The sequence below is a fragment of the Phacochoerus africanus genome, chromosome 14 (assembly GCF_016906955.1).
Source record: "Phacochoerus africanus isolate WHEZ1 chromosome 14, ROS_Pafr_v1, whole genome shotgun sequence".
Lineage (NCBI taxonomy): Eukaryota > Metazoa > Chordata > Mammalia > Artiodactyla > Suidae > Phacochoerus > Phacochoerus africanus.
Window position 1 is genome coordinate 20840056 of NC_062557.1, and position 106453 is coordinate 20946508.

The 106453-nt window shown below is 53.1% G+C and overlaps 5 protein-coding genes across 12 annotated transcripts; 3 read left to right on the top strand and 2 right to left on the bottom strand.

Moving 5' to 3' along the window:
• The first annotated feature begins 17763 nt into the window (after positions 1–17763).
• Positions 17764–57054, top strand: ZNF385C (zinc finger protein 385C). Of its 3 annotated transcripts, none has more exons than XM_047757427.1 (9): positions 17764–18099; positions 25803–26054; positions 46053–46201; positions 48776–48886; positions 50809–50974; positions 53926–54213; positions 54557–54753; positions 55032–55142; positions 55657–57054. In XM_047757427.1, exons 1-9 carry the CDS (start codon positions 18066–18068, stop codon positions 55888–55890), a joined length of 1542 nt encoding a protein of 513 aa, XP_047613383.1. In that variant the 5' UTR covers positions 17764–18065; the 3' UTR covers positions 55891–57054. The 3 variants fall into 3 exon arrangements, with proteins under 3 accessions (XP_047613383.1, XP_047613384.1, XP_047613382.1); XM_047757428.1 differs by having other exon boundaries at positions 55032–55127; XM_047757426.1 differs by having other exon boundaries at positions 55032–55787.
• C14H17orf113 (chromosome 14 C17orf113 homolog) lies at positions 40274–45707 on the top strand. The gene is made up of 2 exons (XM_047757425.1): positions 40274–41574; positions 43145–45707. Exons 1-2 carry the CDS (start codon positions 41032–41034, stop codon positions 44627–44629), a joined length of 2028 nt encoding a protein of 675 aa, XP_047613381.1. The 5' UTR covers positions 40274–41031; the 3' UTR covers positions 44630–45707.
• Positions 57017–62595, bottom strand: NKIRAS2 (NFKB inhibitor interacting Ras like 2). Its single transcript, XM_047757429.1, has 4 exons — positions 62483–62595; positions 60819–60926; positions 59863–60104; positions 57017–58985 (listed from the first exon to the last, which is right to left on the bottom strand). Exons 2-4 carry the CDS (start codon positions 60910–60912, stop codon positions 58746–58748), a joined length of 576 nt encoding a protein of 191 aa, XP_047613385.1. The 5' UTR covers positions 60913–60926; positions 62483–62595; the 3' UTR covers positions 57017–58745.
• A 3046-nt stretch (positions 62596–65641) lies between these two features.
• Positions 65642–96922, top strand: DNAJC7 (DnaJ heat shock protein family (Hsp40) member C7). Of its 3 annotated transcripts, none has more exons than XM_047756945.1 (14): positions 65642–66194; positions 79149–79237; positions 79985–80109; positions 80512–80625; positions 82249–82323; positions 87023–87141; positions 87828–87981; positions 88487–88651; positions 89742–89833; positions 92848–92921; positions 93314–93460; positions 93618–93770; positions 96113–96175; positions 96598–96922. In XM_047756945.1, exons 1-14 carry the CDS (start codon positions 66118–66120, stop codon positions 96633–96635), a joined length of 1485 nt encoding a protein of 494 aa, XP_047612901.1. In that variant the 5' UTR covers positions 65642–66117; the 3' UTR covers positions 96636–96922. The 3 variants fall into 3 exon arrangements, with proteins under 3 accessions (XP_047612901.1, XP_047612902.1, XP_047612903.1); XM_047756946.1 differs by lacking the exon at positions 65642–66194 and adding an exon at positions 71228–71368; XM_047756947.1 differs by lacking the exon at positions 65642–66194 and adding an exon at positions 75805–75937.
• Positions 96923–98679: 1757 nt separating this feature from the next.
• CNP (2',3'-cyclic nucleotide 3' phosphodiesterase) lies at positions 98680–106248 on the bottom strand. 4 transcript variants are annotated; one of them, XM_047757848.1, is made up of 4 exons: positions 106094–106248; positions 104213–104882; positions 101270–101409; positions 98680–100149 (listed from the first exon to the last, which is right to left on the bottom strand). In XM_047757848.1, the coding sequence occupies exons 1-4, from the start codon at positions 106094–106096 to the stop codon at positions 99700–99702; spliced, it is 1263 nt and encodes a 420-aa protein (XP_047613804.1). In that variant the 5' UTR covers positions 106097–106248; the 3' UTR covers positions 98680–99699. The 4 variants fall into 4 exon arrangements, with proteins under 4 accessions (XP_047613804.1, XP_047613805.1, XP_047613806.1 ...); XM_047757849.1 differs by lacking the exon at positions 106094–106248 and adding an exon at positions 105823–105961; XM_047757850.1 differs by lacking the exon at positions 106094–106248 and adding an exon at positions 105925–105946.
• Positions 106249–106453: the final 205 nt, after the last annotated feature.

Sequence of the window (106453 nt, forward strand, 5' to 3'; positions counted from 1 at the left end):
TTACTTCACCTCGGAGTTCACTTCCCCACCTGTAAAATGGGGATAATAATAGAACCCACCTCATAGGATGGCTGCAAGGATTAAATGAGAATATGCACGTCAAGCGCTTAGCACGGTGCCTGGCGCCTGGTGAGGGCTCAACAAGTGTAAGTGTCTCCTCGCGTGTGGGACAGCAAAGCCGATCTGCGGGGAGTAAGGGTGGGGTTGGAAGTTCTTTTTTAAACTTGGCCAGAGACAGCAGTGGCCTTCACCACTCCCCCACCCCCACCCCAGCCTCTTCTGGTCCCGGATCTCCACTGAATCTCACTGGGCCACCCAGGGCCCCTCACGGCCTTCTCTCTTAGTCACCCTGGCTTTGTCTCCAGGGTGAGGAGAGGGGTCCCAGCAGGGCAGGGACCACCAGGAGCAGGAGCCCACTTGGGGAAGGTTAGGCCTTAGGGGAACCAACTGGTTTAGAGACTGAACAGAAAAGAAAAAGAAAAAAAAAAAGCCTGTCGTCATCACCTCCCTGCCCTCCCCATGTCCACAAATCCACAACTTGGGGTCAAGCTGCTCTCAGTTTTTCCAGGAAGATAAATAATGCAAGTGACTGAAAGTCCTGTTTGGGGATTGTCTAAGCTGCCCTCCAGTCCTTGGCCCTCGCTCTGGAGGCTGCCAGGGCAGGCCGGGTCTAATGAGCAACCTTAAACCTGGGCCAGGGAGGGGGTGCCCGTGCCCTCGCTGGCTGTTTCAAGGGCTCTGCTCTAGCCTTCGTCTGGCTGTCCCTCTCCCCGTGGGTGAGGAGTCGCCAGCAGGGCCAAGGGAATGAGCCCAGGAATCCCCTTTGGGACCACAGTCGCCACACCTGTGACTCCTGAGGTCCCTGCCTGGAAGGTCACCAGCTTGCTTCCAGCCTACACCAGCCTCTTGGCTGGTCCTGTTCGACTCAGGGCAGGTCATGCCTCTGCTGTGTGCACCCCTAGACCCGAGGGACAAGTGAAAGACGGCTAAGGAACGCTGTTTGCAGAGCATAGAGATGGAATCAGGATGTGAGATGAGGCTGGGTATCTGCCTCCATGCATATAAGTCTGTTGCAGTGCAGAAGGGAGCTGGCCGTAGGAAGGGGGGCTGCTGGCTGGGGCTGGGGAGGGAGTGGAGCTGTCTCCCTACGCAGAGTTTTTCTCATGCAAAATGCTCAGGAGTCAGAGAAATCTAAACTGGAAGCTGGTCTTCCAGGTAAATTATGAAAGTGTGGTTGTCAAGGTGGGAGAATAGAACATATTTGGGTTTGTTTTTTTTTTTTTTAGGCTTCGCTCATGGCTTATGGAAGTTTTCAGGCCAGCAACTGGACCCGTGCCATAGAATTGACAATGCCAAGTCCTTAACCACTAGGTCACCAGGGAACTCCAGTTTATTAGCTCGATGTATAACTTTTAAAAATGTAGACATGGGTAGATGGGCTCTTGTTTGTCCTCCTCCTGCTCCAGGCTCTGCAGGTGTCAGGGGTGGGCCTGGCATCGTCTGGGACTGAAACTATTTGGTGAATCCCCATCCTGCTGGCTCTGGCCCCCAGGATACTAGCATCCCTGTAAACTGGGGCTTAGAATACGCCCACCTGGCCCAGGAAGGAGTTTCAAGGTGAAATGACTGTCAGCTGTCACTGACAAGCAGTCCCCCCTTGGGCCTGCTGACCTCATTCTCCGTGCCAAAATTGGGACATTTAGAAAATGTCCTGTGATGCTTAAGAGAGAAGGGATGAGGGGGAGAGAGGCTGCTTATCTCCTGAGCGTGGGGAGGGTGTGGGTGCTCAGTGGACCTAAGGAGCAAGGAGGGAGCTCAGTGGGGCTGCAGCAGCGAGAGGGAGGGAAGTCAGACTGCAAGAAGATCAGGGCCGGACCCCACCATCTCTCTACCTGCTCTTCTCACAGGGAGCTGGGCCCATAGCCTGTAAGGGGCCACGGGTCTATAATGTGGGTCTCCCTGTAAGACTGGATCTTGGGCTCTGGATGGGGAGGAGTACGGGGCCCAGATGGCCAGGCCGTGGGTGTCACCCCTGGCGGGAACGAATGACACATTGATCTCGACCATAGCTGAGTGCCCTGGGGCAGCTGGACACGCCGTCTGTTCAGAGGAGGAGATGCACGGCTTCGGGTGGCCCTCTCTGACTCCCTCCCGGATTCTGATGGGGCTGCTTGAGGAACAAACCCGCCTTCCTGGCCTCGTTAGAGCTGTGCAGTGCTTGCTGGAACTGGACACACACTCAGACCCTCACACACCCAGACAAGCACGCCCACCAACACTAACTCACACTCGCACCCCTCATTAGCGCTTCAAGCACAATCCGGAGTGGGGACCCCTGGCGGCCCCATGCAGACACGCGTGCTATGCCAACCTCTTGGCCCTCAGCATGGGTTCACATGCTCTCCCCTATCCGTGACTTTTCATTCACCTTGGGTGACCCGCCAGCTCCAGTGGCCAGGGCTTGGCTTACTTGGGGGTGGCTAGGGGCCAGGTGCCTGCAGGGTACAGCCCTGGGGACAGGAGGCAGCAGGCCCTCCTGGGACTCCCTGAACACCCCACCAGGCTCGACATTCAGCCCCTCTGCTCCCCCATGGCTCACAGGGACTGTCTCCAGATCCCTGTGTAGTTCTGGGAGCCTCTCTCTGCCTGTAAGTGTGTCTGTCCCTGTGTCCTGTGTGCTCTCTGCCTGGCCCTTCCCCTGCTCCTATGCCTGTCTTGTTGTCTCTCCTCTCTGCCTGTCCTCTGAGTCTCTTTTTCTTTGTCTTTCTCTTCCTTCCCTTTTTTTTTTTTTTTCTATTTTAGGGCCACACCCGTGGCATATGGATGTTCCCAGGCTAGGGGTCGAATCAGAGCCACAGCTGCCGGCCTACACCACAGCTGCAGCAACGCAGGATCTGAGCCACGTCTGTGACCTACATCGCAGCTCATGGCAACACCGGATCCTTAACCCACTGATTGGGGCCAGGTGTTGAACCTGCAACCTCAGGGATCCTAGTCGGGTTGTTAACCCACTGAGCCACAATGGGAACTCTTTTTCTTTCTTATTCCTCTTCCTTTTCCTCTGTATATCTGTCTCTGTCTCTTCCTCTCTTTTTTCTGTGTGTGTCTCTCTGTCACACACACACACACACACACCTCCTCACTTTCAGTCTCTCTCCCGGCTCTCAGCTCTGTGTCTCTGACCAGGTGGCATCTCACTGGTTCTTCTTCTTGTGTCCGTTTGTCTTTCCTCTCTCCATCTCGGCCTCTACCTCTGGGCGTGTCTCTCCCATCTCTGTCTCCCTCTCGCGAGGCATCCCGGGGGAACAGGACAGCCACAGGCCTCTGAGTGCAGATGAAGGTGACAAAACATCCCCCTATTCTCCCAGCTCCTCTGTTGAGACCTTGAGAATGGGCGGGGGGCTTTGTCTCCAGACTGAAATATTCAGAGTCTTCTGAGACAAGGCCCAGAGTCCTAGTCCAGGAGAGGGGCTGGGGGTTCAGAGCGACGAGGAAGACCACCCCGTGTCTGTGACCTTGAGCCAAAGGAAAGGTGCTGGGGACTAGGAGTCTTCCTCAGAAGAGGCACCAATGGGGGGTTGTGTGTGTGCTGATTTGACACTTTTGTTTTTCCTCCAAGCAGCCAAGCTCACCTCGCCCACCCCCAGGCCCCAGCGTCCTGACCCAAACCACCAGAGCGCTCCCCGCCCTGTTCCAAGCATTTCCGCCAAGTGCCCCAGGCCCCCGGGGCCTGTCCAAACAGCCTCCTCCCTGCCGTCCCCCCAGCCCCCCCACTTCACGGGCCCTTTTCCTGCTGCCACGGCTTCTTCTCATACAGGAGCGGCTGTGTTGGTTGTTTGTTTATTTGACTAAAGTTTCCTTGGGCGGGGCGAAGATTGACTCCATAGGAACTTTTTTCCCCACTTCGGATGCCCAGACCAGGGGCCCTGTGGGGCTCCCCCTACCCTCCTGGGCCCCCCGAGCCTCTCCACATGCCCAGGCTCCAGATGGCTCTGCCTTCCTGATCTTAGGTCTCATGATTCCTGCCTCTGATGCCAGCGACCGCCTCCCACTGGATGGGCAGAAGAGGGAGCCATGAGCCGTACTCCTGAGCGCCCCCATCCCTCACCTATGGGAGGGGAGATACCTGAGAAGGTGTTGGGAACTGGATCTCTGGGATTCTCTGGAGGTTCCCAAAGAGGACCTGTGGGGTGTGGTCTTCAGAATGTGAGAGAAGTCTGACCACCAGCCTACCCACCCTCGCTGGCTGAGCTTTAAGCCAGCAGTAGAAAGAGACGTCAGCAGAGAGATCCCCTCCCAGGATCCATCCCAGAATGATCTCCCTGAGACCCCAAGGCACTTCCCATCCCTGGATTTGGTATGGTACTCTACTGGGTACAGAACGGCTGGCCGCATCCTGCCGAATGAGACCTGGAGAGGTCATGAAACCCCCATTCAGGAAGAGTCTGGAGTCGAACCCGGGTCTCCTCATTCCCTATAGCTATGTCTCCTCCCTGGACGGAGCCAGAGCTCCTCTGTGGGCAGAAAGGAGCCCCAGCTGCAGCCAGTTCTTGGCTCTGCCGACACCTCCCCCTCCCCCACACCTCCTCCATCTTCAGGGCTGTGATGGAGATTCCCAGTCCCCACCCGTGTCACTGGTGGAAAGGGGCTGTAGGGGCAGGTAGCGTTCTTGTGACCTCATTCTGAGATCTGCTGTCCTAGTTAGCAGCATCCTGAGGGGAGAGGGACACGAGAAGCTTTTAGAGATGGTTTCAACCATCTGGGCGCTAATTGGGAATGCGATTGTCCCGAGGTTGCGGCTGGGGACAGCTATTCCGGGGCTGCAGGATGAGGTGTGGGGGTGGAGAGGCCAGAGGGGGGATCAGGAAGTTTCCCCAAATAGCCTGGCCAGCAGCCAAATGTAGGAGCCAGGCCCGGGTCGGGGGAGAGAGGGTGGCTAGCCAGTTGGAACATGGGCTTGGATCTCGGGAAGCTGGGCAAGGGGCAGAAAAGAAGCAGGGATGTCCCTTCTTTCCTGTTGACATGAGCTTCTCTGGAACTTGGTGTCATGAGTAAGGGGAGAATAGAGGTGGAAGACTGTGTTCCTGCCCTGTCTCTTTACTCTCCCAGGGGGCTTTGTAACATGGATTTATTTATTCATTCAACAGTATTTATTGGCGTTCCCGTTGTGGCTTAGCAGTTAAAGAATCTGACTGGCAGCCATGAGGATGCAGGTTCAATCCCTGGCCTTGCTCAGTGGGTTAAGGATCTGGTGTTGCTCTGAGCTGTGGTGTAGGTCGCAGACACGGCTCAGATCTTGAGTTGCTGTGGCTGTGGTGTAGGCCAGCGGCTACAGCTCTGATTTGACCCCTAGCCTGGGAATCTGCTTATGCCACGAGTGCGACCCCCCAAAAAAAGGCAAAAAACCCCCCAATATTTATTGAAGAGTTCCCGTTGTGACTCAGCAGGTTAAGAACCTGACTAGTATCCACGAGGATGCACATTCGATCCCTGCCTCACTCAGTGGGTTAAGGATCCAGAGTTGCCTCGAGCTGCGGCATACATAGGTCATGGATGCGGCTCAGATCTGGCGTTGCTGTGGCTGTGGCGTAGATTGGGAGCTGCAACTCCAATTTGATTGCTAGCCCAGGAACTTCCATATGCTGTAGGTGCAGCCCTACAAAGACCAAAAAAAAAATTTATTTTTTTTTACTGAGCACGTACCATGTATTACATTTGCTAGGCTCTGCCCTGGGAATCCGAGCAAGGGAGGGAGTTAAGAGAACACACGAGGAGGCAGCAAGGACATCCAGCTTAAGGAGGGCAGGCATCTCAGGGTGTTTCAGCATCTGCCATGAGAAGGAGAGGGAGGAGCCAAAAAGAGCGCTGCCGCTGCCGCTGCCGCTGCCGCTGCCGCTGCCGGCAAAGAGAACAGGTTCTCAGGGCCTCCAAGGTGAGGGCGGGCCTGCTGTGCTCCGAAGAAAAAGAGCCCAGTGTGGCTGAGGTACCGTCAGCAAGGCAGGGAGGGCTGCGAAAACAGATCCGAGGGGCACAGAATAGTCCGACCTGGACATTTTGACCCCGAGGATGTTTTGAATGCAAACATTCTCAACCAAAACATGCCAACACTGAAGACTTTTTTAGAACCTGTTTTCCAGTTTGGACTCTATTCATCACATTGAATTCCTTGATCAGATTTTTCCGTTTTTCCTCTATGGTACAGTTAAACACATCTCCTTCTTTGCCCCCCATTCTACTTTAATTTTACTGAAATGATTTTCACCAGCATCCATTCTGTGTAGATTTTGCCGCCAAGATTTGATTCATCGATGAATTTGCCGATGATCAAAGGCTCCCGCCCCTCGTCCCTGCCATTGTGTGACTGGGTCGACAACTCCTCCAATTTTGGAAGGTTCAAACATGAAAAGAGATCTGTGGTCAAGGCTGGGTTCTGGTGTGCACTTTGGTCAATAATGAGTTTTCCTGTATCTGGTTCGAGCTGTTATCTGTGTTACTTCTGCCAGTGATACTCTGAGGTGGAGAGCTGTTTGTACCTGTCCATCTGTGGGCAGGATCACGGTTGCAGGGATGGGTCTGGGGAGGCAGGTAGGGGCCAGGTCTTCCTGGGGTAAGGATTCTCCTGAAGTGAGGGGGAAGCCTTTGGAGGTTTCAAGCAGAAGATTGACACCTTCAGGTTTGCTTTTTTAATTTTTTATATATTTTTTTCTTTTTAGGGCCAAACCCACATCCTATGGAAGTTCCCAGGCTAGGGGTCACGTCGGAGCTACAGCTGCTGGCCTACACCACAGCCATGGCAGCAATGGATCCTTAACCTACTGAGCGGGGCTAGAGATCAAACCCGAGTCCTCCATGGGTGCTAGTCAGGTTCATTACCGCTGAGCCACAATGGGAACTCCTGATTTGCCTTTTTTTTAATTTTTTTATTGAAGTATAGTTGATTTACAATGTTAATTTCTGCTTATAGCAAAGTGATTCGGTTATACATATGTATACATTCTTTTTAAATTTTTTTATTTAAAAAAAAATTTAAAGGCGTTCCTGTCATGGCTCAGTGGAAACGAATCTGACTAGTATCCATGAGGACTCAGGTTCCATCCCTGGCCTTGCTCAGGGTTAAGAATCCTGCATTGCCACGAGCTGTAGTGTAGGTCACAGATGCAGCCCAGATCTGTCGTTGTTGTGGCTGTAGCTTAGGCCAGCGGCTACACCTCAAGTTCCACCCCTAGCCTGGGAACCTCTATATGCCATAAGCATGGCTCTAAAAAAAAAAAAAATTTTTTTCTTTAATATTTTTTTGGCCACATCAGCAGCATGCGGAAGTTCCTGGGCCAGGTATTGTACCTATGCCACAGCAGTGTCCCAAGCCACAGCAGTGGCAATGCTGGATCCTTAACCTGCTGAGCCACAAGGGAACTCTAGCACATTACTTTTTTTAAAATATTCTTTTCCATTATGGTTTATCATAGGATATTTAATATAGCTCCCTCAGATTTTCCTTTTAGAAAGACTCCTCTAGAGTTTCCACTGTAGCCCAATGGGATCTGTGGTATCTCTACCGCACCAGGATGCAGGTTCGATTCCCAGCCTGGCACAGTGGATTAAAGGATCTGGCATTGCTGCAGCTGTGGCATAGGTCCCAACTGCAACTTGGATCTGATCCCTGTCCTGGGAGCTCTAGATGCCATGGAGCAGCAAAAAAAAAAAAAAAAAAAAAAAAGGCTCCTCTGTCATGTGAAGAATAGGAGAATGGACTGGGAGGGTGGGAGGTGGAGAAGTGGAGGCAGGGAGGCTGGGGAGGAGGCTGTGGAGGAGGCTGTTACACCAATCTGGGTGGTAAAGAAAGGTGAACAGATTGAAGGAAGATTAGGGAGGTAGAAAGGGCAGAGTCACACCATCCCACTCCCCATCCCAGCATGCCCCCCTGCCAGTGCCCAAAGCAACCCCCATGTCATTCCTCGCACCCTCAGCTCCTGCCCCTCTCTTCCCCTGGGGTCCCAGACACCCCAGAGTCTGGCTACTTGAATTTTTCATAGGGTGGAGCCTGTCAACATGGGTGTTTTCCTTGGGGCTCCCTCCCAGTTTGTCTCCTGGCTGAATGTGGTAATAGAGGGTCAGGGATGCCCTTGCTGGGATCAGGGGCTGGCCGGGCAGTGGGCAGGGAGCCCTCAGACCCACCCACCCAGAGCACGTGGCTAGAGCCAGCCAGGGCAACGGCAGGCCTGGCCGCAAAACAGACCAGACACAAGGCGCTTGTCTGGCCCCTGGCTCCAAGCTCTGGGTGTGACCCTGGGCAGGGTTACAAAGGGCCCTCTGTCGGTGTGGGGCACAGAGCCCACCTAGGCCAGGCCAGGTGCCTGAGGAGTGAGGGGGCTGGGCCTTGGGGTGCTTGGGGAGAGAAGGCTTTGAAGCAAGAGACCTGAGGTTCGAGTATCACCTGGACAAGTCACTTCCTCTCCTTGATCCTCAAGCTCCTTGCTGGTAAAATGGAACCTCCATCCCCCAGCCTCCCAGACTGAGAGCATGTCAGGACCCACTTTGTTGACTGACTAAAGCATCACCTTTCTAGAATCATGGTCTGCTGGGGTTTTCTGGGACATGCAGAAGTTCCCCGGGCCAGGGATCGAACCCGAGTCATAGCAGTGACACCAAATCCTTAGCTGCTAGGCCACCAGGGAACTCCCCAAGAATCCATTTTTAAACATTATTTAGCACACACTGAATGACTGCCATGGACTTGTTTGCTAAACACTGTAAAAATATTGACTCATTTAATCCCCATAACAACCCTCTAAGAGAAGTACTATTTATCCTTATCTTACAGATGGGGAAACTGTGGCACAGAGGTGGCCAAAGTCACACAGTTGGGAAGTGGCAGAGGTAGGACTGGAACCCAAATCTCTGCTGCTTCCCTAAAGGAAGGGGTGAGCATCCCTCAGGCCAGGCAGCTGAAGCACGGGGCGGGGCGGGGACACCTGGCTCTTGGGCAGGAATGAAAGGGGATTCTGGAGCACCTCTGCGTCGGTAGTCGGGGAATATCACTGCGCCTCCCATCCCAGGGCCCAGCGCCTAGGGCAGGGCCAAGAGTGCAGTGGGAGGGAGGGAAGTCAGACACCACAGGAGGAATCCCAGGACCAGAGACCCAGGACAGGAAATGGGCGTGGAGCCGGGATTTCCAGGAGCAGGTCACAACCCTGCCACCTTCGGCCCAAACGTGGGAGCAGCTTGCCCAGCAGAGGCTGGGGTAGATTTAGGATTCCTTCAACCAGGAGGAGTCATACCTGTAGGGTGCCAGGCTTGGAGCCACGTGGCTAGTGGAAGCCCAGGGTCTGGGTGGACATGAAGCACGGCCATGGAACAGAATGGGGTGGGGGTTCCCATCCAGGGTGCTGGGGAGACAGAGCCCCCAGCCCACGGGGGTGCGGACTTTCAGGCTGCATGGTAAGCCTAGGTGCATGCGCAGAGCTTGACTGACTGAGAAAGGAGGCGGGGCTTCACAGGGTGTGGTTAAAGACGTGAGTCCAGTTGGTCCAAAGCATCAGGTGGCCCAATGTGGGCGTGGCTCGGGACAGGGCACTGAGAGCTCTGAGTCCCAAGCTCTGACCTGGAACTCGGTCCTCCAGAGACCTCTCTAAGGCCTGTCTGTTCAGGTGCTTGTTAAAAAGGCGGATGCTGAGCCTCCCTGCAGCCCTTGAATCTGAACTTCTGAGATGAGGCCCAGCCCAGGATGCCTGATAGGCTTCCAGGTGATGCTCACATCGCCAGACGCTTGGGAAAACTGCAGGGCAAGGAGTTCTTACCCTTGGCTGCACATCAGAATCATCTGGGCAGAACTGAGAAGTCTTGGCGCCCAGGCCTCACCGCGGACCAATCCCGTCAGGATCCCCCGGGAGGGGCCGGCATCATTTTCAAAGCTGCCCAGGTGATTCCAGTGAGCAGCCTTAGCTGAGGCCTCAAGCAGACCGGTTCCTCCTGTCAGCTAAGTCTGGGCTGAACTATTTGTCCTCGGAGCGGCCTTCCCTGGTCACTAGTCCTCCCTGACCTTGTGTATTTATCCACAAATTTATTTATGTATTTATTTATTTTGCTTTTGGGGGCCACACCCACGGCATATGGAAGTTCCCAGGCTAGGGGTCACATCGGAGCTACAGCTGCTGGCCTACACCACAGCCACAGCCACGCCAGATCTGAGCCTCCTCTGCGACCTACAGCACAGCTCACAGCAATGCGGGATCTCCCACCCACTGAGTGAGGCCAGGGATTGAACCCACATCCTCATGGATAGTAGTTGGATTTGTTAACCACTGAGCCACGACAGGAACTCCTTTATCCACTATTGACCTGACCATTCCCCTAGATTGCAAGCTCCAGTTGGACCTCTCAGGACTTTTGTTCACTGCTGGATCCCCTGGGCATAGAATGGAGGGCTTGGCATGGAGTAGGTGTTCAGCCAGTGTTTACTGAGTGAGTTTATGGAGCCCCTACTCTGTGCCAGGCGCAAAGAGAGACAGCCTCTGTGTATCATCTCTTAACCCTCCCAACAACCCCATGAGGCAGATACTATTGGGCCCATTTTACAGATTAGAGAGGTGAAAAGACATGCCCAAGTTCTGACAATTCCAGAGCCCAGGCTCTGTCCTGGACCCCAAACTGCCTCCCAGCCACAGCCTTTGGGGAGCCCCTGCTGTGGGAAGCAGCCTGGCAGCCTGCAGGGCCCGGGGCATGTTGACACAGCCCATCCCTAGGGCGTTTCTTGGAACCTCTGGGCCCATTTTGAAAGGCCTCCTTCATGGCCTGCCTCGGCTGTGTGCTTCCATCCACCGGATGATTTGAGAGGAGGACTCCTTGATGTGGTCAGCAGCTGCTCCCTGGCCACCCCATCATCTCCCTCAGCCAATGGGCTTGAAGGCTCTTCCCTCCCTCCTGCCACAGGTGACCCCGGATTCTCAGGGTCCTCTTCAGCCTCCCCCTGCCTCCATCCTTCTGAGGTTAGGATGGGCTCAGTGACTTAAACGGAGGAGAAAGAGAGGACCTCAGTGTCCAGTGGGGTGGGAGGATTCTGCTGCACAAACTAACTCAAACCATCAGGAAATGAAGGGGGGGGGTGGGGAGACTTTAAGATCTTAATTTCCTCAGGGTTGATCCTGGCTGGTAGTCAGGGCCTCTCCCAGCCTCTTCTGAATGCAGCTCTTTAAGGAAGAAGGAAGGTAGCCAAGGTCCCAGTTAAGGACCCCTGGGCCCTGAGTCTTTCCTTCTCTTCCATGGGGCAGTCCCCTCAGGAAGCTGACTGCCTTCCAGACTGCTGCTGTTACAATGAATATTCTGGGGAGGGAACCACCCCCTTCTGTGGACACCCCGACTCCCAGCCTCCTCTCCTCCAGCTCCGGCCTGTGCTACACGGCCCAGGCAGCTTTACCAGGCTGGGTGAGGAGGTTGAAATAATTTCTGTTGTATTGGCAACAAACACAAGTTGGATATAGCTCTGAGCTGGGAAAGACGGGGGACAAGCTGGCAGCCTTGGGAGGCGAGAGGATGGGCTGGAAGGGGTGGGGCTTTGATACGGGGCTGGGCACCCTGTGTTGGGAGAGGGTGTCACTAGTGAGGTTTGGGGGTTCTGGCCAGGCCTCTTTGTCTCCCCTCTCTTTTTGCCCTGTTAGTTTCCATTGCGCAGCCCTGTGGAGGTCCGACGGTCTCATCACTGTCTTTTCTGCTGCAACTAAGGATGTCATCCCTGGAGTTCCTGTTGTGGCTCAGCAGGTTAAGAACCCCACTAGTATCCAAGAGGATGCGGGTTCCATCCCTGGCCTCGCTCACTGGGTTAAGGATCTGGCATTGCCGTGAGCTGTGGTGTAGGTTGCAGATGAAGCTCAGATCCCAGTGGCTGTGGCTGTGGCTGTGGCTGGCAGCTGCAGCTCCTATTCAGCCCCTGGCTGGGGAACTTCCATATGCCACAGGTGTGGCCCTAAACAAACAGACAAAACAAGGATGTCATCTGTCACATCACGATGGCTCCTTCCAGCCTGCAGGGATTTTCCATTGGTTATCCTATTTAATCTCCTCAGCTGTCAGCCTTGGGTCCGGGGAGTTATTACTAGTTATGGTTATTGTTATTCCCATTTCACAGATGAGTAAACTGAGATGTGGAGAAAAGGGACATGTTCCCAGGCACGGGTCAGAAAGTGGCGGATTGTGTGTGTGTGTCTGCCTGATTCCAGGTTCCTCCGTTTCTAATGAGGTCCCCCCACCGCCACGCCCCGCCGCCGCTGCTGAAATTACTCTCACAGACACACACTTGCCCCTCTCCCCCAGCCCTTCTCCCTTCCATCTCATCACAACTCAGAAGCAGCCCTGGCCTGGAAAGGTCATCCTGCCCATCCCCCTGCCTCCAGGCCAGTGCAGTGGTGCCTCCGTGTGGCCGGATCTGGAGCTCAGCTGGCTGTGGTCCAGCAGAGGGTGATGGTGGCAAAGTCAGGGGAGTCGAGGGTGTCAGCTGCTGCTGCTTCTTTTTGAGCAAAGACTTTTAAAGTTTAATGTGATAATCTCATCCTGATTATTGCAAACGGGGGACCTCACACTGATCCAAGAATCCGTTGCTGGCCTCACATGAGGAGCAGGGAGGCTGTGCTGGGCCCTCCCAGCCTCGAACCCCCATCCTCATGCATGTCATCGAGGCGGGCTGAGCCTCTTGGTTCTGTGATTTGAGTAGAAAGAGGTGTTTCTAAATCATGGTAGGCAATGACTCTGGCCTCCCTACCTTTGGACCGGGGGACCCCGATCCTTCCCTTTTATATCTAAGAAGTTCATGTTCTAGGAAGGAGCTCTCCATGAGTCTGGGTGTGAGGCCAATCCAAGGGCACAGAAACTCAGGGCCCCAGGAGGTCATCAGACCCCCACCCCATTTTCCTGGCTGGGAAACCGAGGCCCGATGCTGTTGTTGCCGCATCTTGCCTGCCCAGAAGTAAACCAATTAGCACTGTGCCTGGTTCCGTGTTCCCAGCGCCTGTCTCATTATTTGGGGATTTATGTCTCGGTCACAGTGAAGGACAACTGTCCCAGTTTCCACTGGGGGGAGCCTGGCCAGCCATAGAGCCCAGCGGAGGCAGGAGGTGGTGCCGTCCTGCTTGGGGCAGGATGGGGATTTAATTTCAGGGGGATTTGCAAGCAGTGGGGAGCCGCCCTGGGCACATGGTGGCTCTGGGCTATTTTAGGAGGCCAGAGGCTGGCCCCATGCGGGGGGGAGGGAATCTTGGTGGACTCATTTAAGCCGATAGTGATTCTGCCCTTTCAGTGGGAACAGAGAGGAGTGGGATGGAGGGGGCCCACCTGAGGTTGGGGCTCCTCCCGCCTTCCTGGACCTCGAGGGCCTAGAATTCCTCGGCACCCCCACCCTAGGTGGGGCTGTGAACAGAACAGAAGCTGCTGGCTGGGCCGGGGTCTTGGATTCGTTTCTTGAGTCCCTTTGCTACAGACTTCGCCCCAGCTGGGGCCCTTGATCTTATTAGCAGGAATGATTAGTAGAACTAGCTCGTATCTCTGTGGCTAGATTTGTATTTACTGAGCACTCAGGAAAGGCCCCGCGGCACAGGGAAAAGGGCACAGCCTTAAGGCCAGACACGCCCGGCTCCTGTTCTGTATGGGCCACTTCCAAGCTGGTAGTGTGGGTTACGTAAGTCCCTTCACCTCTCTGAGCCCCAGTGCCCTGTCTCTAAAGTGGGGGCCAGAATACCTCATTAAGGATGCCTGTATTCTTAGTTGGGCTCATATCCTGTCAGGCACCCTACAGGGATGATCACACCACCCTCTGCCATGTTATTATGTCTTCATTGCCCCCTTGTACAGAAGCTCAGAGAGGGAAAGTAACTTGCCACAGCCCACACAGCCAGAGCTAGGAACCCGATCCATTTTTTCGGGGGGCGCGGTGCCCCCAGCAAGAGTTGGTTCACTCCTCAAATCCAGCAATGGGTTTGGTTGCCTTTGGTGCTCTAGGCAGTGTGCTCGAGCTGGGGATTCATCACAGACAAAACAGAGGAAGAGGAGATAATGGGATGAGTCTGGGCAGCAGAGAGAAAACTGGCCCAACTAGAGACTCAGTGGCTTTATTTAGACTCAGGGACATTTTCTGGTGGAGTGGGGGAGGGGGCAATAACCAGGGGCCTGAATCCCTCCTTGCATGAGGGAGGGTGGGTGGGAAAAGGGAGCCCAGCTCCCCCAGCACCCCCAGCTCTCATGACTAGGAAGAGGTTTTCTGTTTTCTTCCTCCTCACGCCGCCTTTATAGGGGAAACTCTGGGTGTGTTGGGATAAGGCTTTTCGAGGCAGCATGACATAGAGGAAAGGGGTCTAGGGTTTGGACTCAACCAGATGGAGGTCAGCTTCACCCCTTTGGAGCTGTGTGACTTCAGGCAGGTAAACTAAGCCCTCAGAGCCTCCCTTTCCTTACCTTTAAAGTAAGGAGAGGGAGTTCCCGCTGTGGCTCAGTGGTAACAAAACTGACTAGTATCCATGAAGACGTGGGTTCAATCCCTGGCCTCGCTCAGTAGGTTAAGGATCCAGCGTTGCCCTGAGCTGTGGTGTAGGTCACAGATGCAGCTTGGATCTGGCAATGTTGTGGCTGTGGTGTAGGCCAGCAGCGGCAGCTCCGATTTGACCCCTAGCCTGGGAACCTCCATATGCCATAGCGCAACCATAAAAACCAAAAACTATAATAATAATAAAGTGAGAAGAGGAATATTGACTCTTCAGGGCTATTGGGAGGAGAAAATGGATTGATAAAAGCTGTGGGAAGGGTCTGGAAAACAGAAGGCCCACAGCTAACGGCAGTGTTTTGGTCTGTGTGCAGGGTTGAAGTTCAGGGGCGTTTTATCCCCATGTATCTAAGTGAAGCCACGTCTTTGTGGTGGCACTCAGCTGGCACCTGTGATCCTGCTGAATGATGTCAACAGCCCGGGCAGAACAGGAGAGCCAGCAAGCCCAAACTTAAGACCTGGTGCTCGCAGTTCAACTCACTCGCTGGGTGACTATATGGGGAGGCTGAACTCGCCAGCATGTCACATGGGAGGCTCCATGGACCCTCAGCTCTTTATAGAGCTGACTCAAGTGTACAGAAAAGCCAAGGGGAGGGCAGCATTAGTAGAGGACAGGATGGAGGAGGCAGGGAGTGATTCTCTCCCTTATTCCGTTCTAAGGAGACGTTGAAAGCCGAAATAAATTTGAGAGGGATGTGAGACACATCCAGAGACACATTTTTATTGAGTTTGGCAGTTTAGGTCACTTGGTCACCATGCGTGGTACTGGGCAGAATAAAGACCCAGAACTAATGCACTCAGCACAGTGGGGTGGCCCGGGACAGGATCTGGGGGGACACAGTTCAATACAGTGTGATAAATACAGTGTTAGGGTCCCATACAAGATGCCCTAGGAGCATGTAGGAGGGGCTTCCTGGTGGAGGTGGCCATGTCAGGGGAAGAAAAGTTGAGGGAAATGGGTCTCTTTTTGGCTAGGGGTTGAATCGGAGCTGCAGCTGCCAGCCTACGCCACAGCCACAGCAACACAGGATCCGAGCTTCGTCTTTGACCTACACCACACCTCACAGGAACGCTGGATCCTTCACCCACTGAGTGAGGCCAGGGATTGAACCTGCATCCTCATGGATACTAGTCGGGATCTTCACCCGCTGAGCCACAATGGGAACTCCAGAAATGGGTCTCTTTCACTGGGAGAAGAGACCCCCGAGGAGGAAGCTGCCAACCGTGGTCAGGTGGCAGTAGGAAGTGGGGTGGGCTTTTTTCTATTTGTGGGGGAGCAGATCTGGGATGCAGGCATGGGCATTATGGGAAAACTGTCCCCGTGCTGAGGCGCTTTCTATCCTTGAGAGCTGTCCAGCAATGGAATGGCTGTCTCGCAAAGCCGTGAGCGCCCTGTCATCTGCATGTTTAAGCCGAGGCCAGAGGGTAACTTGTCAGGAACAAACTGGGCAAGGGACAACAGAGTGACCTCTAAGATTCCTTCCCAGTCTGAGCAGGTGCAGTTCCCCCAAGGACAGATACAGGATGTGGACTGTGATGGGGAGAGCTGGGACCAGATCAAGTTAGAGGATGGCGTGCTGGGGGATGGGAGGGTACACGGGGTGTAGCATGACTCTCAGATCCCCCCTGCCCCCTTGATTGATTTTTGAGGAACCATTTTATTGAGCTATGAGTCATATACCATAAAATGCACCCATTTGGGGGGGATTTGTTTTGGCCATGCCCGTGGCATGTGGAAGTTCCTGAGCCGGGGGTCAAACCTGTGCCACAGCAGCTACCCCAGCCACTGCAGTGACACCAGATTCTTAACCCATTCCGCCGCAAGGGAACTCCAGTTTGCCCATTTAAAGTGGATTTACTCTTACAGTGGAAATGCATGCATGCATTCATTCAATAATTCTTTATCGAGCATTTATCAGGTATGCACCAAGTTTTGCGCGGGTGCTTCCCCCACCTGGGAAATAAAGGCCCTGCCCCCATGGGGAAGACAGGGAAGTGTCCAGGGAAAAGCATTACATCTTAGGGGATGAGCTAAGAGGGAAATTAGCCAGGGGCTGGGATAAAGAATAATGGGTCTGGGATATAGGGTCTGGGGAGGTGACATTGGAGCTGAGGCCTGAGCAACAAGGAAACAGCCTTATGAAGATGAGAAGAGAGTTCCAGGCTGAGGGAACAGCAGAGGCCTCAAGACAGGAGTGAGCTGGTGGATGTGAGGACCAGGAAGAAGAGCTAGGAGCAGGAGGCCTAGATATGGCCAGGGCTTCCCCTGGTGGGATGGGACCTGCTTTCTGGAAGGCCTGCTTAAGCCGGAGCCTGCCCGAAGCATGAGGTAGGGTGAGCAGCACTGAAGCATCTTCTCGGAATACAAGAGCCATGATTTCCGTCTCCCTCCTTGGGGCTCCCCAGCAATGGGAAGGTGGCAGGCGCTGTTGGGACATCATGCTACTGACCCCTGCCTCCTGCCCTCCCTGATTAGCTTTATGCTCCTGTCTTGTGCCTGGGGGTTCCCAGATGTGGGTGGCGGGTGAGTCCGGGACCAGACCTGGTGCACTGATTTCCTGGGAAGAATCAGAAATGACCCACAGCCACACACACCAGTGCTGTTGCCCCAGCAGGCCCACTGGCCTGGCTTCATCCCCTGACCTTGGGACAACCTGGAGTTTCCCATCTGGTGCTCACTTCCTGATTGACTTTGGACCAGTTTCTTAATGTCTCCAATCTTTCATTTCCTGGTCTGTAAAATGGGGAGCAAACCAGTCTGGGCTGTTAATGAGGATTGAACGGAATCCCTCCTAGCACCCAGTAGATGCTTTGTGAACGTCAGTTTCCTTCTTTTTTTTTTTTTAAATCTTTTACTATGCCCTCACCTGCAGCACATGGAGGTTCCCAGGCTATGGGTCTAATTGGGTCTGTAGCCACCGGCCGATGCCAGAGCCACAGCAAGTAGGATCTAAGCTGCCTCTGCAATCTACACCACAGCTCACAGCAATGCTGGATCCTTAACCCACTGAGCGAGGTCAGGGATCAAAGCCACAACCTCATGGTTCCTAGTCGAATTCATTAACCACTGAGCCACGACGGGGACTCCTCCTTCTTCCCTTTGAGCTTCGGCTGAAAACACCGGCTGGCTTACAAATGGATAGAGAAGGGTCAGGGCGGGCCTATGGGAAGTGGCCACTTGGGGTCCCCGCCCTCAAGCTCTGAAACCGCCCCCCCCCCCCGAAATTCGACGGGCACGCAGGACTGGCCGGTCAGGATAAGGGAGGATACTCATTGATGGGCCCAGCCCTGCCGCCAGGCGAGCCTCCGGGTCTCCCCTCACCTCCTTCCCCGGGGAGCCCCATCGCACAGCCCCCGTCCCAGCCCGCTCGCCTGCACTCGGCTCTGGGCGGCGCGGCTCCTGGCACCTGCTCCCCGCGGGCCGCCCAGGGGCGGGCTCCGGAGTCGCGGCGGCTGCCCCGGGACGCGCGGGCCCGGGACTCACCCGCCGCGCACCTCCAGGAGCTGAGAATCCGGATCACTCCGGGTGGCCGCGGGCGGCTGGATGCGGCCCGGCTCCGGTCGGGAGCGCCCTTCAGGTAGGCGCGGGAGCCGGCCACGGGACCGCACTCCTGGCTCCCCCATCCCGGACCAACACCCCGCTGGGGCTGAGCGCCCGAGGGGGCCCGCGCGGGGCGGGGGTGTAGGTGCTCTGTAGAGCTGGTGGCAGCAGTGGCAGGCCCCTGCCCCGCCTTGCGATAGGAGAAGGTGGGAGACTGGACCTGCAACTGAACCGGAAACCGAGGTTGGGCAGAGGGACAACGAGCCTGATGGCCAGAAGGACTTCCAGCTCCCAGGCGGTAGGGGAGGGGAGGCTGGGGACCACTGAGCAGAGACAAAGAGATTCTCATGCTAAGGAGGGGACCATTCCCTGCGGACAGGGGGCTCCACCTACCTTCTTGGTTTAAGTTATTTAGACTCCAAAAATGAACCCCCCTTGGCGGCCTCTGGGATAGAACAGAATGGAAGGGGTGAGAGATCCATGGTCTCTGGAGGGCGTGCAAAGAGTACACTTGCCAGCCTGGCCCCATCGCGTTATTCACAGTCATTAGAGGCCATCCTGCCCGCCCCTCCCCCTGCAAGCAGACTGCCTCCTTTCCCTGCACCCAGCAGAGGTGAGCCGTCCTGGTCTGCAGGGGAGGCAGCATTCTGTCTTCCACCCACAACTCTCAGAACAGTTCTGGGAGCTCTCCATCCAACTTGGAAGTTCTGATCATGGGGTCATAGTGATGCGGAGCACGGTGTGGGGGAGCTGCTGTTCCGTCTTATGGGGAGTTGGGCAGAGAAAGCAGGTAGTGGATGAGGCTGAGCTGTGCCAGGGTCCCGGGCAGGGGGTGAGGGCACAATTCAGGTTCCTAGGCTTTGCCTGACTGCAGAGGCTAGAACAGGGGATACTGGGGCTAATCGCCCCCACCCCATCCCCACCTTAGAGGCTGCTGTGCTGTGTTGCCGCCTGTGGACCTTGTGAGGAGGGATGCAGTTTAGCTAGCAAGAAGGACTTCCTTCCTGAGGGTAGCCTGAGCGTCTTTTAGGAGAGTCGCAGGGTCCAGGAGAGGCAGCCCTTATCTTTGGGGGCTTCCGGAGGGAAGGAGGCCGTCTGGGACCCCAGCCAATAAGGGGTGAGGCAAGTGGGAAGGAGAGGTGGCGGGGGATGGTGACCTCATCTCTGGGCGCTCCGTCACCTCCCATGCCCTCTCTCTCCCTTCCTTGGAGCTGGAGAGTTGACTTTCAGTACCTCTTGGCCAGCTCACTCTCGAAATCCCCAGCACCCAGTAGTCCCCAGGGAAAGGTGACAGGCTTCCCCTGTCACCACTTCGGATGGGAAGACAGACACGGCTGCCTTGGTTTGCCCAATGGATCCCCCCTTCCCTACCCTGCAGCACCTGGACCAGCTGTCGCCCAGCCCCAGGTCCTCCTGCTCCAGCAAAGCAGGGATGTGTGGGCTGGGGTTGGCATGGCTGTCCCCACTGGGGCCATCCCACCCCTCTAGGTTGGGGAGAGGTCACTGACTGCTCTGGGGAGCTTTGGATGTGACCCTGGGTGACTCCAGCTCTCTGAGTCACGGGATGGCGGGGTGGGATGGTGCTGCTCTGTGGTGGTGACACACTGAAGTGGGTTGTTGCCCTTCCGCCCCCTGCAAAGTGTCAGCCTTGGGAGGGGGAGCAGAGACCAAAATGCTCCGTGGTGGCCTCTTGGGGGCATTGAGGGGACAGTCAGGCCCAGGAGGGCTCACAGTCCCTTAGGATGAGAACAGACGAGGTGCCTCTTCTTCCAAACACGATCCACACTCCTGCTCGTGACCCTGTGAGGGACTGGGATGGGCACCCCCTGCCCCTGCGCCACAGGATGAGACAGAACTGGCCCTCTCATCTGCCTCCCTTTTTGACCCTGAGCCTCAGTTTCCTCGTTTGTAAAGCCTCCTCGGGTGGTCCTGAGGGTTGATGTGGGCGATGTTTGTCTCATGCCCAGAAGGCAATGGACACTCCCCACGGGGCAGTTTTTTCTTTATCCCCACCCACCTCTTGCCCAGTGGCTAAAGCAGACAAATAGAACTTGACCTCCCCCTACCCCAGCCTTAGAGGCAGCTGCTCTGTGTTGCCACTGCAACCGCTCGGGCAGAGGACCTAGGGGTTAGCCTAGCCCAACCCCCTCTCTTTAAAGACGGGAAACTGAAGCCCAGAGGGGCAGGGACTGGCCTGAGGTCAGCCAGGCAGCCAGGCCTCCTTCTCGGAGGCAGGGCCTGGGACCTGGCTGGCGGAGGCAGGAGGGTAGATGTTGGCAGACCTGGGGGAAAATACCAGAGCAAAACTGGGCTCATTAAGGGTTTGGTGAGGGAACCCTTCATGCCCTGCAAAGACTGAGGACAGGCCTAGAACCTTCCTCTCCCACTAACCCTTTGGCAAAAGCAGCTCTTCTGAGGGCCCCCTTCCCCCTGCTGTCATTGCAGCTGAAATTCACAACTCCCCCACTCTGCACTTAAGGCCTCCAGAGGTCTTCCTATCCAACCCTCTTTGGATGGCGTTCCTTTTGTGGCTCACTGACTTAAGAACCCAACTAGTATCCATGAGGATGCGGGTTCAGTCCCTGGCCTCGCTCAGTGGGTTAAAGGATGCAGCGTTGCCTCAAGCTGTGGCATAGGTTGTGGATGCAGTTCAGATGTGGTGTTGCTGTGGCTCCAATTTGATCCCAAGCGTGGGAATTTCCATATGCTGTGGGTGTGGCCCTAAAAAGACAAAACAACAACAACAAAACCCAACAACCCTCTTAGGATAGGCAGGTGGAGAATCCCACCCTACTGCGGTGCCTGAGGACTCCACTGAAACCCCAAAGTCCATTGTGGCCCCACAAGAAGGGGTGGGGATGAGCCCTGCCTGAGTGTTCCTCCACCTCCACCCCCTCTGCCTCCACCTGGACAGACACCCAGGCAGACAGGCTGACAGTAACCCTGGCCTCCATCAGCTCTCCAGCGCTGGCCTGAGCCTGCCTTCGCGTGGGTGGCTCCCTCCCTGGTCCGACCCCCGCCCTCCCTGCTGCAGCCTCAGCCCATCTCAGGAAAGGGGAGAACAGAGGGAGCTTTGCCCCCTCGCTGTATGTAAATCACAGACAGACAGACCCCTGGGTACGTGCAGGCTCCTCTGCTTCCACCTGGTCTTCCCCCAAGTTCAATTCTCCCCCTTTCTTCGCATCCCTTCCTCAGCCTCTCTGGCTCTGTCCCCCGGTCTTCTTGCCCAGGCACCTCCCTCCCTGGCATCTGGGACTGATAGGGGCTGGGCAGCCCTAAGCCTCCCCAGGATCCCTTCTCTGCATCTGTAGGCCCCCCCCCCCCACCAGCAGTTCCAATCGGGGCTCCGCAGGCTTTAAAGAGAAGTGGGACAAGCCAGTGGTTAGGGACTTGGGCCAGAGTCAGACAAGTGTAGGTTCAGGTCAGGCCACGAAACCTCTCAATGCTCCTTCTTTAATCTATGAAGTGAGATAATAGGTTAATAATGGTGCTCACCTCACGGTGAAGTTTAAAAGCGAGCCTGTATGTAAAGCACCTGGCACCCAGTAAGCTCTCAGTAAACAGGGTTGTAACTGTAAAAAGAGGTAGCCTGGGCAGGTGGGTGGTGGAGGGAGAAGCAGGGAGGATTCCAGAAGCAGCTCTTTGTTAGCCTGAATTTTTTACTTTTAATATATTAATAATATACAGAAACATAGTAGATTTCCTAACACAGAAACTCCCTTCCTGGTATAATCCCCACCTGGTCATGATCTTGCTCTAGGACTTTAACGTGAATGCAGAAGCAGCTCTTGCGCTGATTTTCCACCTACTTTGAAGCAAGTTCACACCCTTGCTCTGGGACTCAATTCCCACTTTGGTTAAAGAAAGCATGTCCTGTCCAAATGTAGGTCCAGAGAGGGTGAGTCATGCTGGTTCTGAATAGGAGCCAGCACAGGGTGTGCTGACCTCCTGATGCTCACAGCAGGGGTTGGACCCACCTGTGTGTGCCCTAACAAATTGTCCACCCTCCATATTTCCTGGCCGGGAGCCGGAGCCGAGCTGGAGGGGTACAGCTCTGAGCGGACAGGTGGGAAGGCCGGGTGAGGCAGGGCACACTGCAGCAGGCCCCACTGGAGGGGTGGGGGGAGGCGGGCTCGCGCACAATTAGCCCCGGAATCCAGTCGGGCCCTGTGAGCCCAGGGGCTATATATCAGGGGGTTTAATCAGTCCCCTGGCAGATATTTGTCTGCTCTCTTGGGCCATGTCCTGGGCCTGCCTGTCATAAATTTCACTGACATTTCAAAATAGCCCTGTCCCCTGGCTGGTGGGGCAGGCAGCTCTCCTGGGCATGGCCAGAAAAATCTCATTCCCCTGAAGCCTCTTCCTCCTGGCCAGGCGGACCCCTCCCCCCCCACACACACCTGTATCTGGTACTTTCTTCCTGCTCCTTGTAAAGGCAAGAGAATAGCTGTGAGCATCTCCACCTAGAGGTAAGTGGGGGCACAACCTCACAAGGTGATGGAGTGACCTTCCCGCGTGCCCTCTGTGGGCAGAGCTGTCCCCTGGACCGTAGCCATGGTGCCCATGAAGTTGACATGGCTCAGAGGGGCAGCCTAGTTGCCTCAGGAGTGTGGAGGAGCGAGGTCCGCCCCCCGGGGGTAGGGGTACTGAGTTCCACCTCTAATCCTCCCTCTAGAGGCTCGCTGCGCCACCTGGAGGCTCTCTCTGGTACTGCGGCCCAGCCAAATCCCGGGGTAAAGTTTGGCGGGGCGGGGCGGGGCGGGGGAGGGGGCCTCAAATCACCAGGCTCTTACGACGGCACAAGGGTTAGACTCATGGTATATTCGTTTTCTAGGGTGTATTCGTTTTCTAGGGCTACCGTAACGAAACACTGCAAACCAGGTGGCCTAAACAACAGATGATTACTGTCTCATAGTTCTGAAGTCTAGAGGTCCAAGATTGAACTGTCACCCGGGGGCATTCCTTCCGAGGGCTGTGAAGAAGTATGTTCCATGCCTTTCTCCTAGCTTCTGGTAGTTTACTGGCGATCTTTGGCCTCCCTTGATCTGTAGAAGCAGCCCTCTTCTCACCTTCATCTTCCATGGCGTTCTCCCCGTGTGCATGATTGTGTCCAAATTTCCCTCTTTTATAAGAGCACCTACGTATTGGATTAGAGCCCCACCCTACTCCAGTGTGGTCTCATCTTAATCTACATAATAGCATCTGGGAGTTCACGTTGTGGGGTAGCAGAAAGGAATCCAACTAGGAACCATGAGGTTGCAGTTTCAATCCCTGGCCCTGCTCAGTAGGTTAAGGATCTGGCATTGCCGTGAGCTCTGGTGTAGGTCGCAGATGTGGCTTGGATCCCACATAGCTGTGGTTGTGGCAATCCAGCAGCTGTAGCTCGGATTTGACCCGTCGCCTGGGAACCTCCGTATGCTGCGGGTGCGGGCCTAAAAAGAAAAAAAATATCTATATATCATCTGCAATGACCCTATTTCCAAATAAAGTTGTATTTTGTATTCTGAATTTCTGGGGATTAGGATTTCAATGTTTGACTTTTTTTGGGGGGGTGGACAATTCAACCCATAATACATCTCAGATATTCAGTGACAGTCTTGTTCCGTGACTTGGGCACAGTGACACCCACACCATGACACAGCTACACTGTGACATGCACACAGAGCGAGTGACACAGACTCACCTCAACAAATGACAGGGTAACCAGGACATTCATAGTCACCTAGGTACACCATGACAGACACACAGAGTGACAGACGTAGTGACTCCACTCACAAGCTGCGAAACATAGGCAAACCCTGGATTTATAAGGGCCAATATTTATAGGACACTGAGGGGTGTTTTACACAGATCAGCTTGTCTAATCCTCACCGTGTGCTTATGACACGGGAACTGTTCCTTATCATCCCCATTTTACAGATACAGACATGAGGGGACTGAGACACAGGTCACACAGTCAGCAAGTGGCAGAACTGAGATGCAAAACCAGGTGTGAGTCAATATTAAATCTCAGGCTCTTTTTAAAAAATTATTTCTTTATTTACGTATTTATTTTTAGGGCTGCACCCACAACATATGGAAGTTCCCAGGCTAAGGGTTGAATGGGAGCTGCAGCTGCCAGCCTACGTCACAACCTCAGCAACGCCAGATCCAAGCCACGTCTGTGACCTACACCACAGCTCACGGCAACGCCAGATCCTTAACCCACTGAGGGGGGCCAGGGATCAAACCCGCCTCTTCATGGATCCTAGTCAGGTTCATTGTTATTGCTGGGCCACAATAGGAACTCCCCAACTTGTGGGGTTTTTTTTGGGGGGGTACAACCCTGGCATGCAGAAATTCCTGGGCCAGGGATCGAGCTCATGCAACAGCAGTGACAATGCTAGATCCTTAAGCCATAGGCCACCAGGGAACTCCCTAGAGCTTGTGCTCTTAATAGCTGTGCCCCTATGTTCCATTCCTGCACAGTCCCCACACATGTAATGACAGCCAATTCTGTAGGACCATTGCCCACAAAAATGACAAGCAGCTTACTAGGAGCAGGGGGTGGGGTCCAGGGACAGCAGACAGGGTTCTTGGCTGTGAACTTGAGTGATTAATTTTCTGGAGTTCCTGTTGTGGCATAGCAGAAACAAACCCAACTAGCATCCATGAGGATGAGGGTTCGATCCCTGGCCCCACTCCGTGGGTCAAGGATCCGGGGTTGCTGTGAGCTGTGGTGTAGGTCACAGATGAGGCTCGGATCCCATGTGGCTGTGGCTGTGGTGTAGGCCAGCACCTGTAGCTCCAATTGAACGCCTAGCCTGGGAAGTTCCATGTGCTGCGGATGTGGCCCTAAAAAGACAGGAAAAAAAAAAAAAAGGAATTCCCTGTCCTCATGAGGGGGACACAGGTCTTGCCCTCAGGAAGTTCCCAATCTGAAGCAGAGACAGGAAGCATGCACACAGATTCAGGAAGGAAGTAAAAATCAACACGGTTTAGTCTGAGAACAGTCACTGGGCTGACTAGAACCAGGTAGAGGCAGAGAAGTGGGAGAGGTTTAGAGAAGTGAGTTGGAAAGGAGAAGGGGAGGGGCCTGGAGGCATGGGGTGTGTGTGTGTATATGTGTGTGTCAGTGTGTCTCGGTGTGTGACTCAGGCAGCATGGCCCGGGTTTCAACTGTAAATGCCAACTGTTGCCATAGCCTGAGTGGCCAAAACAGCAGGGGGCATCTGGAGTCACATGGGACAGGGGCCAGGATGGCTTCACACGCTGTCACCTTTTGCGAATGTCACCAGGCTCAGGGCACAGCAAGGTTGGGTTTCTGCATTCACCCCTCTGGCCAGCAGCTCCTGCGCTTGCTGCCGGCGCCACTGGCCTGCTCGGCCCAGGATTGTCAGCACCTGCCCTCAGGCCGAGAACAGGACTCTGGCTCCCCCTTAAATGTGACCACCGGCCTCACTGTTGCCTCTCCCTCAGCTCCCACCAGGTCTCCAGGACCCAGTCTCCCTCTGAGCGCTTTGCTCTATGATCAAGTCCATGGGTGTCGGCCCCCAGTGTGTGGCCATTTCTGACGCCCTCCCAGATATCCATTTTAATGCTGCAGTGTCTGGAATAGCCCCCCTTCTTCATCCCTGGGTTGCGGCTTTGGGAAGGCGGGGGAGTGTCAGCTGGGCTACAGCACACGGGCTTCTCTGGCTCCTGGAAGCCCTCTTGCTCCTTCCAGCCTTTGTTCACCTGTCTCTCTCCCCACCTGCTCAGGTATGAAGCGGCCACTGAGCCCATCCCCCCCGGGTGAGAAGGAGCCCCCCGTATCTGGAGCTGCCGAGTGCCCGCCTCGGCCCCCAGACCCCCCTAAGCCCAAGAGAGAAAGAAAACGGCCATCATACACCCTCTGTGACGTGTGCAACATCCAGCTGAACTCGGCCGCCCAGGCCCAGGTGCACTGTGGGGGGCGGGCCCACCAGAGGCGGCTGCGGCAGCTCAGCCTGGGAAAGACGCCCGCGGGGCCAGGTCAGTGCAGAGGGGCGCCGGTCCCTCAAACCTGGGTTGGGGCCCTTGAGAGGGGGTCTGGGTTTGTGACCTCTCTTTGGGGTCTGTGGGGCTGGGGGTACCCCCAGTGGGGTCTCAGGGTCTGAACTTCCCCAGATGCTGTCAAGTTTTGTTTTGCAAATGGACAACCCTCTGGGGGGGATCTCTAAGGGTCTACAGGTCTGAGGCCTCCTCTTGAGGTCCTTTAGGGTCCGGGCTCCCTAAGTGGCATTCCTCCAGCCCGGAGCCCCCGGCAGAGACTTTTCAGATAAAGGCCTCACCTGCAGGGCGTCCTGGGCTCCTGCCCGGGTCCCTGAAGGCCAGGGTCTGCCAGATGCATGGCCTTCCGGCTGAGGGCTGAGAGGTGGTCAGGGGGAGAAGGGAAAGCCCCTCTCCCTTTGGCCACCAGACTCCTGGCCAGGATTTCGGCCTCTCCCTGGCATGGGTGGCTCTGCAGAAAGGTTTGGCTGCAAGCACTGAAGGGGCCTGCTGGCTTCGAGGCAGATTTCTGGGGGAAGTGGGTGAATGGATTCATGAGGATGATTCCAGCTGACAGGCACATGGCAGTCACGGGAGGGATAAGGAGCATCGGCCGCTGGCGGGCAGGAGAGACAGGCTCAGAACCAGGCTCAGAACCAGGCCCAGCGTGGGAGGCGGGAAGGGCCGGATCGTCTGCCTGGCTCCTGGGGGCGGCTCCCAGAAGCCCACCCTGCAGCCCAGGTCGGTAGCTTTGTCAGAGGGCTACCCTCTGACCGCTGAAGGGCTGCCTGTTGTTTTGGCCAGTATTCAGGGGCACCCTCTGTGTTCCCAGCACTGTGCTGGGGCCTGGACACCAATTAGTTCCAATCTCACTCCTCGGCGCCCCACCCCCACCCCCGCCCGGCCCCTGAGACTGAATCGTTTAGGCTGAGACAGACTCGAAAAGAGTAGATGAGAGTTGTGGGTGCCCCAGGGGTACAGGGGAGAAAGGGTATTCTACCTGGGGTACCATGAAAGGCTTCAAAGCAGGGGGTTCACTGAGCTTTGGGACAGCGGTGAGGGGTGAAGGGCCATGGTATGAGCAAAGCAGGGAGCGCTCTAATGGCTGGTATGACCTCCCCACCTGAGCCCTCAAGGCTGGACACGAGGATGTGACTCCGAATAAGAGCATAGTCGACTGTAGGGATGTTTCTGGAGTGTGTGTGTTCAAAAGTCATTCGTTAATTCCTCAAATCCTTAAAGACAACTTACTCTGCACAAGCCACTATTTGGGATAAATCATATCTTTATTTTTTTCTCTTGAAGTGTAGTTGATTTACAGGGTGTTAATTTCAGGTGTACAGCACACTGATTTAGTTTTATATATACTCGGCTATATGTATATAATATATATGATTCAGTTATCATATATAAAATATATAATTCAGTTATATATGACACATATTTTCTTTTTCAGATTCTTTTTCTCTTATAGGTTATTACAATATATTGAATATAGTTCCCTGTGCTATACAGTAGGTCCTTGTATTTTTTCTTTTTTCTTTTTTTTTGTCTTTTTGACATTTCTTGGGCCGCTCCCGCAGCATATGGAGGTTCCCAGGCTAGGGGTCTAATCTGAGCTATAGCTGCCGGCCTATGTCACAGCCACAGCAACACGGGATCTAAGCCGTGTCTGTGACCTACACCACAGCTCACGGCAACCCTGGATCCTTAACCCACTGTGCAAGGCCAGGGATCAAACCTGCAACCTCATGGTTCCTAGTCAGGTTCATTAACCACTGAGCCATGATGGGAACTCCTGTGTTTTTTTCTTTATTGTGCTTTATTGAGATATTACTGACATATACCAGAGATGAGTTTAAGGTATATAGTGGGAGGATGTGATAGAAGTAGATATTGTGAAATGATTACCACAGTAAGGTTAGTTAATACCTCCATCCCCTCACATAATTAAGATTTTGTGTGTGTGTAATGACAACAGTTAAGATCTACTGTCTTAACTTTTTTTTTAATGGCCACACCTGCAGTATATGGAAGTTCTCGGGCCAGGTATTCAATCTGAGCCGCATCTGCAACCTACACTACAGCTCACGACAACGTCGGATCATTAACCCACTGAGCAAGGGCAGGGATCGAACCCGCAACCTCATGGTTCCTGCTCGGATTCGTTAACCACTGCGCCACGACGGGAACTCCCAGGCTAGGGGTTTTATCAGAGCTATAGCTGCTGGCCTACGCCACAGCCACAGCCATGCCAGATCTGAGCCACATCTGCGACCTACCCCACAGTTCACAGCAACGCTGGATCCTTAATCCACTGATCGAGGCCAGGGATCAAACACGTAACCTCATGGTTCCTAGTTGGATTTGTTTCCTCTGTGCCATGACGGGAACTCCTGCAGTGGGATTCTTAACCCACTGCACCACAGGGGGAGCTCCTACTCTCTTAATTTTCAAGTATATAAGGCGGTATTGCTAATGATAGTCACCATCCTGTGCATTAGATCCCTAGACCTTATTTATCTTATTTACCTAAAGGGTATAGTTTATACCCTTTGACCAACATCTCCCCATTTCCTCCACTGTCAGCCCCTGGCAGCCACCATTCTACTCTCTATGTCTATGAGTTCAGCTTTCTTAGATTCTGGATATAACCAAGAATGTACAACATTTGTCTGGGATTTTTTTTTTTTTAATCTTTTCTTTTGTCTGGGAATTTGTTTTTAAAAGGCAGCATGGCTGCCTGTCAGGAAAGAGCAATCTAAATAACTACATGCAGACAAGTTTGTCCAAGATAATAACAGGCTTCGTAGAGGGGGCTATGGGGTCCTTTGAGAAGAGTGACATTTCAGAGAAGTGACATTGGCGAGGGGGAAGGAATCCCAAGCAGGGACACAGCTAGAGCAAATGCACGAGGCCCGAGGCTCTGGATCTCCAGGAGCTGCAGGCTGTGCTGGGCAAGTGGCGGGGTGGCGGGAGGCAGCTGGCCTTTGTCCTGAAGGTGACAGGCATCACTGAAGAGTTTTGAGCGGGAGTAGTTAGTGTTTTTAGAGGTCTCTGGGGAGAGGGGATGGTAAGCCTGGGGGCCATATGGGATGGAGGAAAGAGATTCTGGGGCCTTTTGTGTTGCAGAGCCTGCAGGACTTGGTGATTGATGGGATGTGGAGCCAAAGGGGCAGGAGGTGCCAAGGGTGACTCTAGCTTAGGGGACGTTGCAATGGGCAATTCCATTATCAGACAGGCCTGGAGGGCAGTGGTGGCTGCAGAAAGCCATTCCTATGACCAGAGGACTCTGTCGTCTCACCCCTGCTGCCCTCTCACTCGGCCTCTTCAGGGCCTCCTTCCGGGCAGTGGGACAAGCCCTCCTCCTTTCTCTCCCCCACTCACCGTCCCAGTGTGGAGACAGCAGCTGGGTGGGAAAAATAACCACAACACCAGATACCAATGGCCAGAAACAGGCTGCCCAGAGGGGTGGGGCCCCCTTCACTCAACATTCCTCTTCTCACCATCCTCATCCCCTGTGTGCTGGGTAGTTTGGGGGTTCACCAGGAGACATGATGCCTGGTACCCCCCTCTGGGTTGTTAAATAGGACCTGGGAAGTCATTGGCCCACCAGTCATCTGTCCATCCATCACCTAGCCCTGCAGCCATGCACTGGACCCGCGCAGGATGCTGGGATTCTGCGCTGAGCGCTCACAGTCCAGAGGGGTAGACAGCCAGGGGGCCGGACCTTTCCCACCACCTGCTAGAAGGCGTGAGCAGCGCTGTGGGAGCGCAGGGGAGTGATGGCGGTGTTTGGAGCATGGATGAAACATCCTCGGATTTCTGGAAACCCTGGAATCCTGGGGCTCCAGCGGAGAACATGGGTTCCATTAGCCTAATTATTTCTGAACCTGGTTCAGGCCAGGACCCCCGGCACCCACCCACATCCATGGATTCTCCTGGCTCCTTGGCTCTGAGAGCTGGGGGTGGGAGAGGCAGGTCACAGCAAGAGGATGCTAGCCACTGCCCCGGGATGGGGGGTGGGGACCCCAGCCATGCCCCTGCTGAAGAGGGGACAGGGCCACAGCCGAGAGCCCTTAGGGCGCCGCTGACCGGTGCAGCTCCGCAGCTCCAGCCTCAGGAAAGGGAGCCGGTCACACCTACTTTCTGAAGGCTCCGGGGCAAAGTGGGCTGCCAGTCCCGTGGCAGCCAGGCGGGGGCGCGCCTGCCCTGCGCGGGTGCTGCAGGCGTGGGGGTGGGACGGCCCGTTCACGCCCCTTCGAGGCTCCCTTTCTGGGAGGCCTCCTAGAGCTGTCACTCTGATTAGGGGTCTGTGGGGCTGGCGCCTTGCACAGTGACAGGCCGTCAGGGGCAGTGAGGCGGGAGCTTCTCCGGAGGGTCTCACCCCTGAGGCCGTCTGAGGGAGGGAGAAGGGGGGCAGGGGCGGCTCTCCCCGCTGTGAGCTTCCTCGCCAGGGCCTGGGTCCGAGGCCTCCTGCTCAGCTCTCCGCCCTGAGTGAGCCTGGAACACATCTAGGAAGGGGCACAGGATGGGGGAAACAGCAGGAACCCCACCCTTCCCCATCCCCTTTTCCAGATACTTCCACCACTGTCCCTGCCCACCCTCCTCCACACCTGTCTCCCACAGCAGGCCCTTTCAGCCTTCAGGAATGTGTCTGGAGCCCTCTTTCACCTGCCCTGCCCCTCCTCCCATGAGTGTGTGTGTGTGTGTGTGTGTACACGTGTACAAGCGCCAGCAGCCTCTGCCCCACAATGGCTGAACTCAACAACCCTCTTAACCAGCACACACACACACACCCCCCTAAACAATTTTAGGTAGTTCTTGAACATTTGCAGAGAGAAAGGTTTGCTGCCTCAAGCCTCCTTCCAGCCTCCATCACAGGGCTTGGGGGACCCTTGGACCTTGGGGCACAAAGAGCCATGAGCTACCCCCAGCGCCAAGTTGGGCATGCGCCTTGGAGAGGACCTATTTGCAGCGCAGCATCCCCTTCTCACCCAGCCCTCCCAGGGCAGAGATGATTGGCCTTCAACCCTCACTTTAGCCATTGAGGCTCTGGAGCTCAGAGAGTGTAAGCCGCAGACCTAAGGCCACACAGCTGAGTTCTGCTCCCAGCGTCTGACTCTAAATCCTCTCTCACATGCCCTCCCCACCTTGCTGCTGAGGAGAGCAGCATAGGAGAGATTGAGCCTTAATATTTCAGGAACGGGAAGGAGAGATGGTCCAGAGCAGGCCGACCTGACCGGCTCCCAGGACAGGCACTTCGAGTGCTCACGACCATGCCTTTGTGTTCTCAACTGAAAACTGGGGAGATGCCAGTTGTCTCCTGCTCTGCCTGGCCTGGCTAGGGACAGGAAGGGGAGCCTCCTAAATCCAACTGGTTCCTCCCCCAGTCTCTTGGCAGGACTGACCCAGCCGCCCAATTCAAAGCCCACCTTTGTCCCTCATCAATGCAACATGATACCAGAGGGGAGAGAAGGGGATTTCAGAAGTGACTTAAGCTCTGGCTTACCCAAATGGCCAGAGGGGCCTTGGGTGAGGAGTGCAGGGTAGACACTAAGGGGGACAGGCAAGCAGAGATGGAGTCGACGCTAATGGGTTTCAGCAGCTGTACCAGACACCCCTGTCCTTTTGAGGACGTGAAGGCATCAGAGTGGCAGGTGGAGGCTGTCCCCTGCCCTGTGTCTTCAGACCTCCCCAACTCCTGATCTAATCAGTACCCCCACCCCCGCCAGTCTCCCCTCCAAGTCTTTGACTGCAGAGGCCTGTGGCTGCCTTCTGAGCCCCAGAGATCAAAGACCTTGAGCTTGGGTCACGCCTGAGTCACTGACTTGATGAGCTTTGCACCCCCCACTCCCTGCAGATGGATTAATTTCAGTCTCATCGGGAGGCCCCAGAAGCCCTCCAGCCTGTCCCCCCATGGCTTCAGTGTCTCCCAGGGTTGCTGGTTCCTCCTCGGTGCCCCCCCCCCAACTCCTCCTGAGGCCATTGAGTGCCTTTTCACCTGTCTCCCCCAAGGCCGTTGAGAAGTTCTGGCGGTCTAACCAGGGCATCCTGCTGCTCTTCTTAAGTGGCAGGTGATGGACGTGCCCTCGGTCTCCTTGGACTGTCATCACATCCCCCCCAAAACAGGTGTGAACCTGACCCTCAGCACCTCCCCCCAGAAGCATTAGGAAAGGCAAGCAGTCTGAGTGGAGAATTAGGGGGCTTAACTGAGATCCCTGCCCCTGCAGAAGACAAAGGTTCTGTCTGTCTCTGGAGGTGGGGAGTTAATTAGCTCTGGGCTGAAGTTTCCTTCCTCTCCCCACACCAGCAGGTCCTTCCCCCACTAGAGCCCCTTCCTAACCTGTATTCAGGGGCCACCACTGGCAACCCCTCCCCAGACCTTCTTTGCAGCTCCAATACTGGCTGCTCCAGAGATTACGGGGTTATTGTCTGGTGGAGACAGGATGCTGAGAGGGTGGGGGGCTAGGACGGGGGCCTGGGCTTGGAATGCAAGACTGGATCCAGCTGTGGGTTGGCCCTCTCCTCTCCCACATTCCATTCCCCCCCCCCCAGGCACCAGGTGCTCAGGTGAGTTGAGAGCCAGCAGCAGGTTTCAGGAAGAGGAGGGGGAGGGAGGAAGGAACAAAGTAAGAGAGAAAAGATGGGTGGGGAGGGAAGGGTGCGGGCAGGCAGGTAGGGGTGTCAGAGGCTCTGGCTGATCCGATGAAGCCCCCTTCCTGGCATTGCCCAGGTAAGTAGGTCCAGGTACTGAATGACCAGGGGCAAGCCACCTGGGCTCCCTTCCCCCATCACCCTGGCCAACACTCTGGTAACCCCTCTCTGAGCCTCAGTTTCCCCTGCAGCCAAAGGAGGTAAATGTACAGGGATAGGGGAGGGGCAGAGGAGGAGCAAGACTGGACAGGAGAGCGGGAATCCTGCGGCAGCCAGCCCCGGGGCAGGGCTTCGGAGTTCAGCAGGCAGAGAAGGGGCCGGCAGCACCTCCTTTCCTGGAGGCCTCTGTGAGCAGGGTCAACTCTTCACTTCAGTGTAAAAGGCGCTGGGCCCCCTGACACCCTCCCCTGTCCCCAGCCCTGTGGGGAGGGAGGCGCCCGGTGCTGGCCACCGACCACCACCGGTGGCTGGGATGGGAAACCTGGGAAGCGGCAGCTCCTTCCTGGTGAGGCGAGCTAGAGCCTGGCTTTCCAGCAGAAGCAGGAGTCCCTCCCTCGTGCCCTCCCCTCCTGTCCCTCGCATCCCCACCCCTCCCCTCTTGTCACTCTGCCTGGGTTTCATTTGCTCCTCACTCCGCGCTCCTCTGCTCATCGCTCAGTGGTGCCTCCAAAGACAGAGAATGCTCTTAGGTGAGTGCTGAGGATACCTAAGCTGGTGGGGCAGGGGTGGGGGGTGGGGGGACTTGGAGCCGGGGGTGGGCCTCTCCCCTGCCCCATCGTTGTCCTCCTCCTGGTGACCACCCCCCCACCCGGCAAAGTTGTCTGTTTAGAGGCTCCAGTATGCAGCTGACTCTTGGTACCTATGCCCAAGTCCAAGGATGGGCAGAGGAACCCCTACTCTGGCCGGGAGCAAAAGTGGGGCAGGAGTAGCAGGAATGGTTGGGGAGCTGAAGGTCCCCCCCTGCAGGAAAGGAGCAGCTGCCCTTTGGGGCCGGGCATCCCAGGAGCCTGCGACACCTGTGTGATTAGATACACCTGTGTGGTTAGATACACGGCGCCTGTGCTCAGGCGCCTTGTATCTAATCACACCTTTAACTGCGTCTAAGGGGCTGCCTGCGGGAGCAGGGGAGGGGGCTGAAGAAGCCCTTGGTAAACTGCCGCAGGAGAGAGAGAGCTCGGCAGACGGGAGGGGACGCCCTCTGAGGTCCGGCCACTGCAGTGGGGTCAACGTCGGTGCCCCCCGCACTCTGATGTGTTTATCCGTGGTCTCCTGGCTCACCTCCCCACACGGAGGCTGCTTGGTCCTTTTGGAGGAAAACAACCATTACCTTTTAAGTATTTTGAGTGAGGTCCCCTTCCACAGGGGCTGGAGGCCCTGGGACTGGAGGCCCTGGGACGAGTTCCTCTCGTGACTGGGCTTGGGGGGAAGCATCTGGAACACCAAGGCCTCCACAATGCTGACCAGCCCAGAGGTGGGTTGCGGGTGCTGGAGGAGGTGGGGGGGGGGAATCCTGATCTGCTGGGGAGTGGGCAAGCTGGGGTCTCGGCTCAACCTCTCATCCCCTGCCTTTGGCTCTCTCCCTCCTCAACTCCCATTTTCCTCATGGAATTTTGGTTTTATTCGTGATAGAAACGGCAACTTTACTATCCGAGGTGTGTGCACACACGCGCGCACACACCCACCTCGGGGTGGACTCTACCATCTGCCCCGACCCCCACCCACCCGTGGCGGGTGGGGGTCGGAGGGGGACTCTGGGTTTGGCTACATGAGCTTGTATGTATGTCAGATGCATTTAATTTTATGAGAGGTGTGTGTGTTTCTGTATGTGCATCTTTGTGTATATGCACCTCTCTTTGTGATGCCGTTGCCGCTGTGTGGCTGTTGTATTGCACTGTCTGTATGTGAATCTGCAGGGATTCGCATGTCCTGGCGTGTCTGTCCCTCTGGAGATACATGATCTGAGTGTGTCTTTGTTGATCTTGCATGTCTATGTGTACATGCGCCATGCTCATGCGTGGCCTCTGTGCCCGGCCCTTGGCCAGCAGGGGTATCTACCTGTCTCTGCATGGGTACCACCTAGGTACATGCACACATCAGTGTGTGCAGACAGACTCACCATGGGGAAATGTGTGTAAGTGTGTACCTTGGCGTCTGTGTCTGTCACTATCTGTGTGGGAGCCTGTGGACCTCAGGATGCGTGTCCCTGTGCTCTTTAGTGCATGTCTTTCCCAGTGATGGCAAAAAAGCAGCATGCAGTTTCCCCAGATTCTCTCCTGTGGGTGGTAGGCAAGGTGGTTATTTCATGAGACACCTGCCCTGCACCCCTGCCCCTGTCTCGCTTGGACCCCCTGGGGGTGGCGTCTTCTCCAACAGTCAGTCCGGTTTGTTCCTGTTTAATCTGTGCAACAACCCACCTTCTCAAGGCGGCCAACCAATGAGCTGTGGGTCCTGGCTGCGGACCTCTGGCCAGGGGAAGGGGGACTGCTCTGAAACAGAATAGCCTGACCCTTTGGGGGTGCAGAATTCTAGACCTGTCAGGTGGTGGGTGCCATCCTGGGACAGGTGCGGGGGCTGCAGTATCTCCCTTCATTTGAGTGTACCCACAAGCCAGGCAGTCCCACGTGTGTGTGCATGTGCCGTGATTCATGCGTCATCCCAGAGGCCCTGGGGCCAGGGTTCACGGTGAGTGTCAGAGGCAGATGGTGGGCGGCACAGAGCAGTGCTGTGGGAAGGGTGCTGGAGCGGGGGGAGCTTCTAGCAGCCCCCAGGAGGCCCTGATTTCAACATGTGCCCTAGGCCTTGAGTGAGTGAGGAGTGTCCCCAATTATATAGGAGCTGGAAGGCATTTCTGGGTGACTCTCTGCTGACTGGAAGGGGAGACAGGGTCACCAAGTGCCCTGGCATCCCCTCTGCAAGTGGCCTCCACACTCAGCTGCTCATTTGATCCCCAGACTCATTCCTGCCCTGGCCTTTCCTCCTCTCCTGGCTGTAATTCCCACTTCACAGGTGAGGAAACTGAGGCTAAGTGTTGGGCTGCCAAGGCGTCAGAGTTCAATGTTACTGGAGCTCCATGGTGGGCCTCCAGGTCTGGAAGGGTGGGGGTGCCACAACCCCACATTCCTCCTGCAGGGAACCCACACAGGGGTGAGGGTCTCCTGTGCTTTCTGAGAGTTCTAGGCAGAGGTCACCCCTACACCCACCCCATTTCTGTCACCCCCCTTACAAACAACTCATTAGACGAAAACACTGATTTCCCAGCTCAGCTCTCTCCTAAGATTCCCCACGAAGCTGCAAAGCCAAAACCCCCAGTATTCACTGTAGAACCTTCCGTACCTCCACTCTACCTTGACCTATGAGAACTTGCACTGAACTTTGAACTTGAAATGGTTCCCCATGGCTCTGCCATTCCCACTGCTGGAATGCCCTTTCCCTGGTAAAAATTTCACTGAGCCGTTCATGAAACCTAATTGCCTCTCCAGGCTGATGACCTTCAGCTAACCACCTGCTCCCCTGTGATCCCAAAGCATTCTGCTCATCATTTTCGGTACACTTGCGGGAGGACTTCCAGCGTGTAGCCTCCCTAGCGCTCCACCCTTCTCTCACCTTCGAGCTCTCACCTGTGAGCTCCTCGAAGAACCCACGGATCCTTGTAATGAATGAATGAATGACTCCCATCCGCCTTGCTTCCCGCCGTCTAACCTGATTCCTTCCTGCTGCTGCGCACGTGGCGGGGGAGGGTGTGACTGATGCCGGGCTAAGCTAAGTGCACGCAGGGCCAGAGCGGCCGGCAGGTGCGCCCGGCTGCCGGAGCCCCGGCGTGGGCGGGGGCGCCACCGCCCCGCCCGCGACCCCGGCCCGCGCTGCTGCTGGCGCCTCTTCGCCCCGGTTACCGCTAGTGGCTGCTGTCGCTCAGTGGAGCCCAAGGAGACCGCGGCCAGAGCGTCCACTGGGCAAGATGGTGGCTCCCGAGTCTCCGTGAGTGTGCGGGCGGGGCGGTAACTCCCGGCCGGGCGGGGCGCCCCCTCCCGGAGCCGCCGGGCAGGGGGTGGCGAGGGGGTGGGGGCCCTGCAGGCGAGGCGGCAGAGGGTGGTCAGGCAGGACCCATCGGAGGGCTCCTCCACCACGCGCCCCCCAGAGGAAGTTCCCCAGTCCTCTGCATCCCGGCCTCAGGAGGATGGGCCGGGGTGTGGGGCAGGGAGCCCCGATCTCACCCGGCTGCCAGGGGCGGGGCAGCCCGCCCCTCCTCTGCCGGCAGCGTGGACTCCTTTTAGTGAGGTTCCAATAGGAAGGAACCCAAACAAGCCTGGAGAGGGGACTGGGGACCATCATCCTGGGACCAAATAAATATTCTGTTTGAGGCTTACTTGCAGGGGTGGAGTGGGGGGCCAGGGACCAAAGTATGAATGGCCCCAAGGGGCCCCTCAAATTGTCCTGCCTCCCATCCAGCTGGCCAGGGTGTGGAGGGGTATGAGGCTCCCGAGTGTGTGACAGGTACACCCTCCTGGTCAGCCTTGATCACATAGCCATGTCTTATTTACACCCCCCCAGCCTGGTTCCCTCAGGTTGAAGTGGGAATGTCGATGGCTTTTGTGCCTTGTAGAGCATCGCTGTTCAGTAGACCTTTCTGGAGTGATGTATGTGTTCTCTCTCTGGGCCGTCTGATAGAATAGCCACTAGCCACACGTGGTTATTGAGAACTTGAAATGTGGCTAGCGCAACAGAGGAACTGAATTTAAAAATTTAAAACTCTAGGAGTTCCTGTCTTAGCTCAGCGGGTTAAGAACCCAACTAGCATCCATGAGGATGCAGGTTTGATCCCTGGCCTCACTCAGTAGGTTAAGGATCTGGCCTTGCCATGAGCCATGGTGTAGGTCACAGATGTGGCTTGGATCCCACGCTGACGTGGCTGTGGAGTAGGCCGGCAGCTGCAGCTCTGGTTCAACCCCTAGCCTGGGAACTTCCATATGCTGGGGGGGTGGGGGTGGGAGTGGAGAAAAAAGGAGAGGAAATTGAAACTCTCTAATAAAAAATTTAAATTAATATCAAATTGCCACATGTGGCAACCCTATCAGAGAGTGCAGTTTCAGAATTTCCATCTTCTCATGCCTCCTCCCTGCCAATTCTTTTGTTTTTTTTTTTTTCTCAAAAACATCCTAGGTCTCAGTAGTTTTACCCCTCTGCCGAATGGGATGGCTTCTGGGTGCAGGAAAGACTGACAAACTTCCAGAAACGTATCACCTTGGCTTTGCACCTCCTCCCCATTCTAAGATCCTTTGGGTGGTGGGCTGGACAAGGTCAAAGAATCATGGGATCTTGGGAGGAAAAGATGTCAAAGGCAGCTGTTTGGCCACCCAGCAGCGCCCAAGCACCCCCCCCCCCAATTGCTCTCTCTGCCTGAAAGCTCATGCTTCCTCACTCGTTTACTCCTCAAATCTTGTGGAGCATCCGCCAGGCATGGTTCTTCTCTGGGGTCCAGATAGGAACAAGTTAATTACCTTTCCTGCCCTCAGGGAAATTGTGGGGAGTGGGGTGGGGAGGGGTGGACAGCAGGAGTGCCAGCAACTGCACAGAAATAAGCAGATCTGCAAACTTTGGGGAGTAGGATCAAACAAATAGGGGTGGTGACAGAAGAGAAGGGGACTTGTTGGGAAAGGATGATGAGAGAAGCCTCCCCTGAGGAGGGGACTGTTATACGAGGACCAGAGGGGAAGTGGAATAGGCAAAGCGTTGGGAACCAGGGTGAGAGCATTCTGGAATAAGGCACAGCATGTGCAAAGGTCCTGGGGATGGGAACCTGGCACTCCAGAGGAACTGAGAGAAGGCCAGGGAAAGCTAGAAGGGGAGGGACGCACAAGTGGCCCCCAGAGAGGTCACAGGTGCCTGGGCACTCAGCAGACCTTGAAAAGGATTCTGGGGAATTCCCTTGTGGCTCCGTGGTTAATGATCCCAGCTAGGATCCATGAGGATTCGGGTTCCATCCCTGGCCTTGCTCAGTGGGGTTAAGGATCCGGCATTGCCGTGAGCTGTGGTGCAGGTCGCAGATGCTGCTTGGATCCTGAGTTGCTGTGGCTGTGGTGTAGGGCAGCAGCTACAGCCCTGATTTGACCTCTAGCCCGAGAACTTCCATATGCCATGGGTATGGCCTTAAAAAGCAAAAAAAAGGAAGGAAGGAAGAGAGAAAGGAAGAAAGGGATTCTGGTGTTGGCCTCAGAGCAATGGGCTCATGGTGGTGATGTGTTTCAGGAGAGTGTGGGGGTGGGTGGGCAGGGTTCTGGCCAGAGCACCTCGCTAGTAAGATAGGCCATTTCCTGAGCAGGGGAGCCTTCAAGAGAAGAATACTTTGTAGGGAGGGATGGATCCAGGCGAGATCTGTTTAGAAAAGCCAGGAAGGCAGTTGGATGCAGAGCACAGGCACCAATACCGCAGCTCACAGCAATGCCAGACCCCTAACCCACTGAGTGGGATTGAACCCGCAACCTCAAGGATACTAGTCGGGTTTGTAACCCACTGAGCCACAATGGGAACTCCACTCTTTTAAACAACCAACTTTTGCTGAGAGCCATCTGCATGCCCAGCCCTATCCAGGGACTTAAAGGTACAAAAATGAACAGATGTGGTCTTGGCCTTCCAGGAACCAAGTGCATAGACAAACAGAGCATCCCTGGCATTCACCACATCGTGATAGGGAGACTCATGCGTAGGGAATTATGGGAGACTAGAGGACAGGTACCAGTGCACGTGAGGGGAAGGGGGATCAGAGTGGTAGAGGGGATACCTGAGAATGGGAAATAGCCAGGGAAAGAGGATTGAGAATTCCAGGCACAGAGGTTGGAGCAGGAGCAAAAATAACAGTAACGGGGGGGGGGGGGCATGGTAAGCCTTTGGATTTCGTTGAGCAGACCAGAGTGGGGGAAGCTCTGGAGGTGTCCAGAGGTGGGGGAGGGAGTGCCTTGCTGGCTCCTGGTGAGGTGTGTAGACTTGGGCAATGGGACGCCACTGATGGGGGGCAGGAAGCGAGGGAGTGACATAGCTGGATCTGTGTGTGGTCTTCCGTGGCTGCTACGTGAGGGATGGATTTTGGGGAATGACTGCAGAGGCAGAGGCCACTGCATAATCCAGGTGAGATGGTGCAGACCAGGGTCTCGGTGTGGCTGGTAGGGCCATGAGGACTTGGGTTCTAATTCTGCCTCAGCCACTTACTGCTTGGGAAGCCTTGGGCAAGTCAAAGTCCCTGAGCTTCCGTTCCCTCTGGTCCTAAGCGAGGACCATACCATCCTCAGAGGGTACTTGCGAGTCTAATCCCGATCTCCTGATGGAGTCACCACAGAGCACCTAGCGCGGGGCCTGACTCAGGCCACGCTCCTTGAATGGTAGTTACTGCTGCTGGTATCAGGAAATGTGGAGATAAGGGTTCAGGTGTGAGAGACCATTAGGAGGCAGAGTTGGCTGGACTTGGCCATCAGCTGGATATGACCTTCTGGTTCTGAACTGCTCATCCTTGCCTTGTGCCTTGGGGTGGTGGAGAGGGAGGGAGGGAGGTAAAAGCAGCCAGCGGGTCTGGGACCCAGCCCCCACTTCTGGGCAGCCCTTCCTACACCCGCACTACTGGTGTGTGTATGTGAGTGTGCTCTTGTGTGTGTTTGGGAAGGGGGGTGCTCCAGAAAAAACCAATCCCATCCCTCTGCCCTGTGCTGCTGGGAGCTCAGCTTGGTTCTCACTTCCTTCTGATGACATAAATGACTATGGCCTGATGGCACCAGTCATCCTTTGAGTGAGGAGCCAGGAGGTCTGAGTATTAGTCGACCTGAGTATTGAGGAGCCTTGAGAACCACTGTCTCCAGGACCCAGCCCCCACCTACCCACATCAAATGTGGTTGCATAGATGATGCCCCTCTCTCCAGCTCTGAGTCCTGCAGTCAAAGCATTCAGTGCTTTGTCCTGGGCGGAGGGAGACTTAGATGGGGCTGAGGCTCCCACACCACCCCCCTCTGGATAACACTCTATGGCCTATTCCCAGGAGCCCTTCCCCACTGGGGCCAGTCCACCCCGGAACCAGGGAGTGCTGTGTGGCCACATGAACCCCCAATGGACCCCCTAACACCTCTCCCTTGTCTCTTTCATCTCCAGTCTCCCACCGGCAGAGCAGAAATAAACTTTCCTGGCTAAGTTAGATGGATGGTCCCCATTAGCCCGGAAGGCGGGGCCCCTCCTCCTGCCTCCCCACCCATTCCCCTCGTCAAGGGAGGGGCCTCGGTGTGCGGGGGAGGCTGGGGAGCGAGAGCCCTTGGGTGGGGGTTGGGAGCGCCCTGCCCCTGGAGCTGGAATGGTGCCCCCCGGGAAGAAACCAGCCGGAGAGGCTTCCAACTCCAACAAGAAGTGCAAGAGGTACTTCAACGAGCACTGGAAAGAGGAGTTCACCTGGCTGGACTTCGACTACGAGCGGAAGCTGATGTTTTGCCTCGAGTGCCGCCAAGCCCTGGTGCGGAACAAGCATGGCAAAGCGGAGAACGCCTTCACCGTGGGCACCGACAACTTCCAGCGCCACGCCCTGCTGCGTCACGTGACCTCGGGAGCCCACCGCCAGGCTCTGGCCGTCAACCGGGGCCAGCCCCCTTTTGAGGGCCCGGCAGAGGGGGGCGGGGCCTGCCCGGGCCGGGCGACCACCCCCACCCCCAGGGGCGTCAAGGTGGAAGCAGACCCCGCCAAAGTGGCGGTGCTGACCACGGTGTACTGCATGGCCAAGGAGGACGTGCCGGACGACCGCTGCGCTGCCCTGCTCGAGCTGCAGAGGTTCAACCTGTGCCAGGCGCTGCTGGGCATGGAGCACAGCAATTACTACAGCCCCAGGAGGGTGAGGGACATGCAGGTGCGTGGCAGCCAGGGCTGTGGGGGAGGGACGGAGGAGGGAGGACATGGAGCAGTCTGGGCACACCACCAGCATGCCAGGCCCCCGGGGCAGCGGCCAAAGCACTTCATTCACACCTTGGCCCATCAGAGCCGTCACTGAGGGCATACTGGGTGCCAGGCCCTGGGCCAGCTGCTGAGTGCACGACAGTGAAGAGGCCAGACCAGGCCCTGTCCTTGGGGATTCAGGGCCTCTCCCCTCACCACCTAGGCCAGAGGTTGCAAATCGGTGGCCCAGGGACATGATTGGCCCGCAGATGTGTTTGGGTGGTTTTCACGGTGTCTTTGAAAAACACCTCCAAGTATGAAAAAAAAGCAAAAAAAAGACAGGGAGTTCCCCTTGTGGCTCAGTGGGTTAAGAGTCTGACTAGTATCCATGAGGATTTGGGTTTGATCCCTGGCCTCGCTCAGTGGGTTAAGGATCCAGGATTGCCTCAAGCTGTGGTATAGGTCATAGATGCAGATCAGACCCAGTGTTGCTGTGGCGTAGGCTGGTGACTGCGGCTCTGATACAACCCCTAGCCTGGGACGTTCCATATGCCAAGGGTGTGGCCCTAAAATGAGGAAACAAAAACAAACCCCCAAGAGATTACACTTAAAAATGTGGCTTTGTGACTTCTACTGAAAAGCTAGATCCCGTGCAGTCAGGGCATGGAGTGCCAGAGTTGGAGAGCAGGGCAGGGGATTTCACTTTGGTTTAATCCCTGGCCCATTTCAAGCTCAGTATCCCCCATTGGCCCCTGAGGGTATGCACTCTGCAGCTCTGCCCTAGCTACTGGGGCCAGTGTAGGGGTTTCGGGGAGTTGAATCTCATTCTGCGGAGAGATGACAGACATACAGCATCCAGCTGGGGCCCTGTGTAACTGGTCGGGAGTCGGGAGTGAATGTGTCTCTTAGTTAATCCCTAAGTGGCAGAGCAGAGGGAGACCCCGAGGAATAAGGCAGACCGGGGCGATGCCACAGGAACACAGACAAAATGCTGCAGAATCTTTATGGTTCCCAAAGCATGTTTATATTTATAAGCACAAACATACTTTTTAAAAAAAAAATTTTATTTTAAGCCCGTACCCAAGGTATGTGGAAGTTCCCAGGCTAGGGGTTGAACTGGAGCTACAGCTGCCGGCCTACACCACAGCCATAGCAATGCGGGATCCAAGCTGCGTCTGTGACCTACACCACAGCTCACGGCAACACGGGATCCTTAATTCACTGAGCAAGGACAGGGTTCGAATCCACACCCTCATGGTTACTACTTGGATTCATTTCTGCTGCACCACAATGGCAACTCCCACAAATATCCTTTTAGGGAGATTGGAGACAGGTATTAGCCTGGTTTTAGAGCCAAGGAAACTGAGAGGAGAAATCATTTGCCTAAGATCACACGGTCTGTACATGGCAAAGTTAGGACTGGCCCCTAAAGTCTATCTGACCCCAAGGCCGATGCTCTTTCTGTCACCCTGTCCTGCCTGCCTCCCCTTCTCTGGACAAGCCTAACTCTGTCCTCCCTCCGTTTCTCCCCCTGGCTCTCCCAGGTGGCCATTGCCAGTGTCTTGCACGCAGAGGCCTGCCAGCGCCTGAAGGCATCCCCGTATGTGGGGCTGGTGTTGGATGAGACCAGGGACTGGCCCGAGTCCCACAGTCTGGCCTTGTTCGCCACTTCAGTGTCCCCCTGCGATGGCCAGCCTGCCACTACCTTCCTGGGCAGTGTGGAGCTGCAGGAAGGCGAAGCCACTGCTGGCCAACTCCTGGACATCCTGCAGGCTTTCGGCGTGTGTGCATCCAAGCTGGCCTGGCTCAGCTCAAGCCTCTCCAGTGACCGCCTGGGGAGTGTGGGCCCACAGCTCCGGGCCGCCTGCCCGCTGCTCACTGAGCTACACTGCCTCCCAGGCCGGACAGATCCCAAGCCCCCTGCCTACCTGGGTGAATATGAAAGCGTACTGGATGCCCTATTCCGCCTCCACGGTGGCCCCACTTCCCACGTGGTCCCTGAGCTCCGGGCGGCATTGGACCTTGCAGCTATTGACTTGGCAGGACCACGGCCAGTGCCCTGGGCTTCCCTGCTGCCTGTGGTGGAAGCAGTGGCTGAGGCGTGGCCTTGCCTGGTACTCACATTGGAGGCCTCTGCTCCAGCCTCGCCTACAGCCAGGGCACTGGCCCTTGCCCTGCGCCAGTTCACCTTCGTGGCCTTCACCCACCTCCTGCTGGATGCCCTGCCCTCTGTGCAGGAGCTCACCCTTGTCCTGCAGGCAGAAGAGCCAGACTTGGCCTTGCTGCAGCCTCTGGTGATGGCAGCCGCAGCCTCGCTCCAAGCACAGCACAGCTCAGGTGGGGCTCGCCTCCAGGGCTTCCTGCGGGAACTGGCTTCCTCTAGTCCTGACTCAAGCCACGGGCACTGCACGTACCGCGGCGTGGAGCTGATCGGCTACTCGGAGGTTGCGGTCCAGGGCTTGGAGAGGCTGCGGGGAGCCTTCCTGGACTCCATGCGGAGGGGGCTGCGGGACTCCTACCCTGGGTCCTCGCTGGACGCCGTGGCCGCCTTCGCAGCGATCTTCGACCCCCGCCGCTACCCACAGGCCCCCGAGGAGCTGGGCACGCACGGCGAGGGGGCGCTGCGGGTCCTGCTGCGCGCTTTCGCCCCCGCAGTGGTGCGCCAGCGGGCACTGGGCGACTTCGCGCTGTTCAAGCGCGTGGTATGCAGCCTGGGGAGGCTGGGCCCGCGGGCCCTGTGCGCCAAGCTGGCTTGTGCGAGCTCAGAACTGCACGAGCTCTTCCCCGACTTCGCCGCCCTCGCCGCCCTGGCCTTAGCGCTGCCGGTGGGCGCGGGCCTCCTGGACAAGGTCGGCCGCAGCCGGGAGCTGCGGTGGTGGGGCCCAGGCGGGGCTGGAGAAGGCCGGGGCGGCCCCGCGGTGAAGATCGCGGTGGATGGGCCGCCGCTGCAGGAGTTTGACTTTGCACTGGCGGTGGAGTTCCTAGAGAGTGGGTGGGATGAGGGGCTCCTGGGCTCGCAGCTCCCGTGAGGGTGGCCTCCTCTCCTCTGTCCAGCCAGCCTGGGGCCCTGGGCAAGGGCCCAGCTGGACCTGACATGCTGCACCCTAGCTGACCTGCTAACTGTGGCCTCCCACTCACCTTCCCTGTGCTGCTTCTGCTCCAGGCTGAGCACCCACTCCGGCCGCTGTGGAGGAGGGGCTGGGTCAGGGAGCTAGGGCCCGTGGGCAGAGGTGCCAGGGTCTGAAGCACCCTAAATACCACTCCTGACCTTCCCAGAGTTTGGTGGAGAGTATCTCACCCTTTCCCCTCTGAACGCAGCCCAAGTTTTGGCTCTCGAAAAGCTGAGGGGTCTTGGTTGGAGAGAGGAAGGCTGGGTCTCGGCAGTTGAGGGGTTGAAGAAAGGAGAATGGGCCCCTGCCTGTTGGCCCCATTCCTAACAGCGTCTCTCCTCTTCCGAGATGACTGGAGAGCAGACGACTGTCCTTGTTTTGGACACACAGCACAGCACCCTCTCTGTGCACAAGCTAACAGTTCAAGGGAGGTAGCGGTGCCTTCCCCACCAACAGGCTGCCTGAGGCTTTTCTGTAGATGGCCCTGTATGTAGACATATGTATCTATAAATGTAAAATACATCCAGCCCATCTTTCAGAGTGTTAACACACAAAATCTAAAAGGACTTCTTTTGGTGTTGCAGTGACAGGGTCCTCGAAAGTCCCGAATGGTCTGAATTTATTTCTCATTTTTTTCTTCCTCGAAGTCTGGTTGCTCTCCAAGTTCCTAGACTTGCCCTGCCCTCGCTTCAGACCCTTGAGACCAAAGACTATAAAAACCACTGTGCTGGACCGGCTGCCTCGGGGTCCAGCCTCAGGCCTGACCCAGGGATGTTGGAGGGCTCTTTGCCTCCTGGGGGAAGCGGCAGGGGGCCTGACCTGGGCTGGGGGATGCAGCCCTTCAGATTCTAATGGGTTTCCTGTCACTGCTGTCAGCCCTTGCTGTGAACGACCTGGGGATCTGTAGCCAGTAGGTAGTGAGAGGCGTGGGGGCTGGCCTTTCCCCAGGCCTCCCGGGTCTGGGTTTAATTTGCAATAAAGTGGAAACCCAGTGCGATATGCAGTCTCCATGGTGGTGTGTGTGTCAGGGGCTTGGCCTGACTCCCGTTCGGGGTTCATTTGGGTCCTTCAGCTGCTTCTGTGGGGAGAGGGACCATCATCCTTCTGGGCTGGGAGCCTGGAACTGTGGATTCTCTGCTTCTGTTCTCCCCGGTTGTGGAGAGGAGAAGCATAGAAATGGGCTGTAATCGCCATGGGCCTGGCCAGTGCTACTTTGTGAAGAGGAAGACAGGACCTTCTGGCCTGGCTCCATCCACACCCAAGACGCCCGTCAGCCTCTTGTTCTGGCTGCAGAGGGAGGAGGGAGCCCTCGTTTCAGACCCTGCCCTTCTTCCTCCTGCAGCAGGCCCGGCCTCCGGCGTCCCCAGCCCCCTGCTGGCCTCCCTGCCCCTGCCCACCAGGCCTCTGCAGCCCCCGCTGGACTTCAAGCACTTGCTGGCCTTCCACTTCAACGGCGCCGCCCCGCTCACTCTCTTCCCCAACTTCAGCACGGTACGGGCTGGGCTGGCGGGTGGGGGCATGCAGCCGAGCTTGGGGCGGGGGCTGGGAAGGGGGGTACAACGAGGAGGAACAGCCCCCAGAGTGACCAGGTGCTCCCCAAACGGAGCCACCAGGGGGTTGGTGTCACCCCCTCCCATCAACAACTGTTGGGCCCCGAGGGCCTGTGTGCTGCAGTTTCACTCGGGCTTTTGTGCAGGGACAGCAGATGATCTGTGTTTGTGTGTGTGCACTTGAGGCGGGCCTTTCTGATTTAGTGTGTATCTCTGTAGGACTTTGTGTGTTATTCGTGAGTGTGAGTTTGTGTGTGTGTGTGTGTAAACTCTTCGTGCCTTGGTAGTTGTCTGTAATTAGTGTGTGATTAATATGTGCCTGTGTGTCTGAGAGTTTTCTTATGTCCTTGTGTGTAAGTGTTTGGTGTGTGTCTGGCCTGTGTGTGTGTGTGTTTGCTTTTTAGGGCCACATCTGTGGCATATAGAAGTTCCCAGGCTGGAGGTCGAGTTGGAGTTGCAGCTGCCGGCCGACACCACAGCCATAGCAGTAAGGGATCCGAGCCGCATCTGTGACCTACACCACAGCTCATGGCGACACGGGGTCCCTAATCCACTGAGCGAGGCCAGAGATTGAACCCACATTCTCATGGATGCTAGTTGGATTCGTTTCCATTGTGCCACAATAGGAACTCCCCCCGAGTGTGTGTTTTGTGTGGTTGGGGTGATTATAAGTTTGCCTGTGGCTATGTGCTATTTGCCAGAATGCGAGTTGTATCTTTCTGCTTGTCTCTGTGATTTGTTGTTTGTTTATTTTCTTATTGTCTTTTTAAGGCTAACCCACGGCACATGGAGGTTCCCAGGCGAGGGGTTGAATCCGAGCTGTAGCTGCCAGCCTACACCACAGCCACAGCAATGCAGGATCCAAGCCGTGTCTGCGACCTACACCACAGCTCATGGCAATGCCAGATCCTTAACCCGCTGAGCGGGGCCAGAGATCGAACCCGCATCCTCACGGATACTAGTCGGGTTCATTAACCACCAAGCCCCGACAGGAACTCCATCTCTGTGATTTGTAACCGCCTGCAAGCTTATGTGCTGTGTGTCTGCCTGCTGGTCTGTATACATGGAAACGTGCAACTCCACGTGTGTCTGTGTGTGAATGACAAGTGTAATAAGCGTGAACTTTACTTCACTACACGAGCCATGAGGTATGTCCCCCTTTGTAAAAATTCTGAAAAGTGAAATGTACTCATGACGAGCCCCACCCCATCCAGACAAGACGGTGGGAAATTCCATCCCAGGTCCCCTTGGGAGCCCTTCCCTTCCCATCCTCCAGGGTTGGACAAAGGTCCTAAGAGCGTGAGACATTTAGGGAGGGTCCTCTGGTCTTTGATCTCCACTGTCACTTGCTGACACGCTGACTGTTTAGGCACAGAGTCCCTACGAAGGGGTCAGCACGCCATTGTCCTCATCCCTGGGGCCCTACAGGCCATTGTCCTCCGAAGTCCTGCTCTCAGCACCCCTGGCCCACCCCAACCCCCAGCCCCGGGTGCTTTCTGTTCTCAGGGAAGTTTCTGAAACTATGCTTTTCTCTCAAAGCCTCTGTTTTCTCTCAGGAAGGTTTGGAAAGTTCCTCTTGACAAGCAAGCCCAGACAACTTCTGCTTTTGGCCCAACAACCTAGCCCCTGAAGAAAGGGAACATAAAATTGTGGTTTGCTAGAAGAAAAAAAAATTTAAATAAGGGAAAGAAAAAACACACAATTGGAGTTCCCACTGTGGCTCAGCAGGATAAGAACCTGACTAGTATCCATGAGGATTCAGGTTTGATCCCTGGCCTCTCTCAGTGGGTTAAAGATCGGGTGTTGCTATGAGCTGGGATGTAGGTTGCAGACACAGCTTGGATCCCGTGTTGCTGTGGCTGTGGTGTAGGCCGGCAGCGGCAGCTCTGATTTAACCCCTAGCCTGGGAACCTCCATATGTCATGGGTGCAGCCCTAAAAAGCAAAAAAATAAAAAACACAATATTCTAGAGAAATGACCCTACTACTCGGGGAACCCTCTGGCCCCCCACTGCCCCTGGGCCGTGGCTCCCCCCTCCCTCCCAGGCCCTGTGACAGTGGCAGAGCTGGTAAAATAAGCCTCTACCTCCCCCAGCCCACAGGGCCAGCACAAGACTGGGTTCTGGGAAAGGAGGTTCCACATTCCCTTCTCTGCTTCTCTCTGCCCCCAGCTCTGTTCCAACAGTGGTGATTCTCCCGAATGAGGCCAAGAGGGACTAGTGGGGCGGCAGAGATGCCGGGACGAGCAGCCCCTGGGTCCTGTTTCTCAAGACCATGGCGGTCACCCTGGCCCTCCCCCTGCCTCCAGTCCGGCCTAGGCTGGCAGGGACAGTCAGCCAGGGAAGAGGCTGTTGCTTTTTTTAAAACTCCACAGGCACGGGAACGTTCTCCCTATGGGCCGCCCTCTGCCCTCCTCCACAGTCTGTGGTTTGGGACATTTTGCCCTGACTGCCCCCCCACCCCCCGCCTTACTGCGCTGACCCCAGAGTTCTTGTGCCCTCCCACCCCCTTCACAGATGGACCCAGTCCAGAAAGCTGTCATCAGCCACACATTCGGGGTCCCCTCCCCTCTGAAGAAGAAGCTCTTCATATCCTGTAACATCTGCCACCTGAGGTTCAACTCAGCGGTGAGAGGGAGCAGGGGAAACAGGCTGGGGAGGGGGCTGGACTTCTGGGGTCTTTCCTGGAGGAATAGGGGTGGCAAAGGGACCCGGGTCCGTATTTTCTGTTCCTCGTTGCAGAACAGTCGCTCCTGGTCCTTTACTGGTCCCATCCTCTCCTCTCTCAAGATTCCTCTGCCCCTTCCCATCCCATCCCCTGGGGATTCCTGTTCCCTCTCTGTGTTCTGGACCCTTTGGCAAGAGGGAAGACTTCACTTCCCTACTCTGAGCCCCAGGGGCCACCATTAGCTCCTGGTCTGGAGCTGAGTTCTTAACACCCCTGAGAGTTCACAGGATGCATTCACGCCCATCCTCTTGAGTCTCACAAGACATCTAGGGGACGGATAGAGGCGCTCTCCTCATCCCCACTTTTCAGATGGGGAAACTGAGCCTCAGAGAGGTTAAGGGACTTGCCTGGGGCCACACAGCTGGTAAGTAGAGGGGCTGGGATTTGAACCCAGGCCTGGCTGACCCCATGGTCTGCATACTTTCTACTCTGGCCTGCCCCTAGACAGTGGAGGGGCCTCATGCTGGCCTCCCAGGGAAGGTTTACCTTCTGTCCAGACACCACAGCAGCTTGGGGAGATGCTCTCGGCAGACCTGCTCTAGGAGTTCCCATCGTGGCTCAGTGGTAATGAACCCAACTAGTATTCAGGAGGTTGCCATGAGCTCTGGTCTGTAGGTCCCAGATGCAGCTTGGATCTGGCGTGGCTGCGGCTGTGGCTGTGTCGTGGGCCGGCAGCTACAGCTCCGATTCGACCCCTAGCCTGGGAACCTCCATATGCCATGAGTGTGGCCCTAAAAAGCAAAAAAAACCCAAAACCAAAACAGAAACAAACAACAGACCTACTCTGGCAAAAGGGTCTGGGAGGGGCCACGGGGGCCTGTGTTTCCTATGTTTGCAAGCAACAAGCAGGGACCCCTAGTGTCCAGGTCAGATTTGGGGGTCCCTCCAGGCTTTGAGGTTATAAAAGTTAGGCGAGTGATAGCTGGATGGAGAGACTTCATGCCAAAGGAGGAACTTTATCTTCTTCGTGCCGGGCCTAGTATAGTCCCCGCAAAGAGCAAATGCTCAATAACTATTTGTTTTTGTTGTTGTTGTTTTTTGTTTTGTTTTGTTTTGTTTTTTGTCTTTTTGACTTTTCTAGGGCCACTCTCACAGCATATGGAGGTTCCCAGGCTAGGGGTCGAATCAGAGCTGTAGCTGCCGGCCTACGCCAGAGCCATAGCAGTACGGGATCCGAGCCGTGTCTGCAGCCTACGCCACAGCTCATGGCAACTCAGAATCCTCAACCCACTGAGCAAGGCCAGGGATCGAACCCACAACCTCATGGTTCCTAGTTGGATTCATTAACCACTGAGCCACGATGGGAACTCCCACAATAACTATTTGTTGAACGAGAATGTAAGAAAGGATGAGTGATCTGGGGTGCACAGCCCCTGAAGTGTGAGGACTGCTATTTTTCCACTTGCTTATTTATAAACCTGGTAACGAACATTCATTGAGCACCTACTGTTTGTCCCAGGCCTTTGTCATTCATGTTCTCATTTTAATTCTCACAACCCTCTAAAGTCAGTATTATTATCAGGGTTTGTGAGTGAGCAAACTAAAGCTCAGAGAAGTGAGGTGACTTGCCCAAAGATGCACAGCTAATAAGTGGCTGAGGCAGAATTTGAAGCCAGAGGCTCCTTGCCTGGGAGCTCATGTATGAGAATGTATTCTGTAAACCTCTGGGCTACACACCGGCGGTGATGACGATGGCAAGATAAGGATTCACCCTGAGCAGCCAGAACCCTGCCTCCCTCAGGCTGCCCTGCCCAGCGCAGCTCAAGGATAGGGCAGGTGCATTCAGTGAATGAACGGTGACCCTTTGCCCTCCCCTCCCCAGAACCAGGCCGAAGCACATTACAAAGGCCACAAACATGCCAGAAAACTCAAGGCTGTCGAAGCCGCCAAGAGCAAGCAGAGGCCACAAACCCTGGCCCAGGATGGGACGCTGGTGTCCCCAACCCCAACTCCAGCCAGTGGAGCCCCTGAAGAGCCGTGGAGCAAAGGTCAGTCCTGAACCTTTCTCCCCACTCCCCACTCCAAATCTGCTTTTTCTTTCTTTCCTTTTTTCTTCTTTGGCTCCCCCATGGCATATGGGTTTTTCCAAGCCAGGGATCAGATCTGAGTCACAGCTGCAACTTAACACACTGTGCCAGGCTGGGAATTGAACCTGCACCCTGACGCTGCAGAGATGCCACCATCCCATTGTGCCACAGTGGGAACTCCAAATCTGCTTTCTGACAAGGGTTTGAGCCATTTCTGTTTCCTATTGGTCTTGCTTGTATTGGTTCCTTATTGTGTTGCTTCCTTTTTTTTTTTTTTTTTGCTTTTATTTAGGGCGGCACCCACAGCATATGGAGGTTCCCAGGCTGGGGGTCAAATTGGAGCTGTAGCTGCCAGCTTACACCACAGCCACAGCAACACAGGATCCTAGCCTTGTCTGTGACCTACGCCACAGCTCATGGAAATGCCAGATCCTTAACCCACTGAGCAAGGCCGGGGATCCAACCTGTGTCCTCATGGATGCTACTCAGATTCCTTAACCGAAGAGCCATGACGGGAACTCTGCTTCCTTTTTTTTTTTTTTTTTTTGTCTTTTAGGGCCATACCAGGTGGCATATGGAGGTTCCCAGGCTAGGGATGGAATTGGAGCTATAGCCTCTGACCTACACCGCAGCCACAGCAACACAGGATCTGAGCCATGTCTGTGACCTACACCACAGCTGATGGCAACGCCAGATCCGTAACCCACTGAGCGAGGCCAGGGATCAAACCTGCATCCTCATGGATGCTAGTCAGCTTCGTTAGCTGCTGAGCCACGACGGGAACTCCCTGCTTCCTTACATACAGAAAAAGTCACACATCAGAAGTGTAGAGGTTGGAGTTCCCACTGTGGCTGAGCAGTAATGGACCCGACTAGTATCCATGAGGACACGGGTTTGATCCCTGGCCTCACTCAGTGGGTTAAGGATCTGGCGTTGCTGTGGCTGTGATGGAGACCAACAGCTACAGCTCCCATTTGATCCCCAGCCTGGGAACCTCCATGTGCCACAGGTGTGGCCCTGAAAAAAAAAAAGGCATAGAGCTCCATGGATTTTCGTGTGTCAATAGGCCAAGATGAAGACACATGTCACAAGCACCCCAGAAGCCCCTCCTAGGACCCCTTCCCAGTCATTGCCTTTGTGTTAGCATCCTAGGGTGGGGACAGCAAATGACCACAGACTGGTCATTTGTGAGAAATCTATTTACTCACAGCTCTGGAGGTCAGAAGCTGAGAACAAGGCATCCACGGGACTGGTTCCTCCTGGCGGCACATGGGGAGAGTCTGTTTCATTCCACTCCAGCTTCTGGTGGTTGCTGGCGATCCTTGGTGTTTCTCGGATTATGGATGCGTGGTTCCAAGCTCTGCCTCCTCCTTCAACCACGGTCTCCCCGGCATCTCTGTCTTCACACGCTCTTCTCACAAAGACACCAGGCATTGAACTAGGGCACCCTGGTCTATTAGGATCTCATCGTTGCTTTTTGTTTCTTGGTTTTGTTGGCTGTGCTGGCGGCACATCCAAGTCCCCGATCCAGGGATTGAATCTGAGCCACAGCCGTGACAACGCCAGATTCTTAACCCACTGAGCCACACGGGAACTCCTCAATTTTGAGTTTTGATCTTTTCTGAGCTAGTGATATATGGTACCTACTCTTTTATGATACTGGGCAGTGGCAGTCACGTGACCAGGAGGATAAACAACGGACACACAACCATCCTGTGCGCTTGTAACCCATCTGTTTTTCACATTCAGCAGTGTTCAATAAATGACACGAGATATTCAACACTTTATTATAAAGCAAGCTTTGTGTTAGGTGATTTTGCTCCACTGTAGGCTAATATAGGTGTTCTGAGCATGTTTACAGTAGGCTAAGTTAGCTATCTTAAACGCATTTTCAACTTATGATATTTTCAACTTACAGTGGGCTTATCAGGATGTAACCCCATTATAAATTGAGGAAAATCTATAATATGTAAGGGTTTTTTTTTTGTTTTTTCTTTTTAGGGCCACACCTGCAGTATATGGAAGTTCCCAGACTAGGAGTTGAATTGGAGCTATAGCTGCCAGCCTACACCACAGCCACAGCAACTCGGGATCCGAGTTGCATCTGCAACCTACACCACAGCTCACGGCAACACCACGTCTTTAACCTACTGAGCGAAGCCAGGGATTAAACCCGGATTGTCGTGGATGCTAGTCAGGTTCATTAACCACTGAGCCAAGAAGGGAACTCCATGTAATATGTTTTTTCATTGCCATGCATTACTCCCTTGCATGACCCGCCAACTCATTGCACTCTTCTCCTGTTGGTGAACATTTGATGATAGTTGCAGTTTTCTGCTACTATGAATCATGCTCTGTGACTCTTCTCATGTGTCTTTTTGGTGACTTCCACTTATTCAACAGTTCACTTATGACAGTAGATTATCAGGGCTGGGTGGGCTCTCTGAGACCACAGTGTGTCCAACATTATGATTTCAGGTGGGAAAATTGAGGCCCAAAGGGGGGCAAGTCTGCCCAGTGATTTGGTGGGGAGCCTGCACTCAGAGTGATTATGCCACTCCCAGTATGTCTTTGTTTAAAATCATGGTCTGGAGGGAATTCCCATTGTGGTTCAGTGGAAACAAATCCCACTAGTATCCATGAGGATGCAGGTTTGCTCCCTGGCTTCACTCAGTGGGTCGGGGATCTGGCATTGCTGTGAGCTGTGGTGTAGGTTGCAGATGCGGCTTAGATGCCACGTGGCTGTGGCTGTGGCTGTGGTGTAGGCCAACAGTCGTAGCTCCTATTCGACCCCTAGCCTGGGAACCTCCATATGCTGCGGGTGCGGCCCTTAAAAGAAAAGAAGAAAAATCATGGTCTTGAGAATCGTCTCAGCCCTCACACCCTTTACCCAATGCTTTCCATCTCCCCAGCTGTTCCTGCGGCACCTCCTCCTGGCCCCGAACTCCAGGCCCCCCTGAGTCCGGAACCCACGCCCAGGGAGCCGGCCCACTCAGACCTCCTGGATGCTGCCTCCTCCTCTTCCTCCTGCCCACCCTGCTCCCCAGAACCTGGGAGGGAGGCGCCAGGGCCTGAACCGGCGGCCACCGCTGTGGGAAGCGGTGTGAGTGGGGAAGGCGGGAGCGAGAAGGGGCGCCTCTACTGCCCCACGTGTAAGGTGACCGTGAACTCCGCCTCCCAGCTTCAGGCTCACAACACAGGTCAGCACGCCCCACCCCCACCCCAGCTGGAGTCCCAGGGAGATGCCCCCACCAGCTGTGGGCAGGCCAGAGCCTCTGGGCACTTTGCTCGTGGGCTAGCAAAGTGACAGGCCTGATTGGGTGGGCCTTTGAGTCCCTCGGGGGAGCCTGGCGGGAAAGGAGAGCGGCTGGGGGGACCTTTTGGAGAGAGAGAGGAATCTTGAGTGGCCGGAGGGGGCGCTCATGCAGCGCAGTCTGGAGGCCTAAAGGGACAGCCACACTGACCTTTCTGGAGGGGGTCTCCCTGGTGGTCCTTGCAGCCCCTCTTTGCTGCTGACAAGCTGTCGTCTTTCCCACCCCCCAGGAGCCAAGCACCGGTGGATGGTGGAAGGTCAGCGAGGTGCTCCCCACAGAGGCCGGGGCCGCGCTATGCCCCGTGGAGGCGCTGGACACAAGGCCAAGAGAGTGACCGGGGCCCGGGGGGGCCGGCAGGGGCCCAGCCCCCCTTTCCACTGTGCTCTCTGTCAGCTCCAGGTCAATTCAGAGACCCAGCTCAAGCAGGTGGGCCAAGTGAGGCCGGAGCTGGGGTTGGAGCAGGGGTGAGCCCAGCGCCAGGCCAGGAGGGAGCCTGAGGGGAACAGGTGGAGGAGGAGGCGCCAGGCTAGGACAGTGGGCTCCGGGAGGGCGCAGGCCGGTCCTCACGTCCCCTTTCCAGGGCCACGCGCAGTAGGCGAGTGACTTGTCGGCAGAGGCAGTATGAGTTAGCCTAGGATGGTAGGGTGGTTCTGGGGGGCCTCGGGTGCCTCATCTTGTTCCCAGTCTGTCTGTCTGTCCATCAGCACCTGAGCAGCAGGAGGCACAAAGACCGCCTGGCAGGGAAGCCCCCCAAGCCCTCCAGCCAGCACAGCAAGCTGCAGAAGCACGCAGCGCTGGCTGTGAGTATCCTCAAGGTATCTGTCTCCAGGCAACAGAGCTGGCACCCAGGTCCAGAATGGAGAGGGGAGGCCGGAAGGGAGGGCCAGCTGGGGGGCTGGGAGTGGGGGCAGGAAGGAAGCCGCCTCCCCTTCGAGGCTGCCTGGGCAGAGAAAGAACCGGAGTTGTTAGGTTTTTGGCCTCTTGGGATCTGCCCAGAAAATTTCCAGGGAGGTGGGCTCCGGGGTGGAAATCTCAGGGGCAAGAGCGAGGGGGTGGGTGTGCATGTCCGAGAGACCATCTCTCCCCCAGGCCCCGCGGCCTCCTCCCTGGCTCTCCATCCTCAGAGCCCCTCCCTCCCCTCAGGAAGACAGGTGGTGGAGAAAGCCTTTCAGAATGAATGTTTGGGGGTGGCAAGGGGGGGAGGATTTAGGTTTGGAATCCTGAAAGTCACGTTTTTCCTGCAGCAGAAAGCCCAAGGGTGGGGCCCAGGGAAGGGAGGGGACTTTCCTGGGGTCAGAGACTGTGTCCACTCCTCTCTCTTCTCCGCAGTCTAAACTGGCCTTGCAGAAGCAACTCACCAAGACGCTGGCAGCCCGCTTCCTGCCCAGCCCGATCCCCACCACAGCGGCCATCTGTGCCCTGCCAGGGCCCCTGGCCCTCCGGCCTGCCCCCACAGCGGCCACCACCGTCTTCCCCGCCCCCATCCTGGGCCCAGCCCTGTTTCGCACCCCAGCGGGAGCTGTTCGCCCGGCCACAGCACCCATCGTCTTCACCCCCTATTAGCCCTCCTGGGGAGCCCCAGGGCCGACCTCCCAGGAGTTGCTCTTCCCCTCCTCCTCTTCCTGAGAGGCCTCAGTTCCTGACACCCCACAGGAAGCCACCTTTTACAGCCTGGGGGTCCTGCCCATTCTGGGAAGGGCTGGGGTCATGCCAAGAGCTGCTGCCCTTCACTCAGTCTGCACAGGGGACTCCACTCATGCACCCCCCGCCTGCCCAGAGCCCAAGGACCATCCCTCTGCACCCTCCCTCCCCCCAGGCTTCTAGGGCTAGTCCTGGGCAACCCTACATTTCCATCCTGACTTATGGGGTGCAAACTGGGAAACCCAAAGATCTATGCAAAATCCTAGCCCCAGCCCCATGGTGCTCTCATTCCCCCACTCAAGACCTATATCCACGTGGCCATCGCCCCAAGGAATCTTCTCCTAGCCCGAGGACAAGACCGTGACCTCTATTCCCGTGTCTTGGGCGGGGAGGCCCTCCCCACTCACTGGATTCTCCAGAGAATCACAGAGGTGAGGGAAGGGGTCTCAGGCTGGGATGAGTCAGGGCCACCTGGACAAGGTGACCCTGAGGGAGCGGCAGAAGGGTGTGGAAGCCAAAGGGAGCAGTGCCAAGTGGGGCGAAGCCAAGGAGCTGCTGGGGTTTTCATCTGCTGGCAGGACAGGGCTAGTTTTCATGGAGGGCGTGATCAGTCGCACACAAGTTCTCCCTTCTTGGCCTTTCATTGATTCCCCCTGAATCCCAGCTCCCTGGCAGGAAAATGGGTGATGCTGGGTTTCCCTCAGACCATGGACCCAGCTAGTGCTGAATCCCCCCGGGGCTCCCCAGTGGAGAGCTTTCCGCTCCAGGTCCTCACCCCAAACTGGCCCCGGCACTTGGTCCCGCTTTCCCTGCCCTGACCAGCACCCCAAGCCCCCCTCACCATGAATCTGAGTGTGGGGATCCAGTTGGGAATCCACTCTCAAGACCCATTTTCAGGCTGTCAAAGTCACTATCACAACCTCCACCCCACCCCAGCACGGCTGCCCTCACCCCACAATATGGGACTTTGCCAGTATCCACCTGTATCTTCTTTTTTTAAAGTTGTACCCAATGGGGGAACAAGAAAAGGGGGGGAGGGGAGGGAAACTTTTTGATAACAGTTGTGGTTTTATTGTGTCCAACACGTCAATAAATGAATCTCAGCCCAAGCCTGTCTATGCCCTAACTCAACTTGCCCAGCCTGGGCCGCCTGCCCAGCTCACCTCTCCCGTCTTGGGGAGAAGGGGCACGTATTGGGAGTTCCCTGGCTCTCGTGGCTCACCTGCACTAGGTGTGCACATGAGAAGCATGAAGTGGGCACAGGACATTGCGGGTTACAAGCTCACTTTATAGCAGGTTCAAAGTGTAACCGCCCTTCTGAGCCCCAACAGATCTGTCAGCTCCTGAGAAGCTGCTCCGGGTTTGCCTTGTGCTGTTCAGGCATCTGAGGTAAGAAGGGCGAGCTAGAGGAGCACCTTGTCCAGCCTTCACCATGGCAGCAGGCATATAAACACAGGTGATATATAAACAGAAGTCCACTATCAGGAGCTCCTGTCCTGGCTCAGTGGGTTAAGAACCCAACTAAGTATCTGTGAAGATGCGGGTTTGATCCCTGGCTTCACTCCGTGGGTTAAGGATCCGGTGTTGCCGTGAGCCGTGGTGGAGGTCGCAGGTGCAGCTCCGATCCAGAGTTGCTGTGGCTGTGGTGTAGGCCGGCAGCTGTAGCTCTGATGAGACCCCTAGCCTGGGAACCTCCATATGCTGCAGGTGCAGCCCTGAAAAGGGGAGGAAAAAAAAAAAAAAAGGAAGTCCACTATCTGCTGAAAACCACCACAGCAAGGGGTGAAGACCAGTCCCAGGGCTGTGAGGTCCGTGATTGGGCACTAGGTGCCTCTAACTCTGGTAAGGAGCGCGGGGAGTGCACTCCTGCCCCCTGGTGGTTGGGGGAGAGCAGTGTCCCAGCCTCTGGGCGGTAAGCATAGCACCTTGAAGAGGGAGAAGCTGCAGGTACAGTTGCAGCCGGCCTGACCGCGAGCATCATACAACCACAGGCCTGGAGGGGACGGAGATCAGCTAAGCAACTGCCGTCACCCTGCAGATGAGAAAACTGAAGCCCCGAGAGGGGAAAGGCCTCGCAGGGTCACAAAGCCAGCTGGTGACTCCCAGCCCTGTCAGCGTTGCCTTCCACCTTAACCAGTGAAGTACTCCCTGAGCAGGAAGAGGAAGCAAAACAGCTGCAGGAAGAGTTCAAACCAAAAAGTACACTTCCCGGGACGCTAGCTTCTCCTAGCCATGGAAGGACGGAGAGAGGCCAGGGTGTTAGATGAGGAGGCACCCAGACACCAGCACGCACGTGTGTGCACATCTACACACACACACACACACACACACACACACACACACACACGATACCTGGACAGCCCTTCTCCAGAGTCCAGGCTTGTGCCACAAGCATGTGTGTGCCGTGTGTGATTGGCAGGAACCCCAGAGGTGCAGGACCCCTGTGACAGGAACCAGACCCCAGACTGGGCACTTCTACAGAGTAGCTCTGCTTCCTGTCCAGGGCGGGTAGAGGGGACAGTGACCCACAACCGTCCCAGTCACAGCAGGGCAGATATAATGAGAGCTGTGGGGGAGGGAGGGTGGGGGGCGCTAACCTAGACTCTGTACTTCCCAGAGCTGGGAGGGAGCAAAAGCTACCTGAGCCGGAGACAGCCCAGCTGCCTAGCCTAGTGGGGCGCTCCCGCACCCTCCTGGGAAGGACGGCTTGCCTAACCCCCCCTTTCCCCTCAACCCCTCTGCCAGGGCTGGGAAGGTGAAGAAGGGATGGCAGCTCTTCAGCCATCCAAGGAGCCGCTGCCCTTGTTCTTGCGGCTGAGGGGGAAGGCCGACTTGCTCTGGGGCTGGGTCATCTTGCTGGCCAGGTAGACGAAGGGCTCCAGCAGAGAGCGGCGGTCAGCCACCGACACTTCCCACAGCTTCACCTTCTCTGACTTGGCCCAGTGCTGAGCCACGTCTGGGTCTACACGCCGCTGCTCCTGCAGGTCACACTTGTTGCCAAGGACCACGATGGTGACCTGGGGAAGAGGGGCAGAGTGGGGGCCGCTGGCTGCAGCACGGACCTCAGGAATGGGTGTGAGGGCTGGTGAACACCTTAGAGTCCTAGGAGAGGGGAAGTCTCAGTGCCTGATGGCTCCTTGCTTCCTGTATTAGAAACCGTGCCGGGCAGAGAGGGAAATGGTTGCTTTCCCCCGCTTCTTTCTCTGTTCAAATTCTGGCCTCCATCCGGCACCCCCTCCAGGAGTTCCACTGTCACAAGCCCTGGGTCACCCATGCCTGATCATTCCCAGAAGTCAGCTGGTTGCTGGCGAACTGGAGGAAGCACTCCCAGAATGCCTGCAGCTTAGAGGGGGATTTGAGAACAGAAGGGTCTTTGCAGCTAAGGAGTTCCCGTCATGGCTCAGTGGGTTAAGAGCCCAACTGGTATCCATAGGATGAGGGTTCAATCCCTGGTCTCGCTCAGTGGGTTAAAGGATCCAGCGTTGCTGAGCTGCGGTACAGGTCCCAGAGGGGATTGGGTCTGGCATTGCTGTGGCTGTGGTGGAAGCTGTCAGCTGCAGCTCCAATGAGACCCTTAGCCTGGGAACTTCCATATGCCACAGGTGTGACCCTAAGGGGGGAAAAAAAAAAGAAGAGCCTTCACAGCTAAGAGCACAGAACTGTTATAAGAAAAGACTAGTGGGGCCATCACGCATTAGGTCTTAAACTAAAGAGAAGCCTCTTTGAGCAGTCTCAACATATGACCACTCCGGGGTGAAGACACACTTCCGTGGCCTCCATCCCCAACCCTCCAGCTCCAAACCTACCTCCTGGCAAAGGAGTGAAAAACAGAGCCATGCCAGGCCTCCCAAAGCCAGCCCAAGACCCATTCACCACCAGGGTCCCCCCACACACCTCCTTCTTGTCCTTGGATTTGTCGATCTCCTTCTTGAGCAGCTCCACGCGCTGAAAGGACTCTCGGCTGTCCGTGCTGTAGACCAGGACATAGCCGTCAGTGCAGGAGAAGCAGTGCCGGGGCAACTCGGCCCCATCTCGGAGTCCCCGGGTGTCGTAGAAACGCACCTGCTCCCGCACCCCCCGGTCAGTCTCGATGGAACCTACGTAGATGTCCTCCTGCGTCTCAATCATCTCAGAACCTGGGACAAAATGAGGAGAAAACTTGTTTCTAGGGAGAAAGGAGACTGGGAACACGAGTGACTGAGAATATCCAAAAAAAAAAAAAAAGGGGGGGACCTCCCGTTGTGGTGTGGTCCAATTAGTATCCATGTGGTTGTGGGTTTGATCCCTGGCCTCGCTCAGTGGTTTAAGGATCTGGCATTGCCATGAGCTGTGGTGTAGGTTGCAGACGTGGCTCGGATCCCACGTGGCTGTGGCTGTGGCGTAGGCTGGAAGCTGTAGCTCTGATTCAACCCCTAGCCTGGGAACCTCCATATGCCGCAGGTGTGGCCCTAAAAAGCAAAGGGGAAAAAAATACATATATGTACATATGTATATATACACACATACATATGTGTGTGTGTGTATATATATATATACATAAAACATATCTCAACAGGCTAATCAGACTCAGAAAGGAACACGGGACTGAGGAGGGGGGCTGGATACCGTGTATCTGGCAGGACTGGAGTGCTATAGGGAACAGATTTAATCTCATGTTGATTCCATGTTAAGCACGGTGTGACCTAGGAGTTTTGCCTTCCTATCTCAGATAATAAGGTTCCTCTTTCCAGATTTTTCCAGCAGAGTAGGATCTTTCAGTGTAATAACCACCCTGCACAGCTTTTCGCCTTCTCTGTGCAGCGATCAAATCCTCTCCTCGCTGTTCAATGTCCTCCTCCAACAACACTCACCTACAACATGGTTTCCATACAGAAGCTGCTCCAGGATGGAAGTTTTGCCCACAGATGCCTGGCCACACACGACCACCTTGCAGCTCTTCCCCATGCTTAGCTTTCAACCTTGAAGAGTAGAAGCACACTGGGTGAAGCAGCATTAAAACAGAGGGCAGACTTCCCTTAACGGAGGGCCCAAGTTCTGAACTGAATGCACAGCCTCAGGGATTCAGCACCGCCCGGTACCCTAGTGAGGGGGTATTGAAGTGATGGGCCTATGTCCACCACTGGACAGTCAGCTGTACCTTACTCATCTCCTTCCCAGTACTTGGCCAGTAACTGGCACAGAAGAGATGCTCAGTAAATGTTGCCATAAAGGGGATAGAGAGTTGCTGGTTAAAAGGAACCAGGAGTTCCCGTTGTGGCACAGCAGAAATAAATCCAACTAGGAACCATGAGGTTGCAGGTTCCATCCCTGGCCTCGCTCAGTGGGTTAAGGATCCAGCATTGTCCTGAGCTGTGGTGTAGGTCGCAGACTCGGTTCAGATCCTGCGTTGCTGTGGCTGTGGTGTAGGCCGGCAGCTGTAGCTCCGATTCAACTCCTAGCCTGGAAACCTCCATATGCTGCAGGTGCGGTCCTGAAAAGCAAAAAGAAAAAAAAGAAAAGGAGCCAATAGCCAGATTCCTTTCTGTGCACAGAATATAGAGGACCAGTTGCTGAAGGGCGCTCTGTCTCGGCTTCCTCTTTCTTTTTCTTTTTTTTTGTCTTTTGTTGTTGTTGCTATTTCTTGGGCCGCTCCCGCGGCATATGGAGGTTCCCAGGCTAGGGGTTGAATCGGAGCTGTAGCCACCGGCCTACGCCAGAGCCACAGCAACGCGGGATCCGAGCCGCCTCTGCGACCTATACCACAGCTCACGGCAACGCCGGATCGGGATCATTAACCCACTGAGCAAGGGCAGGGACCGAACCCGCAACCTCATGGTTCCTAGTCGGATTCGTTAACCACTGCGCCACGACGGGAACTCCACGGCTTCCTCTCTTAAACCATGACCCCAAGGAGAAATAAGCGGGTATATTCTTTTGTGTGGATCTGTCCTGTGCCACTTCTCTTGGGGAGAGCGAACAATTAAGGACATTTTGCTTCCCCATGTGGTTTATGCAGTCAGTGAGTTCCCTCCAATTCCCAGTCAAGTCCATGGCTAAGATGAACAACATCAGACAAGAAACAAAGGAGTGAGACAAGAAACAAAGGAGTGAAGGAATCTAAGAAAAGAACGCCTTTGAAAGGAAAAAAATGTTGCTGCCCTTGGACTGATGGACCCAGATAGGGCTTAGTCACGGAAACCCCTTCTCCAAAGAGGTCCCAAACAGAGATCTCCTCGAAGATATCCCAAACACAGGCTTCCCAGAATGATCCCCAAAGATTCACCCAGAAAGCAGAGACAGATCACGCCCCAAAGAGATCCCAAACAGAAACCTCTCCAGAGGGAACTCCTGGTGTAGAGCCTACCCCCTCGAGGGGGCTCATACAGGAAGCCCTGCAATTAAGGGATATCCCAAGAGAGACTCCCAGACGGGTCTCTAGCACAGATTTCCCCACGAGGCGCTCCCAGAGAATCAGAATTCTGCCACCTAAAGCGTCCCGGATGCGGTGGTCGATCCCGGCCTCCCAGCTCCATACCTCCTGGGGTCCTCCAGGTGGGCAGGGGACAGGGGTGTGGCAGCACAGCCGTAAGCCTTCGGGTCTTCCTCCGGGTTGTCAAGGCTCCGTCCGGGCCCGCCCCGTAGCTTCCATCAGGCAAGCCCATTTCCGGCGGCGGAGAGCGGGCGCCGGCTCCACAGCGCCCCCGGAGGCCGGCGGGGAAATGACGGCCGGGACCTGGGCTAGGTGGTCGGCCCACCGCAGGGTTCTAGGCTCCCGGGAAGTGCTACTTGCTGTTCCGGGATCTCAGATGCCCAAATGTTCTTTCTCTAAAGGTTAACAGGAGTTCCCGTTGTGGCGCAGTGGTTAACGAATCCGACTAGGAACCATGAGGTTGCGGGTTTGGTCCCTGCCCTTGCTCAGTGGGTTAACGATCCCGATCCGGCGTTGCCGTGAGCTGTGGTGTAGGTCGCAGTTGCGGCTCGGATCCTGCGTTGCTGTGGCTCTGGCGTAGGCTGGCAGCTGCAGCTCCGGTTAGACCCCTAACTTGGGAACCTCCATATGCAACGGGAGTGGCCCAAGAAATGGCAAAAAGACCAAAATAAATAAATAAATAAAGGTTAACAGTACAGTAAGCCTGAGTTTATCCAGTCGTTTTTCCATCCAAGGTCTTCTGAGCGCCTATTCTGTGCCAGGTACGGGACCACGTGCTGAGAAGAAACTGGCAAAATAGACATGGTAGCTGCCCATTAGAATGTCACCACCTAGGAGTTCCCCTTGTGGCTCAGCGGGTTAAGAACCTGACTAGTATCCATGAGGATAAGGGTTCCATCCCTGGCCTCACTCAGTGGGTTAAGGATCTGTCCTTGCGGCCGAGGTGCACCATAGGTCACAGAAGCTGCTCGGATCCTGCGTTGCTGTGGCATAGGCCAGATTGGACCCCTAAACCTGGGGACTTCCATAAGCCTTGGGTGCAGCTGAAAAAGAAAAAAATAATAAAAAAGAAGAAAACCTCATCATCTAGAGGAGCTAGACATCTAAACCAACAATTACAGCACAGCATGGTAAGAAGTGCTACGGGAGCACAACCAAGGGGCATTTACCGGGGGGGGGGGGCAGTGGACACCACAAACTCCTTGGAACCTTCCTGGAGTAGCTTAGGTTGCTTCAGAAACTCGAGCTTGATCCCCAGCCTGGTACAGTGGCTTAAAGATTCCCATGTTGCTGCAGCTGCTGATTCAATCTCTGGCCCAGGAACTTCCATGGGCCAGAGGTGCAGCCATTTAAAAAAAAGAAAAAAAAAAGTCACTCTGGGAATTCCCACTCTGGTGCACTAGATTAAGAATCCAACTGCAGCAGCTCAGGTCTCTACAGAGGGACACACAGGTTTGATCCCCAGCTGGCACAGTTGGCTAAAAGGATCCGGTGTTGCCGGTGTTGTGGCGGCAACTGGGATTCAGTCCCTGGCCCAGTGAACTTTCATGTGTTGTAGGTATGGCCATATAAAAAAAAAAAAAAAGGAAGACCACTCGCCACTCTGGTAGAAGAATGAAGCTTGGAGAGAGATGAGATGTGGGGTTAGCGAGATTATGGTAGCATTCCAAGCTTTGTTTTGTTTTGCTTTTTTTTTTTTTTTTTTTGGTCTTTTTGCCATTTCTTGGGCCGCTCCCGTTGCATATGGAGGTTCCCAGGCTAGGGGTCGAATCGAATCGGAGCTACAGCTACCAGCCTATGCCAGAGCCACAGCAACGAGGGATCCGAGCCGCATCTGCGACCTACACCACAGCTCACGGCAACGCCGGATCGGGATCATTAACCCACTGAGCAAGGGCAGGGACCGAACCCGCAACCTCATGGTTCCTAGTCGGATTCGTTAACCACTGCGCCACGACGGGAACTCCTGTTTTGCTTTTTAATGATGAGAGCCTGAATTGGGATGGAAAGGAGTTAGACTGGGGAGACATTTAGTAAGAGAATCAGTAAGACTTGGAGATATATGGGGAATCTTAGATTCAGAGAACGCAAATTTGGAAGATACTTAAAGACAGATGGCCTTCTGCATTAGACTGTAGGCTGCCAAGCCACTGGCAAATGGGGCAGGTGGTCCGAGCCTGTGCCTTCCCAACCTAGCAAAAAGTAGGCACTTTGGGAGTTCCCGTCGTGGTGCAGTGGTTAACAAATCCGACTAGGAACCATGAGGTTGCGGGTTCGGTCCCTGCCCTTGCTCAGTGGGTTAAGGATCCGGCGTTGCCGTGAGCTGTGGTGTAGGTTGCAGACGCGGCTCGGATCCCGCGTTGCTGTGGCTCTGGCGTAGGCCGGTGGCTCCAGCTCCGATTCGACCCCTAGCCTGGGAACCTCCATATGCAACGGGAGCGGCCCAAGAAATAGCAAAAAGACAAAAATAAATAAATAAATAAAAAATAAATTCCCTTGAGCCCATCTTATTTTAGTATCCATTAACTCTAATTTTTTTTTTTAATCTTTTTTTAGGGCCGCACCCACAGCATATGGAGGTTTCCAGGCTAGGGAACCTACACCACAGCCACAGCAACGCCAGATCTGAGCCACCTCTGCGACCTACACCACAGCTCAGGGCAACGCCAGATCCTTAATCCACTGAGCAAGGCCAGGGATGGAACCTGCGTCCTCATGGATGCTAGTCAGATTCGTTTCTGCTGAGCCACGACTGGAACTCCAGTACCGGTTAACTTTAATTTTTAACTTCAAACTCCCCCAATTTAACCTCAGGAAACCCCAATACAATTCAAGGCCACAAATATTATTGGTTTGAGTGAAGGGAGTTGCTACAAAGATGATCGGGCTGTGTCCTTGCCCTCTCTGAGTTCCCGATCCAGACTGCATTTGACAAGACAAGCGTGCTGAGCAGGGAGTTTACATGAGGGTTGAGAGCAATGGGGACACTGTGGAGAAGGGACCTCACCCCGTGAGCTGCCTTATAAACTCCAGGGCAGAGTCTGGGGCCCCATGCCACCCTCCCTAGGTTTAATGCTGAGATGGCACTCCCGGCGGCTGACATGAAAGCAGCCTCATCAAAGGGTCAGCGTCATTAGGGTGATGAACCAGTTGGTGCTTGGAGATCCAGAGGGGATGAAAGGCGCGGTGTGAAGACGCCCTGCGTTCCCCTGGCTTGGTTGGGCAGGGCTTCTAGGGGCCGATGAACGCTGGGGAAGAAGGACTCAAAGTGTCTCTTCTTGCCTTTCGTGAAGGAAGCTGTGGACACACTCTCAAGGTCGGAAAGGTAGTGGGGCGGGGGGGCTCTTTCCCTCCAGGCCACAGGATCCCTACCCAGTCGGACTCTCCGAGCCTCACAGGAGACTCTCTAGGATTGGAAGTTGTTATGGCAACGAGGCTCTCAGAATACTGAGAAAAGCCAAAGCCTAGAGAGGAGACAGCAGCCTGTAGCCCTCGTCCGACCCAAGGGTAAAGTGGCGCCCCCTACGCACAGGAACCGTCTCTGGGTCCCCGCCCCAGGGCGGAGACCACCGTGGACCTCCGAGGGCGGGAGGCCGCTCTGGCCCCAAGCAGAACCTCTCGCTGGTAGACGGGCCCGAGGGAACCCCTCTGGGCGCAGCGCCGCCGAGCTGCTCGATGGTCCGACCGGAAGTGCTCTTCACCGCCGGCCTCCCACCCGGCTCTCTGGTCCCGGCGGTAAGATGGCGGCTGCCGCGGAGTGCGATGTGGTAATGGCGGCGACCGGGCCAGAGCTGCTCGACGACGAGGAAGCAAAGAGGTAACCGGGTGGCAGGGTAGGGGAACGGGCGAGCTTCAGCTCCGTGGCTCCGGGAACCCCGTCCTTGCCGTGGTGCAACCCCTGTCGAGGCGATGCCCCGCCCTCCGAGACCCCCCCCCCCCCAATCTGGGATCGAGTCCGGATGGACCCCCTGAAGGGGCGCTCTCGGAGGTCGGCCCTTCCCTCCAGCTTCCGCCTGGCTGGGGAGCTGAGGCTCGGCCTTGTTTCCCCAGCAGAGAGGAAGGTCGTCCTCATTGCAGAGGCCAGGTCTCTGAGGGGATCTGGGAGGTTTGTTGCGGGGTGGGGGAGGCGGCGCAGTGGTGATGACGACTTCTTACATCGCCCCCGACCCCCTCCTCCTCTTGCTAACTTCTGCACATTGTTGTCTATCAGCACTTTGCATCGCCAGAACCCTCTTTTCTCTCTCCCTTTCCTCCGTAGTTATACCCCAGCGAGTACTAGTCTGGCCCGAGGTGATTGTGTGTCTTCATTATTGACCTGGTGGCCCCTCGGTTGCCCTAGAAGTTGAAAGTGATAAAGAAGGGTGAGGGGCTTGTCTCATGGTCTGCACGCCAAGCCCCCCGTCCCCCTCCGTCCTTCCTAAGATCCTCATTTTCCCCAGGGCTATTTCTTAAGCAGCAAGAAGGAAGCCAGCTGCTTGGGCGCTATTGGCGCTGCTGGGCAGCCGCAGTGGCTCGAGATTGCCAGTCCGGACTAGCCAAGGGAGCTGCTGAGTGAGTGGTTTTCGAGAACACTCTGGGTTTTGGCTACAGCTAAAGCAGGTTATTGGAGTGGGGTTGGAACACAGTTGTGGGTAGTCATACTTGTCCTAATGCTGGAGCGGAATTCACGAAAAGGTTCTGGAAGTTTGGAGCCCTTTCCTTATCAGGTGCAACTTAATTGACTACGGTTCCCTCATTCTCCTTCCTACATATTGCATATCTTTATATCAAGCCCATATGGCTTCAGTCTGGGTGGTTTCAGGTGGTGCGTAGTTCATGAGATCTGCAGTCAGGATTCTGAGGGGTATTTTGTTTGTTTGTGTGTTTTTACTGTCCAGGTTTGAAACATAAGGGGTGCTCAGGGAGGCAGATGAATAGTTACCAAGTTTAAGGATGGTTATTGCAGCCAGTGTCCCAAGTTCCTGACCTCTTGGAAGCCAAGAGCCTCACAAAGTGGAGTAGGCCCCTGGGATTTCAGAGACGTCAGGAAACCAGAGAAACTAGTCTCTCTCAGTTTTGAGCTTTCACAAACCAGTTACTTCCAGGTATTTAGAATTAAGCATCATCAGCATCATTAAGTAAATACAAAACGAGACGCACAACTACCCCCAATACACAGAGCTTAAGTTAATTGTAAGGATTTACCTTGTGTTTGGAGAAAGTTCAATGGTTGTTTGTACTATAAATAGGAAGTTGGGTTGTAAGTAATTTAAAGTAAACTCACTCCGCTCAGTATGTATCTCTTGACGTGGAGTTCCCATTGTGGTTCAGGGGTAACAAACCCAGCTAGTAACCATGAGGACGCAGGTTCCATCCCTGGCCGTAGCTCAGTGGGTTAAGGATTCCGAGTTGCCGTGAGCTGTGGTGTAGGTCGCAGATGTGGCTTGAATCTAGTGTGGCTGTGGCTGTGGTGTAGGCTGGCAGTTGCAACTCCAATTCGACGCTTAGCCTGGGAATTCCATGTGCTACAGGTGCAGCCCTAAAGAGACTAGAATGAAATAAATAAATAATCTCTGACATAAGAACTGTCTCTAATTTGAGTTTCACTGCAAAGTCCCTATGTAAAGCAAATTCTTCTCCTTTAAACAAAAACACACATCTTTAGAAAATATTCTGGTGTTCCCATCGTGGTGCAGTGGTTAACGAATCCGACTAGGAACCATGAGGTTGTGGGTTCGGTCCCTGCCCTTGCTCAGTGGGTTAAGGATCCGGCGTTGCCGTGAGCTGTGGTGTAGGTCACAGATGCGGCTCGGATCCCGCATTGCTGTGGCTCTGGCGTAGGCCGGTGGCTACAGCTCCGATTCAACCCCTAGCCTGGGAACCTCCATATGCTGCGGGAGCGGCCCAAGAAATAGCAACAACAACAACAACAAAAGACAAAGAAAAAAAAAATAGAAAATATTCTGTCGTAAGAAACATAAAACAGGAGTTCCTATTGTGGCTCAGCAGGTTAAGAATCCAACTAGTATCCATGAGGACGCAGGTTCAATCTCTGGCCTCTGTCTGTGGGTTAAGGATCTGGCATTGTCGAAAGCTGTGGTATAGGTCACAGATGCAGCTCGGATCCCGAGTGGCTGTTGCGTAGGCTGGCAGTTGCAGCTCTGATTCGACCCTTAGCCCACGAACTTCCATATGCTGCGGGAGCGGCACCAATTAATTAATTAAAACAGGTGATGCTGTAATGTACCCACATCACACCCACAAAAAATATGGTATTTGGTAGCAGTAAACAGAATAAGGGAGGGTGCTGACTTGAGCTAACGGCCTTATTTCATGGAGTTTAAGATGTCTTTGATTATGAAATGCACATTTGTTTTATCTACCGCTGAGGGAAAAAACCTGTAAATTTTACTATGAAAAAAATGCATTCTTATGAAATACTTATATGTTAAACATACTTATATAGATCTTTTTGAGACATGATAAAATATTACATACCATTTATGTGAACAAATCAAAAGGAAAATAAACAAAAACATGACACTTTGACTCTCCACTGTATAAGGCACCCTTAGGAGGGTAAACATTGGGGTGTGTTAGTGAGAAAAAGTCTTGTTTATGTGTGGCTTTCCAATACTGAAAATGGAGTATTGACTTAGAAGTTTCAGAGGAAGATTATTTTATATTTTTCATATATTCTAGAATTCCTCGTGTGCTGTCACAGCAGAGGGCAGGGATAGACACATCTCTTACGGATGCCCTTTACCATCCGACTTGGTTAGTTATTTGGCCAAGTTTGTGTCTCTTTTTATAGTCCTACTAGCAGTTCACTTGGGGACACAGGAGTTGATGGGTCTCTTGTGTTGTTTTTGTGAAGTCCAGCAAAGAGTCCTTCCTTGCATCTTTGTGCAAGGGCATCCTGCTGCTGCTACTGCTGCTAAATTGTCACAGTCCCACGGGGCAGAATGAGAGGAGCTTTTAAGACATTGGACCTTGTGGTTGTAGTATTTTAAATGGCTACATGTTTTATTTGCTTAGCTTTAGTGTCTCTAGAGAGAAAGAAATAATAGACTTCCATTTTTCTGCCTGTCACTCTGACAAAGTTCTTTTTCCCTCATAGCAGCTGAGAGGCTAAAATAAAAGAGGCGTTAGTTGGCGCGCCAAAATAGATCTGAGTTCTGGACACAAAGATTATTATTTCTCTTTGCCCACCGGAACAGATGAAACTGTTTGGGGAGCCAGAGGACTATATTGCAAAGATTTTACATTTCAGCTAATTTAAGGCCTTACATTTTCCTGGGATGTTGCTGATTGTTTTACCTAATATATAAATACCTGTCTGGAGTGAAGGCTCTCTGTCCCATTTCCCAGGTTGGGGAACAGTTTGGTCTCCATAGATCTCTATTATGGTAAAATTGAGGGATTTCAAGTTGATCATCAATAAAGGAAGCACTTCTGTGTTGGCATACACCTGGCATGACTGGACAGCAAGGTCCCAAAGGACCGGCAGCAGTCAGGGGCTGGGATGGCAGCAACCTAGGAGCCAGGCAGCCTTACCTGATTCCTTGGGCTGGTAGTCTTATCTTCGCAGTGTCTGTTTTCCTGATGGACACAAGCAAGAACAACTATTAGGCCTTTTCTTAGTACCTAGGTATTGTAAACTCTTTTTGGGTTTTGCCTTTTATTTTCTCTAGGCATATTGTTGGTGGGAAGCACTGAACCATGATTTCGTATCCGGGGGTCACTGTAGTTGCTATTTACTGCAGCTTTTTTTGTGATGTTTTGGAGTTTGAGGTCTTAACTGCAGAGCTCTGGGGGTGCATTTCCCCCCTCTCCTTCCTCCTCTGTTTCACATTCTTAGACTTTTGTCCCCCTAAACTTTTTCTTGAAGTTCCAGGGCAGATGGCTATACAAAAGACAAAGCCTGCAAGCTGAGTGGGAATTTTTCTTTGACTTGGAACTCAAATCAGTGAGAAACACTGCCCTCAGCCTTCATTTTCGTTTTGGTGTACTTTAAGTGTAGGATCAGAGATAGAGAACTGGAACATGGGACAACTAAGTCATGGTTAAGGAAGGGATAAGCTTAGGAATACAGAATCCTGAATACCGGCAAATTAATCGATTGAACCCTGATATTAACAGGTGGCAGCAGTTCCCGTCGTGACTCAGTGGTTAATGAACCTGACTAGGATCCATGAGGATTCGGGTTCGATCCCTGACCTCACTCGGTGGTTTAAGGATCCAGTGTTGCCGGGACCTGTGGTGTAGGTCACAGATGTGGCTCGGATCTGGCGTTGCTGTGGCTGTGGCACACCCCTAGCCTGGGAACCTCCATATCCTTTGGGTGCAGCCCTAAAAAGACAAAAGACAAAAAAAAAAAAAAAACGAACCAAAACAAAAACAAGTGGCAGAGTTCCCCAGTGGCTCAGCAGGTTAAAATCCAGTGTTGTCACTGCTTTAATGTGGATCGCTGCTGTGGTATGGCTTTGATCCCTGGCTCTCAGAACTTCTGCATGCTGTGAGTGCAGCCAAAAAAAAAGTGGCAAAATTGTCAGATGATTACTGGAGCAAAAGTAGAGTGCCGAGAAAGGGTCTCTCTGTTCTTTGCTGCTTTAAATCATACCCACATATTAACTAAAGCCAGGTAAATTAAGCAGTTTTAATAAAATGTTGGGCCAAGTGAGTGGCAGTTGCTCTGGCCTCTAGTTCAGTCCCAACGACCAGAACTCTGATTGGCTTAAAGCCCAGCCCTGTTGTACATTCCAGCCAATCGGGTTGGTTTACTCATTGACGCTAGTATTTTTAAAGTTTTTAAAAGCTGAGTACTGGGAGCTTGCCTTTGCTTTCTTTCTCTAGGACTTTAGAAGATTGGAGAACAATGGTCGGTGGCTGCCTAGATGTGTGGTCTGATGCAGAGTCTCTCTGAGAGCCCATTTCTCCCTTACTCCACTAATGTTTGGTCCCCTTTCTCCAGTGCTGAGTGATGTGGAAGTTACTTAGAGGTCGTTCCAGGTATTGTTTTAAACTGTGAATTTCAGCAGTAAGAACAGAATTCAGCATGCAAGTTATTCCAGTAATCTATTCATTCTATTGGATTGACCATGTTTTTCTTTCCCATGTGGATTAAAATACCAGTTTCTGTGCTTTATCCCACCATTAGCAGTGGTATGAGTGATTAAGGCTTTTGAGAATGATAATACGAGGAGGAATATTTGACTTTGGAAGTCTGAGACTGAGACCTTATATTCTGTTGGTTTATGACTTTGTGTGGGGAGGCCACATTGTCAGATAAGCCAAGTGTTAGCCATCTCTTCTGATTCTAGTATTAGGCTTTTGGGGAGGGTGTGTGAGGCACGCAGGGCCCTCTCTTATTCCTGGAGTCTCTGTCCTAAAAGTTCTTCCTCTGGCAGTTTGCTCTGTGGCAGTCAACCACCTGATAAACTAAGGAAGCAAGAAAACTTGGGAAGCAAAGTAACAGTTGACAGTCTAGACTCTGGTTCCCATCTCTACCCACCCTCCACTCCCTAAAAAAAAAAACAACTCAGAAAGCAGCCTTTTTCTCTCTTTTTTTTGGGAGTTTATTTTTTTTTATTTTTTATTTTTTTTTGTCTTTTTGCTATTTCTTGGGCCGCTCCCGCGGCACATGGAGGTTCCCAGGCTAGGGGTCTAATCGGAGCTGTAGCCACCAGCCTACACCAGAGCCACAGCAACTCGGGATCTGAGCCGCGTCTGCAACCTACACCACAGCTCACAGCAACGCCGGATCGTTAACCCACTGAGCAAGGGCAGGGACCGAACCCGCAACCTCATGGTTCCTAGTCGGATTCGTTAACCACTGTGCCACGACGGGAACTCCGCAGCCTTTTTCTTAATTGTAGTTCCTCAGTTCTAGATTTCTGGTAAGTGCTGGTGTCCCCGTGGGGCTAGTAGGAGATGTCACAGAATGGGAAACCAAGGGATAGAAATGGTGAATTTGGAGGGATGTTACTATAAAAAAAAGCCTCTGGCTGATGCTGAAAAGCCAGTGACTTCTGTCCTCAGAGTAGCTTCTGAGAAGCTGACTTCTCAGAAACAGCTTTATAGTTAGGTCTCCTCTCCCCAGGGATAAATAAAACTTAAGTAGATGCCACAGATTGTGTCATCTCCTGTTTAGGGAACTAGCATAAGCTTTTAACACAGCCAAGGTTGCTCTTTCTGTGTGAGTATCCTTCCTGCCGCATTGATAGTGGTTGCTCCCCCTGCCCCATTAAGCCAGGGCCAGCTGCAGTGTGTTGTGTGGTGTCCTTCCCTGCTTGAGCAGTAGGGAGTGCTCCTGCCTTGTGTGGCCCAGAGCTGTGGCTGCACTTGGAGCCTCTTGGTCTCTTCTGGCGCTGCTCCTGTTGAGCTTCCCCCTTGGTGTCCAGACAGAGAACTGTTTGCACTGGTTTATTTTCTTCATCTGTGTCTTCTCTTTTGCGGGGGAGGGCGAGTGTTTTAACTGGATTTTTAAGTGAAGCTTCTTTAATAGAAGCAGAAGCTGTCTATTCTATGGGAAATTGGGTAAAGGAAGCGGCGTAGCCCATCCTTGCCAACAGTTCGCTGTTGGATAGAGCCCACCCTGTTTCTCTGGACCTTTATGAAGGCATTAGTCTCACTCAGCAGATAGTGCCTTGCATGTAGCAAACACTCTGTCTGTGGAATTGTTGTAGATGGCTTCCACCTATTCATGTGAAACTTAAAGTGTTAGATTTGTTAGAGGATAAAAAAGAAATTGAATAATATGCATTTGATAAGATAGAACAAAAGTTAGGCTCCTGGGCTCCTTTTACTTTACTTTCTCATGAAGGCCAAAGAGAGTACAACATGAGACAGGCCCTGTGACATGCCTTTGGGGCAAGAGGTCTTGGACTGTAGGAAGAAGGAAGGAATTTCTGCTCAGACTGGCAAAGATCCCGTAAATTCTGAAGGGTGGAGGACATTTCTTGATCAACAGACAGCTAGTAATTTTGACTGAATAAAAGAGCTGGGTGCAACAATTGTAGAGTAAGGGTGACCTTTGGCAGTAGTACATAGAATAGAAATGTGTACAGGCTAGTTGACTCATTGGCAGTGTAAAGTATTATTAAAAGCTTGAGGGTTAGAAAAGGAAAGATGTCTTTTTTCTAAAGTTCTTCCTGCCCGTAACATAGTCTCCAGATCAAAGGCCCCTAAACACTCTTCTGCTCTAACAGAAGAAATCATTTTGTCCTGAGTTGTAATTTTAGCAAGGGTAGATTTTTCTTTCACTTCTGGAGTAACAGAATACGTCAAGAAAATGCAAAGGAAAAAAAAAAAACCTCATTTAAGCTTCTACATCTGTTTTAATTTAAACTGTTCTTAATGGCTATCAGAAGAGCTGAACTGTATTAAAAATATATTATTATAGGAGTTCCCGGCATGGCTCAGCAAAAACAAATCCGACAAGGAACCATGAGGTTGCAGGTTCAATCCCTGGCCTTGCTCAGTGGGTTATAGATCCGGTGTTGCCGTGAGCTGTAGTGTAGTTTGCAGATGAGGCTCGGATCCCGCATTGCTGTAGCTGTGGTATAGGCTGGCAGCTGCAGCTCCAATTTGACCCCTAGCCTGGGAAACTCCATATGCCGCAGGTGCAGCCCTAAACACACACACACACGCACACTATGTATATATGTATATTATTATAGCCGAATACTTGAAATACATAAAAACACCGTGGTCCTGTTTTGGTCATTCAGAAATCTGATCAGTATTTCCTGGTTGCAAATATAGAATAGTGAAGCCACATTACTCTCTATGTTCCATGCACTGAGGTAGAAAAAATATAAAAACAGTACATTACAAATACACATGTGAAATAATTCCAGAGAGAACCCAGTCATGTTGAGATGTGTTTAAAAAAAAAAAAAAAACAAAACCTACTTCCCAGTGAATTCTGCGTTAATGAAAGCTGACTAAAGTTTCTAAATACCTGTTCACGTTGTAGAAGATAGACTAGTTGACCCAGGCAAAGATATTGCTTAAGTGTTCAGCTTGGAAGTATTTAGAGAGAAAATGGAAGTTTTTATAGAGCATCTAATTTGGGGCACGTTGCAGTGTCAGCTATGGTGTTTTAATGCGTTTTTAATTTAGCTGGGCTGTAAATGTGCAAAGTTGGCTGGTGATCATAAGCCCACGTTGTCTGATTTGATCACATGATGCTGAGCCCTGCTAAGACCTGTGTGATAGCAAATGATTGCCTTGGCAGTGTTTGTTTGAGTTATTAGCATCTGTGATGAATGAGAGCTAAATTGGGAGAGAAAGAGAGTAGAATTGTGTGATCAGAGGATATACAGATTTTTAGTGTACATGTGGTGTTAGAAGAGCAGGTTTCTGTAGTGCACTTTTCTGATTGATGAGGTTATTTCTGAAAAAGAAATATATTTTAACATAGCAAAGCAAAAGAGCAAGAGTGGAATGTATTCGCCTTACCTATATGGGTTAGACGAAGGCCAGCCTGGCCCTCCTCCTATCATACACCCAAAGCAGGCAGAGTTTTTGGAAAACCTTTCCGTAGCTGTTTTCACAAGAAATTGTTGCTGGCTATTAAAGTGAAAGGACTGGTTTGCTGGAGGTAGAGTCATTCCCAGCATCTCCTGGTGAATCAGAAAAGTGAAGCCTGTTCTGCTTAGAGTTGATCCAAGGATTGGGTAGGGAACTGAATAAATTAGTTTTAACCCCAAAACCTTGCCACCAACAGGGTCTAGTGGAAAAAACAGGAAACTCTCAAGATGTAGGAAACCAGTGCAGCCACCTTGGGTGCCTCACTAGCTCTTCCTTTTGTTGGAGGACATAAAATATTATCACTAACTACTTCAGAAGGCAATTGTGAAGATCTTTGTTGGAAATGTTTTGAAAATGCACTGGAGATACAGTGTAGCTATTAATAGTGTCATCAGATCAGTTATGGCCAAGTCTATATAAATATATATATATATATATTTTTTTTTCCTCCCAATTTTTGGCTGCCCCACTCTCTGTGCCAGGCTGGGGATCGAACCCACGTCCCAGTGCTCCCAAGATGCCACCAATCGCATTGTGCCACAGTGGGAACGCCAAGTCTCTATTTTGATGTGGTATTATATTTCAGGTTTTAGCCTGAATTGTATTTTGTGGCCATAGAAAATAATCGGTAGTTTAATTTAGTTCCTTTTTTTAAAAACCTGATCCAGGTGAACCCAGTTAATCCTAATTCTTCCTTTCTTAGCACTAGTGTGTTTTGGTTAGGTACATGTTGTAACCTCACTTGGTCCTCAAATGCATTGACTCTGGCAGTGAGTGGAGTGAGAGATGCCGCCGCCAGGTTGCCCTCAGTTCCAGTGTTAACCAGCTCTTCTCCTTCTTTTCCAGTCCCACGCCTTTGACACCTCATCCTTCAGTCCCTTTGCTGTAAGGGCAGCTTGAACAAGCTTCAGCCCTTTCTCAGACTCCCAGGCAGGACTTGAATGGATTTGACCCTGGAATTGTTCCTGATGCAGCCTTGTTCAGTTCTTGCTGCTGCCATGATGGATTCCAAAGATCCACTCTTTCCTCGGCTGGTCTCGCAGGGTCAGGCCCATTGGTTAAAGCTTGTTGTGTATTTGGTGGGGAGGTTCAGAATGAAGGAGGGACTCCACTTTGGGTGTTGGACCTGGAGGCAAAAAAAAGCACTGAGTATAAAAAGCATAAGTGCCCATTGTTTAGGCAGCTGTTAATCAACCATGTTTCTATGAAAATAAGTCTTTCTCATGAGGCAGTTGTGTGGGAATAGCTAATTCTGGCCTGCTGCTGTGCAGGGTGAGGTTAAAAACATGGTAACTTGTCACAACACAATTCTTCTTGTTCTTTCTGCTGTGGGCTGACTCTACATTACTCGCTTTGTTTGCTCTAGAATGGAATCTACTCACCATTTACTAAAATGAAATGCATGTCTTGGGGGAGGCAAAGTCCAGTTCACTAGGTCTTGCATCTTAAAGAGAAAGGAGCCCTGCTCCCACTATGACTAATTGTTAGGAATGTTATTTGGCTTGTTTAAATCCAGATTTCAGTTCTGGAGTTGGATTTAATAGGCTGGGGCTATTTTGTGTCTTGGTTGAAATCATGTTCATTGCTCTTAGCAGTACAGATTAATTTCTAAAGTCGTAGGAAGTAGGCAGAGGTGAGCGTTAGAGAGAGAGTTTAGCATGATAGTGCACAACTCAGGGATCTTACAGATATGGGTCAACATCCTGATCTCCAGTCAGTTCTAACCTCTAAGCTTTAAATTTCTCCTTTGAAAAATGGGAATAATGAAACTCACTTGATAAAATAAGGTATGGCAAGTACCTGGCCTCAGAAATAATGATTAATTTCCCACAGAAATCATCCTTTGCACTTTTGCTAGAAAGCCAGGGCTGAATTCACTGGCCTCCGCTAGAGTTAGTGTTTCGGGGAAGAAAGGGCACCTCTGTACCTCTACAGATTGTTCCGCTTTTGACTAACAAGCTTTATGTGCTGACACGTCTCTCCAGGTGCCTGGCCGCCATTGGTTTTCCTCAGGGATTTGTGTGGTCTTGGCTGCTAGCTGACTGAAGAGAAGGCTAGGTTTCTCAGGTACACTTTGGCCTCATGTTTCTTCTGAATTTACTATGCCATCTCTTCACAGCGGTTTGACTCAACTTCTGACTCAACTTCCAGTGTTATGGAAGCCCTTTTTTCAGACCTTTCAGCATGTCTGCTCTTAAAGGATAGGTTCTCGTAGCTTTTATCGTGCCTGGCTTAATTTAGAGGTACATACAGGCTTGTGTTCATCATGTAGAAAGATTGTGTGTGCTGGGTCTTTGAAATCTTGCAGTTGGGGAATCCTTCTTGAGAAGTTTTAGTAGCAGAAGGCCTCTATAGCACCATGACAGTTGGTATAATAAAATTATTCAAATCTGTTCATATTTATAGGTCATTCCCATTTTCCTTCTCCTTTCTGCCAGCAAACTTTTCATGTTAGTAGGGCTTGCAGGACAGTGATGGAGAAGAATGGAAAGGGAGACTGCCTCAATAAAAGGAGGGCGGCCTTGCCAGTTTGTAGTTTTAAATTATGTGAGTAAATAAAATTACACATCTCCCCAGTGCCAGTGTCCATGGACTCGAGCTGTAAACTCCTATATCGTCACCAAAGTTAAGAACTGTGTACTGGAGTTCCCGTCATGGCTCAGTGGTTAATGAATCCGACTAGGAACCATGAGGTTGCAGGTTCAATCCCTGGCCTTGCTCAGTGGGTTAATGATCCAGCGTTGCCATGAGCTGTGGTGTAGGTCGCAGATGTGGCTCGGATCCCATGTTGCTGTGGCTGTGGTGTAGGCTGGTGGCTACAGCTCCGATTAGATCCCCTAGCCTGGGAGCCTCCATATGCCGTGGGTGCAGCCCTAGAAAAGACAGGGAAAAAAAAAAAAAAAAAAGAACTGTGTACTGTTGTCCCCACTTCAGGCAGCCCTTGAACTGAGCAAAAAGTCCTGGGTATTTAGTTATGTTGCAGTGCTCATTTTGGCAAAGAATTATCTTTGTCACTCAAGTTGGTCATTAGAATGATGTGGGGTGTCTCTGATAGATGTTACAAGTTTCTTGGTCTTTAAGACATGGTTGTTGGTCATTTCTGATTCGATTCTAGTTCTTCGGTCAAGAATATAATTCCCAGAGTTCCTGTCGTGGTGCAGTGGAAAAAAATCCGGCTAGGAGCCATGTGGTTGTGGGTTCGGTCCCTGGCCTTGCTCAGAGGGTTAAAGATCTGGTGTTGCCGTGAGCTGTGGTGTAGGTCGCAGATGCAGCTCAGATCCCGAGTTGCTGTAGCTGTGCTGTAGGCTGGCAGCTGTAGCTCTGATTTGACCCCTAGCCTGGGAACCTCCATATGCCGCAGGCACAACCCTAAAAAGCAAAAAAAAAAAAAAAAAAAGGGTATAATTCCCAATTATATAGCATTGTTCCTTTTGCAAAGTATAGTTTGTCTCATGGCACAGCTTCCAAAAAATGCATCTTGGGGTGGGCAGTCTTTCTGGTATTATTCATTGGGGTATTTACTGGCGGGATGGCAGAAGGGGCAGTAAGTGTCCACAATGATGTAATGGGCAGAGAGCATCAGTAGGTGGTACTTCTTCGAGCATGGCACCGCAGCCTGTATCTTGCGTGTCCCTGTCATCCAAGTTCTTGGTGTCTGCTGTCACTCAGCTCTGTTCTCCATCTTAAAACACCAGGATGCTGTGCTTTTAACACCTTTTGCCACCTGCTTTTGCTCTGCTTGTCCTCCCAGTGACAGATGTGTGAGCCAGTTTTCAAGAGAATAAATCATTAAAACTCCAATACGACCCATTTCACACTGACTGAGAAATCAGTTGTCCCTAATGGAATTAGCTGTAACTGATTTTTTTGGTAAGTTTGCTACAGAGGCAGAAGTTTCGACCTAATGGAAAGGAAATAAATATAAAAATTCTGTCTCTCTGAGAGAATGCCTAAATTTGCCTGGAGTAATGATCCCAGCAGGAGTAGGGAGGAAAGTCAGGCAACGTGAGAGAGGTTACTTGATTGAGTTTGAATGTATCTAAGTGACAAAAAATAGCATCTGAAAAACTTGGATTCTTTCATTATCTCCTCCTTGGTCCATCAGCCCATGGAACAAATCTATACATTCCTTCAAGTGTTACATTAACTTTCAGCTCAGTGTGCTGGGGGCTCTAGACCAAAGATTGCACCTGTGAGATTACAGAGGTTATTCCCTGGGTATGGTAACATGATTCTCTTTCTCTTTCCTTTTCAGGGAAGCAGAGTCTTTTAAGGAACAAGGAAATGCATACTATGCCAAGAAAGATTACAATGAAGCTTATAATTATTATACGAAAGCCATAGGTGAGAAGGAATACGCTGGAAAATAATTTACCAAACACTTATAAATAGTTCCTCTCTAAGAAATAAAGAATCTTTTTGCTTAATGGGTTGATGAAGGGTACTGTGTAAACTCTTTTGGACTCAATGACCTTCTGAGGGATAACTTTTTCTAGCTCAAGCAGGCAGACTAAAGCAGTTCCAGAAATTCTAGGTAATATGGCAAAAAGATACTCACCTAAATGTGTCTTGGCCATTGCCAATTCACTTACTATCTTAGAAAATGGCCTTGGCTAGTATATTTTAATCCCATGTCAGCATTTTTCTCACCTAACTTGGTTATAGGTTCCCCACCTCAAACTCAGTATATGCAAATTCATTTTCATATCTTATTACATAAAACACGAGCCATTAAGAAGATACGCAGACTCTTCCCCCCTAAACAATAATCAGTGTGAAGTACAATTTTGAGGGTGTGTTTTGGTCCTTTTATGAATGCACCTGTGGCATATGGAAGTTCCCATGCTAGGGGTTGAATCCTTAACCACTGAGCAGGGCCAAGGACCAAACCCATATCCTAACACATACTAGTCAGGTTTTTTTCTGCTGAACCACAACAGGAACTCTGGCCGTGGCCTTTTCAAGAGAGCATGTCAGCATTCCTGTTATGGTTTGATTGTTTTGATATAGTTCTGAGGGAGATGGCCCCTGTGTTTTTGAAGCAGTGGCCCATGCTCAACCTTGTCTTACATTCTTCTGCCTTTCCTATAGATATGTGTCCTAAAAATGCTAGCTATTACGGGAATCGAGCAGCCACCTTGATGATGCTTGGAAGGTTCCGGGAAGCTCTTGGAGATGCACAGCAGTCAGTGAGATTGGATGATAGCTTCGTCCGGGTATGTGAGGGGGCTTTTTTGGTCGGGTGGCACTGGGTTGCTGTAGTTACGTTCCTCTAGCCCAGGGTTTCTCAGGCTTGACACTGTTAACATTTTAGGCCAGATAATTCTTCATGGTGTGTATTGGGTGGTGGGGGGCTGTCCTATGCATTGTAGGATGTTTTTAGCATTTCCTTGTACTTTAACTACTAGATATTAGTAGCAGGCCCTCTGTTCCCAATTGCAACAACCAAAAATATCTCTCAACTTTGCTAAATGATTGGGGAGGGCAGAGCCACCCCTGGTTGAGAACTGCTGTTCTGGCCATTTTCATCCCTTGGTTTTGTGTGGGTGTTGCTTTTGTTGATTTCTCTCTGCTTGGCCGGTCATGCTCCTTTTCTTCCATCTTCGTGTTTCTTCTAGGGTCATCTACGAGAGGGCAAATGCCACCTGTCCCTAGGGAATGCCATGGCAGCATGTCGTAGTTTCCAGAGAGCCCTAGAGCTGGATCACAAAAATGCTCAGGCACAGCAGGAGGTATGGGTCCGATCCTGTCTGTATCAGAAGAAGCAGGGTGGTGTGTTGGGTTTTTTGTTTGTTTGTTGCTGTTTTTGGCCAGGCATGCAGAAGTTCTTGGGCCAGGGATCAAACCCAGGCCACAGCAATGCCCAAACTACTGTAGTGACAACGCCGAGATCCTTAATCTGAGTTACAGGACAACTCCCAGGGTGGTATATTTGGGAGGAATCGAGACTTGAGAGTCAGAACTGAGAGCTTGTCTCACTTCTGCCATCAGCCACACACCACAGACTGTATGCAAGTCTCATAGTCTCTCTGAGCCTCTGCTCTCTTACCTGTAAAAAGAGTACTGAGTATGATTTACAGCTTTGATAATATGACAAATTTGGAGGGTTTCTGAGATGGGTAGATGCTTTAAGGAACTGAATTGATTGAGGTTTAATTTTTTTTCTTTTTTTTGTTTTTGTTTTATTTTGTTTGTCTTTTCATGGGGCTGCACCTGTGGCATATGGAGATTCCCAGGATAGGGGTCTAATCAGAGCTGTAGCTGCCGGCCTACACCAGGGCCACAGCAATGCAGGATCTGAGCTGCCTCTGCAACCTACACCACAGCTCGTGGCAATGCTGGATCGTTAACCCACTGAGCAAGGCCAGGGATCGAACCTGCAAGCTCCTGGTTGCTAGTCGGATTCATTAACCACTGAGCCACTACAGGAACTCCTTGTTTTTGTTTTTGGTTTTTCTTGCTTTTTAGGGCTGCACCCGAGGCATATGGAGGTTCCCAGGCTAGGGGCTGAATCAGAGCTGCAGCTGCCAGCCTGTACCACAGCAGTGCAGGATCCAAGCTGCATCTGCTTCCTACACCACAGCTCATGGCAATGCCAGATCCCTTAACCCACTGAGTGAGGCCAGGGATTGAACCCACATCCTCACAGATACTAGTCAGATTCGTTCCTGCTGAGCCACAATGGGAACTCCCTAAAATTTTTTTTTGAGTAAAGTCGGATCCTGATTAAATTGATAGCAGCTGAAACATGTTTTAGTTCCATCTTCATATACCCAATTTATTCTTGAATGTCTTTTAGTGAGAATCTCAAAACTTCTGCTCAACCCCTTGACAGTGCCTTTTGTTTATGTACATCACATCGTGATTCTTAATGTTTCTGACTTCAAGTTCAAACTGAGGGTGAAGGTTGAGCCTTAACCTTTCTGTTAAGGAGTCTCGGCTACATCTTTACCAACTTGATTTGTGAAAAGTCTCTGGGTCTGGAGTTCCTGTCATGGTGCAGCAGAAACGAATCTGACTAGTATCCATGAGGACGCAGTTTTGATCCCTGGCCTGCCTCAGTGGGTTAAGGATCCGGCGTTGCCATGAGCTGTGGTATAGGTCACAGACGGGACTCTGATCCCACGTTACTGTGGTTCTGGTGTAGGCTGGCAGCTACAGTTCTGATTCAACCCCTAGCCTGAGAACTTTCATATGCCACAGGTGCGGCCCTAAAAAAAGACCAAAAAAAAAAAAAAAAGGCTCTGGTTCTGATTTTCTTGAAATAGCAAATTCATTAAGGTCTTGTTGGTTTTTTGTGGCTCTTGAATTTACAACTTCATTAAAACTTTATCTTATCTGCTTTTCTGGTCTAGTTCAAGAATGCTAATGCAGTCATAGAATATGAAAAAATAGCAGAAACAGATTTTGAGAAGCGGGATTTTCGGAAGGTAAAGTACAACTACAAGGAAATCTCACCTACCCTTTCTCACAAAGTTCCACACCCTGGGGGAGGGGGTAATTAGAGGAGTATGAGTAAATTATCGCTTTAATTTGGCATTTTTTTCTTTCCCTTTTTTTTTTTGTCTTTTTGCTATTTATTGGGCTGCTCCCGAGGCATATGGAGGTTACCAGGCTAGGGGTCGAATTGGAGCTGTAGCCACTGGCCGACGCCAGAGCCACAGCAACTCGGGATCCAAGCCGCGTCTGCGACCTACACCACAGCTCACGGCAAAGCCGGATCGTTAACCCACTGCGCAAGGGCAGGGACCGAACCCGCAACCTCTTGGTTCCTAGTTGGATTCGTTAACCACTGCGCCACGATGGGAACTCCTCTTTCCCTTTTATAAAAAAGGCTTCTTAAAAAAAAATTTTAGAACAGTTTTATTTAGGTTCATAGCAAAATTGAAAGGGAAGTCCAGGGATTTCCCGTATATCCCCAGCCCAGCAAGCATAGCCTCTCCCCCTGTTATCAGCATTCCCCGGGGGATTTCCAGAGGTACCATTGTTACAACCTAGTTTTTGGCAGTTAGAAGTAGAGCTGCTCCAGTCATCTTTGTGGACCCTAGTTTCAGTTCTTTTGGGTTAATACCAAGAAGTGTGATTACTGGACTATGTAGTAAAAGTGTTTTAAGTTTTGTAAGAAACTACCAAACTGTCTTCCAAAGTGGCTGTATCATTTTGCATTCCCATCAGCAATGAACAAGGGTTACTCTTGCTCCATGTCCTCACCAGCATTACAAAAATCTTTTTTGTTAAGGTCCTTATTTTCTTATTTTCATTTCACTTTATAATAAAAAGCAGTATGAATTTGTTCATTGAATTTGTTCCTGTTTCTCATATAAGGTGGTGCTGGTGAGTAGAGGCAAAGCCAGGTGGAATTAAATATTAGGTTTAGATAACCCATTTCTGTTAGAATGATGAGAGGTAGCTTTAACTTCTGCTTTGTGTGAACTGGGTGGAGCTGTAAATCAAAAATATGGAGAGGCCCCCTTAATGTTTTTGAGTAGTGAGCGTAACCTCTCATCATCACCATTTTGATGTTCGGCCTTTTTTTTCTTTTTTTTTCTTTTAGGGTCATACCCTCGGCATATGGAAGTTCCCAGGCTAGGGGTGGAATCCTAGCTACAGCTGCATGCCTACACCACAGCCACAGCAACACCAGATCCAAGCCGAGTCAGTGACCTACCTTACAGCTCACGGCAATGATGGATTCTTAACCCATTGAGCGAGACCAGGGATTGAACCTGCGACCTCATGGAGGTTTGTTACTGCTGATCCACAATAGGAACTCCTGATGTTAGGCCTTTCTGCAAAAGCACACTACTGTCCTTTATGGAGCTGTGTGATAAGACATTAAAAATATACATGTCAAAAGGATTAGCCTACATGAAACATGGGGAAAGCGCAGAGGTTCCGGGAATCTTTCTAGATCTTGTTTGTAGTGGTTATCCCTTATCAGTGTGACTCCCTTCTTTAGATGGAGCTTGGCAGTAGCTTTCACTAGAGTTTCAAAAGGGAAGGTAAGTAGCCCCCAAAAGGGTTAAAAACCACTGACTGATCAGATCAATTTTCAGGATCACCTAAAAGAAGTCCGTATCATCCAAAGAATGGAGTTGTCATTTCATATATGGGAATTTACTCAGTGCACTTTTTTTTTGTTTTAATAGTCGCCCCATAGCATACGGAAGTTCCAGGGCCAGGGTTTGGATCCGACCATAGCCGTGACCTACACCACAGCTGTGGCAACGCCGGACCAAACATGCATCTCCACAGCGACCTGAGCCACTACAGTCGGATGCTTAACCCACTGCTCCACAGTAGGAACTACTCAGAGCTTTCTGTTGTAGGTATTCAAATGTTTGATAAAAGGATACAGATAAGAATCATTCTTCAGTCGCAGACTGACAGTCTTTTATTTGGTAATATCTGATTAGCTTTTACAGAATCCCAGCATCAGCTCATTAGCATCCCTCTTCTGTCCATGGGTTTTAATAATCACACTGTCTTTGTCGTGTGATTCATAAGTTGTTGTTCTGTCTTGTTTTTAATGTGTGTGTGTGTGTGTGTTTAGAAAGCATTTCTGCCTCCTGACACTTTTTTGAGGTTTACATAGACAAAAGCTTTGTCCGGGAAGGTGGTCTTTTGGGTTTCTTTTCTTTCTTGCCCACTCTGGAGCCAGAATCCCCAGTTCGTGACAGAATCCTCTGTTTGTGACATCCCAGCCTGACCCCCCTCCAACACTGTAGTTCATGGTGATGTCACAAATGAAGAATTATGATCCTGGCAGGGGAAACAGATGAACTTGGAAGAAACAAAGATCTTCTTTGCCCACAGCTGCCCATAGTCATGGGGAGGTGGGGGTGGGAAGGGAAGCACTGAGCCTCCAACTGCCACCCCCCCACCATGAGCCAAACTATCTCTGTACAGAATCTCGTGAAGGCAGCAGGGCAGAGCTCCTGACATCTTGACTGACTGCTCTCCCCCCCCCCCAATTCTTTTTCTTCTACTTAACCGGGAAATTAGCGCCGTGACTACCCAGCACAGTCCCTGAATTTTCATGATGCCCTCAGGACAACCTGAGGGCTGTAAGCTGTGCCATTGAAAGGAGAGGCATTCCCACCACTGCTCTGTTGATGCTGCAGAAAGTCTGCCCAGTGCAACACTCTGGTGTTTACCTACTTCCCCATGGTTTTGCATGTAAATGTTTGAATAGCTGCTATTCCTTTTTTTTTTTTTTTTTTGGTCTTTTTAGGGCCGCACCCACGGCATATGGAAGTTCCCAGGCAAGGGGTCAAATGGGAACCATGGCTGCCGGCCACAGCCATAACCACAGCAGCCCTAGATCCAAGCCGCTTCTGCAACCTACACCACAGCTCATGCCAATTCTGGAACCTTAACCCATTGAACAAGGCCAGGGATGGAACCCCATGTCCTCATAGCTACTAGTCAGGTTCGTTAACTACTGAGCCATGGTGGGAACTCCAGCTGCTGTTCTTAGTTCAAAGCTAGAAAGTATAAACATACTCAGTGAAGAGTGCTCCCAAACTTGGTTCCATCTGCCTAGTTCTCACTCTTAGGTAACCTCTGTTCTTAGTTCGGTAGTTCATGCCACTATTTTGTTCTACAAAAATAAGCAAATACAAATAGAGATTTGTTTTTAATGTTCTTTCTTTTTTTCTTTTTTTTTTTGTGTGAAAGGTAATACGCTATACAAAGTTCTATACCTTTTTTTTCCCCCACTTAGTAGGCCTTGGAAGTCTTTTCCATATTAGTACACAGAGAGCTGCTTGTTCAGATCCACGTATATTCTATTATATGAATGTCTGTATTACCTAACTTGTCTCCTGTTGATGGAATTTGAGTTATTTCTCCTTCTGAGTTTTCAGACGTCATTTCTTCTTGATACCATGGCCAGATTCCTAAAGGGAACGAGTGTCCCTTATATCCAGATTTCTCTGTTGGGTCAGGAGGAGAATATGATTCAGAAAGGCTCCCAGGCATAGCAGACAAACCAAAAGGGAAAGCTCGAGAACAAAATCAGAAAAAATGGAAATACATGAAGAGCCTTTAGGAAGCTGAAAGATTGAAATAATCTTAGCTGTGTGTGTGTGTGTGTGAGAGAGAGAGAGGCTTGCATTCTCGTTTTTATAACATTGTTTTAAGTATAGTCTAGGACCGTTGAAAATAAACTATTTTAGGAGTTCCCGTCATGGCGCAGCAGAAACAATTCTGACAAGTATCCGCAAGGATGCAGGTTCGATCCCTGGCCTTGCTCAGTGGGTTAAGGATCCGGCGTGGCCGTGAGCCGTGGTGTAGGTTGCAGACATGGAAATGATCCTGCGTGGCTGTGGTGTGGGCTGGCAGCTACAGCTCCCATTCAACCCCTGGCCTGGAAACCTCCATATGCCACGGTTACGGCCCTAAAACGGCAAAAGACCAAAAAAAAAAATTTTTTTTTAATTTAAATTAAATAAAATTAACTGTTTTACTGGTCTATTTCTGTTCTAAAATGGAAGTGGAAGAGTGGCCACCAGGGTGCTTGGTGAGATGTGAGGGTCATGCTGCTGAAGGAGGGAACTATGCGCAGTTTCAGTAATATGAGGAGCAGTGATTCTTTATCAGTTCACTTTTGTTATTCCTTATCTTACAAAGGCGAAACATGATGAATTATCCAAAGCAGCAAGTATAGTATTTCTACTGGAAGAGTGTGAGTTTTGATCACAGTCACTATTGGTATGATTCCCTGTGGAGGCACCGAGGCGCCTTAGCATGCTGATTAAGGTTCTAGACTCTGGGTCTTAGTGTCTAAGATCCAATTCTGTTCCTGTCCCTTAGAAACTTTGGTGACCTTGAACAAGTTGCTTCATCTCTAGTTTTCTCATCACTAATATAGGAGTAGCAGTATTACCTACTTCATAAGATTGTGAGTGTTAAAAGAGTTGATATATGAAGTGAACGTTAGTAGTTGTTACCATCTGGATCAGCTGCTCTCCTCATTTCAGTGGTTTGATCAAATGGATTAGGTACGTTCTTAAACTCTGCTGTTACTTTCCTTTGAGTGTATATGTTGTCTGCGACCAAACAGAAGTGAAGACGTTTCTGGAGTCCAGCATAAAAGAATTTTACTTGTTCTCTTCTTCCTCGTAGGTTGTTTTTTGCATGGACCGTGCCCTAGAATTTGCCCCTGCCTGCCATCGCTTCAAAATCCTTAAAGCAGAATGTTTAGCAATGCTAGGTCGTTATCCAGAAGCACAGTCTGTGGCCAGGTATGAAGTTAGGCCAGTTCTGCATTGAAACGCCCGATACCAGTGGACAAATGCTGTCTGGCAGCTCTCTACAGCAGGAGTTACCGTATGGTCCTGTGGGTAGGCTCGCCAGCATGATCAGACCTTCCGGAACTTAAAGCCAGAGGTCACACTAGACCTAAAAACACAAGGGTATATAGGAGTACATAGCTGTATGTGAGAGAACACATAATGTAAAGTTTTGGTGTGTTTTTATCTTTCAGATGTCCTTTTCTTTCTACTCAGGGGTTTGCAAACTGTAAAGGGCTAGATAGTAAATATTTAGGCTTTGCAGGTCTCGTCTCTGTCAACAGCAATTCAGCTCTGTCACTGTAGTGTAAAAGCAGCCCTAAAATAATGGGTAAACAGGTGGTGTGGCTGGGTTTCAATAAAACTTTATTTACAGAAACCAGCAGCACATAGAATTTGGCCCTGTGGGCTGTTTTTGCCAACTCCTGTTCTGATACAGAGTGTGAGACACAAGAAATGTATAAGGGTAGATCTAGGTTATTTATTTGGGGACGGTTTAGGAAGAGTTCTTGGGAATCTATATACCTTTGGATATTTAACCATATTAGACACATGATCAAGAGAAACACTGGCCAAATGACGGTAACGGTGGGGAGATCCAAACCCCAACTAAATATGCCCCTTTCTGGCTATTGCAGCGACATTTTACGAATGGATTCCACCAACGCAGATGCTCTGTACGTCCGAGGTCTTTGCCTTTATTATGAAGATTGTATTGAGAAGGCAGTTCAGTTTTTTGTACAGGCACTCAGGATGGCTCCTGACCATGAGAAGGCCTGCATTGCTTGCAGAGTAAGTTCTGGGGACCAGATCTGGGTAGGAACAAAAGCTTCCTTTTTGAGCCTTTTCGAGAGAGTGGAGGGTTATAGAATCACAAGAAATGTGAGAGCACTTTTTCCCACCTTGCCGGAATACTTGGTCCTTTCATTAGAAATTATTTTAGGGTAACTTTTATTTGCCTAAAGGTAAATGTGATCATATAGGGTCAGTTCCTTCTAAAATCTAAGTGTGTCCTTCCTTTTTTTTTCTTCCTTCAGGGAAGATAGTAATGCTTATCCTGGGGAGTGGAGGTAAACCCTGGGTGACCCAGGTCTCATTGGTATTCCTTTGTAAATCTGGGTTTCCCCTGTCCACTCTGTAGGAATCACCAGTGAGCAGCGAGTAGCCCAGGTGCGAGGGCTGGGCATGCTGGGGGCCATATGATGCCAAACAACCCAGGTTGCAAAGAGACGGGCCTCTGGGCGGGGGTGCGAGGCCTTCTGGGTGTGAACTGAGCTCCCCTTGCTTTTCTCTGTAGAATGCCAAAGCACTTAAGGCAAAGAAAGAAGATGGAAACAAGGCATTTAAAGAAGGAAATTACAAGCTAGCATATGAACTGTACACAGAAGCCCTGGGGATAGACCCCAACAATATAAAAACAAATGCTAAACTCTACTGTAATCGGGGTACGGTTAATTCCAAGGTAAGCACTTGGTCTGGGTCTTGGAGCCTGTGGAGGTGTTTTTAAGGGACAACAAAGAGGTGTGGGAAATGTGCCCAGTGAGGGCGAGAAAAGAGAGCATCTCAGCTTGTTGGGAACTTCCTTCTGAGAGGCAAGCTTATATTTTTTTTTACTGTGGAGTTGAGGGGCACTTGGGAGAATTTGGAAAGCAATTCCCACCTGTTGTTCCTCAAGATCTTTTCTTGTAGTAAGAGTAAGCTAGAGGCTTTGGGACAGTTTTTAAAGCGAGTATTGCTTCTTTTTGCCTAAGCAAGTGATTATTTCTATTTTAGGAGTGATTTTGGAAGAAATTAGAGTATAAGGCAGGCTTAACTTTTTTCTCCAGCATAGCTGATGGTCACCATGCTCAGTTGGAAATGCCTTAAATGCTCACCGCTGTCCCACACAACGGTAGGAACAAGAATAGTCTCCTTGGAGTTCCCATCATGGCTCAGTGGTTAACAAATCCGACTAGGAACATGAGGTTGTGGGTTCGATCCCTGGCCTCACTCAGTGGGTTAAGGATCCAGTGTTGCCACGAGCTGTGGTGTAGGTCGCAGACGCGGCTCAGATCTGGCATTACTGTGGCTCTGGCGCAGTCCGGCGGCTACAGCTCCGATTAGACCCCTAGCCTGGGAACCTCCATATGCTGTGGGAGCAGCCCTAGAGAAGGCAAAAAGACAAAACCAAAACAAACAAAAGAATAGGCTCCTTCCTCTTGCAGCACTAGTGGTTTAAAAAAAAAAAAATCACAGTTCTCATCCCTCTAGTTGGCCTCTGGAAGAGTAGGGGTCAGGAACCATTGTTTCCATGCCTTGATTGGCACTAACTTGGAATGGTAGAAGTGGTTTATCCTTGTAGATAAGTGTGCCTAGCTTCCATCACTTAGAAAATAAACCAGTTTTGAATTTGGTGTCCTTAGCCCTCTGGCTTTCCTAGTGACCAAGAATGAGCGTGGCGGTTAGGGGACCAGCATGATTGATCCTCATAGCGTTATGAAGTCACGCCCACAGCGTCTGGGCTCCCTCAGTCACTCAAGATGTGAAGTGTGACTGCTCTCTCTTTCCTGAAGCTTAGGAAACTAGATGATGCAATAGAAGACTGCACACATGCAGTGAAGCTCGATGACACTTACATAAAAGCCTACTTGAGAAGAGCACAGTGGTAAGTGCCTCTGGTGGGTGAGGGGCAGAGGGAGTTGCTGCTGGCCTGCCAGGGGGATTGCATTATGGATGATGAAGCAGACCCAGGGATGTTGTGAGGTCATTTGGTCCTTCCCCCTGCCTCTAGGTGGGATTGTTCCAGCCCTAGACTATCTTTATAGACCTCCAGCGGAGGAGATTGCACAAGCTCCCTCAGTCTCCCATGCCTGTGTCTTACGCCCCTCACGGTCAGTAAGTTTCCTCTCATGCCTGACCCACATTCCTTTTGTTAAAGTTTAAAATCCGTGTCCTTTGGAGATTTTTATTTTGTGGTGTACACTTGCTCTAACTTGGCACAGTGCTTGGCACACAGTAGGTGCTCACTCAGTTACTGTTTTGTTGGATGAATGTATGGTGCTTGGAAGAGGAAGAATAAAGTATCTCCTGGAGCTGGTGGAGAGCTCTGCTCATCCTGTATGTTTGGAGTTAGCCAGCCTTACACTGGGGAGGGATCAGTGTGGCTCGGCCTCTCAGCAGTGTATGGAAGCCCCCTTGAAAGATCTTTGTCTGACTAGGTGGTTTATGAGCCAGGATGTGCCTGCCTAGATCTGGTGCTCGGACTGGCATTTGGGGTCGCGGTGCTGCACAGCCTGCTGGTCCATCTTACTCTTGAACCCACTCGAGTGTTTTCTCCAGATGGAAGCGTGGGCAGGGGCTAGGAGAGACAGCTCCCCAAGTCCATTTGTTCTTATTTCAGACTATTTCCCGGAGAAGAACATCCTGTCTTTGAAGTTCCTAAGGGAAGACCTATTTGTTGCCTGCCAGCCAGCCCTCTAGCACCCATCCCGTTCCTTGTCGTGAAGTGTCACAGCCCAAGAACTGGTGCTGTGACTGCTACCTGATTGATGCACCTCTGGTTCTTCAAGCTCCCCCCAGTCTCATCAGTGGTGCAGAGCATGGCTTACTGGCTGCTTAGTTTTCCCCAAATTGTCCATGTTTTTTTTAAAAAATAGGGAAATTGCTCCTGTGTGTAGTGCTTTTTTTAAAAAGCGAATTTCTAAGTAGATGACTAAGTCTGTCAAACATACATGGAATTATATTACAGATTCCGTGAGACCAACTCTCAGTCATCTCATCTCTGCAAACCACTCGCAGACAAACTTGGCCGCTATGGAAGACAACAGAGTGCCCTTTGACCCAGCTCACGACTTACTTTACAACTTGTGTACATGTTTACTGCAGAATTACCTGTAATAGCAAAAAAGAAGGCTCTCACCCAGCTGTCTAGTGGGGAGGGGGTGGCCGGATACATAACAGCATATCCACTCAGGAGATGGAACACTCTGTCATGTTTGAACAGGGAGTGGGGAGAGAGAAAATTCTTGATTCGTTAGGAGGGTAACGGGATCAGGCAACTCTTTATCTTTGTGGTAGAAACAGAACTGTCCTCTGAGGGGCTCTGCCATGGGATCCTGCCACAGGGAACAGTGTGCACTGTTTGGCACAGTTGGCTGAGAGCTTGGCAGCAGTCCCCTCGGGCAGCTGGAATTGACAGGAAGTATTGGAGATGGGTTCAGCCGAAGCCTTACTAGACGCCAGACTTTGCTGCCTCTCCCATCGTGGGCTAGGGTTTCCCATTTGCCCTGAAGCTGTTCTTTTCCACGTTTTCTTCAACTTAAAAAATTTATTTTGGGCGTTCCTTTGTGACGGCAGGTTAAGAATCCAGCATTGTCCCTTGCTGTGGTTCAGTGCCGCAGGTTTGATCCCTAGCCCAGACACTTCCACGTGCCATGGGTATAGCCAAAAAAAAAAAAGTGAAATAAAAATGCAAATCACTGTAACATAAGCTTGTTTATTATTTAGTATATTGTGTAAGGGCCTGGAAAGTCCATCAAGTTTGTCTGTCAGATCATCCTATACCTAGAGCTGTCAGTTAATTTTTTTTTTTTAACTTCAGTTAATATTACTATACTCCATCTTGTAAATGGGTTCTCTGCACTCCTGGCAGCCTTCGTGCCCTGTGTTTGTGGGGCACTGGTTTTGTTAGCGTGTTTTTTAAGGTCGAAAATCAAGATGTCTGAAGAATCAGAGATACCGAAGCTGTTCGGCTTCTCTTTTGCCGGCCACATCAGTAACACCCCCGCCCCCGGGCTCTCAGCCGGGTGGGGCTCTGTGGTGTTTGTGAAGCTGGGCTGTGCGGCAGCGCCCATTGAACCTCTGCGCAGTGGCCGGCTGCACTGCTCGGTCACGCCCCACTCCCCAGCTGATGGTGGTTGTCTCTGGACCTCCTGCCAGTCCGTTTAATCGGGAGGCCAGTCTTGGAGCCAGTGATGTTATCAGGAAGAGGCCACTTTACTTCGGGGGAGGAGACACTTAAGAGGTCTGGGGATCAGCCTGTCAAGCCAGTTTCCTCCCATTGTGGGCCAGGGCCCCTCCTCCTTTCTGTGCTCTCGAATAGAAGCAAGACTGTGTTTGGACGCTCCTTTTCTGTGTCACTAACCTGCATCTCTCAGACTGATTAGTCTTAATCATTTGCCAGCAGCCACCACCTTGAACAGGTCCTTCTAGTGGCTCACTCATCCCACTTCTCTGGATTGGAGCTGGCCCGGCATGTTCATGACACTCTCAGTTTCAAAGCTCTTTCTTTCATAGCCATTGGTCTCACTTGATAATTTTTCTCCTGTTTGCAGTCCCAAGTAATCAAGTAGCTGCCTTCACGTTGTCTCTCCTAAGGCAGTCCACATGCCTCTCGGTGGCTCTGAGTGAAATCGGAGGGAACTTTCTCCCCCTGGTTGCTCTCTGCTCAGAGCATGGTATCACTTGGCTGGCTAGGTGCAAGTGGCTGAGACCTCACTCGCTCTTCCCTGAGGAATTGGTAGTTAACTTTTTCTCACGGCTAGCTGAAGGACTCCTGTTTCAAGAAACATCTCAACCAAAAGTGTGTGTCTCTTGCCTGAGCCATACTTCTTCTCCTAGAGGGATAACTGAAGGCCGTTGCTGTTTATGTCACTGTTCTGCCCTGTATTTCTTCCTCAGTTACATGGACACAGAACAGTATGAAGAAGCAGTGCGGGACTATGAAAAAGTGTATCAGACGGAGAAAACGAAAGGTAAAGAAGTTCGAGAGCACGTTTCTCAGGGAACTGTGTGGCCCGACTTGAAGGTCCTAGAACTGGACTTGAGTAGTTTGATTCAGGGAGGAACCTGGAGCCTCTGTGATCCCCAGCCAGGAAGAAGTGAACAGAGATCCCAGGTGTGGGACAAGGCACCTGTTTTCTGGTCGCCAGTCCTCCCTGTCACTTTCACTTCCTTTCCTGTGTGCTGAGGCCGATGTGAAGAACCTAAGTATGAGTAGATTGTTTTTAATCCCTGGAAGAAAACACCGTAAAAGCCTCTGGTATGGTTAACAGGGCTTCTGACTCCAGGGCATCTGGCCTGGGACCTGGGTGGGGGGGGGAGCCAGAATCAGGATTGTCCGTTGACGCTGGATGTCTTCCTCTAGAACACAAACAGCTCCTGAAGAATGCACAGCTGGAACTGAAGAAGAGTAAGAGGAAAGATTACTACAAGATCCTTGGAGTAGACAAGAATGCCTCTGAGGACGAGATCAAGAAAGCTTACCGGAAACGGGCCTTGATGCACCATCCAGGTAGAGCGGCGCGCTCGTGGGAGGGCGGGGCTCCTAGCTGAGCAGGTGCTGCTGAGCGCTGCAGCCTCCACGCTGGGGAAGTACCAGACACAATGCGGTCTTTCAATTAAACGTCGTGTTTTTGAGGCTCCGAGTTCTCCTGTGCTCCTCCCTTTAGATCGGCACAGCGGAGCCAGTGCGGAAGTTCAGAAGGAGGAGGAGAAAAAGTTCAAGGAAGTTGGAGAAGCTTTTACCATTCTCTCTGATCCCAAGAAAAAGACTCGCTATGACAGTGGGCAAGACCTGGATGAAGAGGGCATGAATATGGGTGGTGAGTCGGGAGCTGCCTGGGGCAGCCCGGGGTGAATCTGAAAGCCGTGGAATGGCAGCTCTTTCTCTAAAGACCTTCCAGAGGGAGAGGCTTGTGTCACGTGCAGCAGTTTGTAAGGTGCACTCCGATGAGTACCTGTAACGTGAGGGGCACTGTGCCGGGGGCGGGAAGTAACAAAGGTGAAGCAAACAGGGTCCTTGACCTCCAGGAACCTGCAGTCCAGGGGTTTGCAAATTCTGCCCCCACCCCCACCAAATCCAAACCCGGGTCTAACAGACATGGAGTCCAAGGAGGGCAAGCAAGTGTAGCAGGTGCCAGGGGGCAGAGTGGTTGCCAAGGAGGTCAGCTCTAGCAAGGGACACCTTGGATGTGCAGAAAAGCATAGCAACTTTGACGGGCTCCTGGGGGCTCTATCTGGGAGCATAGAGGTGCTCGAGGCTCAGAGTGTTGAGCGCTGGCAGTGGCTGGGACAGACCTCAGCAGGCCCGAGAAGCTGCGGGAAGACTGTGTGTCGGCTTTTCCTTTGGGCTGGAAGTTCTTCCCCCACTGCAGTGTTTGTCGCCTGACATCTCTGCGTGTCCCTGTCAGCCGTCACAGGCTTTGGTTTCCCCAGAAGACTTAGAATGAAGTCAGGTGCAGCCGTGAGCATCGCTGCTCACTGAGCTCAGCCGGAGGTCAGAAGAAGCCCTGAGCTGTGCACAGTTGTCAGACCACTGCCTCTCGAGCCAGCTCTTCTCTTCCACCAAGAGAAGTTTAAATTCCACTGTTGGAATTTTAAATACGGTTGATGATACTATGTAGATAATCCTGACCTTGCCAGTTCTAGGGTGTGTGTGCATATGTGTGTTTTTAAAACCTTGGTTTACTAATAATAAACATTACTCTGCCCCGAGGTCGAGAAGAGTTATAAGCAATTGAAGGTCTTGAAGGGAGCTAGGTAGGGTTGCTGCGGACCTAGCACTAGAAGCACTCCTGGGGCAGGCAGTGAGGAAAGCTGGTTTGGAAAGGGTGAGGAGGAAGACGCAGTAAATGGGAGAGGGCCGGAGGGTACACCAGGGGGATAGTGTTGGAGTCAGCAGGAGTTGGCTGCTGAGTGTGTTGGGACAGGGAGAGGACTAAGTTGAGAGTGGCTTTGGCATAGCCGACCCCATAGGGCTGGCTGTTCAGGGGGCTGGGGGACCCCAGGAAGATGAGCAGATACACAGGCAAAGAAGAATTCACTTTTGGACACGATATACGTGTGGGATCGGCCGGTGGAGATAAATCCTGTGCAGCTCTGTTAGGCAGGCAGGGACACGAGCCACGCTGTGGCCTGGTGGAAGGAGCCTGCGCTGGAGGCACACAGGAGTTGGCAGTGTTCAGTTCGATTGATTTCACTGGCCACATGATCTGAGCAAGTGACTGGAGCCCCCTACTTCGGTTTTTGTTGAGTGTGAGTTGGGAAAATAAAATGTATGCAAGGTACCCACCACCGTGATTGGCACTGGGTAGGTGCTTAATAAACTGTAGCTTTTTTTTGTTCTTCCAAGTTCCCTTGTGGCTCAGCAGGTTAAAGATCCGGTGTTGGGAGTTCCCCTCGTGGCTCAATGGTTAACGAATCTGACTAGGAACCATGAGGTTGGCGGGTTCGATCCCTGGCCTTGCTCAGTGGGTTAAGGATCCGGCGTTGCCGTGAGCTGTGGTATAGGTCGCAGACGCGGCTTGGATCCTGCATTGCCGTGGCTCTGGCGTAGGCTGGCAGCCACAGCTCCGATTCGACCCCTAGCCTGGGAACCTCCATATGCCGCAGGAGCGGCCTTAGAAATGGCAAAAAGACAAAAAAAAAAAAAAAAAAGATCTGGTGTTGTCACTGCTATGGCTCTGTTTACAGCTGTGAGAGGTGAGGGGTGCCCGGTCCTGGGAACGTCCACATGCTGCGGGTGTGGCCAAAAAATAAAAATAAAAAAATTAACTAGTTTTTTTTTCTGGCTTACAGTGTGAACAGAGTATAGCATCAAACATGCAGTAAATCATAGGTCTCATTCTTTTATCAGTCTTGGTAGCATTTAAGTGATAAATTCTAGCCTTTTCAGTAGCAGCCCCAGCCGGGTGGTCGGGGGGAGGTCTCGTGTCATAAAGTGCCTTGGCATCGGGTGGGGGCAAAGAAAGCTTTCCTTTGGGACCAGGAGAAGGGAATACACCCTAAGGAGCAGGGTCGCCTCTCGTCTGTGCAATTCGGGGGAAAGGAGGGAAGTGACACTATCTGGGAAAGCTTGGAGGCCGTTTTCTGAAAAATTCCTCCTCAAACACTTAAAATTTTTCCACCTTTTTGTGCTTTCTCTGCTCCTCACTTTGCTCCACAGATTTCGATGCAAACAATATCTTCAAGGCATTCTTTGGCGGTCCTGGGGGCTTCAGCTTTGAAGGTGGGTGTGCCCTAATTCCCAAACCACAAGCCAACCCAGCGACTCTCCAGTTAGGCAGAGTGTGAGAGTCAGAGGGAGTGGAGGCAGCAGATTGCTCATCTCGCAGGGCTTGTGTCCCGTGGGTGCTGCTGAGGATGGGGAGAGGGGAGGTTTCCGGGAGCGTCAGTGCCTCACCTGCACACGGTCAGGTCGGGGAGGCGTCTCTGAGCTGCCCAGAGCTTCTCTGCAAGAGCGAAGGTGTTAAGCCCACGCCTACAGCCTGCTAGCGTGCTCCCTCCTACACCCCAGGGCCCAGCCTGCTTGATCCCCTTGGAGGTTTTTCTTTTCCCGTCTGAAGTAGCCCTCGAAGACTGTCGGTCGTCAGGGCAGTGACCTTCCCTTGCAGACTCAGAACCAGCTAATGAGCTCTTCTTCGCCTGCAGCATCCGGTCCAGGGAATTTCTTTTTCCAGTTTGGCTAATGAAACCATCCAGAAACCCAGAAAATGCAGACTCGCTCAGTGTAACCTCGAATGTGGACACGATTCACCTCCTCCCTTCATCATGTCTCCACGTCCTTAGAGCAGTTTCGTTTTCTCAGTCGGATACCCTGTGTCTGTGTGAGTGGGTGAAGGAAAGGGAGCCAGCGCCGAAGACTGCGGGTAGGGGGGGAGGTGGGGGGTGGACAGGGCAGCTTGTGAATTTTTGTTTTACTGTTTAACTTTATTAAAAAAGAAAAAAATTAAGAGAATAAAATGTTTTGACCCTTTCTGGCACTTGGCTCTGGCAGCTGCTTTGTGTCATCCCAGGGTCAGTGGGTCAGAGCTGAGCCCCCAGCACAGGGCTGACGCCCATGTGGACTTCAGGCTCAGCGAGCCACCCCACAAGGGGTGTGGGTGCCCCACCCACCCACCGTCTGTCTAGCACATGAATGCTGAGCAGGCCCTGGGAATACTGCTGGGGCCAGCCTGCCCGTCATGAGGCAGCTCAGGAAACCACTTATTTTACAGTAGCGGCCACTAGAAATCACTAGAAGCTGCATGTGTCCAGAGCTCTCGGACCATGGGTGGGTGCCAGGTGTCTGGCCAGGCTAACTCAGGTTCACACAGGCCCTCACAGTTGCCCCTGCTTGAGGGCAGTGGAGAAGAGGACAAAATCCTGCCTCCCTGACCCTCAGACCATTTCCAAGCAGGACGGGCAGCTCCTGGGCCCAGGGGTCTGGGCGCTGACATCAGCTCCCTTAGCTGGAAACACAACCCCATTCTTAGTGAAGGCCCTTTGCCATCTCCACTGGTGTCCCTTCCTGCATGGGGAGCTCGCGGGGGAAGGAAGCAGTGGCATATGTCATGTTATTCAGGTCAAGCTTTGTTTGTGGTCAGTGATCTCAGGAGTTCCAGGCAGAGACTCTTGAGGCTTTGGCTGAAGCTCAGATTTCTGGTGCTTTGCCAAGTGGAGATGGCTGGGGAGAGACCTTAGCCCAAAGAGATAACTACTTCCCTTCCTCCTGAGCCCATGGCCCTTTCTTTCCAGTCTTCCCCCTTAGTGCCAAGGCCACGGTGAAATGCTGACTGCATTAGGCCTAGGAAGTTCCTCAAGTAGCCATCCAGGCCCCGAGGCCTGAGGGAGATTCTTTTTGTCTTTTTTGTCTTTTGGAGGCCGCACCCACGGCATATGGAAGTTCCCAGGCTAGGGATCTAATCAGAGCTGTAGCCACCAGCCTACGCCACAGCCACACGAGATCCTTAACCCACTGAGTGAGGGCAGGGATCAAACCCACAACCTCATGGTTCCTAGTCAGATTCATTAACCACTGAGCCACCACAGGAATTCCAAGATTCTTTTTTTAAAAAAATTTTTTTTAATCTTTTTTTTTTTTTCTTTTTAGGGCCATACCCATGGCGCATGGAGGTTCCCAGGCTAGGGGCTGAACTGGAGCTGTAGCTGCCGGCCTACACCACAGCCCCAGCAACACAGGATCCGAACCGCATTTGTGACCTACAGCTCACAGCAACGCCAGATCTCCAACCCACTGAGCAAGGTGAGGGATCAAACCTGCATCCCCACGGATGCTATTCAGGTTCATTTCCACTGAGCCACGACGGGAACTCCCCGGAGGAGATTCTTGAATGTCAGCTCTTCCCTGGTGTTTAAAGTGGCAATGACCTGAAGGTGGCCTTCCCTGGAAAACCCTGGGTCCTGCTGGGGTCTTTCTGATTGGATTGGACTGGGCACACCTGTGGGCTTGTAACTAGTTACTGGGCTGGTGACAAGCTTTGTGCCCAGTGTCCCGCATACCCGGCCGGCCCCCACTTTCTGGGTGCATCTCAGACCAGCCTCTCCCTTCTGCCTCCTCATGAAAGCCAACACTGTTCAGCGGCCCGAGCTCGCCACAGCTGTGCCCAGCCCGCAGAGGGGAGACAGGACCGATGGCCCCAAGCTGGGGGACAAAGGCTGTCCTAACGCATCCTGCCCTCGCCCCAGGGAAGACTGAGCTGGGCACAGAGGGCGAGAGAGACTGCACACAGCTGGATTAACATGATTTATTTCATCATCAGTCTTACAAGGTGCTGAGGCTGGGCAAAGCCAGGATAGGAACTTAAATCCCAGGCACTTTTGTCAAGTGACACCCTGATTAGCAAGGTCCTGTTACTGAGCAAAGGGCAGTCGAGGGCACCCCAGGAACCACAGCACAGCGCACATAGCAATGTAAAAAGCCCTTCCCACAGGCACAGGTGGGGCTTGGAGCCGAGGGCCACTCCACTGGCTCTTGATACCCACTAACCCCCTTTAGTGGAGGCACAGGGCCTCCAGAGGCACCAGGAGGCAAGATGGGCTGGGCAGGCAGCAGGATGGAAGCGTCTGCACCTAGGCACCGCCTCTGGCCTTGATCTCATCATCCACACAGCAGAGCCTTGCCTGGGTGACACCCGCAGCCAGCCTGGGCTGTGGTTGCTGCTTATTCATTTTCTTCCCTAGTTATCAGACTGTTACCTGGTTACAGTGTGAGGAGGGGACAAGCACTTAAGACCAAAGGTGGGAGGTAAACTCCTTTTCCACCCTGGTAAATAGCCTCAGGCTTCCTGGGGCTACACTGATTAAAAAATGGGATCAAAGCCCAGGGGGTCCTCCTGTCTCAAATCCACCACTAGTTTTGTTTTTTTTTTTTTTTTGCTCACTGGTGGTGAGCAGCCTGTGGGTATGTGCAGCACTGCGGAGGCTCTGGGCGGGGCAGTGGGCCTAGGGGCCCAGGAACTCAACTGGGGCTCGGGGTCGTGGCTGTGGTCCAGGCCCAGCTCGGCCCGGCCTCGTCGGCTTTGGCCTGGGTGCCTGAATGGTGCCTACTCACCCCCTCGTGTTGAGAGCTTGAGCGTTAGAGGAGGAAGGGGTGGGCAGGAAAAGTTATTTTACAAGTTTTAAAAAAGTTACAGGAAGGTTAACTACTTCGAGTAAAAAAAAAAAAAAAAAAGACTCAAAGATCAAGCAGAGGCGGCTTCCCTTGCATCCGCTTCCCCTGTAAGGAGCGGGGCTGCGTGGCCGCAGGAGCGCTCAGAGGATGGCACAGGACTGAAAGCTGCCACCCTTGCGGCCGCCGCGGGTGGGCACGGCCTTGCCCTTCCCGTAGTACCCCGTGAAGATGGCCCTGACCTCCATCTTCTTGGCCAGGCTCAGCATCCAGCGCCCGTTGCCCAAGGAGTAGAGCTTGCCCCGGCTCAGCTCACCCACCTCCTCGCCGCGGCTGCCCCCCTTCTCCTGCCGCACAATCTCTAGCAGGTCGAGGCCCGTCTGCACGGCCTCCACGTCACCCGCACAGCCCAGGGTGATGTGTGCGCGGCTGCCCCGCGGCAGGCTGTCGGAGGGGGACAGCTTGTCCACGTCGTTCGGCCACAAGGCCAGCTCCTGCTCACTCAGCTCCACCCGGGCTCCCGTCGTCTTGGGTGTCACAAAGAGCGCGGAGATGGTCAGCACGAAGGCCTTGCTGTAGGATTTCTTCACCGCCTACCAAGAGAGGGCAGAGGGCCGGGCTAGAGGTGGCCGCATTGAGAGGGGGACAGCAAGCAGCAAGCACCACAGAGCAGAGCCCGCGAGCCTCCACCCCGTGGTCGTGCCCAGGCTGCTTGCCAGGGAGGCTGGACCAAGCAGGGGTGAGACGCCAGGCTTCCTGAGTCTGGACTGAGCTCCTGCCACCAGCTGCAGGCAGGACTCACTCACCTGCAAGACGGGGCTGGGGCCAGACCTGCCTCAGCGCGAGGACTGCAGGAGGGCCCGGGAACAGCTTCCGACAGCGACGCGGGCGCCTAGCAAGGGCTGTTGTGGTCAGTACCTGACAACCGCCCCCCCCACCCCCCGTCAAGGCCACGCTGGGATCAGGCATTAGAAATTGACAAAAATGGCCTACACTTGGGCTTATATTCTATGGGATTCTCTCAGAAAGCTCATCTCTCCTGATGGATCATAAAAGCTTCCCTAGTTTGCTCACAACCCGTCGCCCCAACAGGACCTAAGTGCTTAATGAACCTGCGGAGCGGATGGAGGCCAAGAGGCCGTGAGGGCGCTCGTCGAGTGTAGCAGGAGCCAGGCTACGAGGCGAACCACACTAAAACCTGCTGCGCTCAGGGAGCTTCCATTTACGGGGAGAGCCGGGAACAAACAAGCACAAGGGCGGCGGGAATGCAGGCAGAGAAGCGAGGGAGAGGGCGGGGGTCGGGGACAGCCCTACCGAGAAGGCGGTGACCTGAAGGAGGCCGCAGTTGGCCCCACCCCGGGGCGCCCTGCCACGGGCGGAGGCTGTGGGCTGTGTGGCAGGGAGGGGGCTGGTGCCCCTAAGCCAACAAGGTGCCCCATCCCTCCACACTCCCCACTCCGGGACACGGCCCTAGGCTGGGCACAGGACCTCAGAGCATCAGGCTCCCTGGGGGCCAGGGACTAAACTGATGAGCCTCTGGAACTGAAAACAGGCTTCAGGGCCAGAGCAGGAGCTGCTGCCGACCAGCTGCAGAAGGAAGAGGTCCAGCTGGGCAGGCTCTAGGGGCACAAGCCTGCGGAGGTGTGAGCTGGGGCAGGAGCTGCCCCTTTGGCTGAGAAGCCGCCTGGGTCGGGGTCCCTGGGGAGCACTCACTTCCTGCTGGGCGTACTCCTCTGCCCCGGCCGCCTTCCCGTAGTCACAGAACTTGGTTGTGCAGTGCAGCACACCTGGGGGTCTCTTCCCAAAGTAGGCCACCAGCTCCATCTTCTCCCTGGGCTCGTCCCCAGAGCCAACTGCAGGGGGAGAGAGTGGGGCGTCAGGGCGGAAGAGCAGAGTCATCACAACATCCCTCACCAAGACCGCGGCAGATCCCGAGGGGGACAAAAAATCAGACATTAAACACGAATTTGCAACCCACTACCACTGAGCAACCCGCCAGCACTGACTTGCTGGTCAAAACTAATAGCAACCTTGGGGCTTCAGAAAGGTGTTTAAGTTCCCTGCTCAGAGTTCCCATCACGGCTCAGTAGTTAATGAATCCTACTAGGAACGATGAGGTCGAGGGTTCGATCCCTGGTCTCATTCAGTGGGTTCAGGATCCGGCGTTGCTGTGAGCTGTGGTGTAGGTCACAGACACGGCTCGGATCCCGAGGTGCTGTGGCTGTGGTGTAGGCCGGCAGCTATAGCTCCGATTAGACCCCTAGCCTGGGAACCTCCATATGCCGCGGGTGCGGCAAAAGGACAAAAAGACAAAAAAAAAAGTTCCTGCTCTACATTCTGCAGATGCTACGTCTCTTGCCCAGACCCGAAAACTATGGCACTGGTAACCTGGTAACCCAGGGATAGGAGGCCAGCCAAGGAAATGGGAGCTTCACCAGCTCCACATCTGACAAAGGAGGAGGGGAAGCAGATCCTGAAAAATGAGCTAGAGGAGTTCCGTCGTGGCGCAGCGGAAATGAATCCGACTAGGAACCATGAGGTTGTGGGTTCGATCCCCAGCCTTGCTCAGTGGGTTAAGGATCTGGCGTTGCCATGGGCTGTGGTGTAGGTCGTAGACATGGCTCAGATCCTGTGTTGCTGTGGCTGTGTAGCTCTGATTCGACCCCCTAGCCTGGGAACCTCCATATGCTGCAGGTGCCCCCCTAAAAAGCAAATAAAAAAGAAATTAGGTAGCAAGAAAAGAGGCTAGGAACAATGTGGTTAGAGTGGAAGGAGCCAGAAGAGCATAATTCACATCCAGCTGCTTCCAACCCATTGGACCCAAGGCAAGTGACTGACCCTCATCTGTCAAATACCACAATTAGGGTGACCACACACCCCAGGTCTCCCAAGAGCACCCAGGGAACGATCAGTCAGGTCCCCTCTCACTCAGGGGCCGTGTGAACAAGAAGCTGTCTGGTCACTGGAATACCAGGCCCTTGCAGGCTCTGCTGGTGGATGAGAGCCTCTTATCAAGCCTGGCGTGGGAAGGGGCTCGGGAGACAGTGGGATGACACGACAGCGGGCAGTTTCGCCAAGACCTGGGGCCCTGGGGTGTCAATTTCCAGACTCCAAGCCGGTGGCTAGCTTCCGAGTCGCCGGGTTCCTCCTGCTCGCTCCCGAGGAGGATGTCCCTGACCCTCCAAGGGAGGGAGACCCCTACTCTGATGGAAGGCTTTGCTGTGAGGACCCCAGTTTCTAAGAGTAAAAGCATCACTCTCCAGGGCAGAGCCAGCTCTAACCCAGAGCCTGGCCTTGGATGCTATTATCAGGCTAACCCTCGCCTGGCCGGTCCCCTGGTTTCCCAGCATTCAAGTTGTAGAAGCCAAGAGGAGAGTCCTCAGAGACACACACAGGCACAGATTACCTCTGAGAACACAAAGAAACACAGGTGGGGCTATTTCTAGCACGAAGATAGTCTAAAATCAGGGGCAACTAAGAATGGGTTAAAGGAACAGATGGGTTGGCGGCTGACAGATCCCCAAGAGGCCCCTGGAGGAGAATGAGACCCACCAGGGCCCTTCCTTAACCCATGCCTTCCCTCCCGGAGCAAAGAGCCTTGGCCAGGAGAGAACCCTGGTCCGACCCAATACGGAGAGGCCCCCCTGTGGGGGGGACAGAGCCCACAGCCCTCACAACGGCTGTGGGCAAACCCCAATCCTCCTTGGGCATTTTCCCTTCCACAGAAACAAGGGTTGGGACTAGCGGTGTGTCTGTTCTCTGGGGCTGTGGGATGCCGTAGGAGGTGCACGGGGAGCTCAAGGCCTGGAAACCATCCCCAGAAGAGCCCCAAGAGCCCCGGTAACGGGAGTCCCCGTCGTGGCGCAGCGGAAACGAATCTGACGAGTATCCATGAGGACGCAGCTTCAAGCCCTGGCCTCGCTCAGGGGCTAAGGATCCGGTGTTGCCGTGAGCTGTGGTGTAGGCTGCAGACGCAGCCCAGATCCTGCGTTGCTGTGGCTGTGTCACAGGCCAGCAACTACAGCTCTGATTCGACCCCTAGCCTGGGAACCTCCATGTGCTGTGGGGTTCCGCCCTAAAAAAGACAAAACAAAACAACAAAAAAAAGAGTCCCAATGATATATACAGATATATTTTTTTTTGCAGCTTAGGACCCCATGGCATAGTTAACTTGGAAAATGGTTCTGCTGCTAAAAATGAGTTTAAAAACACTGGACCAGATTCTCCCTTCAAGGTTCCACAAGATGTTGATACGTTTCCTAGTATGACAGCACGTCCTTGGGTCTCTGAGACCGGGTTAGTGGCCTAGATCCAGGCTGGGAGAGGGCAGCTGGGGAGCGGGGCGGAAAGAAGGGTGCAGAGGGAGGGAAGGTACCTGGCAAACGCCTCCCCCCATCTTCCTGAGCGCGTGCCACCCAAGGCTGCCTGTGCCGGCAGCAGGAGAGCCCCCGGCCTCCCCGTCCCTCCACGCTCCCCGCTCCGGAACGGGCCTCTGACTGGGGCAGAGCACCGGGCTCACGGGGGGCTAGGGACTGAACGGAGCCTTTGGAACTGCTTGGAGAACAATGGGGCCACGCACGCACGCAGCGCCCTGTGCCCGCAGGGGGGGCTTACAACTGAGGCTAACGGTCCCCACCGGCCCCCTCCGCCACCTACAGTGTCGCAGCTCTTTCTTGAAGGCCTTGTGGTTGCCCAGCTCCTCCAGGAAGGTCTGGCCGGCTTTGCGGAGGCTCTCGGAACTCTTCCTGGCCAGGAACCAGCCAAAGTAGAGCGGCAGGAAGTCCTTCTCCAGCCCAGGCTTCAGCTTCTTCAGATCGTCGGCCGACAGCTGCCAGTGGTTCTTCTCCTTGAGCTGGGCACAGTCCAGCCGCCAGGCCGTCTTGGGCTCCACCAGCACCACCTGGTACTGGTACTGGTCGGCCATCTCAAAGAGCTGCTCCAGCCGCTCCCGCTCGTGGTTGGTGTCGTCCAGCACGAGGACACGGATGTCCCGGCGGCAGCAGGCGGCCAGGTCCTCGTCCAGCCGCTTGTACTCCTCGGTGAAGGCTCCTCTGGCGCCGGGGGTGATCTTGTAGGCATCGGCGGACACCACCTTGGTGCCATCCCGGTACCTGTCCATGATGACCTGGGCCAGCGTGGACTTGCCGCTCCCGGGCAGGCCGCGCAGGATGAAGAGCGTCTTGCACTCCTGCAGCGTGGCCACCGTCTCCTCGTCCTGCAGGAAGGGAAACTGCAGCTCCGGCTTGTCCTTGGCCCCTGAGGATGACATTTTGCGGAAGAAGATCTTGGGCAGGAACGTTTGGCTCTTTCGAGAGAAGCCTCTATTCTGTGTGAAGAAGGGAAGACAGGTGTCAGCCAGGTCACCGCCAGCCTTGCCCCCTTGCCTCTGGCCTCGTTCTAACTGGGGGGGCCCTGCTCCTGGGCGCAGCCCTGATTGACAGGCACCCCTGGGGTGCTGCGGGCACCTTCCCAAAACGTGGGGTGCTGGTCCTATTCTCCTAGGTCTTTGCAACCTGATGGCTTCGGGTTGTGCAGGTTGGAGAGGAGCACTTGTCTGGGTCTGAAACTCCTGCTCGAAGATCACTCGCTGCCACCACTTCCAAAGGAAAACTGCTGGAAGTGCATGCAGGGGAGGGCCTGAAGCCTGCGCTCTTTGGAGCGGACCCTAACTTTATATTCCTGGCACCTACAAAGGATGACCTCTTTGGAGGTGGTCGGGGGCTCTACGTCTGGGCAAAGCCACAGCTGCCCTGGCTCTGAGTGCACAGAGGAGGGTGGGGGTGGAGAAGGGTGACCCAAAGCCGCCTCCCTTCCCCCAACAATGCCAGCAACAAATAATACTCTTTTGTCTGGGATGGGGGGGGGACAATGGTCCCACAGAAAGGCTGGTGGGGAGCAGGGCAGGAGAGCACTGGACAAAGGGCTTCATTCAGCACCCCTGCCACCTCCTCCTCTGCCCTGGTTCCCCCCCACCAAAGTCTTGGTCTTTGTGCCTGCCCCAGGACTGGGCGGTACTGGACACCTGTGTCCAGGGTCTAGCTCTGCCCACCCCTTGCTGTGTGTCAGCAGCACCTCTCTGAGCCGCTTGTTTTCCCGCCAGCAAAAAGCCACAGGTGATAGTTTTTACTGTAAGCCGCCTTCTCCTCTCGGGAGGCCCCACCTCCTGCCAGGCCCCTGCGAGCTCAGCTGGCTTACGTTTATCTCCGATGAGGCCCCGAGCAGGGGACGGCGCCGCAGGCCCACCCAGCGTGGGCCCAGCGTGTTACCCGAGCCCACCGGCCTCCCGCGTCTGCCCCGGGGCTGCTGCGCGATTCCCTTCCTCTTCCAGCGCTGTCCCCACTCCCCGACTCTCCCCGCGTCGCCGCTACCTCCGGGCTGCACCGGACTGCCGAGAAAACCCCAACTCCACTCCGGAACCTCGCTCCTCATTTGCATGCCACTTCCTCCCCCGGTCGCCCAGCGCTCCTCTTCTCCACTAAGGTGCTATCCTGGCCCGGTCCGCTCGCTCCCTTCCCGGCCCTTCCCGCGCCCGCTCACCATGATGAGGAGAAAGCGCCGCGGTCGCCGCCTTCGCAGCACTGGCTCTCCGGCGCCGCCCGCCCGCGCGGAGGGACACGGAGTCTAGCGGTGGCGCGTGGCCACGCTCGGCCGCCTTACATAGCCCGGGGGCGGAGCGCCCGCGGGCGGGACGGGGGTGGGCCGGCTCCGGCCCCGGCCCCCTCTGCGCAGGCGCGGCGAATCGAAACTCGAAACTGATTCGGCGGGGGCGGGGAAGGGACCCCGCTCCCACGCGCTCGGGCTGTGGTGCCCCTGTGCCTCAGTCAAGCAGCTGTGCCGCGGCCGGGGACCAAGGTGGAGGCGGACGGCTGGTGTGGCCTGTTTTTCTTGTAGGAGTTA

Excerpts from the sequence above, each read along its gene's own strand:
- C14H17orf113 (XM_047757425.1), top strand. The coding sequence starts at position 41,032 with ATGGTGCCCCCCGGGAAGAAACCAGCCGGAGAGGCTTCCAACTCCAAC. Across the intron at positions 41,575-43,144 it reads GGAGGGTGAGGGACATGCAG|GTGGCCATTGCCAGTGTCTT; the intron begins GTGCGTGGCAGC and ends TGGCTCTCCCAG.
- DNAJC7 (XM_047756945.1), top strand. The coding sequence starts at position 66,118 with ATGGCGGCTGCCGCGGAGTGCGATGTGGTAATGGCGGCGACCGGGCCA. Across the intron at positions 80,626-82,248 it reads ATGCTCAGGCACAGCAGGAG|TTCAAGAATGCTAATGCAGT; the intron begins GTATGGGTCCGA and ends TTTCTGGTCTAG. Across the intron at positions 87,142-87,827 it reads GAAGCACAGTCTGTGGCCAG|CGACATTTTACGAATGGATT; the intron begins GTATGAAGTTAG and ends TGGCTATTGCAG.
- CNP (XM_047757848.1), bottom strand. Across the intron at positions 101,410-104,212 it reads CAAGAAAGAGCTGCGACACT|TTGGCTCTGGGGACGAGCCC; the intron begins GTAGGTGGCGGA and ends CTCCCCCTGCAG. Across the intron at positions 100,150-101,269 it reads AGGAGTACGCCCAGCAGGAA|GCGGTGAAGAAATCCTACAG; the intron begins GTGAGTGCTCCC and ends CTCTCTTGGTAG.
- NKIRAS2 (XM_047757429.1), bottom strand. The coding sequence starts at position 60,912 with ATGGGGAAGAGCTGCAAGGTGGTCGTGTGTGGCCAGGCATCTGTGGGC. Across the intron at positions 60,105-60,818 it reads GTATGGAAACCATGTTGTAG|GTTCTGAGATGATTGAGACG; the intron begins GTGAGTGTTGTT and ends ATTTTGTCCCAG. Across the intron at positions 58,986-59,862 it reads AATCCAAGGACAAGAAGGAG|GTCACCATCGTGGTCCTTGG; the intron begins GTGTGTGGGGGG and ends CCTCTTCCCCAG.
- ZNF385C (XM_047757426.1), top strand. The coding sequence starts at position 18,066 with ATGCGGCCCGGCTCCGGTCGGGAGCGCCCTTCAG. Across the intron at positions 50,975-53,925 it reads TGAAGAGCCGTGGAGCAAAG|CTGTTCCTGCGGCACCTCCT; the intron begins GTCAGTCCTGAA and ends CCATCTCCCCAG. Across the intron at positions 54,754-55,031 it reads CAGAGACCCAGCTCAAGCAG|CACCTGAGCAGCAGGAGGCA; the intron begins GTGGGCCAAGTG and ends TCTGTCCATCAG.